General features: G+C 37.0%; 1 protein-coding gene across 2 annotated transcripts; it reads right to left on the reverse strand.

Moving 5' to 3' along the window:
- Nucleotides 1-28,600: 28,600 nt before the first annotated feature.
- On the reverse strand, nucleotides 28,601-117,906 carry LOC131055013 (mitochondrial adenine nucleotide transporter ADNT1). Of its 2 annotated transcripts, none has more exons than XM_057989615.2 (8): nucleotides 117,801-117,906; nucleotides 87,890-87,938; nucleotides 75,089-75,252; nucleotides 62,851-62,888; nucleotides 58,490-58,602; nucleotides 58,203-58,316; nucleotides 29,468-29,812; nucleotides 28,601-29,261 (listed from the first exon to the last, which is right to left on the reverse strand). In XM_057989615.2, exons 1-8 carry the CDS (start codon nucleotides 117,863-117,865, stop codon nucleotides 29,178-29,180), a joined length of 972 nt encoding a protein of 323 aa, XP_057845598.2. In that variant the 5' UTR covers nucleotides 117,866-117,906; the 3' UTR covers nucleotides 28,601-29,177. The 2 variants fall into 2 exon arrangements, with proteins under 2 accessions (XP_057845598.2, XP_057845597.2); XM_057989614.2 differs by lacking the exon at nucleotides 117,801-117,906 and adding an exon at nucleotides 117,194-117,774.
- Nucleotides 117,907-130,000: the final 12,094 nt, after the last annotated feature.

The raw sequence follows: 130,000 nt of genomic DNA on the forward strand, positions 1-130,000 counted from the left end.
AAGGCACACTCCCTAAGGAAGCACACTACTCCTTGAAGGAATTGCTAAAGAAGTTCAGTACCTTAGATGAATATACCATGTCTTGTTGAAGAGATCAACTATCTCATAACATGATACATAAAATTTTTAATCTCAATTGATAAGCCTTCAACTCACAACCTCCAATAGTCTCCTAAGAATGTAGCTTCTCTTGACTAGCTACCTCAAGCAACCATTAAGCAATTCAGATTAGAAACTTCCACCACACACTACTTCATACTTCATACTTCACATCTCATAATCAAAACACTTTGAAATTGATGCGATCTTATAAATATATTGTTTGCAAACAAGGAAAACATCAAACTAAATCGGCCAAAATAGGAGACAAGCAATGACCCCAACAAGTTGGCCTAAAAACACAACTTCCAAATGAATTTACACTATGTATCTCACATAAAAATGTAGAAGGGATCAAAGATAATTCAACACAACCTCCAGTGTTGGCGCAGACCCCCAATTGCATAGCATAAGTAAGAGAATAAGATCTATTGGTCTAACAATCGCAAATCACTCTAAAAACCAACTCTAGACAATATGTAGCACCAAAAAGATCATCCACTATCATGCAAACCACATAGAGACATTACATGAATGTTCAATAGAATTCCCATACACTTCTTTTACACTATCATGTCAAAACAATCAAGTGCAACCAAACAGATACAAAGTTCTTTATACTCAGAAGACCAAAAAAAAAATCATTAGATAAAACATTATCAGCTATACTTGTGCTACACTTCATCACCTGAAATATGAACTAAGACACTGTACAAACAATATGAGCATTTAAACCAAGGCACAAGAGCAGAAGTAGCAATGTAGATAAATGTGAAGCATTTTCTGGACCAGCCCTGACAAGCAACCAAACTGCCAACATATTGAATTTACCAAAAAAAATCTTTGGTAACATTAGAGACCTGAAAAGATAGGAATACAATATCCATAACACATATAAGTAAATCCAAAACTGTGAGAGAATATATTTAAGTGTGGAATAATGTAGAAAATTCTTCCAAATAGTCTTCAAAATACCTTTCTACATTTACAAACTTCACTAACCTGTGGAGATCAGAACATCCTTGTAGCACTGTTTGCTCACTTAGGAACAATAAGAGAGGTAGAACAACAAGTAGCATGCACAAGACCATCAACATCATATCGTTAATGCTTGTAATCCCCATCTTAATGCTTGTAATCCTCATCTTAATGCTTCTAATCATCGACTTAATATGATATCATCTCTATTAACAACAAACAAGGCATGGCATCCAATCATGAACTTCAATACCATCACTGATTTTCAACATAACAAATCATTGTTTTCATAAGTATCATCATACAAGTGCAAGCATAAATGACACCTCAACACATAGAGTATAGACATTAACACTAAATTGAGGGTTGCATTGAACCATGTACTTTACAATAGCTTTGCAACATGTCAACACACAACTATACATGAGATATCAATGACAACACAACATTGGGGATTGACAATGATGACAACACCACATGTTGATACCATTTCTATGGCAGTCTTCAACAATCTCCCCCTTTATCATTGATGGCAACAATCATTTTATAGAGCAATCATCTGCACACTTTCCTCAACACTCATTTGTATTCTCTCCACCTTTGGCATCAAGGACAAATGACAAAGATCTATAGTACTTCTTATCACTCTCTTGCATGCATTCTCCCCCTTTAAGCAACAACCAACCAACTACCTACTCCTCTTGAGAGGTATCCCACATCAATTCATCACAAAAGGTTATATCTTGAAGTTCTCTCCTTGGATAGATGCACCATCTTGTGCATCTAGTTAGAAGAAGGAAGGGCAGTAAACCCTAGCTTTTGCCTAAGATACCCAAATGTATCTTTATAAAGTGTCTTTGTGAAAATATCTACAATCTGATCTTTTATGGGAACATATTCTAATCTTACTTCTTTCTCTACAACCTTCTCTCTTAGAAAGTGATACCGGATAGAAATATGCTTGGCCCTTGAATGCATCACTAGATTCTTTGAAATATTTATAACACTTGTATTATCGCACAAAATAAGAATAGGCTTGTCATATACCACCTTGATATCCTTAATGTTCACTCCATCCATAGCACTTGGGTGCAACAAGATGTTGCAACAATGGACTCAGGTAGCATAAAAATGAGTTCTACTTCTTATTGAACCAAGAGACCAATCTATTCCCCGAGAAAAATGTGTTGATCTGTGGCGACTGATCAGCAAATTACTGTACACTCAACATGTATCCTCGCCGGATATTTTTTGTTGATGAAAACTGACATTGTAATAAAACCCTAAAAAGGTTGACTTTGTTTGGTGCCCTAAAAACGCATGTTATAAGCGGCTGGGATGCTTAAGGCATTATGACATTGATGTAATGTTTTTGCTGGATGATAAGAAAGATTGGACGGTTGTGTATGGTGGACGTAACCCATTCTAGGTGAACCACATTAAATCTTTGTGTTATCTATGTCCTATTTTATTCCTTTATCTTTTGTATTTAAATTTGCATATAATTGTTAGTTATATTTGCTTCAGATCTGCTTGAACTCTAACAAAATGCACTACCACTAGTACTTCTCCTATCATACACACAACCAAACCAATAAACATTAGTATAGGTATTCAAAGGGAAGTCATTATCGCTCTTATACCACAAACCATAGTCCAGAGTGCCCTTCAAGTATTTGAATATCCTTTTGAGCCTTCCCATGAGCTTGTTTAGGATTGGCTTGATATGTTGCAACCAAACATATCACATACATAATATCACACAAGAAGCAATCAAATATAGTAGTTCATAAATAATAGACCTATAAAAAGTCTGATCAACATGAGGTGACTCATCATCCTTGCTCAAATGACAACCTATAGCCATGGGAGTACAGATTGGTTTGAAATCCTCCATACCCAACTTCTTTAGCATACTTAGCTTGAGAAATAACGATACCCTCATCTAGTTGAGCGATTTGAAGTCCAAGGAAGAAAGACTACTCACCAATCATAGACATCTCAAATTATTTTTGCATCTCTCCCTTAATATTCTTACACAGACCATCATCTCCACCAAAGATGATGTCATCAACATATACAACAACTATCAAAATTTGAAAACCTCAACCTTAATATAAAAATTGTTATTTGTGGTAGCTTTCTTGGAACCTCGTTGAAGTAAGTACTCATCCAACCTTGCGTAGAAAATTCTAGGATCTTTTTGTTGGATATTAGAGTTGTTGGAATGTGTTGTTGTCATTGATGTCAACATATTCCTATGTTTTGTGTGTTTTGATGTTATAGAGAGTTGGTTTGGGTGATTTACTGTAGACGTGCTAATGTGGATTAATGGGTTTTGAGATACTTGTCTCTAGCTGATTTAGTATAGTTTCAGTGTTCCAGAAGGTGATTTGATTGAGTTATGTGATCCAGTGTGGTGATTGTTTTTTCTATTGGTTTTGTATTGCAGAGTTGTGATTTTTGGTTTGTATTTCTCTAGAATTAATTCATTATATTGTGTGTATTTTGGAGAGTGTTTGGTACATTCATGTGTTCCCTCAGATCGAATGGTTCATGATTTGGAACTTCACAAGCGTATGTTTCAGTTTGTCAATTGGTCTTCTTGTGTTTCGATGATGAAATAATGATGATTCTAGTTATCCATTTTTTTGTGGTTATTGCGAGGAATTCACATTGCTTGTTGATGTTCTTCGATCATTTTCTATACGTTTTGGTGGTTTGCATTGATCGTGGTGTGCGTTACTAAAGAGTTTATTGGTCCGATGGTATTCTTCGTGTTATATGACTTTCTAGCCGACCTGATGGTTCTTGTGTGTTGCTAATGTTCTTGGCAAGATGCTTAGTGGTGTTGCATGTTTGAGGATTTGATTTGGGTCCATGCTATGTCCTTGTCAACATTTTATTGGTCCACATATTTATTTGTGTATCGTGTGATAATAATTTTGTAATTAGATTTTATAAGTTGAGTCGACCTTGAGGTTAAGGTTGATGATTTGTATAAATACATGTAATATTCATTTGAGAGATGTGATCTGCATGTGTGAATATTGTTTTGATCCTTTAGTAGTAGAGGAGAAAAGTGAAGAAGTGTGAAAGAGTGTGCAGAAGTGTGAAGAGTAGAGTTTGAGTATGTGTGCTTAACCAGAACTGTAATCAGGCATTTGGAGATGCTATTATTTCAGTTCATGTAATCTAGATTATTGTCTAATCTTTGTAAGGTAGTGAGCCTTCCCAGGATTGTAGCCCTTTTGTTATTTTTGAGCAGTGTGCCTAAATGCATGTGCATTCCCCATTGTAATATTTACACATACTACTGCAGAGTATCATCATATTGTGGGTAGGTTCCCATCGTGGTTTTTCCCTTGATTGTGTTTTCCACGTCAAAAATCCATGTGTTATGTGTGTTGTTGATGTGGTGTCTATCTTTGTTCTTGTTGTTCTTTATCATATGTTAAGTTAAGGTTAATTTGGTTAAGTTTGGTGAAAAATGATTCACCCCCCTCTCTCAGTTTTCCTACATTGTTGGTGCCCACACTTTTGTGAGATCATACAAAGCCTTTTTGAGTCTGCGAACCATGTCTAGATCCTCTGATAATTGAAACCCATCAGGATGCTCTATGTAAACTTCTTCCTCTAATTCACCATTCAAGAAAGTTGATTGGACATCCATCTAATAAACCTTCAAGTTTTGGTGAGTAGAAAAAACAAGAAACATTTTTATTGCCTCAATCCTAGCACCAAAGAAAAATTATTCTCAAAATCCATTCCTTTCACTTGTGAATAGCCTTTTCAAACAAACCTTTCTTTATTCCCTGTCACTTCTCCTTCCTCATTCAATTTGTTCTTGAACACCCACTTTAGCCCTATGAAATTCTTATCAGCATATCTAGGGACTAGTTCCCATGTCTCCTTCTTCTCAATCAGATTTATCTCTTCTTCTATTTCTTACAACCATCCTTCATCCTTGCTAGAATAAGAAAAGGTTTCAGGCTCAATCTTTGATAGGAGACAAAGATTTACTTGTTCACTTGCTTCTGCAAGTCTTCTCCTGGTTTGCACACCTTCATTCCTATCAACAATGATTTGTTCTTTTGAATTATTCCTTTGGACATAATTAATTAGAGTCTTAGGGACTTCTCTAATACATGTTCCTTCTCTTTTGTTTCTTCTTCCTCTTCTTCTATGTTGGTAGGATCTTCTTATACACAATCCTCTAGAACTAGTGTGATTTGTCTCAAGTCTTCATCTACATTAATATTTTCAATTTCAACCATCTTCCTAAGTCTCTTGTTATAGAATTTAGAGGCCTTGCTTCTAGTTGAGTAACCAAGGAAGATCCCTTCATCACATCTTGATTCAAACTTTCCCAAGTCTTCTTCATCTCTCTTGGTGTAATATTTTCTACCAAAAATTTTGAAAATACCTGACAAAAGCAGGTCTTCCATACCATATCTCATAAGGGGTCTTAGAGCTATCGACCCTCAATTGCACTTTGTTAAGGATATAGATAGAAGTATGAATTGCTTCTTTCCAATACACATTAGGAAAATTGGTTTCTTTTAACATTTTCATTGCCATCTCTTTTATTGATCTATTATTTCTTTCTACTACCCCATTTTGTTCAAGGGTCCTAGGAGAAAATAGATGTCTCCTAATTCCATGATCATCACAAAACTTTTTAAACTCATTTGAAGTAAATCACCTCCTCTATCATATCTTAGACATTTTATCTTAGCATCTTATTCATTCTCAACCATATATTTAAAGCATTTAAAGTTATCTAGAGCTCCCAATTATTCTTTCAAAAATGTAACCCTAGTAATTATAGAACAATCATCAATAAGAAGCATAAAATACCTTTCACCATTGAGTCCCTTTGTCCTGGTTGGTTTGCACAAGATAGTGTGTATTAGCTTCTAAGGTTTTTTAGAAGAGTACTCCTCGCTCTTAAAACTTGTCTCTATTTGCTTCCCCATATAACATTCCTTACATAAGATGTTTGTAGGTTTGATGATCCTTGACATGTCTCTTACCTCATGTGCAAAGTTGATCTTCACCATGTTGTCAAAGTCAATGTGATCCATCATCTTGTGTCATAGCCAACATTCACTCGTGTGTGCCATTAGACAGCTTCTTTCATTAGCATATTTTAGGTGATAAACATTTCTATCAGTCCTAGATCCTACTGTAATTAGTCTTCCAGAGTCACTCTTTCTAATTTCACATCCTTTTTCATTAATGTAAGATAATAGCCTTTGTTGCACATCTAACACCAAGGATATTGTATTCCATTCCTTTAACATAAATAACATCATCTATTTTGTTATTTAGTTGTTATAGTACTCTTTCCATGGATTTGTGTAGAACCTTCATCACCAAACTTGATTGATCCTCCATTCCATTTCTTAAGGCTGATGAACTTCCCTTTTTCAATAGTAATGTGATGGGAACAACCACTGTCAAACACCCAAGAATTGTCTTCTTCTCTTGTATGGAAGGTCGTCCATGCAATCATTGAATTTTCATTATCATTGTTAGCCTACAAGGTACTAGACTTCTTACATTTTTCAATATCTCCCTTTTCTCATCAACTTTCAAGGGCATGAAGAGTGTTTCATCATTTGAATCATTGTGATCCTCATCTTATAAAAAAGTGTTTCTCTCCTTGGAATAAAGACTTCTTTTGAACTTCTCTATTTTATTGCTATCTTCTAATTCTCTAAAGGTACATTTAGAGGAAAAAGGACCAATTATCCTATAATTAAAACATTTGAAAGGTAAATTTGTACTTGTTGGTGCCCTTCTTCAGTCTTCTCACAAATTTTTCTTCTACTTTAGGTGATGGTTTTAGATTCTCTTTGTGACCAAGCATGAGTTTGTGTTCAGAGAGTTATGCTCACTTTTGTAACCTTGTGATGTGTACTTCCCGATGGTGTGGATGAGTATGTATGTGTATATTGTTGTATGAAATGCTTATCTATTCATGCAATTCGTGTATATGGATTTTTAAAATGTATTATCTTGCTTGAGTGGTGTAAGTTTATTATGTTTATCATGTCTTATGGATGCCTATATTGTTATGAAATTATATAATAAAGAGTTTAATCATGCTTGAATTCTTATTACAAATGATGGTATATTGAATGAAAATTGAGTGAATTGGAGTGTTACTCTATTTGAATGGGTAAAGGATAATGTATCTTATTGTTTTATAGGAGTAATGTACAGAATTTTAATAATTAATGAATGGAAGAATTCTTGCTTTTCTACCTTGCTTGAAGTTGAAAGTCTAGGAAATGATTGGATTTGGATGCTTGTACATGTTGGCTAACCAATTTTTATTAGTAACTTAGCTCTGTTGTTGTATATATCCAAGCAAATGATGCATATTTATGAATTGGTTAAAGAAGCTTCAGGAATAATGTGTGCTATGTTTCCATCTTAGCTTTTGTAACTTCTAGGAGTAAGTCAAGTCTAAGGGTGGGAGGATGTAATACTCCTCTAACCCACACATGATAAGGCAGGTATTATGATATTGAACCTACTCTTAATGCATATAAAATAATTAATGAAATGGGAATCAATATAGAATACATGGAAAGGGGCGATATCACTGTTGGAAACAACACTGAAGGAAAACTGAGAGGGGGGGTGAATCAGTTTTCACCGGATTAAAAAAATTAAGCACAATTTCATATCAGATCAATTGCAGCAAGAACATAGATAAGAACAATAACAAAAACACATATAACACCAAGATTTTGACGTGGAAAACCCGGTTAAGGGAAAAACCATAGTGGGGACCTGCCCACAATAAAACGATACTCTGCAATAGTATGTGAAAATATTACAATGGAGAAGACACATGCATTCAAACAAATTGCCTAGAGCTCGCTGCTCAAAATAAGAAACTCAGAAAGGCTACAACCTTAAGGGAAGGCTCACTGCCTTACAAAGATCGGGCAACAATCCAGATTATATGAACTGAAAGATTAGCATCTCAAAATGCTTGATAACAGTTTCAGTTAAGCACATTTGTATGTCCTGCAATACTCTCTTCTCAACACTTCACACTGGAAGATGAATTCTCTTGTTTGCACATACACCATACTCTAATAATGCAGACACAACACTGATATCCAAATTACATGAATATGACACCTATTTATACAAATCATCAACCTTGACTACAAGGTCGGCTCAACCCTTAAAACCTAATTAAAAAATTACATCACATGATACATAGATCAACCACCAGACCAATACAATGCCATGACGACACAGAATGGACCCAAATCAAATACACGAACATGCAACACCACTAGAAATCTCGCCAAGATCATTCACAACATGCTACACCATCGAAAATATTGCATAACATGAAGAACATCACTGGACCCATAAGATCCTCAATAACATGCACAATGATTAATGCGGACCAGAAAAACAAATAAGACATGATTAGGAAACACCAACAAGCATGTTAGAACCATCCGCAGTAGCTGCACCAACACCACTTAATTAAATCTTCATCGATCACACACTAATACTCAAGAACACTCAACAACAACAATTGGGACTAGAAAGATAACTTGCAGAGCACCAAATCATGAACCATCTGAATCAAAGATACACATGAACATCCCAAACACTCTCCCAAATCCGCAACTCAAGATATAATCATTCTGGAACACAATAGATCAAATACCAAAACACAACAACATTGAACACAGAAAAACCAATCCTCATACCGGAATCCATAACTCGATCAAATCACCACATATCATCATGAAACAAACACTAAATCAACTAGAGATACTTCATTACTGAAATCACAAATCCGCACAAGCACATTTGCAACATACCAACTGAAAACAACCAAACCAACTCTCTACAGTACCGGAACACAGGAATATGTTGACATCAATGACAACAACATATCCTAGCAGCATCAATATCCAACAATCACATCATTGATGAATGCACGTGATGTTAAAATCCCCTTCCAATGAGGTTAATATTTGGTTTATTATATGTATATGAGGGTGCTTAAGTTTAATGTGTAAATATCTTGACTATGCTAATTAGGAGGTGGCTCGTTATGATACTCTTTTTTATAATGAGTAGTTGGAAAGTAGATTTTTTAATCATGTTTTCTTTGTGATCTCTTTTGGGAAATGTATCGCGTTCTAGGGTAACCCCTTCTATGTTCATTCTTGACTATGATCTTGTGGACTCATGTTGAATTTAGTTGCATATTGTCTATTAGGGGTAGGCATTACTTAGTTGATTTAATGGTGGTTGCTTATGTATAATGGATCTATGTTTTAGGACATGACTATGGGGTGATGATTTATAGGATCTTTTGGTAGTATTAGGGTATGATGCTTTTGGTCACTTGAAGGTTAGATGTGGATGAATTATTATGGTGATGATGTTTTATGCTCATGAGAGATTATGACGCTGTTAGAATTTTATGTTATAATCCCTTGATAGATATATGTTAGATGATATTTGATGTATAACGATGTCGATATTTCTATGATGTATTGTAATATGCTAACCCAAGTTTTAGGTGCTGCTATTGGAGAATGCTAATGAGTACTCAAGTTATTTTATGTTATTAGATTAGATTATTGTTATCATGTTTATCCATCTGTTTAGGTGTGAAAGGGATGATACCATATCACTCATTCATGTGTAGCTATGATATTTCAATTCCCCTTCACAAATTATATGTATATGTATGTGGTACACTTAAATTGTATTGTGCAGGATGTAGGTACCAGGGATAGATACCACCCAGTTTCACAAGCCTGAGTGTGCCTAACAATCCCTGATGGTGGTAATGGAGATAGCATAAAGGCCCAAATTGACTTAGCTCTAACCATTGTCCCATATAAGGACAATCATCCTTGGTCACATGTTTACCTATTTGAATAGTCATAAAGGAAATATTTGAATCCATGTGTCAGTGGTCCTGAGTATGTGATCGATGGTGTTTACTATGTTGTCTTGTGTTTTCTTGTGCACTGTTTTATTTATGTTTTGAGTTGATAGTATTATTTAATGAGAGTTCTTATGTTTATTAATATTGTTATTAAAATAATCATATAACCATATGTTATAATTTACTTATGTTACTATTAAATATGAGATTATTGTTATGTGAGTTTTATATGATAATGGTTAAATAAATATGTTTGTTTCTTTATTTATGTTATCTCTTTGGTATGGAGATGGTATTTATATTTTGATTATGATATTTTATTGCTTATTATTTGGTGGGAATTTGGTTATCCATTTTATGAAACCCTTTTTAATTATAAGCTATTTTAATGAGTTTGTTTTGTTGTGATGATTGGTTTTTCATTTGATGGCTTTTGAGAGGGGAGTCTATTGGTTTCTATTGAGTTTTTAAAGGTTTTAGGCTTTTCATTTTTTGAGAGTTCTTGCTGGAGTTTTTTTTTTGGAATTGAATGGCATCTTTGTGAGAAGGTTTTGGAGAAGAAGAATTGTGGATTGTCTTTGCAAATTGGAAGGAGATTATTTTAGAGATTGTTTGGGATGTGTGGTTGAGGAATTCGCTAGACTTTTAATGCTATTTAGACCTTGATATCTGATGGGAATTCTTGCTAGAAATTTTGGGGGTTTTGGAGAAGTTTGGTGGAAGAAATCTTGGTCAAATTGTGTAAAGATTTTTTAATTTGATTTGAAGAGAAATTTTGGTATCGATTCAGCTTTGATTGCAACGGGATTGTTCATGGATGTTTGTGGATTTTTCTACTGTTAGAGTGGGATTTTGGTTGGATTTTTCATTTCAATTTTCTTTTCTTTCTTCTTCTTTAATTGTTCCTCAAATTTGAGCTAAGGTTTCTTCATTATGGTTTCGTTTTTCTCTGTGTTGTTGTCCAATATAGTGTGCAGATTTCTTGTTGTGTTGAGTCTTATTAATATGTTTCAGAATTTTTCTTTTGTTCTTATGGTTGAAATTATGTTTATATGTTGTTATTTCTATTTGTAATTCAAACATAATTAGTTTGTGGTGTTTTAGGTGAATCGGGTGTTGTAGTTTTATCATTGTTTTGTGGGTTTGGTAGAGATTTTGGAAATACAAGTTATATCATTTGCTCCTATGGTAAATTAGGTTTTAGACCTGATATTTTTTTGTTGAATATCAGAAATTACATTTCCATGGTGTTCTATAAGATTGCATTCAATTTGGTGTTTCTTTGTGCAAGACTAGTTGTCTAGTTTTGATGTCTTATTATAGATTTGGCAAGTTTATTTTTTAATCCATTTTCAAATAAGTCATTAATATAATGTTGAGGGAAGAATAGGATCATAAATAGATCCTTAATATTCTATTAGGGAAATTTAAGTTTGCAGTTTTAGTTGTTGTTAGCTTGGTTGACTTCTAGTCAAATACCAGAGCCTTGTCATGGGATTTTTCTCTATTGTCTCAATTTTGGGGGTATTTTGGGTCTAATTTGCATTGATTCCATGATTGCTCATGATTTTTTTATGATTGATTGATTATATGTCCAGTTGTTGTGCTCATTGAAGGACTTTCATGGATGTATATGATTGGAAGGGTAAGATTGTTTTCAGTATGATTTTGTTTCAGTTTTAGAATTTGGATACATGGATGGTCTAGTTGGCATTATGTATTTGTGGATAGTTATTCTTCCCTTGTTATGTGTTACTTTGATAGGGTGTCTAAGTTCAAGTTAGGGGGACTGGCTCTCAATGGGGGTCGAGACCCAAAGTGGCTGCCACAGGTAACTCATTGAGAGTTTGGTAATCAAGTGATAACACGATAAAATTAATTCAGGGGGAAGGGTAGATTATTACATTAAAAAGATAATTATGGTTTACCACTCATGGCCTAGAGTGCTCGTATAGACTCAAGATGAGATTGGGAATGCCTAGATGGCATGATCGAACTTCCTTGTCTTCACAAAAGAATTTGTTCGGTTTCACATGAGTCCTCAATGGGGGTTGGGGTTTGGAGTTCATAGAGGGGTCAAACTACCAAGGTAACTCATGTGAGGGTATGTAATGAAACTCCTTTCTTATTGTACCTTATAACCCTAGTCTTTTGAAGCCTCTGGTAGTTCTTGTGGCAATCCTTAGTGGTAACTCTTGTGATGTGTTTGTATGTGTAAGTGGTCCTTTGTGTATCCTTGGATTTTGTTATTGTTAGCCTAGTTTGCTTATGTTTGTGTAGGGCCTTGTGTCTATCTCCTTGCATAGGAATTGGGCCTTCAAGTTCGACATGGTCGGGTGGTTGTTGCCTTACCTCCATTGGGGGGTGGTGGTTATGTTCATGTGCATTGGATGGATTTTGTATCTTCTTTCTAGTTCTCTCATTTCTTGTCATAGATAACTTAGTGATTGTATTGGAAGATGTTATGTATTTTAGATATCATTGTAATTATAATACTATCATTGCATACTCTTTATGGAGATTGATGTAATAATAGTTAATATAATTGGAATGTTATGTAAACTTGAATGATGTTTAAGTAGTGATGTGTTGGTATCGACTACTCTCACACATGGATGAATGCTTAATCATAGTCAATGCTAAAGGTTATCCCAGGAAATAATCGTTTGGTGTTTTTAAAATGAACATAATATTAGATGTGAATATGTCCTTATTTGGCATAATGTTATCATTAATGAAATATGATTTAATAATCTTAATCATTGCTTAAAGCATTGTTTAGGTAGCGACGTTAGGGAACCCACAAGAGGACTTAGCTTTGGTGAATTTTTTTCTTTTGTATGTGAAAATATTTAAATTAATTTCCTAATGAGTTGATAATGTAATTTGTCTTGGTTTTAAAAAAAATTATTGCTATGTTTCTTTAGTTTGTTTGTTGTCATCCTCTCGGGTTCCTTAGTTACACTTCTTTTGAACTTCTTTGTTTTATTGCTATCTTCTAATTCTCAAAAGGTACATTTAGAGGCAAAAGTACCAATTATCCTACAATTAAAACATCTAAAAGGTAACTTACCTGTGTACTTATTGGTGTCCTTCAATCTTTTCACAAATTTTGCTTATACTTCATCAAAGTCATCAAATCAATCAGTTTCTTTGTCTTCTACTTTCTTACTAACTTTGAATGATGCTTTCTTCTTTGGAGAATATTTGTCAAACTCTCTCATCTTAGAGGAAATGAGGGAACCACATGGTTGATCCAATGAATATTTATCCAGGTCTTTACTTTCCTCAACAACAGATATCTTATGACAATAAGATTTAGGGAGAGATCTAAGTACCTTTTTCACAACCTCTTATTCTTTCAAGTATACACCAATACCTCTAATTCCATTTACCACTTCATCCACCTTTAGCATATAACTAATAATATTTTCATAATTTGACATCCTCAAATTCTAATATTTGCACTTGAAGTTTTGCATCTTGATTTTCTTTACTTTATCATCTCCTTCATAAATTCTACTAAGCTTTTCCAAAACCTCCTTAGCAATACCACAATTCATTACCTTCACAAGTTTTGAATCTACTAACCAACTCAAGATTTCATTCCTTAATTTGCCATTATTTTTATACAACCTGACCTCAACCCGATCTATAGAAGGGCTAGCAGGAGCAGTGTAATCATCCTTGACTGAGTTCCAAACTCCAAACCCTCCTAAAGAGGAAAGAAATGATTTCATTCTTACTATCAAAAAGGTATAGTTTGTTCCATCAAACCTAGGTTCCTTCATAGATCCATCTTGTGCCATCATGGAACATCAAGATAAAGCAATAAACAACAATGCACAAGTGAACACTAGATTTACACGAAAAAATCACGATGACAAATTTACTTAGATCTACAACCCAAATCCAGGCTCACAAACAGGAATAAAATTATAATTTATTTTTAAGGCTCACTATCTAAGGAAGCACACTAGCCCCTAAAGGACTTGTTGAAGAAGCTCACTATCTCAAAGAAATATACTTGGAACCTTTTGAAGAGATCCACTATATCAGAGAAGGATACATTAAAATTTGAATTACAATGAATAAACCTTCAGCTCACAGCCTGCAACAGTGTCCTAAGAATGTAGCTACTCTTGACCCACTGCCTCTTGCAACCATTAAGCAATTTATCTCAAAACATTTCACCACACACATTTACTACATACTTCGCATCTAACAATCCATACAATTTTCAACTGATATGATCTTATAAATATATCGTCTGCAAGAAAGGAAAACATCAAATTAGGTTGACTAGAACAAGAGACAAGAAATGACCCCAACAACTTGGCCTAAAAATATAACTTCTGAATGAATTTACATTTTGTGGCTCACATCAACACATAGCAGGGCCTAAAGACAATTCAACATGTTGTGCCTCCACAACTCACACCCCATCTCTCATTTTGAGAAATATGGACCCCCCTCCATTTTTATTTCTTCTCCTATTTTTTCCTTCATCCCCTCCTTGCTTTTTTGTTTTCTTTGTTCTTCTTGTCTTTTCTTTCCTTCTTTTTGCTCTTCTACTTTTTGGGGGATCGATTATCGGTCTTCCCTATTCCTTTGTCCCTTTTCAGGGATTTGGGAAATCTTGATCCCCGACCCCCCTTTTTTCTTTTGGTGTTTGTGTTTTTGCCTTGTCTCTTTTTGGGGGATTGGGGATGGAAACATCCCCGATCCCTAGTGTCCTTTTCAAGGATCTTTGATCCTCAACCCTCGATGGGACCCACCTTTGCTAGCATTAATTGCCTCTTTTGAATGTATAAGTAGGCATCTTCACCTCACTTTCCCTTGTGCTTTTGAATTCTTACTTCCCCCCTGTGAATTAAGTGCTCTCTTATGTGCAATTTTGATCTTGTGCAAAGTGATTGTGGAACAAGTTTGGTGTTGCATTTTTTAGTTATGTCTGCTCAGAGGTAGCCCCACCTCTCTTGTTTTTTTTCTTTCCTTTTTCGTTTTTGTTTCTCTTTGTTATCTTCCTTCTCGTTCGTGTTTTGTTTCTCTCCCTCTGGTTCATCTCTCATTTCTTCTTCTTTTTGTTTGGGTTTTGTTTTGTGTTTTGGGTTTTAGTTTCTATTTTCATTTTTGTTTTCCCTTTGGTATTGTTTGTCTTTCTAAAACCCTAGTTTGGGATTGGGTAAGTCTCGATCCCCGAACTAGGGCTTCTAATTTTTTGCCCTTGTGTTTTGTTTGATTCAGTGCCTTTGGGGATCAAGGATCTAAATTCGTTGATTCCCACTTTTGAGGTCACAATATTTGGTTTCCCTAACCCCTCCCTTGATGCTTGAGGTTGGGGATCTTCCTATTTTTGACCCCGAGTACCCCTAGTATGGGATCAGGAAAGTAGGAATCCCCAATCCCCATCCTTTTTTCATTGATCCTTCGCAGATCAGGGGTTCCATCGTCCATGAACCCCATTGTTCTTATCATGCATAATAATCGAGGATTGGAGATGATGGTTTCCCCAAACCCCAAACATCTTCAGCCTATGCTAAGAGGAGGATTGAGGATGTTCCCATTCCTGATCCCTGATTTTCTATAGAACTTTGCTTTGGGTAGTCTAAATAATAAGGTGATTTTGTACCATTTGGTTTAGTTAATGTGTGGTTTGCTTTTGTTTAATAATAAGACACCTGATACAACTCTTTTAGGTGGATAATAGCTAATGTCTGGATCGAGGGTAGTCACAATGAAGTACAAGTTTGATTCCTACCTTCCACCCATGAAGATACATTCTTCAGTAGAGATATCATTGACACTGACATCGGTCATGTAGACTTGAACAAATTCCTATAGAGGATGTATAGGCCATATGGAAGGACTACCTGGCCCACTTCATTGTTGCACTTGGGACTTGTCCAAGCAGTAGAATTTCCAGTGGCTCTGTAATCTCTTGACCTAATAATGGCTTGTGCATACAAATATAAGTCAGATGAAAGAAGGGTCTATGGCCCACTTGATAATGTAATATTGGATATCTCCCTTGATGCCATCGAAGATTCTTTCCATATCCACTAGTCTGATTCATATGCTCATGTCACACTGAGTCACGAGGAGTGATACTATCGAGAAGAAAGAGATCCCTTTGGTACAACAACAACTTGTGCCTCATGATGCTCCTCCTGATATTGCAGTTTTCAATAAGGCTACTGAGGATGCACTACTTTCAATGTTCGAGAAGGATTTGGTAGAAGTAGAAGAGGAGAATCAAGATACACTATCTCCTAATTCTTAGCAACAAATGGACCAAGCTCAAATACAAGGTGATAAGAGTGTTGCAAGTGATCCTACACAAGAGAAAATATCAAGAGAATCAGCACAACAATAGGTCCATATTGAAGAATTGGCCAAGGATGATGAAGAAAAATAATAGGAAGAGGAAGAGGAATAGCAACATCAGGAGGAGATGAATGATTTATAGATTATAGATGCCAATACCAACTCCACTCTTTCCTGGCCAGTGTGGTCAATTTCTCATAGGCAAAGAACCTACAAGGAAGATAACAAAGGCAGATTTCTCCATATTGGAGAAAAAATTTAAAACGCATAAGAGTAAGAAGTAAGCTCAAAATTTAGCACTTGTATCAGTGGATGAATCTAGGCATCAAAAGGCCCAAATTGCTATCCCACAAATGGAAAAACTGGAAGCAAAAATGACTAAATCAAATTACCAGATTCAAGAAGTGGATTTGGGTCAAAAAAATAAAGAGAGTGAAATGCATTCATTAAGACAAGCAATAGATACCATCTTCTAGAGAACAGATAAGGAAGAGAAAACAAAAGAAGAGTTGAAAGCAAAAAATGTCAAGTTAAAGAAGTATATTAGTCAAATCTTGGGCCCAATTGATTTGACTGCTCCTTCCCCAAGTATCTAGGCTACCCTCACCCAAGGTTTGTCTGGAGCTAGTACGATTATAGATTATTTCATTCTTGGGAAACTAAGTTGGAGGAAAGGGATTGAGAAGCTAGGAGAGGATGTAATCCACCAAGTTTTGGCGAACTATGATCAACTACAAGCTCAAATTATTGTCTTACGTGACCTCTTACATCAAAGTGGAAAAGAGGAAATAAATATTCAAGATTTCATTCTTTTATGGGAAGATTATCTCCTAATATTAAGAATAATAAATAAGATACATGCAATTTTTGAGGAGGATGTTGACAGGGATACAATGGTAGAATGGATAAGAGCCACAAAAATGGTAATAAAAGAGTATACCAAAGTCTGATGCAAATTCATTGAGCAAATAAATTCAATTCATTCTTTGCTTTCTCATATTGAGGAATTCATTGAGGGTCTACATGGAACTATTCCAAATGAGAAGCTAGACAAGGAAGTTGTCATGATTGTAATCCAAACCTTTAAGGAAAAAATATATAAAAATTATTCTCCACGGGTGATTGAAGAAATGCTATCTTCAAAGAAACACTACCAAGCAATGTAGGCAGATCTCCCTCAATTGGAAAATGCAAATAAGAAATCTAGATCTTTTGTGAAGAATTTGATAATAAAGTTAAAATACACAAAGAACCCAAATGTAGATGAGTTGTAGGCAGTGCTAGGGAGTTTTAAACAAAATTTTCCCACCGAGGTTTGAATTTTGATAATAGTAAAATAAAACTTTTGAAAATAGAAGTCAATATTTTTAAAAAAAGATATAAATTCCAAACTTTAGTTTTCCAACAGAGAACTCCTAGTTTTTGTGGGGTTGGATTTTGATGATAAGGAGATTTTCATTCTTTTTTTTTCATGTTCAAGATATCCAATTAACTCTCAGTTGATCACATAAAGCTGATAGAAGAACAAGAGAACCGTTTTTATGCATTCTCGTGAGCAAAATACAGGTGGCCAATGGTAGTTCAAAACGATGGATGTGTTAGTTCTTTTGTACAGATTTAGCCACCCAAATCAATTGTTTAGCTTTTGGTTGGAGTTGAGAAGAGTCAATCTTTAGTTTAGACTCTCTTTTTTGTAGTCTTTCAGTCTGTTTTATTTAGTTTCAAGTTGTAATTTCACCCAGAAACCCTAGTTTTGGGTTGAATAATTTTCAGTTTCTGACTCTATATAAAACCCTCTTTTGTTTGTAATAAGGAGTTGGATATTTTACATAGACATTTATTAAGATATTTATATAGTTTTGGCATGAAATTTTTGCCAAGATTTTGTGAAATGTGAATGAAGTTTGTTCATGTTCTGATATTTCAATTTGTGCTTAATGATCCAAATGGCTTACATAAATGGAATTGTGATTCATTGAATGATTTATAGGCAACAAATAATCTAGTTGTAGCAAATCTTTGTGGAGTATATTAGGAATTATATCTTGCATATGTGCATTCAAGTTAATTGTGCAATCTGATGGGTTCTAAAAATGATTATGGTATGAATTGTTCCTTAGATGATTGCATCGTGTTCTCATAAATTGTGTTAGTTTGATTTATGCATATATGGTTTATTGTTGTAGTTTTACCTTTCATTCTTTGAATTATTCATTATTTAACATTTTTCTCTAGATTTTATTTTCTTAAATTTGTCATCTCTTAAATCTATATCTTTTGCGATTTCTTTACAATCTTCGATAGTGTAGGATAATTAGCATACATTATAGTTTTCAGATTTGTATTTCATCCAAATAATATCAAAAATACATAAAATTTGCATTTGTGAGAGATGTTACTATATTCCTAGTAGTAAAACCACCAAGCCCCCTTGTCACAGCACATTCATTCCTATTGATATACCATACACAACCAAGACCTAGCCTTTTGAAACCTTGGAGCATATTTTGTGTGCTATTCAAGGGAGTAGTTTCATTTCGGATCTCCCACCGTTGACAATGCTAACACCACAATCAACACAACACAACCTCTAGTGCTAGCGTAAACCCCCAAATACATAATGCATGCAAGAGAATAGGTTCTATCAGCCAGACAACCACAAATCATCTTGAAAACCAACTCCAGACATTATACGGAACCAAAAAGATCAACCACTATCATGCACCCACATGGAGATGTTCCATGAATGTTCAACAACATTCCCATACACTTATTTCACACTTTCATGTCAAAACAAGTTAGTGCAATAAAATAGATATAAAGTTCCTTATACTTAGAAGGCTAGAAAACATAGTCATAAGATAAAACATTATCAACTATACTTGTGTTACACTTCATTACCTAAAATCTAAACTAAGACACTACATAGATAATATAAGAACATCCACCAAGCTGCATGAATAGAAACAAAAATGCAGAGAAATGTGGAGTAGTTTCCAAACTAGCCCTAATAAGCAACCAAATTGCCAACACACTGCATTTACCAAAAAAACATTTGTGGTAACACCAAAGACTTGAAAGATATAAGAATGCAATATCCACAACACATACAAGCTAAATTTGAAACTACAAGAGCATATCTTTAAGTCCAGAGGAATGTGAAGCATTCTCCTAAATAGTCTTCAAAACACCTTCCTACATTTATACACTTCACTAACTTGTGGAGACCAGAACATCCTTGTAGAACCATTTTCACACTTAGGAGTAACAAAAGAGATAGAACAACAACCTATAGCATGCATAAGACCATCAACATCTTATCCTCAATTCTTCTAATCCTCATCTTAAAATGATATCATCTTCGATGATAACAAACAAGGAATGACATCCAATCATGAACTTCAACACCATCAACTATTTTTCAACATAACACATCATCATCATAAGCCTCATCATACAATTGCAAGCATAAATGACACCATTGTTGGAAACTTGAGTTATATTCAACTATGTTGTCATTGATGTCAACATGTTTGATGTTGTCATTGATGTCACTATGCATAGTGTGGATGTTACAGATGGTCCAGAAGTGAATGTTTTGATTTTGTTGTGTCATCTTGTATTGATATTGAGAAAATTTGAGGTGTTTCCGAAAGGTTGGTGTAGTAAAAGTTTCAATATGCAGCAAACACTATTTATGCTAGAAAGAGTATTTAATGTCACAGTGGAAGAATGCTTAGCATTCCTCTGGTATATGAATAATATGAAGTAAAATTTTGTATATAATTTTTATGATTTGTGTACATTGTACTATCAAGTTTACAAGTCCTTTGGTGCTCAGATGGTAAAGTTGGTTGTTGTTGTTTGTAATAGTGAGTAGTCTAAAAGAATTGATTCGAAGAATTCTTGGTGGTTCTCTGATATGTGATTTTTAGTGTTGTGTATTCGAAAACATTTTTCATTTGGTTTGTGCAGTGTTCTAATTCAATTTATAGTGATGGTTTGTTTGGCAAGTGAAGTTATGTTGTTTTGAGTTTAGTGTTGTCGGCTAGGTTGGTTTTTAGTTGACTATGGTGGTGTATCATATCTAGATCACACCTTTTTTTGTATGGATATGCTTTTGTGGTTGAGTTTGGATGTTGATATGCGTCTCACTATGGCGTGTGCATATCTGCATTGAGTTTTGTGCATTGGAAAATGTTTTTGGGCCAACTAGTTGGCATGATTTTTTTGTTTATCTACACGTCTCGTTTGATGTTGACTTTGGAGGATGTGTTAGTGGTGCAGGGGCACTAGGATACATGTTTGCATCATTTGTATGTGTGTTGTTCCATGGTGATGTTTTGTGGTAGGATGTCTATTAATCCATGGTGATGTCCATGGTGGTCCTAAGACAATGCAATAAGCCATAAGGCTCCAAGATGTGTAAATTTGGTCCAAAGCCTTATATGGGCATTTTATTTGTGTTTTTGGTGTTTAGGAATCTTAGATATTTTGTGTGTTCATTCTTGGCCTTTTGGTGTGAAGGCAAGAGCCATATTGTAATAATGGTCAAAAGTTGCAATGTTGTCATGAGCAACTTTGACAAGTTTTTGCATTTTTGGTTACCCAATAGTTAGTTGGTTGAATTTACACATTGGAGGTGGTTGGAGGAGTTCCTTGGAATGATATAAGCTTGAGGAACGATGCCAACAGGTTAGGATAAGTTGGTAATGAAATTCTTGTTTCCAAATCAATCTAAAACTGCATTTTACTCCATTTTCCTTAAGTTTTTTGCACTTTGTACGGATTTGTACGGATGATTGGCATGAATTAAGGGCAGGACAAGTTGAGGTTGTGAATCATCTTTCATTTTCCGTTGGTGTGAGGTCTTGAAACTCCTTGTTTTGAAAGTGAGAGTATTTTCTTTATCATTGGCCTAAAAAACCCTTAAAACCAGGGTTTTGATGCAAAAGGGGTCACAATTCAACATTCCATCTTGGGAATGTCCTGAAACCTTGGGGAATGTCGAATTGGATTGTATATTAAATGTTCCAAGTGGTTTGGGAGGTAGGAAGTGCAATTTTCTAATTTTAAGATGATGCCCTAGTCTTGACATCTCTTATGTGGCAAGCCTATGCAGTAGAAGAAGTGGATGAAACCCTTGGACATCGGATTGAAGGGTGTGTGAATTTGGCATGAGAGGGACCCTTGAATATGTACAGACCTTTGACAAGTGCCCAATCTTCCTTCTAATATGACTGGTGAAGACTTTTGGTGTCAAACTTCCAAAACCGGCTAGAGAGGCCTAATTAGGGGTAATGTGGACAGACCCCTTAAACTCAAAACCCAGATGCCAAAGTGTGAAGATTCTAAGGGTATCCAAATATGTGATTTATTGTAGGGTTTGTTAAGGAATATTGCAAGTGATTATGCAAAAACCCTAATAGGAGGCCTAATTGCTTGTAGCCCTTACTAGGTCTCTAAGGGTAAACGATATTGGAGATCTGGTAGAATCTATTCAAGAAGTCCAAGTCAATGCAAATGCCATGTCTCACGTAGTTTCTCATCCACAAATGTCATACTTCACCACTTGAGAAAAAGGTCCTATTTTCTAAGGGATTGGGGTTGTTAGGTTTTCTTGGTTGGAGGGGTTGAGTCCATAGGAGTAGAAGACTCCTTGTCAATTTGGAGTTGTCTTATTGTGAGTGATCTTTGGGAAGGATATCAAGCCTTGGGAAGGTTGAAGACAATACACCATTGGATGGTGACTATTGAAGACCCTTTGAAGGGAGAAACAAATCAAGTTGTGTACAACACCAATCCCTCTGCACCAGTTAGCATGTCTGATTCATTGAAATCATTTTGGAAGGATGCATTGTGATATTTTTTGGTCCCCTTTATCTCATGGAGTGGACTACAATGGATGTTATAAGTCTAGGTGGTCGAATTTATGTATTATTATTTTATTTTATTTGTGGTCGACCTAGTTGAGGATTTCATTGAATTATCATGTATATATAGGAGTGCATATGTATGAGTTGAGTATCGGATGTGTCTTAATTGATGTGAAATATATGTTAATGATGTGCAAGTAGATTTGGTGTAGCATAAGTGTGAAAGACAGTTTATGAAGAGCTTTGAGACAGTGTTTTATGTTAGATGTGTTTGTCATGACATTAGTTGCTTGACACAATGGTTTAAAGATAATTTCATGATCAAGAAATCTTCTTCATTTCAATTCATTGATCCTCTGCACCTACCGAAAGAAACTATGTTTCTTTTAGCAATTTGTGCAGCCCTTTGTATCCTTCCCTAAGGTTGTGCACCTTACCCTTGCAAATCCATTCGAGGTCAGTGGGCTCCTTGGCCTTGAGCCTAAACATTGTAATCAATTATTCATACTATGAGTGTGATTCACATTGTGGTTTCCCCCTGTTTAGGGTTTTCCACATAAACCTGGTGTTCATGTGATTGTTGTGCTTTGTGCAACCTTTCATGTTTCACAATTGTAGTAATAAGTTAATTGTGGTTTAAAGTGTAATAGATAAAAGGAAGTATTTTGTGGTTCAAATTGATTCACCCCCTATCAGTCTTGTGGTGTTTTTGACAATTGGTATCAGAGCTTGGTTCCTCTTAGGGAAGCTTAACCGCTTGAGGAAGATCTTGAATATGTAGGAAGTTAACTACAAAGCACCAAAGTTTGATGGAAAAAGTTACTCTTATTGGAAGAAAAGAATGGAATGTCATTTGGAATCTCTAGCAACTAATATATGGGAAAGCATCCAAAATTGGTATGCTTCTTTGACAAATGGTCCTCGGGCTCTAGATGAGGTGAAGGCACATGAGAACATTGCAAAGGCTAAAGTTGCAATTATTAGTTGTTTAAGTGATTTTGTATTTGCTAAAGTTATGGGTTTGAAGTTTGTTAAAGTGAAGAAGAGTGATGAAAAGTTTGGTAATCCAGAAGATGTGAAGAACAATGAAATACTAGTGAATGTGAAGACTATACTAAATGAAAAAGTAGATCCTAAGGCATGGATATTTGACTCTGGATGTTCAAATCATGTGACAGGTGATAAAGGAAAGTTTATTGACTTTGAGAAGTATGATGGTGGATCTGTAGAATTTGCAGGTGAAGAAGCTACACCTATTTGTGGTAAAGGTATTATTTCAATTGATGGTAAGCATAAGACTAATGATGTTTATTATTGTTGCAAATACGCTATTCAAATTGTCATCGATGTCAACTTTTTGGTCTGAAAGTAGTTTGGTTGTGTACAGAGTAATCCGGTTGAGCACAAACAATGTATGTATGAACAAATGTTGTGCGGATATTTGGAGTCTATTTGAAGATGTTCCAGATGGAAAATAGTGTAAGTGTGTTGATTTTCCAAAGTATATGTGATGTTTGGTTGGTCTGGTTATGTCAGATGAGTATGTGTATTGAGTTTATCCAGTTTAAGGATGTTGCAGAGGAATGTGTTGCATTCCTCATCTAGTTGATACTCTAAGGATGTTATGAATCATTGGATCATGTTTCTAGAATGTTATGTTTCTGTTATGGTGGTCTACTTATCTCATTTTGGTCTAGATTAAGAATTTAGGTATAATGCCTTATCTTGAGAATATGTTTTATGTGAGCAGTTGTGTATGGCATGTTTATAATTCTTTTTGAAGTTGTTTGAAAGGTGTGCCAACTTGGTGTAGGTCTCTACACGTCTATTTTTTCCTTCACATGAGATGTATAGAATTATTTTTGGGTCGATGGTATATGCACACACTACATCCTTTTTAAGCTGACTATATGAAGAATATTGATAAGTCGATTGGTATATATAAGACAGGTCAATTGAGTTATGAAGTATGTTACATGATGTTATGGATGTAAGACATGATGCAAATTTGAGGTGATAAAGAGGTATGTGTGTGTTACAGTACATGAAAGAAGATTGAGTCAGATGAGTATTAATCAGTAAACTGTTATTTGCATATAGATAGATACATTTCTCTTATAATTCAATCTTTCAATTTTATTGTATCTAGACAAATGATTGGTATCGTCTCCTAAAGAAGTGATCTTTAGTTGTGCAAGTCTCTCTTTTGTATCTTTCCCTAAGGTTGTGTGTCCTGGTATTCTTATGTGGATGCTTTTGTTGTTTTAGTTATTTACTTTCATGCACATATAATGAGTGGATGGGATGTTTTATGTGATTTGATCTACTCAAGTTTTAGCATATGTTGATTCACCCTCCCTTCTCAGCATCGAGTAGTTTTCAAAAATTATGTTAAGGGATTGAGACATAATCTTTTGAGTATGAATCAAATGTTTAGTAAGGGTTATAGGCTCATATTTCATGGGTCTGGATGTGAAATTGAAAAAGGAAGTTTTAGGAGAATATTTGTATAAGGTAGCAATGCCTACTATTTGAAGGATAATAGTGGAAGAAGTTGTATGTTGGAGCAAAGCAGTGAATGTTGGTTGTAGCACAAAAGGATGAAACATCAACTTTTTTATAAAGTAAGCACTATGATTTAGTTGTTGATAAAATGCTAAAATTGAACTTACATAAGGTGTCACACTTTATTTAGTAAATTTTACCTTTTTGTTCAATTTTTTTACATATATTGACAACTTGAAACTTTTTCACTAATTTTTAAAATATATATTTTTCAATAAATTTGAAAAGTTGTGTACTGAAATATAACTCTTTCCATTTGGTGCCACCTTATTTCTTCATTATGTATCCAAATTAGAAAAAGAATTATATCATCTTGGCATAGATTATTTTCTTTAGTGCATCATATTTTTTTCAAAAAATTTAAATAAATTTTAGTATTTTTCCTTGACAAGATAATCAATTTTATATTTTATTGTTGATGACCTACTTTCAATAAAAAAATAAAATATAAAATATAATTAAAAATATTAAAAGATATATACTTTTGAATTTTCACTTGTAGATCTATAAAATTATAAGAGTAGGAGTTGTTGAAACATCAAGTTTTTCAAAAAAAAAATTATTTTTTTTGGTAAGTAGACCCAAAGTGATAAAATATACATTTAGTAGACACTTCCAATTGAAAAAGTTGTGGCCCATACCCATATATAACTTAGCTATAATGAATCTAATAGACCATATATTTGACTAAAATTGATTTTTAATTAGAAATACTTAAATTCACTTGTGTTGATAAGTTGGTCTAAAATGTGACACAATATTGTACTTTTACCCACCAAAGATTGTCAAGCCTACAAACACCTTGTGCAAAGAATGTCAGATTGGGAAGCAGACAAAGACAAGATTCGACACCAAGGAGTTTTCTTTCACAAAACCGTTGTAGTTTATTCATACTGACTTGTGTGGACCAACTAGAACTAAGAGTCTTCAAGGTGAAAGGTACTTCATGTTACTCATTGATGATTTTTATAGGATGACTTGGGTTTCATTCCCACAAGAAAAATCAAAAGCTTTTTAGTATGTTTTAGATTTTCAAGTCAATAGTTGAAAATAAAATAAATAGTATAATCAAGTGTCTAAGAACTAATAGAGGTGAATTCACTTCAAATGGATTTGAAATTTTTTGTGAAGAAGATGAGATAAAAAGGGGGCTAGGTGTAGCCCCCACCACATCGAAGGTGTTTCAATGAGGTCATTAGGTCAAGTCAAAAAAAAAATCAGGACTTATATTTTTGGACTATTTTTTGCCAAATAATGTGTACATCATGCAACTCATCATATTACACTTTCTATTTTTGGAAAGTCTTATTCAAAGAGGATTCTACAATTTGAATGTCTTTCTAGAATTTGTCTTCTTTTTTTGTTATGGTTTGCTGATTGTTACAACAACAAAAAAAAATGAGATAGTAAAATATTGCATCAACTTTTCTCATGATATTTTCCTAGTACATTTACCAAGTTTTTCATGTAAATTTGCGTGTTCTAATTGTATTACTTTTCATTATTTATTTATATTGTTAAACTTTTGTACAGTAAGTTGGGGAACGAAAGACATGGTACATTTATACACACTATCAAGAGTACATATTATGTGGGATCGAGGATGATTGCAATTACCATACTTTTTGATCAAATAAATAAATAAATACTTTAAATATATCTTTTTTTTTAATTATTATTTGACAATTTTCTCCCTTCATCTTGATTATAGTAATAAAATTATATTATTTTTGTTCCATTTATGATGATAAAAGATGTATTAGTTATGTTTTTTTAATTTTGTCATAATTTTAATGATGTAGGCTTACAAGGAAACAAATAACAAAAGCTACCCCAACACAACAAAACATGAAAATTAAATTTTTATAAAAAAAAAAAGATCGAAGTAGACACTTTTTAAAGGAGTTTTAGAATTGATTGCTTTATTTTACTAATTATGCTTAGTTTTAATTGCTCATATAGTAAAGAGAGATGATTAATATTTCAAATTATGTAGAACGAACAAAAGTGTTCCACAAAGTTTCTTTTCTTTTCTATATACTTCACTGAAAAAAAAATGTATTTTATTCAACTATTGGGTAACTTTAAACTTGCTTCTACAACTAGATTCTATTCAATGGTTGATTTATAACTATAAGTTTTATCACTAACATATTTATATTTAAGTGTCAAATTAACTAAAATCAATGCTGCTAAATTATATTTTCTCATGCATGTCCTATTGAATGTAATTAGACACTCTTAAGTGAGATTTGTTCTTTATGATAGGTGTGACGAATCACATTTAAGTATCAAGAATCAGTAACTTCAAAGAAATAGAACACCTTCTAGAATCATTTAAGATGTGAATCAATGTGGCTCTTCAAAACAAAGATTGGAGATGAAACCATGTTTTCAAATGCTCAAAATTCCCCAAACACAAATAATAAAGACCATATAGATATCCAACTTCCTTCTATGTAAATTTGTATAATGTCCTTTATTAATTACTATATGGGTGTCTATCTTTATTTTTCAATACCAATATAAAAATTAGAGGATTATGGTTGGAAAAATAGAAGCAATGAATAAAATATTAGTTTACGAGGCATGGATTTCTAGAATAAAGTGTTTAGCCCCAAGATAGTTGACAACTTTCTCATAACAAACTTTATGATACCTCATCAATGAAGATTTACAAGTTGATATTCATAATGAAGTAGGAGCTATTTTGAGAAAAAAATCTCATTAATACTTTAATTGTTCCCCTCCATCCTAATTAAACTTACCATAGAACAAATTTAATAAATAAAATAATTTAATTAATTAATTAACCATTAATATCCTCATAATTTAGAAGTTAATTGATGATAATAACACAATATCTTTGATGTGTATCATATAACAAGAAAAATTTAAGCTTACATTAAAAAAATCAAGCTCACATTAACCTCAAAATTTACCTTGATTGAAACAAAATTATCTACTTGTGAGTAAACATGTGTATATATTTCTTATATATTTATTTTAAAGAAAATGGGACATTGAAATTTGTGTCCTAATAATGTTATATATTGAGATACTTGGTGTCTGCGTTTTTCTATCATAGCTTGAATCTTGAGTTCAACCATCATTCAATGACAAAACCTTTGGATTTGAGGAATGAGAGATAAAACCTCTTTGGTTTTCTTATGTCAATCTCATTTAGAAGCATTTGGTTGAAAGCTTTGTTTTATTTTTCCCAACAAATATTTGTATTTGAAACAGCATATTGTAATGAAAGATTGGAATCATATTTATGTCATCTATTTCATTAAATTACATCATATTGTAATATTCAGCTACATATTTGTATTGTTCATGCCATTTATAAAAATCATTAACCATCCATCGTATGCTCTCACCTCACCCTCAAGGAACCTTGGTGATCAAAAAATAGTAAATATTTTATATTAGGTTTTGTTAAAGTTGTTACACTTTGACATCCCCGCCTTGTAAAGAAATATAGCCATTTTTTCAGATGCTCCAAAATTCCCCAAATACATCATTAGTCATGGCAAAAAGACTCTGCTTACCATACAAGCTTCAAACACATTCCAAAAGAATACTTTTCCTGGAGCACCTCATAAGATCCCTTTAGACGAGGCATAAGTAAGAGACCGTAATTTTCAATAAAGAACAAAAATAGTTGGTAAACAAAGCAATCGATGTTGAGAACTTACCTTCGGGCTTTGTAAGGGTAGGAACCCTTGTTTAACCCATTTTATCTTATCAAAAACAAAGTAATCAATGCGGTCTGAAAAGTAAATTTTGGAAAAGGATAAAACGAGCAGAAAGAGAAACTGTCATTTCGGAAATTTATGTACACAGATTAATCATATTATTATAATATCATAGGGGCTACCCATGTAAGAAATAAAAAACTGCTAGAAATGCAACTGTGGTTTAGATTGCAAATATCCCAAAAGCTGAGATGGAATTGTTGATAGCTGCTACAAACTGGAAAACTGCAAGCTTAGGAACATTGAATGAAGTCCCAAAAAACCTGTAATCCAGCAATAGAATGCACTTATTGAACAAGGATATTGGAAAACTAAATAATCGCACTCAAATAATAAGGCAGATGGAGCCTACAACGCATATTCACTCTAGGCATTAAGTTGGTGGCCTAACAAGGTTAAGGACTTCTGGCAGCAACTTATTTCCCCCATGAATAATTTTTAACTGTTATTGCTGGAATTGAATGGTTTGAAGATGACCTTAGGAATCAGGATTCACAGCCAAAAATAGAATTATCGTCCCTCCCTCTACAACACATGCTACAAACTATCTTTCTGAACTTTGACAGTGGTTTGTCTGTTCAAACAATAATTGATGCTGTGATCAGTGAGAAAATCTTCTTAATCTGAAATCTTGAAATCTACACCCATTAAATCCCTTAGAACTTCATATGTCACAAACGCAATTGCTATGGAGGGCACCACCTGCAAGATGAGCAAATGCAGCTTACTAAAAATTTCTCTTGGTTGTCATCTTTCAATGATTGGCAAAACAATAAAAAATAAGAAACCAAAGGTAAACATAATGCACAAAAATCATTCAGATAATAATTGATTTTATGTTCAAGCTTTTTTAGTTTGCCTTGACATCTACTAGGCAGTGGTGACAAAGGGACCTATATAGTACATACCTTAACTGAATTTGGAACCAATCCCCTGTACAATGCAATAAACCCTTCATTCTGGACTGTTTTCCTAAATGCGTCAACCATCCCAGAGTAATGAACAGGTGCCGTGATTCTTCCATCTCCAGATATAACAGGAGAAGCATCTTTCCATCCAACCATTTGCATTCTCCTGCGTACTACATCCAAAGGATAAGCCACAGTCTGCCCAACAGTTCCTGCAGCAGCTCCACATGCCAGTTTAGTTACCACATTCAACTCAGAGCCATCTGACAACCCAAAAGTTTTGTTCTTTGTCAATATGTCCTTGAGAGTCTCATACACCGCAAAATTCAATCCAACATATGGAATCTGCACAGAAAATACATTATCAGAGATCAGATCCACAACTCAAATGTGTTCAATGAAAACTTAGATCAGTGAACAAACAGGCATTATAACATTTTACTGAAAAAGAAAATTATACAACACAGAATCTTAAATCAAGCAACCAGGCCTTGCAAATCAAAGCAGAAATTGTGGCTTTCATTCAAACCCATATCAGTATATTTTCTTAGATCAAAACAACGGATATACATGTACAACAAACAAATAGTTCTGATCCTGCAATCTCTCAACCAAATCCTATTCAATACCGGGTTTTGTTACAACCTCAAAATAACCAAACTATTCACCTGCCATCAAACTACCTATTTAACCATATATTCAATAAATATTTAAACCTATACACTAGCCTATGATTTAATTATTACTGAAAGAAATTTATTAACAAATGAAGCGAAAAAGCATATGAATTTCATGTTTTCCAAATATTCAAGAGCAAAAGAGATTTGGGAAAACCAGACATGCTCAATATTCTTCATGTAGATGAAATGAGGTAACATGTCCAGTTTTTCAAGAATACAAGTAAAAATTAAAACAAATCAATGAAACTCTGTTCCATAATACATCAAATAAGACATAAGGTTAAAATTAAATACATCATCATGAATGTTGGTCATAAATCTCATGACACAAAGGAAACAGTTAATGTTCATCACATTTTCCATTTTCCTCTGTACATTTGTTATTCCTCAAGAGCTGTAACTAATAAAACCACCCATCTCTGAGTTCAGCTCTTAGCAGTATGTATGCTTCGATGATGAATTCAATCCTCGAATTAATCATTGCACCACACAATTATGGATGGAACTTCCAATAGTTTGTGTCGTGATTGTATGAAGGACAAATCTCCCATTTTATATATGTACAAACAATAATTTGTGGAGTGACCAGTAAAGCACACATCTCTGAGTCCACCTCTTAGCAACATGTATGCCTCCTCGACAAATTCAATCCTTAATCATTACACCACTCCATTTTGATGAGAACTCCAATAGTTTGTCATGATTGTCTGAAACATAAGTCTCACATTTATAAATGTACCAACAACAATTTGTAGAGTGACTGGTTCTCCCAACATATCTTTCACTTCCTACAAGGTTTCTCTAGGCTTTTTCCCACTAGATGATGCACTAGGCGGTGTCTGCACCTATTAACTAATCATTTCCTCCTTCAAGGTCGTTATATATTGTGACTTACAAAATTATTCCTTAACTATTCTTTTAATCGTTACATTATTTCAGCTCTTAAAAATTCAGCCCACGCAGGTAATTTTAAGTTTAACATTTTGTAAAGCCATTAATTTCTTTTTAGCAGAGTGGGCATCAACTTCTAATCATCCATGAAGTACTACACTTTTAGTTTTTTGTTGATTGCTTCAATGTCTTCTTCCAAAAAACATTTGATTGAAGCTGTCTCAATATTTTATGATAAATTTGTTATCATCCATGGCAATCAAACAGTGATTAACAGATAAAGTATAATCATGTTAAATAGCCCTTTGTGTTAACCCTGTATAAACCTTTCTCCACTAGGCCAGCCTTAAACCACACAGACTAGCAACGTATTAAGCGTGTTCAACACTTTTAAGTCTAAAAGTCAAAGCTTAGTGTGTGATTTAAGCTGTCTGTCTCCACTATGCCTTGAAGAACAATTTTGCTAACATATTCATTATCTTTGATCAAGAACCATTCAGAAAAGAAATATCCCACAGATGAACTTTTTTCCATCTTCCATGTTAATACACACATCAACTGTAACCTTGACTCCAAGAATATTCGCATCATCAAAATGATGTTTTAAGTTCCACATTTCCAATAGGAAATTTTATATAGCTTTTATTGTATACAATATGCTAGAAACAAATAGTCAAAGTCCCATGCAACTACACTTGAACAATAACTAACTCTTTCAAAGCCAATCACTTTGTCACAATACTAAACAATTCACCTTTATAACAAATTTAACTCTAATAATGTTAATTTATCATGTATGGTATGCAGTATGTTTTGGTAGAAAATTCAATATGCTTATTAATTAGCATGGCTGAGCCTAACCCCTGCAATTGTGTAACCCCTTCAGGCTCCAAGAATCTACCCTGGACGTAGTGATGATATATAACTTCAGTACTCACAGGATATACATTTCAAGAGGTCAAATTTGTAAAATATAAGGTAGAAAATACTGTGGAATCGGTCCCCAAACTTCTAGAGTCGTCAAACCAGAAAATACCAACATGCAAATTTTCTACTACAATCTGAACCCTATGGCCAATTTAAATTTGCCATTTATTTATGTCTTACAATTTGATTAACAAAGATGGATCTATTGCACCACATTAGCAAAAGTTAAATTAATAAAGCTCATTACAACTTTAATACTAAGGTCACAAGTAGATCTCTAGTAACTTACAAATATGACTAAATTTTAACTTCACAAAAGAATTTGCCACAATTACCATCTGCATTCAACTTTTGACGTAAGTTCTGTTCACTGAACTAGATCTCAATCATTCCTTTGTTTTTGTGCAGCAACCAGCAAACTAGTTTGCACATGCCAGTATCAGTTATCTTCCTTGTCAGGTGTATGCAAAGCTTTAACCTTCCATTGGCACACCTTTCAGCTCACACACAGATTTATTACCAGCAATGACCATCAGTGGATGATTTAAAATTTCAACCACCTTATATAATATAGTCCTTATTAGGTGGTGTATCCATTTTCACATGCCTCACTCATGAAGCACCTAAATGCTCAGAATTACATGTGTCCAGTGATGGTTCTTTAGCGCTTTCCTGTCTATTATGATTAACCTGGATTGCTCATCCTCATAATAAATTGGCATACAATAACCATTATATCCAAAAAAAATTAACCACACCAACAAATTAAAACACAAAAACATAAAAATAAATAGTCACACAAAAGCTACAAAATCTAAATCTAAAGAGTCTAAAATCTATTGATCATAGACCACGGTTGGGTATTAAATACATCAAATAGTGAATTGCTTGGTGTTGCCGGGAATAATCATTATGTTATGTTGTCATATTATGTTTATATTGTCGTCGGTAATAATGAGTTACGGCAGTCAGTTAGTTAGTCGTCCCGAAGGGCAGTTGGACACGACGGTTGGTCGCACCCCTTCGGGTATTATATATTGCATACCGTTCCTTCTTAGTATCATCATGATAGTTGTATCTGGGTTTAATGTTATAAGCACTTGATGTACATGGACTGTTGAATTAATACAGAGACTAGTTATTTAATATATTTCTATTATGTTTCCTGTGCATTTACTTTCTGCATTTAATCGTTTACCCGCATGTGGCAAACATTTGGTGCCGTTGCCTAGACATACTCGGGAAAGGAAGGAGCGGATGGCGTACAGACACGATGGGCCTACCCGTCGGTGAAATTAACCCAGAGGCCGACGACACGCAAACAGAACAATCGTCATTGGGATGCAGAGCGTGATGGCAAGAGGCAAAGGGGAAATTGAACCCTGTAATAATCCCAACACAATGTTGATATAAATTGTGGCCGAAAGGGAAAATAATAAAAAAAAGAATTTTTTTTGTGTACATGGTGTGTGCTTGCTATGTACGGAAGTGATTTATGCCAAATATACTAAATAAGGACAAAAATAAAAAGATACAAAGTGACGGATGGGAAGTGGCACAAAGAGCATTGAAACTTAGACAGCAAATAGAACGAAGGCGTAGACTAAGGCAGCTTGCCGAAGGACGACCGGCCAAGGGGTTGCTCGAAGGGAACCCAGGAGGTGTCACGGAGGTTGCAGAGGCAGAGATAGACGGAGAGAATTACACTCTCTACACTGTCGTAGGGTTGCCCGAAGGGAACCTAGGAGTCACAGAGGGTGCCAAAGGAGAACTCTACAGTTCGCTAGAATACCACCGTAGGGTAAGAAGTCGTGAAGAGTTGGTGGAACAAACAAGGCGAAGTCTAAACCTGGTCGACACTACCAGAGACCTACTAAAGAACTTGTCCATTTCGGAGGACAGCCGGAGGGAGACGACCGAAGGTGACAGTACGGCCGACGGTGCCAAGAGAGCACAAGGGTACCGTACGGGAGGCAATTTGTTTGGTTCGGGGTCAACAACCTTCTCCGGAGGACCCACGAGTGGAGGGTCAGGTGCAGGAGGCAGGGGCGGAGGATCACTACGTACAAGCCCACAAGGCACCAAAGGAGCGAGACCCAGCGGTGGGATGGCAAGTAAGCAGAAGCTGTCGAAGTTCAACGACGACGGGAAGGAAGATCCAATCCGCCATTGCCGCACTTGCGAAACCATATGGTCAGCGAACGTTGTTACCGACCAGGACGAATGGGTAACACAATTTCCAGCAACCTTAAGGGGAGTGGCCATCGACTGGCACTCCGATATGGATAAGACCAAAGTCGGCACATAGCCCAACCTGAAGGAGTTCGGGATAGAGTTTCGCCTCCTCAGAGACAACAATGAAATAGTAGCCGAAATCTATGGCACAAAGCAAAACAAGAACGAGACTGTCCGAGCCTATAGTCGGCGACTCAAGGAACTATTGGGGAAAATGGAGACTCAACCAGCAGATGGGTTAAAAAAGAGATGGTTCGTGGAGGGACTGAAACACTCCATCCGAAAGAAGATGAAAATTGTTCCACCAACCTCGTACAAAGATGCATATAATAGAGGGATGGATCTCGAGAGCGAGACCAAGACATCCAAGAAGAAAAAGAAGAAGGATAGCTCGTCCGAGGATGATGACTCTTCCGAGGGAAGCAGCAGCGATGGCGAGTCCGGCAAAAAGGTGCAAGCCCTGCAGAAGGACATGCTGAGGATGATGAAAGAGCTTAAGGTTATGAAGGGAGGTCTAAGCAAGACCGACGAAGGGGAGCTTTGGTGCACGGAATGTAAGACGGACGGCCACACGAAAGGCTCCTACCAAAAGAAGGCCTATTGTGATATATGCCAATTGATGGGGCATCCCACCAAGGAATGCCCCTACAACATGAAAACACGAAACCAACAAATATTGCTTACGCAGGAACAACCAACTACATTGGGCGGTGCCGACAGCTCCCAAGCGAACAACAATGCAACATCAAGACTGGTGGGGAGGACGAAACAACAATAATAATACAAGGAGCCAGATCCAATACGACTCCAAAGGCCGACCGATGGTACAATGCAGAGTGTGCAACCAGTGGGGGCACTTCGCCCGAGACTACTCGAAGGGGGAGGCCACACAATATTTGTGCAAATGGTGCGGACCGGGAGACCACGAAGACGCCACATGCCCGAAGTCCGACGTCAACTTGCTCAATATCGAAGAAACCAAAGAAGAGGAAGTGCTAGTCATAACCCGCGCCCAAGCCAAACACGCAATGTGCCCAGACCCGGAGATGGAGAAGCGAAGGGTACGGGAAGCACGAGAAGAAATTGAGAAAGAGATACGAGAAAGGGCGAAGGCGAAGGGTACGGCGGGTACTTCCAGCCGACCGGAGGCAGAGGAGGCTATACTAAATCAAATTTTAAAACTAGAGGTGCCGGTGAAGGTACACGACCTCCTCCAGACGATGCCTCAATTACGAACGACGTTGCTGAATAATCTCTCCCAACCACGCACCAATACCAACCACCGCACAGATGTTCCTGGGGGGTCTGCAATAGACCCCATGCTGCTGGCAGTTAACACTGGAAGGAACCCGGCCATTGTGGAGATGGGTATCCTTGGCACCATTCTAACCGATACCATCGTCGATGGTGGATCAGGAGTGAATGTTCTTCTAGAAGAAACCTGGCGGAAGCTGGGGAAGCCGACACTGTGGCCATCTACATTCAATCTGCTGGGAGCAGATCAGCATGGAATCAAACCCATCGAGGACACTGATGGGCCAGCAAGTTACCATCGAGGCGCAACCCTTCATACTGGACTTCATGGTAATCCCACTAAAGAAAAAAGGGTATGATGCGATCTTAGGGAGAGGGTGGCTAGTGGCAAACAAGGCCACCCACAACTGGAAGAACACTCTGTCTATGGAGAATGGAGGAAGGAAGTTTATCATAGACCTTGGGACGCAGTTGGTTAGTGAGGAACTGGCATCATCTTTGGAATCGGAGGGTGAAGGAGAAAGCGACCTGAGGGACGAAGGAAGGGGATGCAGGGAGCCCAACGACGAAGGGATTCTCAAACTAGGAGAGTGCTCTGAGGATGGGACGGGGTCATTGAACGGGCTCTTCTACTAGCAGATGGAGGATTACGAAATGTTCCAGAGCTACAGGCTCGAAGTAGAGGAACCAGAGCAAGCAACAGAGGAGGTGTACCTGCCGAAAAACAGAGAATATTGGAAGGGAGACGCCCCAAACCTCGGTGACGTAGATAATCCCAAGATCATTCGTGTCGGCAACGATTGGAACCCTGTGTGGAAGGCTGCGGCCTTCAAAATATTTATTATTTTTCTTCTTCTTATGTATGGGAAGGAGACTGTGGTTCCAGTAGAATTTATGGTTCCAGGTCTTCAGATGGCCATTGAAAATAGACTTGCCATCAATGGGTCCAAATTGAAACCCTACCACGAGAAGCGCGCAGGGGACCCGAGAGGCCGGAAGGACACTCGAGAGTCCGGTGGGGGACTCGAGAGGATGGAAGGGGACCTGAGAGGTTGGGCAGGTGACTCAACCGGCACGGGACCAAAGCGGGAGACTCTCGGGCGAGGCAAACCGAGAAAGGGCAATCCCGGAGGCACGAGACCCGAGCCGAAGACTAGATTAGGGATTTAAGAAAAAAAAAATCGAAAAAATTTTTTGAAAAAAAAAATTAAAAAAAAAAAATCTTTGAAAGTGGCAGTGGGACCACCATACGATGAGACTACCATGAGGTGGGAACCCGTGCGGTGGAACCACCGTACGGTGGACCCCCGTACGGTTGAACTGCGTTGGGCGTGCAGAAGGAGGACCGTACGGTGTGGACGGTTGGTCATGTTGTCCGTACGGTGTGATCCGTACGATGGAGGGGTGATCGTACAGTAAGGAGGGTGTTGACCGCATGGGAAGGTGGTCGTATGATTGGAGGTGTCAGTGTTGTTGTTGACCGTACGGGGAGGTTGTATGGCCAGGGTGCCATCGCGGACATTACAGTGGAAAAAAAAAATGACGACCAGATTGAAAAATCATTCGATGACGTCTGGAGCCAGGACGCTGAAAATATTAGAGTGGAGAATAAGGGTTTGGGCATCTTAAAATATCACAGAAATGATGTGCGCCATGGACTTTCATATGGTTCTGAGGGTTGTAAACTGAGTTGGGCAAAGGGCATCAGAGAAGGCAAGGTAAGTGTTGGGTTGTCCCATACTGTGAGAAAGAAGCCTGAAGCTAAGCAGTGGCAGGGAAGCCATAAGCCGTAGAGGGAGACGGATTTGGAGGTTGCGAACAAACAGAGTCTGAAGGAAGGCATTGTAGGCACACAAAGTCATACGACACCAGGGAGTTGTTCAGTTCAGTTATCAACCTTTGGGGAGTGTGATGGAGGATTTGAGGTGTCTCCTAGCCTTTGTGCCCGAAGGTTGTGGCCCCTTCCCGGCATGAATGGTACGCTTTGAGGAACTTGGAGTACGTCTCGGCTGGATGAGAGGTTGCCTTGGTGGATGCATAGAGGGCTCGGGAGGAGCTGACCACCAAGTTGGAGGCAGGAGTAGCGTGAGACTTAGCTCAGCGTACCCAGGAGTTGGATGCCGAGAGGGCAATGCGGGTGGCTATCGAGGACAAATTGGCTAGGGAGACAGTATCATTTGAGTAGCAGTTGGTGGAGGTTGAGACTGAAAAGCGTGTTTTGTAGACAAGTTTGGTTTAGGCACAGGAGGATTGTGATGTCAAAGGAAGCACTAATGGTGAAATCCGCACTTGAGCATCGGATGGTAGCAGAAAAGGGTTTTCAGGCAAGGACGCAGCAGGTGTATGAGTTCCACGCTCGACTAGCATTCGCAGTTCCTGCAATTCTCTACCTTGGTTTTGTTTAATGTCATCTCTATTTCGTATTAAGTCGTCCGGAGACGACTTCTTTTCTTGGGGGGGATGATGTTGCCGGGAATAATCATTATGTTTTGTTGTCATATTATGTTTATGTTGCCGTCGGTAATAATGAGTTACGGCAGTCAGTTAGTTAGTCGTCCCGAAGGGCAGTTGGACGCGACGGTTGGTCGCACCCCTTCGGGTATTATATATTGCATACCGTTCCTTCTTAGTATCATCATGATAGTCGTATTTGGGTTTAATGTTATAAGCGCTTGATGTACATGGACTGTTGAATTAATACAGAGACTGATTATTTAATTTCTGCATTTAATTGTTTACCCGTATGTGGCAAACACTTGGCATTATTACAACAAAATATTTTTTGGAGGGCTAAATAGACGAGTTGACTAGCATCCCTAATCAGGTCAGATGTGATTTTGACTTTTTTTTTTTTTTGGTACAAATCACTTATTCTTTGTCATTCTTCCTGCAAAGCAACCCCATGGTTTATTGTCTAATGCATTGGATATTTATGATTCTATTAAAATTCCTATCATACAACCTCCTTCATAATTAGAGTTACAAGACTCACCAAGACTAGGTGAGTCCCGAAGCAAGCCACCCTCAGCGAGTTTGGGAGGCTCAACAGCTGAGCACTCACCAAACTCGCTGCGTCTAGGCAAGTACCGACCAAAAAACTCAGCCAAGGCTCTTTTGGGAAAAAAACAAAAAAAATGAAAATAAAAAACAGCACAACTCACATTATTTTTTGTGACTTATATTTGCCTCCTACATCCTAAAAGCAACTTCATTTCATTTTCAATCAAAAGGAGAAGAAAAAAAGAGTTTTGGGCCAAAATTTGAGTGCATTGTTTAAAATGTTGTTTGTCATTGATGTCAAAGGAAGATTAACGTCTCAATTGAAGTCTAAGGTTGTCGTTGATATCAAAGACATACGAGAGATTGTTGCTGAGAAACAGGAATACATTCAAGACATTATACATTGGATAAGACAGAGAATCGTTGATGATTCTGTGTTGAGTTTAATCCATTATTTACTCAAATAGAATGCATCAAATAAAAGAAACTATTTGGATTAATTGGCAAGGAGAATGTAGGCAGACTCATTAAATGTAAGGGCAGTAATTATTATTAAAAGGTAGCAGATACAATAAGGAGCAGAGACATTATAAATGCTGACTTCCTTTATGCAAGATAGTCTCAATGCTGGCTGACTTTATGATTATTTACCAAAACAGCAGACATAAACCAGAAAAAGATGTAAAAGAATAAGAGCAGATTTGTAAAGAAGATATGAAGAGTATTGCAGAATGTTGGAGCAAATTATTGCAGACTTAGAAGAAGAAGACTTTGTGAACAGACTTGTGAAGCCTTTATGAGCAGATCTATGAAGATTTCATAAGCACAAAACGAAGAAAATTGTGAGTGAGTTTATGAAGGCTTATGAACAAATTTAAGGAGGATTTGTGAGCAAAGGTTGAAGGATTTGGGCAGAATTTTGTGAAGGAGATGTATCCAAATAAGCATTATTCATTGAAGAAGCTGTACTCGAAAAGGTGAATTTGAAGAGAAGAGTTTGGTGCCGACCACAAGAAGGGATTAGTCTCTTACTGAGTTGGTGCTCAGTTGTGGACATTGGTGCCTCCAATGGGTTTGTGCTGACAAATTGTATAAGAGGGGATTGGTGTCTCTTGAGTGCCTACGAAGATTGTAAGAAAGATTTATATATAAGCAATATTTTGTCGTGGTTTTTTCCTATAAGGGTTTCCATGCAAATCTTGTGTTCCTGTTGTGTTGTGTAGTTGTTGCATCTTATATTGTGCAATTGATGTTATGTGATTATGTTAAAAAGTAAAAGGACGTATTATACTGATTCACACCATGAAAAGTAAAAGGTTGTATTACTACCCCTAGGCAAAAGAAAGGAGAGGTAACTTGTTTTCATTGCAAAACAACTTTTCAAGGGGAATGAATTAACAAATTAAAATACCATCATGCACAAATACCATGCCAAGATACTAATCCATGCCCACATGTGCATGCTGAGGTTATGCATGAAGTGCAAGTTCAATTAGAAACCTTTGAGAAGCAAAAAGAATTTTTTTAAAAAGGCAACGTGAGGAGATGGCAGCCATTGGTGGAAGTGGAGAATCTTCTTCCATTCCTCCATTTCGTCCATTTTCGAGTGTTGTGAGTGCTAATGCTATACCAGTTGTGTGCAGTGAAATATGCTTACAAAGGAATTAAAATAACATGAAAATCAACTCGAAAACATAAAACACAACAACAATCGAGATTAGGCAAAAAGGGGGTCAGACCTTCACTGAATTTATGGAAAATGAAGTATGATGACCTCCTTGATCTATAGATTTGCCCACCAATGTCGGATTCGATGTGTGCTCACAAGAATCTTGGCAACAATTCTGTGCTCTTGAATTCAAAATGCAACTAATGTTGGAAAAATAGGCAAGTGTGGGAGTATGAATAAAGGGAGATGGATTGAAGGGTCAAGATTTATTGCATGAGATCAATGGTGGAGGGTCAATTGGTCCTCACAATGCATGAGAGATTGCCAAGTGGCAACATGGGAGACAAGATGAGGAAGGTGGTGGTTGGGAATGGTACCCTTGGGGTATGGGCAATCTCTTGCCATAAAGACATTTCTTGTCATCATACTCCAAGTGCATGGAGGAAAGCGAATAAAGGAATTTTTTAAAACTTGAATGTGACACATGAGGAGGGAACCCATGTGGGTACCTTCCCAGAAGTGGTAGCCTTCAAGGCTGATTAGGCAAGTTGGGAGGACATTTATGGCAAAGGTTGACCCCCTCCTAATCCAAGCAATTAGGATTGTGCAAATGATTAGGGGGCTAATTAGGCACAATAAGAATGGGTTTAGGTCCTTTAGGAGGTAAGTAGGAAAAGTAGGAGGATGTGACATTTGGAGAGATAAAGGGGAGGAATTAAAAATTCATTTTGATTCCATTTGGGGAAAAAAGCTAAGCTATTGATTCGGGTACAAATACAGATACGGATACAAATTCACGGGTATGGCAAAAAAAATCCTTGGGTACGGGTACACCCATACACACACACACACACACTCACACATAAGTAATAAATTTAAAATAAGTAATAAAATAATATTAATATACTAATATGTTTCAATATTTAATAAAGTTAAACACAACAAAATAAATAGTAAAATATGTTTAAAAATTAACTTAAAATGTTATTAATATATTATAATATTACTTTAATTTAAGTATTTTAAAATATTTAACTTTGACATATTGAATAAAAAAATATTAAATCGAATTAGATTTTAAACATAAAGTATATAATTATTAAATTTTATTTGAAAAAGGAAAAATGAAAACAAAAATAAAAAAATGGTCAAAGCATTAAAACATAATACAGTTGCATCAATTGTACAAGGAGGAAGAGGGTCGCTACACCACGGATGGAGGACAGACGGAGGATGGTGTACAGATGAAGGCAAGCAATAAAAAGATCACTTAAACCCCATCAAATCCACAACTCGACGCACCCGGAACTAACCCAGGGGCGAACCTAGCTCACACCGAGACTCAGATTGAACCCGGCTCCAATTTTGGATCTCAAAAGAAGAGCTTGGTAACTTTGGAAAAAAAAGGGATAAATGAATTAAATTAAATACATATGGGGATCTATTTAATTTTATAGAGAAAAAGGGCCAAGGGGCATTGTAAATAATCGATAATTAATTAAATAATTATGAATTATTTAGTTAATGGGATAGCAAGAATAGATAAATGACCGGGATAAATCAACCAAATGTAAATGGTCGATTTTGGGTGTCTACACTAGTGCTAATGCTAGTTGCAATTTTAGCATTAGGCCTAGAGTTTGTGCATCTAGGTTAGATTTATATATAATGCCACGCACTACTTCAAATTCTGAACTATCACTTGAGAGCATACGTTAGAACAAAGATAAACATGATACAGCTAAAAGTGCAACTGGAGACTTTTGGTTCTATTGCACCATTCCATTCCACACAGCCAGGTAATTCTTTTTTTGTTTGTTTTAAAATATATATCTTGATTCTTTGCCTCATAAATTTTATATTATAGGTATGTTGAATTCAGATTTAAACTCTTCATTTTACAATACTTAATTCTACTTAATGGATTTGTGTTAAGGTCTTCTTATTTGCAAAACACGGTTGATGCCATTACTATTTGTGGGGTGAGGTTCAAAGCCCTTAATGATGAGGAGAATAAGGGCCCCATTTGGTCACAAAAGGTGGTTGATGTGAAAACCACAATATAAGAGTAGCAACATATATGGAGGAAGAAAGGTTGCACCATCATGATTGACAGTTGCAGAGATAGAGGAAATAGAACATTGCTGAATTTTTTAGTTTCTTCCTAAGTGACTATACTTCGTAGAATGTATTGATTTAGCGTTTAATATTTTTAATATGATTTATTGAATCATTGATTTGTTTCTTTCTAAGGTTGCACAATATTCATCAAGTTTATTGATGCCTCGAGAAACACTAAAAATGTTGAATTCTATTGTGAAGCTTTGGAGGGAGTCTTGGCTAAGGTGGGTGAGGAGAATGTGGTGCAAGTAGTTATTAATAATGCAGCAAATTATGTTGTTGCAAGTAGACTATTGATAGATAGGAATCCATCATTGTTTTGGACTCCATGTTCTGCTCATTGTCTTGACCTCATATTGGAGGATCCTGGCAAGATTCCATGGATCAAAGCACGTGTGGAGATAGCAAAAAATATTTGCAAATTCATATACAATCACACATGGGTCCTCAACCTAATGAGGCATGCTAGTTAGTGAGTGGACTTCCTCATCATATGCTAAGACCAATGCAAGGGTTGATGTGTTGTCATATTGGATTTTTGATGACCAAGCCTTCTCGGTACCGACTATTAAGATCATACAAATAAATCTAATTCTACATTATATTTTTATTCATATCGTTCTTTTATCTGCTTATTTTTGTTCCCACTTACTTATGTTAATGTTCCACAATAATTGCAATTCATAGAGCCTTTAGTGATTCTCCTATGAGTTGCTAATGGGGAGAAGCCTACAATGGGCTACATATATGATGGCATCAATAGGGCCACGTAGGCCATTAGATCCATTTATGTCAGAGTACAGGATAAATATCGCCACATTTGGGAAATCATTAATTGACAATGGCACCTCCTGCTCCACAAGCCCCTACATGCAATTGCTTATTTCCTAAATCCAGCATTCCAATCCCGCCCTGATTTCAAGGCGGATGAGGAGGTTCTAAGTGGGCTCTACACAATCACAAAGTGGATGATGCCCAATTCTAGTATTGGAGCACAAATAGTCATTGAGATTGAGATCTTTAAACTTGCACAAAGAGATTTATTTGCAAGAGATATATGCAAGGCAACTCGGTTGACATTGCAACTAGGTATATTCATTGAGATTGAGATCTTTAGACTTGCACAAAGAGATTTCTTTCCATGAGATATATGCAAGGCAACTCTGTTGACATTGCAACTAGGTAAAAATCTTTTAAGGGAATAATTTAAGTTTAAAAGTTAAAACTTTTCTCTTTCTATATTATCATTAAATATTGAAACTTAAAATTTAATAATGAGATTGATTTGTTTTCTTGTTCTCATTTCAGATGCATGGTGGGAAAGATTTGGTGCTAAGGTACCAAATCTTCAGAGGATTGCAGTTCAAGTATGGAGCCGACCATGCAATGCTTTAGATTGTGAGCACAATCGGAGTATGTTTGAACACATACACTCCTAGAAGTGCAAAAGACTATCAATGTAGATGTTAAATGATCTATTCTATGTTCATTACAACCTTCACATCCACCATAGATAGATTTTGGGCACTGACTTATTCCCCATCACACTAGAGGAGGTTGATCCACAATCTGATTGGATTACTAAGCCTGAGGATCCTATCTTTGATGATGAGGACGTTCATTAGGTTGACCAGGTGGATAGAGAGGTAGAGGCCTCAGGCAGTAGCCATGGTAGAAGAGGATAGAGCACAAGCAGACACCTTGCACAATCAGAGTATGTTTGAACATATACACTCCAAGAAGTGCAAAAGACTATCAATGTAGATGTTAAATGATCTATTCTATGTTCATTACAACCTTCACAGTCACCATAGATAGATTTTGGGCACTGACTTACTCCCCATCACACTAGAGGAGGTTGATCCACAATCTGATTGGATTACTAAGCCTGAGGATCCTATCTTTGATGATGAGGACCTTCATTGGGTTGACCAAGTGGATAGAGAGGTAGAGGCAGTAACCATGGTAGAAGAGGATAGAACACCTTGGATGTTAGTGTGGGTGTCACTGAGACACAAGCAGATATCATGGCTGCATAACCATCCAAGACCTATCTTAGACACTCATGCATGAGGGTTAAGTGATGTAGGCTCCTCTGCGCCATAGACTTCTAGCTTTTGTTTTGATATTTGTTTAGAACTTTTGATGCCATGGATTTCATATTCCATGAGTTTTGTATACATTTGACAATATTTATATATCTAAATGTGTTATTTCCTTGAGCTAAAATTTGCATTTATACTAATGTGATTGATGTATATTTGTTTATGTGATTAAAGTTGTCATGTCCCCTCTTTAGCTCTGTCTAGCAGAGACATGTGAGTCAGCTTATTATGGGGTCTTGTAGGCTGACAGTGATGGATAGAGACTCAGTGTAGTTATACAGTGTTTGGGACTTGGTGTTCTGGCAGTAGTTGATCAGTTTGGAGCAGTTCCTTATTTTTAGGAGGCAGTTCCTATGTTTATGGAGGATATCCCCACTATTCAGGAGGTTATGACCATACCCAGGGTTGGGTCTCCTTGAGATTATTCCTTGGGTTCAGTTTCAGAGGATTTGGGTTTGATTCCTAGTTTCTAGGAGCATCCCTAGATTTTAGGGAGGAGATTGCCAGTGGATCCTTGATTTCCGACTTCAGTCACAGACAGGTGGCAGGTTGACTTTCTGGTTTGTGGTGTCATTTGAGCATTTTGCAACTATTTGGGTTATATTTTTAATATTTCCTAAGTTAGCGTTTATTATTTAAATAAGGCTATGTTTATAGCCATTTTGGTATAATAAGGGGTTTTTGGCCTCATCTGGATGCGTATCCCTTGGTGTAATAGCTCGTTGGAAAGGTCTTGGACTTTTCTAAATATTTCTCTTTTGACTCGGATCCTTTCGGTGAACGGATTTCTTTATATTTGAAAAAGGGTCGTTTTTCTATGCAATTGGCAACTTAAAATGAGAAATATAACATTTTAATCCTAAACGCCACATTCAGTCACTTTTAGGGTTCGAGCTAAGTGGGAAGGTGTTATAAGGAAGTTGAGACCTAATTCTTGGTATCTTTTACACATTTTACATCTTGGATTTGAGATTTGGCTCTGGAAGAGCTTTTCAGCATCTAGGACGCCAACCCCAATGCCTTGCCTGTTTGGGACGTAGCCCCCAATACAGTGGTTTGGATTTGTTTGCAGCTATTAGCATCTTGGAGATTGTACGGCATTCTTTCTGGAGGTTCAGTGATTCTGACAGAGTTCAGCGTGGGGTTTGGGGTTTCTAAACAGTTGGGTGTACTTGGCAGTCGTACGGCTGTACCTGGCAGCCACTTTCCTTCCCACGTGCAGCACTTGGAGGGCTGGAATCTTGCCACAGCTTCATTCCTGGTTATGTTACTCTTTTAGCATCCAGGTTGGAATTACTCTTGATTGTAATCTTCCTGAAATATTGGAAATCTTCATCTGGTCAAATATTTGATTTTATATTCAGAAATCTGCCTTGAATCGAATTTGTTTTGGCTGTATATGAACTTCATTTTCAGTACTTTGTTCATGTACTTGTACTTCATTATTTACTTGTTGAAAAATCATCAAAATACAAAAAGAATTCAACCCTTCTGCAACTTCTGTCTATTTCTGAAAGAAAATATTAATAAGCAGGAAAAATCAATTTAAATAAATAAAAATTACAGCAGATTGGTAAAAGAGATCCATCAAGGATCTTTCAGTGGTATCAGAGCTATCATCCTGCCAGCCTATAGGGTTTGTGTGGAATTTTCACACTAGGGTTACATTTTATTCTATGCATCCGGGTAGAGAGGAGATACACAGGTATTATACACGCAGGGTAGCTCAACAGGAGCGTGAGAGTGGAATTGAACAGGTACCCAGTATGGCGGATGAACAAGGGGGTGCTAGACAGAACCAGATTGAGGATGAAGAACGGGAGATGATGAGAACTCTCATCACTACACAGCCCAGGATAGTGCAGACACTTGACAGATTACAGGAAACCTTGGCACGAATGGAGTTGGATAGACATAGGGGCAGACATGGGCAGAGCAGATCAGTTTCAGTGGCAGGCAGTCAGCATAGCCATCGGTCCCATTCATCAGTTGGGAGCTCCCTTCATTCCTCTAGGCGGGAACGCCATCGTACACCTGCTACGGATAGACCTTTGCTTCCTCAGTTTGTACCAGGTGAACAGCCAGCACAGGTAGATCCACCAGAGGTTGGGTTCCAGGAGTCAGTTTTGGCAGCCACAGCTAAGTGGAGAGCCCTACCCCCAAAGGTTAGGGATGTTTTCCCTCTTCCCCAGTATTGTGCACAGCGTAGAGATACAACTAGGTTCAGAGGAGATCGTGGTTATAGACCACCACAGCAGCAGAACTATGACCTCAATAGAGCTACTCGGAAGATCACATTGGCTACATATGATGGCTCTGGTGATACGAGTGCACGAGCTTGGGTGCACAAGCTAGACATATATCTATCCTTGAGGCCCATGCCTATTCAGTTTGTTGTGTTGCATTTAGATGGGATTGCCTATGATTGGTGGCACCATGGATTGGTCACCCAGGATCACGCCTTGGTACGTTCCTATGCCGAGTTCACTGAACGACTCATTACACGGTTTGACCGTAAGGATACAAAGCTCTACTATAGAGAGTTGGCACACCTTAGACAGACTGGGCATGCAGAAGCTTATATTAATGAGTTCCAGCGTATTGCGGTTATGGTACCTGATATGCCCCAGAGGCGGAGTGTGATGTTATTTATTGAGGGATTGCAAGATAGACTTAAGGGATTGGTACGTGCTATCCAGCCGACCACTCTTAAGGAGGCCATTGATGTGACATTGAGACTGGATACCGTTCCCACTTCTTATCAGGCAGATAAGAAGTCATTCAAGGACTCTCGGCCTGCATAGAAGGCCAATACTTCACAGAATAAAGGAGGGTCATCATCTAGACCCCCTTGGATGAATCAAGAGACGAGGAACAAATTAAGAAAAAAATTATGCTTTTCCTGCAAGGAAACTTGGGAACCAGGACACCGTTGTATGGGTAAAGGAAAGGTTCATTTGATTGAGGTGACATCTGAGTTAGGGGATGAGGAGGTACCCGACACTGACACTGAGGATAGCATGGAGGATGTTGAGCAGGTGCAGACACAGTTGGAGTTAGATACCCCTGAGCCTTTGGCGACAACCAAAGTAACTATGGCTACCCTCTCCAGTTATCCTAAATTTCATGCCTTTCGGTTGAAAGGTACACTGAAGGGCAAGGAGGTCATGAGCTTGGTAGACACAGGTGCCACGCATAACTTTATTGATCAAAAGTTAGTGGAGAGGCGTGGATTACAGTATGAGGAGTTTGGTGGTTTTGGAGTGAAGGTGGCAAATGGTGCAATTTTGGGCTGTACTAAACAGATTCCACAGCTTAGTATTCAGATGGGGGATTATACTCTAACCGATGATTTTTATGTGCTTCCATTAGAGGATTATGATGTGGTCTTGGGCATGCGGTGGTTACAGGGTATTGAGCGTTACATTATTGATCACCACCATATGCAGTTAGAGTTCCTTTCTGGGGGGAAGAAGACTATCTTGAGGGCAGCTTCAGATGGTGGACCTAAGGAGGTGTCTTCTCGCAGGATGGAGACTATTATTAGACATAATGATGTGATTTGGGCTACACACTGTTTGGTGAAGTCCAAAACACCTACACCTCAGGATGGCAGGGTATTTCATGTTGATATTCAGTCAGTGATGGACCATCATGGGAGAGTATTTGGTGACATACCTTCTGGAGTGCCTCCAGATAGAGGTTTTGAGCATGGTATAGAGATGGAGGATGGAGCGAAGCCAGTGATTACTACCCCATATCGTCATCCTAGAGCCTATAAGGATGAAATTGAGAAGACTATTCATGAGTTGTTGGATATGGGTTTCATTCGGCCTAGTTCTAGCCCCTTTGCTTCTTCTGTAGTGCTTGTTAAGAAGAAGGATGGGACTCTACGGATGTGTATAGATTACAGAGCCTTGAACAAGAAGACAATCAAGAACAGATACCCTATTCCACGCATTGATGAGTTGTTGGATGAGCTTCATGGAGCTATCTACTTCTCTAAGATTGATCTTCGTTCAGGTTACCATCAGATACGTGTACGAGCAGAGGATGTACACAAGACTGCCTTTCGTTGTCACTATGGGCACTATGAGTTTCTGGCAATGCCTTTTGGCCTTACCAATGCACTGGCCACTTTTCAGTCTTGTATGAACCATATCTTCAACAAGCAATTGAGGAAGTCGGTTCTAGTGTTCTTTGACGACATATTGATTTACAGTCGTACTTGGGAGGACCATCTCATACATGTTGAGGAGGTGCTTAGCATTATGGAGAGCCAAGCTCTATTTGCCAAGTTATCCAAATGTGAGTTTGGACTTAGGGAAGTTTTATATTTGGGCCCTGTGATCAGTGCTGATGGGGTGAAGGTGCATGAGGAGAAGATTCAGGCGATTCGGGATTGGCCCCGCCCTCAGAACATTACTGAGTTACATGGGTTCCTTGGTTTATGTGCTTATTACAGAAGATTTGTGAGAGGTTTCTCTCAGTTGGCAGCACCTTTGACAGACCTCACAAAGAAAGGGGCGTTCAGATGGACAGAACAGGCACAGGGAGTCTTTGATAGACTCAAGGAGGTTATGAGCACTTGTCCAGTTTTGGCATTACCTGATTTCTTGCAGCCATTTGTCCTAGAGTGTGATGCTTCAGGTCTGGGCATTGGAGCTGTGTTGATGCAGAACAGACATCCCATTGCCTATGAGAGCCAGAAGCTGCGAGATAATGAGAGGTTGTACTCTACCTATGATAAGGAAATGTTGGCTATTATGCATGCTTTAGCCAAATTCAGACAGTATCGTGTTGGCAGCAAATTTGTGGTAAGAACCGACCACAACAGTTTGAAATATTTCCTAGATCAGATAGAGCTCAATGATCGACAGCAAAAATGGGTGAGCAAGATTCAGGCTTATGATTTCGATATCGAATTCATAAAGGGGAAGAATAATATTGTGGCTGATGCACTCTCTAGGAAACCCTCACTTGCTGCCCTATGTTCATTGAGCGAGATTTCAGCAGATTGGAAGGCTCAACTTTTGGTTGAGTATTCCAAAAATCAGCATGCTTGTGAGGTCATGGATGGTTTGATAGTGGATGATAGATACGGTGTGGTAGATGATATTATCTATTACAAGGGCAGGGTTTATCTTGTTCTGGGTTCACAGTTGAAGGAACAAATTTTGCATGCTTTCCATGATACTACTACAGCAGGACATCCAGGGTATGTTAAGACTTACAAAGCGGTTCGAGAGAGATTCTCTTGGAAGGGTCTCAAAGATGATGTTGTGCGGCATGTCCGTGAGTGTATGACTTGTCAGCAGAACAAGTCGGAGCATACTTATCCTGTTGGGTTGTTACAGCCCTTGCCTATACCGGAACAAAAGTGGACTGGGATTTCTATGGACTTCATTACAGGTCTTCCTCGGGTGCAAGGGAAGGATTGTATCTATGTGGTCGTGGATAGGCTAACAAAATATGCCCACTTCTTTCCCATCGCAGTTGATTTTACAGCATCTCAGGTGGCTGAGCTATTTTTCAAAGAGGTGTTTAGACTCCATGGCCTTCCCAAGACCATAGTGAGTGACAGGGACAGCAAATTCATGAGTTCCTTTTGGCAGGAACTTTTCAAGCTAGCAGGCACTGAGTTGACACCTAGTACTAGTTACCACCCTCAAACAGATGGACAGACTGAAATAGTTAATAAGTGGGTTGAGGGATATTTGCGTAATTATGTGTCAGAGCAGCAGAAGGCATGGGTACGTTGGTTGCATTTGGGCGAGTATTGTTATAATACTACGCACCATATGTCCATTGGTATGACGCCTTTCAGAGCTCTCTACGGCTACGAGGCATTATCCTTCAGTGATTTAGCTCTGAGTGACAGTAGAGTTCCTTTGGCTCAGGATTGGTTACAGGAGAACCAGGATATCATGAGATCTCTCAGGGAGAATTTACAGCATGCACAGAATCAGCAAAAGATATATGCTGATCGGCATAGGGTTGAGAGAGCATTTGAGGTGGATGACATGGTTTTCTTGCGCTTACAGCCATACTGGCAAAGCACCCTTAAAGGGGGGGGGAGCTAAGAAGCTCAAACCACGTTTTTATGGACCATTCAGGGTACTCAGGCGAGTTGGAAAGGTTGCTTATGAGATTGAGTTACCACTAGGCAGTAAAATTCATAATGTGTTTCATGTATCTTCCCTGAAAAAGGCCCTTGGACAGCATATTACAGTTTCACCCGATTTGCCTCCCATGGATGAAGAAGGTAAATTGACTTTGGTTCCTGAGGAGATTCTTGAGGTGAGGGAACAACGGTTGAGATTCACGAGTATTTGGTACGTTGGAGAGATCTTCCCATAGAGGATGCCACTTGGGAGGGTGAGGCCATTTTACAACATCTAGCATTATAGTTGCTTGTGGGCAAGCATCTCCGAGAGGGGAGGACTGTCATGTCCCCTCTTTAGCTCTGTCTAGCAAAGACATGTGAGTCAGCTTATTATTAAAACAAATGCAGAAGCATATGGATTTCAAAGAATTGATTCATTAACAGAATGAGCAAGACGCTCATAAATAATACAAGAATATTTACAAGAATAGCAAGTTTCTAATAAGAAACTGCTGAGAAGATCGAAGACGATCTAACTAAAATAGAATATACACTATTGAGCATTAATACTAAAATTAACATTATTTTAATATTCTATTACCCTCCCTTAATGCTCAATCTATTAACTACACCTATAGACCCCCTGAATTTTACAAATTTATCAGGACCAAGGGGCTTGGTGAAGATGTCTGTTGGCTGCTCCGAGGTAGGAACATACAGCAACTGGATGGATCCGTCTTCAACCAGCTGTCGAATATAGTGACAATGAGTTTCCACATGCTTGGTTCTTTCATGGAAGACTGGATTCTTGGCGAGTTTGAGCACTCCCTGATTATCACAGAACAAGGGAGTAGGACCTGCCTGGGAGACATGCATATCCGCAAGCATTCGTCGAAGCCAAACCGCCTCACAAGATGCCTTAACTGCTCCCCGATACTCTGCTTTTGTCGAGGAGAGAGCCACTGCCTGCTGCTTCTTACTAGTCCATGTGACAACACCAGATCCCAAACTAAACACATACCCTGTTGTAGACTTACGGTCATCAACCGAACCTGCCCAGTCAAAATCTGTGTAGCCACTGAGTATAGGATCAGAACTCCGAGTGTATAGAAGTCCATAATCAGGAGTGCCACTCACATAACGCAGCACACGCTTCGCTGCTATCCAATGATCAGCCTTGGGAGCTGTCATGAAGCGTGAAATGTAGCTCACTGCAAAACTGATGTCAGGTCTAGTGGCAGTAAGATAGATGAGGCTGCGCACTAGTTGCCTGAACAAAGATTCATCCACAACTGGTGAAGATGACTGAGCTGAAAGTTTGAGCCCGGGTTCCATAGGAGTAGAGGCAAGTTTGCAGTCCTACATTTTGAACTTGTCCACAAGACTTCTGGCATACTTGGACTGAGAGAGAAAGATACTGTTCTTAGTCTGTCAGACTTCAACTCCTACGCAGTAATGTAGAAGTCCCAAATCTGTCATATCAAAGGTGTGGCACAAATCCTATTTGATCCCAGTGATCAAATGTGCTGAACTGCTAGTAATGATTAAGTCATCCACATAGACAACCACAAACAGAATGTCATTACTAGTATGCTTGATATACAGGTTTGCATCGGATGGACTCCACTGAAAACCATGATCTGTCAGGTACTTATCAATTTTCATGTACCAAGCCCGAGGAGCTTGTTTCAGACCATAGAGTGCTTTGACTAGTCTACAGACCTTCTGTTCTTGACCAGCAACCTTGAATCCTGGGGGTTGCATCATGTAGACTTCTTCCTGTAAGTCACCATTCAAAAAAGCACTCTTGACGTCCATCTGATGGACTTTCCAACTGAACTGGGCTGCCAAGGCAAGAACGAGCCGTATGGTACTCATTTTGGCTGTAGGAGCAAAAGTCTCCTCGTAGTCAATGCCTTCTTTCTGTGAGAACCCACAAGCAACAAGACGAGCCTTATACTTGTCTAGGGTTCCATCAGCTTTGTATTTTACTTTGTACACCCATTTGCAACTAATGGGCTTCTTCCTTGAAGGAAGATCAGAAAGGGCCCAAGTGTGATTCTTCTGAAGACTCTGGAACTCAGCTTCCATTGCCTGTTCCCACTCAGGTATACCTTTAGCCTCTGAGTATGTCTGAGGCTCAAAAACACTGTGTATGTTAGCCATGAGAGCAAAATTGACTGTATGCTGTTGTTTGCTCTTATTACGGGAGGTTCTACCCTCAATGAGCTCAGTATCCCTGAGATCACCAATGGTCTTGACCCACCATTTAGGCCGGAGAGTAGAAGTGCTAACATCTGGAGGAGCTGGAAGAGCCTCAGGATCAGGAACAGGAGCAGCAGGAGGAGGATTATTCTCCGGAGGGAACTCAGGTAGTGCATCATCGAAAATAGATTCTGCATCATCCCTCCCATCAGGAGAACCTAATGGAATAAGAACACTGTGAGGTTGATCCTCAGAACTCTGCTCAAGAGAAGGGGACTGAAAGAATCCTCTATCTTCATCAAATACAACATCACGACTGAAGATAAGACGTTCAGTGTCTATATCTATCAGTCTATAGGCCTTATGGTGATCACTGTATCCTGTCATCATGAGTTTCTGACTTTTGGAATCCAACTTGGAGTGCTTGGCATCTGGAATCCAAACATAGGCAACAGAGCCAAAAACCTTCAGGTGGCTGATCTTAGGCTTCCGACCAGACCAAACCTCTTCTGGAGTCTTCCCCTTAACAACCTGAGTAGGGGAACGGTTAAGAAGGTAGACAGCAGTAAACACTGCTTCAGCCCAATACTTATTCGGAACACTCCTGTGTTGTAACATGGAGCGAGCCATCTCAACAACCGTACGATTGCGACGCTCGACAACACTGTTTTGCTGAGGAGTGTAGGGTGTAGTCAATTGGCGTTTGATGCCATGGGTATCACAGAAGTTGGAGAATGCAGAAGAACAAAATTCCCCCCCGTTATCTGTCCTAAGAGTAATGATGCTACATCCAGACTCTTTTTCAACAAAGGACTTAAACTTCTGAAAGATACTAAATACATCTGATTTGTGTTTAAGAAAGTACACCCACATCTTTCTACTAAAATCATCTACAATAAGCAAAAAATATTTGCAACCGGTAACAGAAGATGTATTCATAGGACCACAAATATCAGCATGAAGTAATTGAAGTACCTTAGATGCGCGCCAAGACTTTCCATGTGTGAATGAAGTCCGATGCTGTTTGCCAGCTTGACAGGCGCCACATACTCCAAGATGCTGAGTCTGAATATCAGGTAACCCTGAAACAAGTCCCTCTCGAGATAGTTGAGAGAGATACTGAATGTTGAGATGTCCATATCTCTGATGCCACAAAGTGCTGAAAGGAGAAACACGAGCTGCCAGAGCCACTTCAGGAGAATCACCAGTGTCAAGAAGCCTATATAGGCCATGATCTTCTAGACCAACAGCAACAATAAGACGAGTCTCCCGATCAATGATGGAACACTTGTGAGCACTGAACACCACATCTAGCTGAGGAGAATTCCTCATAATCTGGCTGACAGAGAGTAGATTAAGTTCCATTCCAAGAACATAGTACACATTTAGAAAAAGGAGAGTCCTGCCACCAGACTGTATCTGAACAATGCCTCTGCCAACAACTGTATACTCCTCACCTCCGCCAAATACAACGGAATCACTGAAAGGTGAGAAGTCTGTAAACCAGTCACGCCAATGAGAAAAGTGACGTGATGCACCAGAGTCGATGTACCAAGCAGAAGACCTGGCATGATCTGAAGACCTCTTAGCCATAAAGGCATAAAAGGCAAACTCCTTCTGCTCGGAATGTTCAGCAACATGCGCCTTCTGGTGTGACCCTCCCTACTTCTTTTGTTCAGAAGCGAGCCTCTGACGGCAATCTTTCTTCATATGGCCGTACTTGTGACAGTAATTGCACTGCACATTCTTCTTCTTAGCTCCATCCTGTGTCTGAGAAGAGCCTTTCTGCTGAGAAGACTAAGAGGACTGAAATTTGCCTTTATCCTTGTGAAAGGATTGGGCTATGAAGGCATTTTCCGAGGAGGCTGATGTAGTACCACTACCAAACTATTGTTTCCAGCGATCCTGCTGTAGAAGTTTGGTACACAATTCTGAAAACTTCAGATCAACATTAGTGGAAGTAATATTGAGGGTCTCAATGAAGTGTTCATACGATTTCGGAAGACTTTTCAGAGTGATTACTACCATGTCTTCTTCCTCCATAGTCCGACCAATAGCTTCGAGCTGATCTCGAATGTCCTTAATCCTCGTGAGGTGTTCCTGTAAGGACATACGTTCGTCCATCATAATGGAGAACAGCTGATTCTTTAACAAGAATGCTCGCCTCTTATCGGATGTCTCATGCAATTCCTTCAGATGCTTCCAGATGTCAGAAGCTGTCTTGCCGGAAGGAATCTGCGGTAACTGATCATCAGTCACTGAGAGTTTGAGAAGCATAACTGCCTCCCGATTGCGTTCATCAAACTTATCTTGATCTGCACTAGGTGTACCAGGACTGAGCTCTTTTCCCAAAACAAGTTGTTCAAGACGCCTATATTCAAAAATGGTCAACATACGTTGTTTCCAGATGTTGTAATTGTTGCCATTAAAGCGTTGACTGCCTTCTAACATCAGGTTGGTTAGATAAGCCATTTGCACGTTTCCCAAAAAAAATTCCCGACTAACCCAACAAAATCCAAAGACAACCCAGAAATTCGTGCGAAAAACCCAAAAGGAATCTGCTGTCAGAATCTAGATCTGCGAGCTCGAAAACCGAGGCACGAAAATCGAGGCGCCCAGAAAAATCGAGCAACTACCCATATTAGGTTTCAAAAAACCCAGCAAGAATCTGCAAGAAAAATTTATTTTCGATGGAAATTGGAAGATAAACACCTTAATCGAAAAAAAATTCCGAAGGTCATGGGAGCCATGGAATTCACAGAAAGTTTTGCAGAGGTTCCTGAGCAAATTATGCAGAAAACACGCTCTGTGAAGTTCGCGCGTCGGAAAACGCGCGCTGTGAAGTTCGCGCGTGGGCCACCGAGGGAAGCACGAGCAGAAATGGTTATCGCGCGGACCAGCAACAGGAGGTTTGGCGGGCCAAAACAAATCCCGCGTGGGCCAACAACAGGACGCGAGTGGATCTTACGTCGCGCGCGGATGGAAAAAAATCGCGCGGACAAAGATAGACAGACCGCCAAAAAGAAATCGCAATCACTAATAAACCCACACTCACAGGCACAGAAGACGAAGTCGCGCAGCGAAGGATGAAAATCGCGATTTTCTTACACAACAAACGCAGGCGCCTGGAAAACGCGCCAACCGAAAATCCGAACAAGAAAAAAATCCTTCGATTTTTTTTTTCAAAACAATAGAACTAAAAAATTCACACTGAACTTTTTTTTTTGCTTTAAAAAAATTCGAATTTTTAAGGAACCAAGCTCTGATACCATAAAACAAATGCAGAAGCATATGGATTTCAAAGAATTGATTCATTAACAGAATGAGCAAGACGCTCATAAATAATACAAGAATATTTACAAGAATAGCAAGTTTCTAATAAGAAATTGCTGAGAAGATCGAAGACGATCTAACTAAAATAGAATATACACTATTGAGCATTAATACTAAAATTAACATTATTTTAATATTCTATTAATTATGGGGTCTTGTAGGCCGACAGTGATGGATAGAGACTCAGTGTGGTTATACAGTGTTTGGGACTTGGTGTTTTGGCAGTAGTTGATCAGTTTGGAGCAGTTACTTATTTTTAGGAGGCAGTTCCTACGTTTATGGAGGAAATCCCTACTATTTAGGAGGTTATGACCATACCCAGGGTTGGGTCTCCTTGAGATTATTCCTTGGGTTCAGTTTCAGAGGATTTGGGTTTGATTCCTAGTTTCTAGGAGCATCCCTAGATTTTAGGGATGAGATTGCTAGTGGATCCTTGATTTCCAACTTCAGTCACGGACAGGTGGCAGGTTGACTTTCTGGTTTGTGGTGTCATTTGAGCATTTTGCAGCTATTTGGGTTATATTTTTAATATTTCCTAAGTTGGCGTTTATTATTTAAATAAGGCTATGTTTATAGCCATTTTGGTATAATAAGGGGTTTTTGGCCTCATCTGGATGCGTATCCCTTGGTGTAATAGCTCGTTGGAAAGGTCTTGGACTTTTCTAAATATTTCTCTTTTGACTCGGATCCTTTCAGTGAACGGATTTCTTTATATTTGAAAAAGGGTCATTTTTCTATGCAATTGGCAACTTAAAATGAGAAATATAACATTTTAATCCTAAACGCCACATTCAGTCACTTTTAGGGTTCGAGCTAAGTGGGAAGGTGTTATAAGGAAGTTGAGACCTAATTCTTGGTATCTTTTACACATTTTACATCTTGGATTTGAGATTTGGCTCTGGAAGAGCTTTTCAGCATCTGGGACGCCAACCCCAATGCCTTGCCTGTTTGGGACGTAGCCCCCAATACAGTGGTTTGGATTTGTTTGCAGCTATTAGCATCTTGGAGATTGTACGGCATTCTTTCTGGAGGTTCAGTGATTCTGACAGAGTTCAGCGTGGGGTTTGGGGTTTCTAAACAGTTGGGTGTACTTGGCAGTCGTACGGCTGTACCTGGCAGCCACTTTCCTTCCCACGTGCAGCACTTGGAGGGCTGGAATCTTGCCACAGCTTCATTCCTGGTTATGTTACTCTTTCAGCATCCAGGTTGGAATTATTCCTGATTGTAATCTTTCTGAAATATTGGAAATCTTCATCTGGTCAAATATTTGATTTTATATTCAGAAATCTGCCTTGAATCGAATTTGTTTTGGCTGTATATGAACTTCATTTTCAGTACTTTGTTCATGTACTTGTACTTCATTATTTACTTGTTGAAAAATCATCAAAATACAAAAAGAATTCAACCCTTCTGCAACTTCTGTCTATTTCTGAAAGAAAATATTAATAAGCAGGAAAAATCAATTTAAATAAATAAAAATTACAGCAGATTGGTAAAAGAGATCCATCAAGGATCTTTCAAAAGTAGCTTCTATTTGATGAGATTATTGTGTCTTTAAATTTCTTGGGTTTTTCATTTGCCGAGTCTGCACCAAGTCTAGGTGTCGAGTCCAAGTCTGAGTCAAAAGTCAGCTTGCTAAGTTTGAGGCGAGTCCAAGTCTTGTAACATTGTTAGACCTCAATCAAGAAGACATTGTTAGACCTCAATCAAGAAATCAGAGGAATGGTCTACAACTGTTTTCGATTCCATCTAAATTTTCAGTTAGTCCATTAATCTTTATTTCTCCATCAGACCAGTTCAAGTCAAATGATCGTCTATGCACAAATCACTTATTGGATTATACAACCATTGTCATTCTTCCTACAAAGCAACCCCATGGTTATTTTCTAATGCATTGGATATTTGGCATTCTCTTAAAATCCTACCATACATACTTCATAATAGACCTAAATCACAAACTCATGACAATGGCCTGGAATTGTTTTGGATTCCATCTAAATTTATGATGCTTAGAATCAAACCTCAGGAAAAACAAGTATAATTGTAAACAAAATGCATACTAAGAAAAAACTGCATAGAGAATTTGCACAACTGTTGAAAACAGAATACACCCTAAATATGAGTGTATCATTTAATTTGCCAAGAAATTCAAGAAACGTGTAATTGTAATATACTAGGAAACAAAAGTTTTCAAGTTACTTAAGCTTACCACTCCAATAACTGATGGTAACCAGCCTTTATATACTGCCTTCGGGCCTTCCTCGCGAATAATAGTTGACAATCCATGGACCATACCACGATACTTGTTAGGAGAGTCTTCTGTCTGCAGTCCAGATGACAATTAATATGTAAATAGAATCTGTTGAAAACATATTAATACTACCACCTAGCAGCTAGAAAGACACCAATTCACGAGTTCACAAGCATTTAAATTTCAAAATGTCAACATAAAACCCCAAAGAAAATCTGAAAGTAACTTTTATATGTTTGATATACCTGAACAGTCAGTCTCCCACGAACCATGTCCATTGGGTAAGTAGCAGACATTGCAATTATTCCAGCACAAGCCCCTGCTGCAAGGCGGGAAAAAGGTGTGTGCTCGGCATTTTCTGTATAGTGCATTTGAATTAGCTTTATATTACTAATACTATAAAAGAACATTCACAACTTCTTTTTGGCATCAAAATGAGAAGCCATACAATATATTCTACCACTGCATAAAAGATATTGAATTTGAAAGAAGAAAAATAGCATTTAATTTGAAAGCAAAAAAAAAAAGTATGTACCTGGAAAGCATAATGCAAAAATGAAAATAGTTAAATAATTATTCCATCACCCTCAAAGCTATATAAAAAAGGTCATAATTTAGAACTACAGTATGCATCCTTAAAGTAGTACCAGATGACAAAGACACTTACCCAGTTCTCAAAACATATTTTGCATAGACAGGAACAAGGTACAAAGAAGCTTGCTATAAATGCCATGATGGCTGTGGCTTCAAAAAAAATGTGATTAATATTGTCCCTCTACACTAGCTAGGAAAGATATTTTAAAATTAAAACTGATATAATTTGATTGAATGGATTTATGTTGCAATCAGTTGAGGGGAACCTTCAGATCCAACTGTGTGTAAAGGACATTAATCTCATATATGCTCTAAATAGGATAATTAGAAGTTGTTTGAGATTAGCTTAAAGGGGCACCATTTTTGTTGATAAGTCAAAAAATGACTAAATATATCACTTGAAACACACTTACTATCACAACGAGTTTTAGCAAGAAGTAGAATTAAGAACACGAGTTTGTACAGAGGTCCATAAAGGTATTGATGGTTTTGAGGTCATCCCAGCACCTTCGAGTAAAACAGTGTAAATAGGTTATTCAAAATAATAATATAAAACAGAGTATAAAAGAAAGAAGTATAGAACAGAGAATAGTTTCATCCACAACAAACTGTAAGAACTAGCAGGGCAGCAGTTATGAGTGTTTCATGGTGCTTTTTCCCTGATGTATGTGGCGATTTTCCTGTCAGACAAAAAAAAGAAGAGTAGTGTCTACAAATGTTGCCTCTTAATGTTCTTAAGCATGGGCTTCTTGTTTGAGCCTTTCTTGTTTAGTTGTTATATGTACACCCTTGATGGGTCATTGTAGCCACTTGATGATTGGAATTGGATTGAACAGTAATCACATTCATTCCCTCAGTCTTGTTTGAGTGGTGTGAGGAGTTGTAGCATGTGCATGCACTACAAGAGTGGGCGTGGAAGCAAGTTGAAGAGTATTACAAGTGTTAGGATATTGTTAATATTCTACGGGTGCCCTTGAAGACCTTGAGAAGGTGTTAAGCTTCTAACATTGCAAAGGAGATATTGGCAAGAGAAGAAAAAGCCTTCCTACTCTTCAGTTTTCCCACATTGAGTTTCTTGAGAAAAATCTATGTGGATTTTCATTTATTTACTATGTTACCCCGAGTTTCTACGATGGGGACGGCAGGGGGCAGCGGGGGACGGCGGGAGGAGTTTCCGGGAAGGCAATTTTTTTGCCAGTTTTAGGGATGGCAGGGGGACGGCAAAGGGGACGGCTATATAAAATATAAGGAATATTTAAAATATATAGGGAAATTTTAAATGTTCATATGAAAAATAGATAAAGCATGTATATATACATTATATTCATATGAAAACATGGATAAAACAGGTATATATATATTATAGAACCTTAACATACCACATTTGTGTTCAAAATTCATTGTAAATACTCAAAATGCATTCATAATTCAAAATTCATTGTCAAAACTCAATATGCATTCAGAATTCATTGTCAATATGCTAGCACTTGTTTGCACGTAGTTCATTGTTTCTTTCTGGTTGGAGTATACTTTGATAGTCTTCCATTACAATTATGACCTACAACCACTTCTTTATGCACTACAAAGTTTTGGGTGTTTGTGAAGTTCATTACCAAGCTGTTATTCATATTTCTGAGTGCTTTTGGCTATGATTCAGACCTGTGTACCTTTCATATCGGTGGAAAGTCCAATATTGCAGACCTGCAACCACTTTTTTACGCACTATTGAGTTCTAAGTGTTTGTGAAATTTATTACCAGGCTGCTGCTCATTATTTCTAAGTGCTTTTGGAAGTGATTTAGACATGTTTGCCAGTCATATTAATGAAAATTCAGTTTTACACATCTATAATAAATTTAAAAAATAATTTTTTTGAGCATTTGAGTCTTTTTTATGTTTTTAAATGTGCTGGGAAAGGGGGATGGTTAGGGGACATCATAGACGTCTCCAACCATATTGAGGATTGGGGGACGTCCCCTTTGAGAATCACTGCCATCCCCAAGTTTCCAGGACGTTTCCCATAGATTTTGCAATTTTGGGGACGGTGGTCCCCAAAACGTCCCCAGTACAGGGACGGGGGATTTTAGCCCGGGGATGCGTCCCCGGGTAATGTAGTTAATTATTTACATAGTTCTATTCCATGCAACAATTTCAACATCCCAATTACTAAAGAAGCACAAGAAATGTTCAATTGATTATAAGAATAGCACTTCTTCAGGATGGTAAAAAAATTATATCACGTAAGTTAGAAAAATAGATTGCTGTTGTTGCACTATTATGATCATGAGTGGAGAATAGTCAGGTGTTGGTAGAAGCAGAAAAAGGGAAACAGAATATGATACGTAGTGAAAATAACATCTCTGTGACCATGTGTGTAATTACAATAATCAATATAAGACATCTAAGGAGACAATAGAGCAGCAGAAGCATCAATTTGCAGCCTTAGATTGTTGTTTCAATGGCATAAAAATTAGGAACCACATATATGGAAAAGTAAAAATGTGTTAGTGAATCATTGGAATATCCAGCCCGATAACACATCAATTTGTGTAGAAGCAAGTGGCCAACTTGCACGATCTAAAGGTTGACAAATAAACATATGAAATAGAAGTATTAATAACTCAAACAAACCATGGCAGTATACACTTACTGTGCATAGGAAACTACATGAATTGAAAGCCTACAGCACCGATCTGATGATGACCCATTCCCATTGGCACTTGGGAGTCTAATGTACCTACACTTTGCCGTCCTTGGACTCTGGTAAGCTGGTTGAGATCTTCAACGATGTGGAAATTCCCATCTTTGAATGAGTCTTGTGCAAGTGTTGCTTCCACAACTGGTCTGGGTGATAAGGACGAGGTGACACTGCAGGATATGGTTAGCTGGAGAGAGGCTCCTAGGTGCAGAATAGGTAGCTGTGGCAGATTGTTAACTTTTGGTCATTAATTGTTGCCCAGATCTATTGACTGTTTTCTGTTTTTGAAGCTTTAGGTCATCGTTTTTTGACCGTTTTGCACTTCCTCTAGGTAAGGACCCCCTATAGATTCTATTATGTAAGACTTGGAAATGGGCATGGAGATCACTCAAGGAAGAAGATGATTTGGTGGGCTATGGGCATTTGGAGAAGGGGGCACACAAGATGTCTCCAATTTGGGGTACAATGAAAACCTAGGATTATCTTAGCCAGGGCTTGGGTGTGAGTAGACACATGCTCTGTTTTAACACAAGTTCTTTAGAGTGTGGCATAGCTCTAAGGACCGATATAACTGAAATCTTTCTAGAGTGAAAGAGACATTTCCAAGTGCTTTGATTCAGAGAAGTATTGAAAACCATTAATGATAAAAGATATTGAGAATATTATATATATTAATTTTATGTTAATTTGATTGAATTATGTGATTGTGTTATTCAATTTATTGAGTTAATTATTTCCTTTGGAGTTCTTACTAAGTTATTACATGTTTAGTTTACATTGGTCATTTATATCTATTGCGATAAACATTATATATTTTAAATTATTTCAACTCTAGTAATAACTGTATCTAAATCCACTGCAAATAATTAACTTTGGGGGAAAGAAAGCATTACAGATCCCTCATTATAATCAAAAATAAAATAAAAACTTACATAAAATGACCAACAAAGGAAGCTTCATTTGCAAACTCAAGCATGAATGAACAATGAAGTTCTGAGATTGTAAAATACAACTGGTGTAAGCTGGTCCTATTAGCTTAATTTCTTTCGTTCACAAGTTTGTTTAATGCAAACCAATGAATAAGAAACCTAGAAATATGTAGACTAGTCAATAGAGTACCTTGGTATAGACTATAACAAAAGTTCTTGATATGAACATTTTTTCCATTCATGCCAAATCATAAATTAAATCCAAATAATGTGTACAATAAAGCTCTTTTACTTTTGGAATCAGCTGTCAGAACCAAATTCACTTTTTGCTGAAGATAAATGGCATAAATTGATAATCCTTGAGTACAGATTTCTTAGTATCTTACCATCTCCCGTCTGTCGTCTATAAAGCCAAAGGATTGAACTGCAAAGCAGTACCATAGAACAAATCAATAAATATGTAAAAGAACATGACAACTTATATAGAGTCCAAGTCACTTTTTAACATTCATTTTTTTAAATCATCGACACAACCCAAAGAAACATGATTTCAGTCACACTGTTTCACTATTTTTGCAAAAGATGATCATAATTTAGTGTATAAAGGTTTTGCAAATTATATACCAAGACTTGTACCAGCAAATGAATATCACTGCATGCTATATGGTATATAGAAAGCATGAGAAAGAAAGAAAGAAAGAAAGAAAATGCTTATAGCCTTCAAATGATCAAAGTGGTTTAGTGGGACTTGTTAGCATTTTAATTTGTCCTCTTCTAGACAACACAAACTTGAACAGCATGTGTTAGAATTTGACTTTCTTCAAATTAAGAACTTAGAACTCTAAGCAATGGAAATAACCTGTCTTTTTTGGCTCTCAAGCAAAGGCAAATTAAGAACTTAGAACTCTAAGCAATGGAAATAACCTGTCTTTTTGGCTCTCGAACAAAGGCACGAGGCCATTCAGCACTTCTATTTAAGACGAGAGATTTTTTGTTTATTATCTCCAAAGCAAACACTACAATAGCTAACACACAATCACACTTTGTAGCTAAATGCAGAGAGTTAAACACACGAATACAATGCAAAACTTGAAATGGAGCAAACACAAGATTCAACACACTGAATAGAGGTTATTGTATTCAAGGAAAGCTATTTGATTTTCCAAATCACATGCACACGATATCACAAAAAGCTTCAACAGTAATTTTAGCAGTAAGTAGGCATAAAATTACTATATCCCATCTATGTGCATAAACAATTTATTTATAGAGCTTACAATATTTTGCATGCAATTTATTCAACATAAATAAAATGCAACCATTGAAATTCCTACACTAAAAATAGTTTGCTTGCAATCAACCAAGCTCTAAATATAAAAATGTCTTAAAGTTAAAAATACATCCTCTAAAAGATGAAACTTCAGAATAGATTTTGGCCAAAATATAGTCTCAAAAATAGAACTTCTAAAAGGTCATCCAAGAATACACACGACATAAAAATGGTGATAATTAAAAATTTCAACTCTGGAATCTCGTCTGACATTCCTGGCATAGCAGCAACAGCATCCTAGGTATCCCACACTCTTTGAAATTTGTTGATGAATCTATGAACCTCTATACATCAGGCAATGGCATAGAATCCATACAAACAATTCGAACATATAGGACATAGTGTTAGAACGTAATGTTATCAAGGGGTCATACTCTTATAACATTTATATATTGTCCTAGAATATAAGGTTATAAAACCTTCTATTATTAAGTATACAATTTGATAATTTCTAATAAATAATATAATAAAGACTAGATTGTTTATTATTTATGAATGGTTGCTTTGGATGTGACCAATACCCCTTAAGATATTTTGCCACCCTTTCTCCTATATTTAAGGAGGTCTAAAGTATGTGAATTTGGAGACTTGTAGTGAAATATATCTCTATGCATAGGAGGTGTTACTGGCCATGTGGAAGAATCTAGAGTGTGTCCCCAGATTCAGTCTATTTTTTAATAGACTATATTTATAAGTGTTTTAATAAAATGATGCTTTGTGGGGTTTTCTTATCTTAAAGGGTTTTCCCTATGCGTATCTTGTGTAATGTGTAAAATCCTTCTATGGTTTTCATTTAATTCATTTTATATTTTCTTTATAATAATTAGTATCCTAAGATCCTAATTTCTAATATGGTATCAGAGCCAATTAGGTTGTGCAAATCATTTACTATGTTTAAATTCAATTTATTTAATTATTTTCTTGAATTACTTGTATCATCATGTTTGAACTAAGTTAACATCAACATTTTTTAAAATTTGAGAAAGGTGTAGATTCATTCGAGAAAGCTTGGAATGCATTTTTCACCTTCTATATAATAGAGAGAGAGAGAGAATGTGTCTTTACAAAATCTCAAAAGATGTGTCTTGTTGGGCACTTGCTTTAGAGATAAATCCTTCTCTTAAGTTTATTGTCATTTAAATTTTAGCCATTCAGCTATGTACGTCCACCAGTCCTAGTGGACCTATGTGCCATTTTTGTTGATCAGTCATGCTGAATCAAGATGATCTGATGGATAGGGAGATAGGGCAATGTATTCCTCATTCACAGTGAATGGAATCAAGAAGTCATGCAGATTAATTACTAGCTAATACATTTGTGACCTTCCATGCCTCTTAGGCCTTGTTGTGTGGATTACTGATACTGGAGCTAAGTTTGATGTTGAATATATGTTCATATGTATTTGCACAACGGACAACCCATTCACAGATTGAAAGATAAGGAAAGTTATTTCTCCCACTATAGTGTAGTATCTCCCACTTCCTCTCAAGGAATGGTATTGGCACAAAGAAGAAATATTTCTCTAGATTGAGGTCTCTAGCTGAATGGGTTTCTTTGATGCTACACAAAAGAGTGATGCAGACCAATGATAATGAGACTATTCAAAGAAACTTGTAAAAGCAATTCTAATTTTATACAAAAAGCTTTATTAAAGAAATGATGTTTTTTTTATATTAGGCGCTTTTGTTGGGTATAACAATATTGACAAACAATGTTAATTATCCAGTTTAATATTAGAGCCCGTTCAAAGTGTAAGTGAAATATATCTTACTATTCCAAGGTGAGATTAAGATTAAACCATTAGGTACATGGCAACAACATTCAAAAGCCTTGTAATCTATGACCATTATATTGATATAGGGAAGATTATATTCCCAACATTAAAGATGTACAGATTGCTTGCTAACCAATAAATATTTTCTCTAGGAGTACACTAGCATAGTGTGCTCTTGAGAATAGAATTTTTCATAAAATTAAAAAGAAATATTCTTACATGAGTTTTCTATGCAATTTTGTATGATCTTATAATACCCACAAAATAGATTATTATGAGCTAATTATTGCTTGATTGGGTAAGTATTCCTCAAGGTCAATATCCTAATGGGGGCATGAAGACTTGATGGATAACACAAATTACAAAAAGAATATTTGTGGAATTATTGTCGCTAGTCACTTTCTCTCACATGTGGACAATAGGAATATTCTCCTTGACAAACAAACTCTATGAAATCACAACAACTTGATAAAGGGTTTCTTATAAAGCAATTTCATCAAAATTCTAGCAATTGATTCATATTTATAAAAGGGACTAGTCATAAACCACGATTATGATATTGATATAAGCATGCTTCTTTCAAGAAAAAGATTAAAGTATTAGTACTCATATCTCTAGTTGAATGATTGTTATTTTACTCAAATCTCTAAGTCTAATGCCAATAAAGTTTTCTTTAAACTACTTTAGAAAGCATCCATAGTTTTTCTCCTACATTTATCGCCACATATGCTATATGGTACAAAGTATTCTTTGGTGTGACTTATATGCTCACATTAGCAACATTGGGAGGATAAATTTATTGAGTTGACATTTTATATGCAATGCTTGTTGGGTGTGAAGTAGGAGACAAAGGGACATCTTTCTTGTTGATAATTATATTATGAAGTTGACATTCATTTTACATTATCATGCATCTAAGATATTGTCATATATAAAGGATCCAATTTCAATTAATTATCTTGTCGATGGAGTAATTGATAAATCCTTGGATGAGTTTGCATGACTAGAAGATTGATAACATTTGATAGTACTTACTTTTATAATCAAGAGGTAATTTTATCATGTCTTAGAAAAGGGAGGTCCATTAAGGGGCAATAGTATAAGCTAAAAAGGTATTTCCAAAAGGTTAATACATTCAAGAAGATGACATTTTGATATTGTAAACGAGCATTTTTTTTTTCACAACTAACTAAGGAGGTTAGTATTATCTCTAAAAGCTCTAAAGTTCTTGGGTATTAAAGCGCTCACTTATAATGGGTGATTATCACCCTAAAAAATCATCCAAGGAGCAAGCCTGGAAAGGAGAGCTCAGCCATTTCTTAATTTTTTTTATGGATCATTAGTATATTTTTAGAAGCATGGATATTTTTTTATTGAAAGAAACATGACTAACTATTCATGCTTATGTTCATAAAAATCTCTTATATTCTACAATCAATTTGACTATATTCTAAATATATGTGGAAATAATATAATCTCATTGGAAAATAACAAATACATATTAAAATATTATTTTTTATTTATGCACCAAAAATCAACTTTATTTACTATGTTACAGATTATACTAGTGTTTTATTTATAAGAAATCTACACTAGAGTATGTCTTCAAAATAAATGGTGCTGATGCTATTCCATGGATAGTGTAGTACTTCAAAAATCTCTCTCCTGTGGTTTCTTAAATAAAAAGGCCAAAATACAAAAGTACTTACTGAAGAATCAAAGCAGCTTTGAAGATTTATGGAAAGTACTTGTAAACGTACTACCTTACTATATGGTAAATCGAGTTATTATACTCTTACAAATCTCATTTCCAAAGAGAGCAAAGCACATTGAAGATCAAGGGTGCTTTACTCAAACAAAACCCTAAACCCTTCATGCTCCACTATTTGAAGTCCCTTTTTGGCAACCAAGGCTGAATCAATAAAGTTATGCGTAGCTCTGCTATCAATTAGCAATGTTATCTTTTGTCCTTGCAATACACCACGAACCTTGAAGGAGTTAAATCTTGGAGTTCTAGTCATAGTGGCAATTACACCACCCTTCTTTTCTTTAGGTGGGGGCTCTTTTACCTTTAATGGTTCTCCATTCTGTTTCATCTTGTTCACTGCCTTGATCAGATTTGTCTTCTTCATCACTATCAAGTACAACCTCAATATAATGAACCTTCCCCTTGCCGAGGCATCTATGTCCTGGTTCCCAAGGTTCTTTGCAAGTGAAAAAAAGTTTCTTCCTCGGCTCTTGTCTAGTTTCTTCATCCATTTTGTTCCTTCTTGGCAATTCCTTTTGAAAAGGTTGTTTTACTTTGTCCTTTTGAAATGATGACCCTTTTGATGGAATTTTGTTCTTTGTCGTAGCTAAGTCCACATCCCTAGCCTTCTTAAATGCATCTTGAAGTGTACTAGGATTGAGGGCTTTGACTCAACCCCTTAGAGGGTCCATTAAGCCATCCATAAATAGAACAATCAACCTCCTTTCAGAAATGTCCGTAACCAGTGCGGAAAGTCTTTGCAAGTCCACGATATAATCATCAATGGTTCCCCATTGCTTTACTTGTACCAATTCCTTGAAATGGAGCTCGGGATCCTTGTTGTCAGACCTTTCTATTAGCTTTTCCGTGAACTCCACATATGAAGTAATTTGATCATGGCCCATGGTGATCATGCCATGTTACCACCATTCAAGAGCCACCCCATCAAGATGTAAGGCAACATATTTGATTGCTTCATCCTCCGTCATTGGATACGTTGTAAGTATGTGTCCCTTTTGAGCCCAAGCACATGTTGTGGTTTTTTGGAACCATCAAAATATGGCAAATTAGGCTTACCAAATTTTGTCCTTAGATCATAGTGATGGCCTCTATTACCCCTATTGAGCAAGTGCCTCATCCATAGGTCCATTGTACTCTTTAAAAGACATATCTGTTTGCAATCCTCCATCTATCCAATCTTGGTTGAGCTGATCTTGTAAATCTACCAATGTAGGTTCATTGCCTTCTTGATGTTCCACTTTGGGTGGAAAAGTACGTATCATGGGTCTAGAACTGGTTGTAAAAACACAATGATTTGAAGTTCTATTGTTGATTGAATTGTCTTCATTTCCATCGTTGCCTCCATTATTGCCACCTTAGTTATTATTATTATTGTGATTGTTGGTAGTATTTATCATGGTTTGAGTCAACTTGTACAACAATTGTGCCATTCATTGTTGAGTGGTTTGTTGTTCTGCCATGAATTGATCCATATGGTCCGTAATATCTCCTCTGTCCCCCATGTTTATGCCTCTTTGTTCACGACTCATCAAGACTGTTAGGGCAGTTATACAATGATGATCCTTGGTGGATACCCAAGATATCAGAGGTTGTCTTACTTGCCGAGGCCTGGGCAGGCTTCCACTGTCTTCTTATCTCCCTGTTATAATGTCTTCTCTCCCTCTCATTTACAAACCTTCAAAGGCTGGCAGGTTCACCAGCTCTGATACCACTGTAATGACCCTTGATAGATCTCTAAGGATTTGTAATGCCCTCATCCAATCCCTAAAACCAAACAAGCAAAAAGAACTATTGATAATTCAGGCATGGCAGGCCTAGGACACCTTTAATTTAGTCAGTAGCAGAAACAATGATTGTACATAGCAAGAATAGTAAAATAAGGGATGCTTACCAGTCTTCATTAAGTGGTTTTGATATGCAGCAAACAGTTATGTTGTGAGAAAGCTCCGTGTATTATCTTTACAAATCAAGATAGCTTACAATACCAAACAAGATTTACAGAGATCGTGATTAAAGACTCATATAAAGGATAACCTGATTCTCCTAATAAACTGCCTCATGATTGAACTTTAAGTCAGCAACCTTCATCCATGTCTTCATGAGCAAGTAAGTTGACAAGAGCAATCTAGTAACTGTTAGTAATCTCACAATGACAAGCAAGGATTGACTTCATCATGCTACAGGCAATCCATTCAGTCAGGTTGATACTACATAGCCCGATCCTATAAGAAATCCTCATCAAAGTATACCACAGTCAAAGGGATGCAATTTGGTTAGTTTGACAAGCCAGCAAGTAAGACAAGCATTTCATAATATAAGGTGATCATACATATATGATAAAAGCAACAAAATTGAAAAAAGGACATCTACTACATACTATCTAAGGCAGTGGTCAACCTTAACTAATATAACGCTTTCATTAAGGGGTTGATGAACAGCATGTAGAATAACCAATTTACAAAGTATGTCTACCAACAACTATACTGTTACAAGGCCAAAATGGTGATTAGAAGAAAGTTCTCATGGCAGACTCCATAAGGGTGACTCAAAGACAAATACATAGCCACATTAACATGCTAGCCGACCAGATTGGTTAGGGGCTATTCATCATAGCAAGGTGTCATTAAAAGAAGAGATGACAAGTAAATTTATTATCATTTAGTGAAGGACGTGATTATTGAGAATAAACTGTCCCAATGAAGGGACATGTAATGTCCCCTTCCAGCCAATGATCACTCCTGGTGAAGAATAGCCTATTCGGGAGGCCCGTAGGCTATTTTTGGCAGAATTAGGGTTTCCATCTTCCTGGGACTTCTGATTGTGAAGTTTTTCTAGGTTTTCAAAGAGCTCCGCAGCAATGATACATGCATCGTGTTCAGTTGAAGTTTGCATACTTACTATTTTTAGTAAGTAGGATCAGAATAGCACATTTTTTTGGGTTTTTCAAGAGTTTTCGAACAGTATGACATGCAGTTTCATCTGACTATTCTTTAGTGGACTTACTATTTATGGTAAGTAACAGTTGGTCCCAGTTTGTGCCATAACGGAGCTATGAGTCACTTACTATTTTTAGTAAGTATGATTTTTTAAGGTTTCAGTTGAACCAGGCAGCATCGGCTATTTTTGGCAGTCTTATGGGATGACTCAGTGATTCAGTTTTATTTCTAGCGGGCAAAGTTGAGTTCAGAATGCAATTTATTGGACTTAGTCATTTATCATTTAAATGACTTAAGTTAATATTTTATTTTGGCATCATATTCTATTGTTGAAATAATGGTGTTACTTTGGCATCCCATTTGGGAAATATTTAGCAGGGACTTTAGTCTTTGGTTAGAGTATTTTTGACGCCATAAGGGGTTGACTTAAAAGACAAATTTAACTTATATTATGACACCCTTTATGCTTCTTAGCGCCCACTTTGAAGATAGACTTATGTTTTATTAAAAAATAACTAAGTGGTCTTTTGCTTTTTGGCGCCCATTCATGTGTTTGGAGTTTCATTTCACTTGGAAATGAATTTGAAGTGAATTTGGGGGAGATTTGTTCTATAAATACAGGGTGTGGTCTTCATTTGGAACATCTCAGAGAAAATTATATCATTGTGATGTCGGATTGACTCCAAACTTCTTCGAGGGTGAAAACCTCCTAGTTTTTTTGGCAGACTTCGAGTGTGAGACATCACTCCTAGCTATGGTTGGATCTTTTGAATGCTTGGTTCAATTTTTGTGGGCATTGTCTTGTTTGGAAGCTGATTTTGAGGCGACTTCTTCCTCAAAGGGCTCGATTTTTGGTGTGGTGTGTGATTTTTCAAGGAGGTCGTACCATCTTGCTGGCCATACCCTCCTTTCTGGCCGTATTTCTTGGTGTGTGTGCTGCTGGGCATGTTTTGGTGTGTTTGTGTGGGCGATTGGTGGTGTGTGTTCGGTGTTTGCTGGCTCTTTGAGCATTGTGCAAGTCTTCAATGTTGCTGAAGCTTCGTTGGAGATTTCTTCATTGTGTTTGTTGTGGTTCGTGGTGGCTGTTGTGGAGTTGCAGCGGGTCGTTTTCTGTAACAACAGTTTGGTATAGTGGTTTCTTATATTTTGTATTGTACTTCTCTCATAGTTCAGTATTTGTATTAGCTTGTATCTTTCTTATTCTCTTCCATCTTATGTGATGTTTATTGTAAAGCTAAATGGTAGTACCATTAGCTGTTTCAGTTTGCTTTCCTCTATAATTCCCACTGCACAAGTGGAAGAGGCTGGCCGCCTTTAGTGATTGTAATTTTTGTTTGTAACTGTTCTCCCACTGAATAAGCGGTTGAGTCGATTGTATTGTGTCCTCCTGCTAAATAAGCGGTGGAGTTGATAATAATTTTCCATTTCTAGTCCTCCCGCTGCATAAGCGGTAAAGTGATTGTCATTTTCAGTGTTTTGGTTTGTTCCTGGCAGATTGCCCCCAAGAAGTTTTTGAATTTCCATTTCCCGCTGTAGAAGCAGAAGGGGCTGGCTTGCTGCCCAAATTTGTGATCAATTTCAATTTTCTAGCATCTAACGATCCCCTCAACACTGTATGCTCTCACCCACCCAGATTGGGCTCTTGGTGATCAAAAGGTGGAAAGGGTTACTTTCAGCAGTATTGAGATTATCTTTCCTAACCTTAACAGGTGCATTGAAGTGTTTATTGTGTTTAAAAATCAAAAAAAATTGTGGGGGATATTACAGGACATGACTATTAATATTAGATCTGTTCAATACATACATAGAGGAGGACGTATAGAACTGAAGAAGGCAGATTTTTGGTTATTTTTATTTGATTCATAGCAGATTGCTAAGAGAGACAGGTGAAGGTGGAGTATCCACCCTTTTGCAAGGCTGTAGACGAATGAGATTAAAGTATTGATAAGCAGAGACAGCGTTCACCATTCTCATATAAACATAAGGATTGAGATCAGACACAACAAATAGATTGAGGCAAAACCTTTCATCCACCCATCGCGTGATAAAGAGAAACCAATCAGACACAGCAATCTTACTACTAGAAGATCAAAGGCATATTTTGTATCAACTTCCAAGGGAGTAAACAAAGTGATATTAGTATGATTCTGCACTTACATTCATACTCGAATACATTGCAGTTACATCTGATTCAAATACAAATTTATCTTGGAATATTATAATTAGAAATTCAAATAATAATATCAATTTCTGATAAAGGATTCCATGTCCCTATAAGTTGAATTTTGTTTGAAGTCAATTCTATATCATTAACCAGATTGTAAAGATCATAAATATAGTTGTATGTCAAGCCATCAATAAGGGACATTACAGGATTTTTGCCTATTATTGTTCAAGTTATGCTGTCAACTTGTTTGCACAAAGGGGTCAATTGTGATTATTGTGTTAAGGCCTTGATTGGAACAATATAAGTAAAAGAACAAGTCATATAATTTCTATCGTCCCTTAGGTACTCCGAGTAACTTTAATAGATTGGCAGTAATACTTCTTAGATGTAGCAATAACTTCCTAATGCATAGAAGAGTTCTAACTGATATATGATATCTGCTAAAGTATATAAAGATTTACTAAATCGATGTACTCCTTTCTAATTATTACAAGTGCTATGGATACTCACTAAATCAATATGATTAAGTTTCTGATATATAAATGTATCTGATTCTGCACACAGTTTAAGAGGTTACGGATCTGCTCTTAATACTTGTGTCTGATCACTCTTCCTGAATACTGTCCTTACGACCATGCATTTTGAGCAGTCAAAGATCTGATTATTATATCTGATCACTCTTCCTGTGTTATCTCCTCATAACCATGCCATCTCTTGGCGCCGTCTCTGCTTAATTTACTCTCTATTCGTGCATCCTTAGCCTTGCAAATGTGTGGGTAAATACCACCTTTACTCGGCTGCTTTATGGCTCTCTTGAGCGCTCTAAATATGAAGTGAATATATGAAAACAAATCTGCATGCCCTCTTGGTGAGTCAATGATTCTCCCTTAATATGCATCGAATGGGCATGACGTGAGAAGTTGTATCTCAAAAGCCATGTCCCTTGCAAACAAACTTAATTAGTCAGATACCTGATGAGACCTCTTCCATGTTTACTAACCATATCAATAATCAATTAACTCTTGACCGAACTGTTTGCTTCTTCTTGGACAGCGATAGTCTTAACTATTGAATGCATGAAACATCCTTGGAATGCCTTTGGACAACGACGTTATCTTTTAGGCAGATATAAAGGAGAGATTTATGACAGATCTATAGAGAAGAGTAAAGGAAGATTTAAAGAGATGATAGAATTTTATGTGAAGATATGAAGAATTGAGAAGATTAAATTGTCCATCATCTACTGTAGTAGCAACATTGAGAAAGTGGAATCTTGTATAGGGGGTTGGTGCCTCCAAGAAGAAGAGATTCGAGTCTCTTACTAAGTTGGTGCTTAGCTGTACGAATTGAGGGGATTGATGTCTCTTGTGGGTTGTTGCCTACAAAGTTGTAAGAAGATTTTATATATAAGCAATATTGTTCACTGGTCTTCTCCCACAAGGGTTTCCACGTAAATCATGTGTTCAACTTGTGTTGCGTAATTATATTTCCACGAAAAATCATGTGTTCTACCTGCGTTGCGTAATTGTGCTTCCACATAATTGTATTAATATGTTTACGGTATGAAGTTTGAAAAAGTAGAAAATAGTATTATACTGATTCACAAGGTCAATAAACCCGAACTGCAGAAAACTTTAGACAAGTTAAACATAAACAAAGCCAAATTCTAAAACAATCATGTCAAAAAAAAGGCACCTTGCCCGAAGGAACAGCTAACAAATGCCATGACAAGGGGATATGTGGGTTCATGGATATCAAGTTTCTAGTTTTCCAAATATCAAGAATACTTTCAAAAACAAGAATCAAAATCCTATTTGTTCATAGACAACCAAAACAAACAAAGAGAATAAGGAGAACACAAGGTTCTGTAGGCACAAAGCTGCTATCTAATATTGAAGAAAAGATGAATGTAGTCTTGTATCAGAACTAAATTGACAATGCTAAGCTAAAATAAATCATTGTTAATTTTTTTGGCCAAAAGTTTTTCATATGGCATATCAACTATATGTGCCCTGCAAGTTAAAAGCAAGTGTGTTAAGGAGGGTATAACTAGAATTTCAATAATATTTTTGCCCCTAAAAAAGGGCACTATTTGAATAACAACCAACCAAAAGAAGAACATAACTGAGCTATCAATTAATGCATCTATGTAAACATACAAATTCATATGGTACTTAGTAAAAGAAGCATGAATATGTACCGAAATGAGTATAAAAATTAAAATGTCAAATATCCAAAACATATACATAAGAATAATCTTCATTTCTAAAAACAAAAGGATGTGGAGTGAGTGCCTCTTTAAGCATAGGCCCAGGTCTCATCTTTCCTGCCCCCTTACGGAAGGCTTTTCCTTGTAAGTACTTTGTTAAGCTGATGTAACCCTATCCTATTGTTTTCAGTCATGATATAAGATAATTTTTTTAATTTATGCATATATATGTTGTTAAACACAAGACCAGCAAAACAGTACTATAATATAAAAAAGAGCAAATAAATCATAGAGAATACGGAAGAGAAATTTAAGTTAACTTTTATACAAAATAAGTCAATTTGAATAAACCAATAATTTGGGTGTCCTTTACCAACCAGAGCAAAACAAATGCACTATTTTTAAACCAAAACAAGAACATGAAACAAAATAAAGGTTACCTAGATGCTTGCTCATAGCTATAGAATTTCACAGCAGAGTTGGGTATTATCCTGGCACAGTTGGCACCATTTCCTTTGAAAAACCCACGTATCCCTTCTGCATTCCATATATAACGTAATCCTTGAACCATACCACTATACTTAGGATTAAGAGGGTTTTGAACCTAACAAAAACACAAAAATAAAATGAGATGTTAAAGAATTGGTTCAATCATAATTGGTTGAGAACAAGTCAAGCATAGATTCAAAAATATATGAAACCATGAGATCTATCTGAGCCTACAAAAACTCTAACGCCTTTTCATTAGCAGAAAATATGTCTTTGATGCAATTTTTGCATGTCCAACGCTTCATTTGTAATGCTAATTTGTCAAACCATTATTCAAATGCAATGGACAGAAGGGAGAAAAATTTGTCAATCATATTTACAGCAAGTTTGTAATCCCCCACTATAGTAAAAACCCACGTATCCCTTCTGCATTCCATATATAACATAATCCTTGAACCATACCACTATACTTAGGATTAAGAGGGTTTTGAACATAACAAAAACACAAAAATAAAATGAGATGTTAAAGAATTGGTTCAATCATAATTGGTTGAGAACAAGTCAAGCATAGATTCAAAAATATATGAAACCATGAGATCTATCTGAGCCTACAAAAACTCTAACGCCTTTTCATTAGCAGAAAATATGTCTTTGATGCAATTTTTGCATGTCCAACGCTTCATTTGTAATGCTAATTTGTCAAACCATTATTCAAATGCAATGGACAGAAGGGAGAAAAATTTGTCAATTATATTTACAGCAAGTTTGTAATCCCCCACTATAGTAAAATAGGTATTCAGCAAAAAGGTTTATTTCAATCATACATCACTTTTTTATTCAGCAACCAAGACGCCTATTTCCTTTGGGCAAAAGTCATCTCAAAAACATACAAATTTTTTAGTTGCCACTATTATTTGTTAACAATCACATCAGTACCTGTGAGGTGGTAGATCATATTGACAAGTCTCACTCAAACCTATCCAGACTCAGCAACTCCTGAGGTAGTTCAGTCCATTTGAGGCAGCAGGAATCAAAATCCATGTACTCGGTGAATCTACCAGATTTGCTAACCCAGCGAGTCCCGTCATCCAAGTTCAACCATCACAACTCAGCCATAAAAATAGTAAACTAAAGCAAAAAATGAAATAAAACCACAAAAACTTCCATGTACTCTGTGAATCTACCAGATTTGCTAACCCAGCGAGTCCCGTCATCCAAGTTCAACCATCACAACTCAGCCATAAAAATAGTAAACTAAAGCAAAAAAATGAAATAAAACCACAAAAACTTAACAGTCTTAAAATTTGCATAAACATGGATAAAAAGAGTTAAAAGTGAAAAATACAATCCATTGAAGCAAAAACCAGAAGAAATTTTGATGTTGGAGCACCCTAAGGTCCAAAGACAATCTGCATCAAACAAACAAACAAAAATTGGTTTTAGGATTTTTTGTCCTTTTCTGTTGTCTGTAGTTGCCTGATGTGGCACAGCAAATTCCAAGCCGGACTCTTCTTATTGGATAGGTGATATTCTTTCAATGATGTCTAAAATTATTTAAACTAATTTAGATAGTTTGCTAAAAATTTTGACTAAAATATTAACTGTCTTTTCACTTTGTATGTGTAGGTTAACAACCATTAATTTATAATGGCAAATATAGGTGGTTCAGCTTCAGCTTCAGAGATGCATGCCCATCTAGATATGTGGACACCCGTCCTAAAGGTGCTAGAGATAGGGCTTGGAAGTATGTCTTTGAAGGACCGGAACCTAGGTCGGTGATATGCATTAAATGTGAAAGAACATTTCATGGAGGCATAAACCGCCTCAAATACCACCTTGAAGGCATCAAGAAGCATGATGCTAGGGTATGTCTTGGGCCCACAGAAGAAATAAAAAAGAGACGTTAATGCCATACTTGCAGCTGAGGAAGAGAAAAAGTTGCAAAGGGAGAGGGCAAAACTAGCCATGAGAGCAGCCATAGCTGAATCTCAAGGTGCTTCAATTGACTAAGAAGAAGAAGAAGAAGAAGAAGAATTTCAAAAATAGTGGGCTCTCGTTGTTGCCCATGTATCCGCAAACTTAGCACCACCTCGGCCACCACTTTTGCTTCTTCTAGTACAGCACTTGTTGCATCACCATCAATTGCTTAGTCTATAGGTAATTATTTTGTGCCCAGGAACACACCCGGAGCACAACCATCATTAGAGGCAATTGGATGGAATAGGGAGGTGCATGAGAAAACAGACATTGCATGTGCCGATTTTTGGTACTTCAACAACATCCCATTCAATGATTGTTCAATCCTTATTGGCTAAATTTGGTTACCACATTAACAGTTTCAAGAAAAGGATACAAGGCCCCTTCTTGCACGAACTTGGTTGGGAGGTTAGTAAATAGTCCACTTGATTTCATTTTTAAATGTTTTTCTTGTTTATTAAATCAAAATTGTGTACTAAGGCCTAATTTCACTTTGTTCTTGTAGGTTGCTCACAAATGCAATTGATAGGGCAAAAGAAGTGGTGGAGAACCAAATAAAAGAATGGAGAAAATATGTCTGCACTATTCTTTCTGTCACAACCCTCCTTTATCACTTTTTGATTTGATACGATTCTATTATATTTTTTGGTTGAGCTATTGAAAATAATTGAATGAATATTATAAAAGAATAAATAATGGACCCACATACACACTTGGAGAATATAATTCAAAAGGCATTATTTATTTTTATTTTTATTTTCCCATTCCCAATTATGGTACATGTTGTAGGAGGAATTAGAAGCTTCTAGAGGAATCTTCAATACCTTACATGTAACTCCCCCACTAGGATATTAATCAATTTTGCATGGGTCCAATATTGGAAAAGAATCTAATTTTTAATTAATTTCTCTAGATAGTGGAATTAAGGGATTTTTCCTATATATTGTATGCAAGTTTTCCAAAGAGGGAGTTGGTTATGCTTTGAAGAAATTTTTCTCAAATAGTTTGTTTTTAGTAGTCATATTTTTCAATTTTGGAGAATAGTTAAGTTTGTTTTGAAGAATTTTTCCAAGCTTGCAAGGAAGGATCAAGGAAGACTAGGCTTGAAGATTTGGAGAGGATTCAACATCAACAGGCTCCTCCAGGTTCCCTCTCTTTTTGTATTTGATATTTCTTTATGTAAATTTTTTTCAAAGGAAATATCTCCTCCTAGATTCTTTAGTTGAATATAGCTTTCTGAAAGAAATCATTTCTTAATTGTTAGATAGAAAGGAAATGCATTGATAAAAAATTTCTTTTCTTTTTAAAATACAAATGCAGATTTCCCTTTTATTTGTTAATCTATTTATTTAATCTATTTAAAAGAAAGAAATCAGATTCTGCTTTTTCTGTTTTTTTTTTTATCTAGAGAAGATCTTGAATCAAAAAAAGAGGAAAATATATACCTCTTAGATTATTGAATAAACCTTAATAAGACCATATATATATATATATATATATATATATATATATATATATATATATATATATATATATATATATATATATATATATATATATATATATATATATATATATTTTGCAAATTTTAAACAATGCAAAAAAATATATTTAAGTTAATGCGCAGCAGTTTCGAAAAATGTTCCATCGCATAATACCAATCAACGCAAGGGGGGGCGGGTTATTACACCGCCGGGAGTGGTACTCTCCACTACCCTCTACGGTCACTATTACGACAGTGGCCGCAGAGGGAGTGGAGGGGACCACGGCTGTCCCCTCATCACTGCGGGCCTGTACCCACAGGTCCGCAGTGGTGATGGGACCCGTGGGCCCCACTCCCACTTGGTTTTTTTAAAAAGCCACTACAAAGATTAAAACTCATGGCAAATTTGGATTTTGATAACTTTTTTTTTTTTAAATCCAAATTTTAGTTTAATAAAAATTTAACTTAGGTAAATTTGTAATTTAATTCATCTTTAGTAAATTTATAATTAATTTACCTTTAGTAAAATTTTAATTGTAAATTAAATTATATCCAAAAAAATTTTGAATCTTTCAATCTATTTAAGATTTATTGGGTCACTCAGTTGGCATTTTAGATTCATTAAAAACAATTAAATTCGTATCATTATGATTGGTCCAAAATTTGTCTAATGTCTAAATTGATTGCTATTTTTGAACTAGTGACTTTATAAGTGATTATTCTCATGGTAGAAATCAACACATTGCTTAACCTTGCATGTAACTTACACTATCCTTGCTTCATGCAAATTACTTAAACATTATTTGCATTTATTAATGACAAAGTTACATTTTCTTCATCTTCATGCAAGTTACACGTTTAATTATTAATATGCGAGTTTCATAATTGTCATTATTATGCAAGTTATATTTCAAGCTTTGAATATTAAATAATTTAGTTATGGTTTTTATTCCACGTGGTTCATCAAGTAGTTATTTCAATTAATTAAGCTTTGCAATGTCTAATTATGCACGTTCAATTTATAATTGTTTCCAAGCATGATGTTTTCATAGCTTCTTAGTTAAGAAAACTAAATAAAAGAAGTCGGAAAACCAAAACCTAACAGCGTTCGGTATTTACAGTGCCTCTGGGTCACGCTTACAGGTAATGCCGTCGTGTTGAACTACTGCACTTAACGACTAATAAAGCTGCATCAACGACGTCTGTGGCACCGTCCCTGTAAATCGTCGAGGAGTAATAAGGGACACTGGAAGTTAAAATCCAAGGGGCGGGTAATCCCCCTTAGATCGATAATCTAATAAGATAATCCTTAAATGATTTTACATCCGCTGAGTTAAACCATAGTAAAACCCCTTTTAAGGTTGATTGAGTGAAATGCTTTTATGAAATTGATTTAATCTCGAAGAGTTGTTGACGATTGGCAATTGGGTCAAAGGTGATGCTTATGATAGGAATTAGGATCTAGTTGTTTTAAGCCACAAGCAATAGGCCATCTTGAGCCTTTGCTTAAGTGCTACCACCGTGGGTAGCAACCGCAGAGAAACTATCTGGGACATTGACTCTAGAAAGGGTTGCGTACCCACTAATTCGTTTACATCAAACCATAGAGTAGAAAATAGACCTACATACTTTACGCCTTGATCCCGTGCCGAAACAGGTATGTAGGCAGTCTAGGGACGAAGTTGCCCTAGTACTCAAGCGTTCGTGGATGGGGTCTAGGTTTTGGTAAGAAGAAGGATTGAGAAGAATCCTAATTTGAAAGATAAGTATAATAACAGGAAAAAGTAATTCAATGCATACTCGGAAGGAATCCTGTATGGATTCGCTTGACTTCCTGAGGCTTTAAGCCAAATTCCAAGGCGGAATTCAAGCTTGTATTATGTTATTTTGATTTCTCCCAAGGACGGCGACCTCGGTGCACTCCTACTAGAAGAGTGTAGTACTTAGTGAGTGACTCAGGACCCGAATGGTCCCGATGAATCTAAGTCTTTGGCCAGAGCACCTCCTATCCCAATTGGATAGATGCCTACCCCGTATGGGTAGATGCCTATCCCGTATTGGATAGATGAAACCTTCTGCTCCGTATGGACAGATGCCTAACCCATATGGTTAGATGCTCATCCCGGATGGATGAATGCCTAATCCTAATGGATGGATGCCCAGAGTATGCGATTGAATCAAACACAAATGATTAAAGTAAACAAAAAAAAAAGTGGTCAAATTTTGTTGGGTTAAGTAAGGTGGGTTATTACACTTTCCGACGGGTGGACAGATGGCAAAAACCGCACCATAATTAATTTTTGGTTGCTTGCGAGAACAATGTGGTGTTCTTGAAATAGGTGGATGCCTCCAACAAGGTGAAAAATGTTGAAACTTTGTCTCTAATGTTGGAGCAAATTGTCATGGAGGTGGGAGTTGAGAATGTGGTGCAAATAATCACGGATAATGCAGCAGCATATGTGGTCGCAGGTAGAATCTTCCAAGATAGGCACCCCACTCTTTTTTGGACACCTTGTGCAGCACATGTCCTTGACCTTCTTTTAGAGGGCATAGGAAAACTTGATTGGGTGACTCTAGTTGTGGAAGATGCAAGGAGGATCACAAAATATATTTACAATCACCCTTGGGTTCTTTACTTGATGAGAGAGCACACCCAACGGAGAGATTTGGTAAGAGCGGGTGTCACAAGGTGTGCAACGATTTTCTTGATGTTGCAAAGTGTTGACATGTTCTTTATGACAGCGTCTAACACAGAATAAAGTTACCAATGGTCACCTTACTCTCTCTTGATTAAAGTGCGATTGTATGCTAAGATTGTGGAAAGTTCAAACAATCGACTCCAAGGTTCCTTAATGACATGACTCAGTTGCCCTGATGTGATATGTTGGTAATCCAAGGGGCCTTACGTTTGGATCATTCTTTCATTTCTTTGCTATGGGGTGGAACTTCATCATCGGATATGGCGATTTTGCGATGCTTCTGCTTCGAACGGACTAAAGTGAACTGAATATAAAGGGGAAAGGGTTTAGGAGGATCTAAATCTACTCCTAAGGGCAGTGATATCAATGGATAGTGCTTTGGTGGACAAATCCCAAATAAACCAAGCTCTGCTTTGCCAAGATTAACTACAACTCCACAAGAACCGCTGCAATCTTCTAAGGATGTTGAAGGATTTTCACATTGAGAAAGTGCATTTGAATAGCCAACACGGTGCAATCCAAACGACTATTCACAATCAAACTTGGCATAAATTTGGGGGTTCAAGCTAACTTTGCACTGCATCTTATAATCAACAAGATGCAAAAAGTATGAACCATGGAAACTCATCAAACACCATTACATTCTTCATTGAAATCAAAGCACTTTATCTAACAATTGAGAAAATAAAATTCTACTTTGAGGAAGGTGAAACCATGCAAGTTTTGAAAGAATAACTTAAGTGGACACCATCAAAGAACAATGTTTCACTATTAATATCTCAAAAACTTATCGCAACAATTTCATACAAATCTCCCTCCTTTACAAATGAGGGGTCCACCCCTTTATATAGGCTTCAAGCCTTGGCTACATGCAAAACCCTAATAAGGGTTTCTCCTTGAAAGATTCACCACACATGATGCAACAAGGTGGGAATCAACAATAAATGCCCATTATGCCCATATACAATTAATTCCATCCCATTACAATTAATTACATTCCTACCAAAAATGGCATCCATTGAGCATTAAATGCACTTCTTTCAAATTCACCCAATGTGCATTGAATGCACCATCACTTCCAAATTGGTTGCATGCAATAGATGCTCCACTACTGCATTAAGTACGACGGCTGCCATGCAAAAGGAATTTGCCATAATGCCATAAATGTGACGACTACATGCAAAAAGGGTGCTCCATTAATTCAACATGCGCCGACCTAGCTACCACTTGGCGAGAAACCCTTGGAGAGAGAAAATTTCATCTAGGAAAAATTTTCTTTGAAGTTTTGAATTTTCCTTGTTCCAGGGAAAGCTTTTTCATCAATTTTGCATATTTCCTATTTTTTAGGAAAATTTTCAAATTAGGGTTCAAGGGTGCAGGAGAGAGAAATTTCTCTCATGAATCCAAATCTATCATCATTTTGAAATTCAGATGATTTTTTATGCCCAAAACATGGACTTTTCAAAAAAAATTCCCAGGGGGAAATTTCTTGTTCAATTCATCCTTGATTCCTTCCTTGCCTTAGAAATTTTATCTTCAATTCATCCTTGGGTGTGATTTCTTCCTTGCTTGGAATTCCGTCTTGAAGGAAGGAATATATAACACTTAGTCAATTTTTCACCTTTCCTAGAATTTTGTCCTGAAGGAAGGAATTTCCAACACAGTCAATTTTTCACCTTTTTTGGAATTTTGTCCTAAAGGAAGGAATTTCCAACACTTAGCCAAATTTTCACCTTTTCCAAGAATTATGTCATGAAGGAAGGAATTTCCATCACTTAGCCAAATTTTCACCTTTCCTGGAATTTTATCATGAAGGAAGGAATTTCCAACACTTAGTCAATTTTTCACTTTTTCCAAGAATTCTATCGTCAAAGAAAGGAATTTCCAACACTTTGCCAATTTTTCACTTTTTCTAGAATTGTCCTAAAGGAATTTCCAACACTTAGCCAATTTTTTCACTTTACTAGAATTCTTCACCTTGGGCGCATTTCTTCCTCGAGGAAGGAATTTTTTTAATTCTTGAAGTTTCCTTTCTGAACCTTGATTTTCACGTTATGCTTCCAACCTTAGGCACATTTCAGAACTGGAGAAGAAATTTTGGAAATTTGTTCGTTGAGGAAGGAATTTTTGTGCTTTTTGAGTTCATCTTGTTGTCCCGAAGAGGCTTTTTCATCAATTTGCCACATTTCCTATTTTTTAGGAATTTTCCTAAAATTTAGGACCCAGGTCAAGTAGAGAGAATTCTCTCATGATTCCAAATCTGCAAAAATTTTGAAATTCGAACGAGATTTGGTGTCTAAAAATGGATTTTTCCAAAAATTTCCCGAGGGGATTTCCTGCTTCTTCATTCCATTCCTGACCTTCAAATTCCCCTTTGCCTTGGAAAATTTCCAACCTTGGGCGTGGAATCCACTAAGTGGAGAAATTTCATCATTTCCATGCCTCTTATCATTTTAACATTTTCTCCTTGACTTGGGCACTATTTTCCTCTTGTGGTGGAATTTTGATTCTTCTTGGTTTTCCACGACCCCTCTCCTTTAGCGCCCTAACTCATCCTTGGGCGGAATTTTCCACTGGGCAAGGAATTTCACTTTTTTTCACATTTTCCTTGCCATGGGCATTTTGGCGCCCTACTCCATCCTTGGGCTGAAATTACAAATTTTTTGACTTTCCATGAGCACTCCATTTTAGCGCCCTACTCTCTACTTGGGCGTTGTTTTGCTCTGAGGAGGGATTTCTTCGTTTTTCATGAATTCCATGATGACCCCATTTTAGCGCCCACCAAACTGACTTGGGTGTGGAATTCATTGAGTGGTGGATTTTCACAATTTCAACTCTGACGAAGGAATTTCTAGACTTAATCAATTTTGGTCATTTCCAGATTTGGATAACGTGTGTGGATTTTGAAGTGGTTTTCCAAACTTCGGTGATTTTCAAGCTTTCCATTCCTAGAATGAATGTCCATACTTAACCAAATTTCGATCACTCTGCCTGCTCTTTGACTTTCCGGATTTAGAAATGATCGTGCATATCTGGTCTTCAATGTTAGCCTGCAAGGACCTGCCACAAGTAGACTTTCCAAAAATAGAAACTTTTTCAAAATGTCAGCGTTAGAGCAAAACAGGAAGCAGGGACACTTTCTAAAAATAGAGACTTACTAAAAATAGTAAGTTTGATTTTCGGTGAAATGAAGACATTCCGGGACGCAGTGAAATCCCTAGAAAATAGGAACTTTTTTAAAATAGAAAGTTGCTCAGAATTCACTCAAATTTCACTGGGAGGTTCCTTGAAGGGTCCTTCCTAATTCTAGTTTTATGTTCAGTTTTTCCAAACTCTGAAGGAAACCCCAAAAAAAACTAGGATTGAAGGATAAAACCCTAAAACAATCAAAACAAGCCCTAGACTTAGAAAAAATTGCTCAAACGAAAAGCAGGCTTGATCAAAATGACCCCACTCACTTGCAAACTCAAAGACACCGACAAGATTGCCACAAGAAGACCCCCAAAAATGAAAACCAAAAAGATTGAGGGGGCCTAAAAAGTAAGGGGGTCCCCTTTTGCAATGGGGCGATGTGTGAAAACGTCACAACACAAAGCATTCTTGGTGCATTGACTTCTTTGAAACAAATGTTTGTGAGTCAAGCATGGCTAGACTCACCTTATTCAAAGAAGCCTGAAGGAGAAGGTGTTGCATGCATAGTCTTCGACAACCTATTTGCACAAATTGCTGCAAAGATTGAAGGTAACTTCAAAACTTGAATATTTAATTATTCTTGATTCACATCTCTCATTATTAATTTGTAACTTCAATAATTAATCTTTTTGTAATTTGCATTTTTCAATTGTAGGTGGCGGAGCCCTTGGTTAAAGTTCTCTACTTGGTAGATGGGGATCAAACCCCAATGGGGTAGGTTTATGAGGCCATAGATAGGGCCAAGGAGACTATCAAAAATTACTACAAGGGGGATAGACTCAAATTTGATCCCATCTGGGAAATTATTGATAAGAGGTGGAACAATCAGCTCCACCAACCCATTCATGCAGCAGGGTACTACCTCAACCCTCATTTTAAGTTCGAGGATTCTTACTCATATCCTAATGGAGAGGTCATGGAGGGCTTCACTACATGCATTTAAAGTATGATACTTGAGGTTGAGGTGAGAGACCTCATTGTGGCCGAACTCCAAAATTACGAGGAAGCAAGGGGTAAGCTATTCTCCTCAGAGCTGTCCAGGAGAGGAAGAACCACTCAAACCCTAGGTAATAATATTTGCCATTTAGATTTTGAAGTCTAAAGTAATTCATAACTTGATAAAATATGTTTTCACTTTTCACTTTGCTTTCTAACTTTTCAATATTTTATTTTGCATATGCTTGGTGGCAAAGTTGTGGTGGAAATACCCCAAATCTCAAAAAAATTGTCCTCGGAATCTTATGTTAGCCTTGTAGTTTATCCAATCGTGAGTGCGGAGTCACTGCCAATGCCAGAAGCAGCCAAAGGCAAAGCTACATCTAGGATGGAGGCCGAGCCACAGCTTGAGCCAGTCATATTGAGCGAGGAGGCATAGCCACAGTAGACTTCTAGGACTAGACCCTCTAGTTCTACCTCTCCCCTAGCTTTTACTAGAGCTGGGAAGAGGAAGATGTAATTGTATTGATGTATTTTCCTTTAGTTTTACAAAAACTATTTACAATTTTGCTTCCAGCCATCAGCATTCCTCATGAGGATGCGATTTGTACCCACTCTGCATTTAAAACAATTAAATATATCTAGACTCAGCTTGTTTCTTTTGTGTTCTCATTTATTGACTCATTGGATGCATCTCCTCATTGAATTTTGCAAAATAAAATGCATTTCTAATTAAATTTAAGCAATTTTTTAAGTTCCCAAGTTTTTTGCGGAGTTTTTGCCAAGTTTTTTTTTTTTGGGCCTTGGCGAGTTTTTGGTTTTGGCAAGTAGTTCAACTATGGGTGATATAATAAATTATATTTGAATGTCTAATGTCAAAGAAAACTCCTGATTGGAGAACTTTTAAAGCTAATCAATTTGCTTTTATCTATCGTTCCTCAATTCAAGAAGTTTCCAAGAGGTGGAAACAGGGCCTATAAAAAAAGGATAAATATGCAACATTTGAGATAGTGTCCTCTGCCTGTAATTAAAGGATTGCCTTCCCATGTTTGCAACAGTGACCTTGACTGCAGAAAACAAGATTGGCTGCATAAAGATCAGCAGAACAGTAGATTGGCTGCAAATTGATCAGCATTAGTGTAGGTCTGGGTGACCAAGTTCTAAAGCAGGGTGTTTTTTATATCAGCAGAAAGAGTATTTTTGTAAGCCAAAGTTGCCTTAACATGACAAAATGCATGTAAAATTTTGTGTAATTCTCAAGAAAAAGATGTTGTCAACATTTGATAATATTCTACCAGCATATGTCTATAGTTTAAAAATTATGAAGCTATTAAAAAAATTTAAAAAGCTTTCGATTAAGGAGGAAGACGTGATTAGCAAAAAAAATAATGGGCGGGAATGGGGGACCACTCATTTGAGTCACTAAATTTTGAAAAGCCTCAGTGGATATCATACAAGAATCTCAAGCTGACAATCCAAGTATAGGAATGGTAGTGATTTTGAAGCTATTTGACATTCAATGAGACATACAAGCAAGCAACATTTTACAAATGAGAAGGAACATCAATCTCCTTTAACTTAATGATTCCAACCTTAAAAAAGTGAAATGATGAATCTGACTTCATTCCATCCATCCAGAAAACAGTCTGGAAGAAAATGGATCCATAAGATTAACATCTAGTGTTCTCTCCTTCTGTATTTGGGTTTTGGATTTTCTATTCTCGAGACTAATGAGTCTGATTACTATGTTAAAACTTAAAAGTTAAAATAGCTATTAGATAGATTTAGTAATAAAGGTGTTAGCTAGAACTTGTCAAAATACATTGATATTCTAAGACATACCAAGAAACAATTATTTATCAGATTAAAAAGGCCCTTCCACGTTACATGTGCATCTTATATATTTTATGTGAAAATTACTTACATTTTAAAACTAAAATTAAAGTGCCCCATGTAAGACACAGGACTGTCTCTACTACATACCACAGATATTTACTAAATGATTTTTGTATGATCACTGAAAAGACTAGAAGGTGGGAGTTTATATCTATCAAATATTTTTCTCTCTAAACATGTCAAGAAGGGCAATCAATTGATTAAATCTACAATTTCTCCTCTTCTATGTAGTTCTTTCCTGGCAAGGGCTCCAAAATACTGACGCTAATAATTGTAATAAAAAATTTATAAAAATCAATACAATGACTAGGAAAGGTAAATTTGGCTTGAACTCATTATAGACAAATTGACTAAATTTAGGTATGATCATACCAATATTGATAATATCATAACATGACTAGTAATGAAAAAGTGATCTTCAACTTGGCATATGCCAGCATGAAAATAATTTATGTTGACGAATCTCAACCTTTAGTGGAGGGGCAAAAGCCACTGTAAAATCAACAAGTTTGAAAGGAAAAGTCATACACCACAAATAATGATCTAAATACAGCAAAGAAAACATCTACCTGAAGCAGAATTTTCAGTCTCTCTAGGGGAGCCACGGCAGTTCGAGACCTGAGAGCAGAAGGTTCATTAGATTTATAATGCATTTAAAAACACGATGAACAAGAAGTTTGTTATTCAATGGATATAAAGCTAAAACTAATTCTTTAATGAAGCAAATAGAACAACTTACTCTAAGATAGCTCCTCGGATTTAAAGTGCATATTTTAAAATTCAACAAAGAACTTAATTCTTTCATGAAATTGAAGGAAAATTTTGCTTCTTAAAAATAATGAAGCAAAAATCTTAACAAAAGAAAGCTTATGAAATCCATAGCACACTTATAATTAACTGAATGATTATAAACGATACAAAACTAAATTGTCTACAAAATGAAAATTCAAAAAAGGACTTGCATTAAAGGACTCATTGTATATAAACCTGCCTTGCCGATTTAAGTACGGGTGCAGGTACGGCAATTCTTTTTCCCTTGGATATAAGTACAAGTACGGCTATATATATATTATAACATATGTTTAGAATTAAATAAAATGTTTTCCTAATATATTTGAATATTTAATAAAATTAAACACAACAAAATAAATAATAAAATACATTTAAGATTTTAATTTAAAATATTATTAATATATAATAATATAACTAATAAATAGATTATAATATAAGTTTAATTTAAATATTTTAAAATAGTAAATTTTAACATATCGAGTGAAAAACAAAAGTAAAAATAAAATCATATTATTTCTTTTTATCTCTTTGAAAAATACAAATCATATTGTAAGCAATTTAACAAATCTACTTTAACAAGATAGTAATATAAATAAAGAGATATTAATATTAGATTTTATATTAATATGATTTTATTTGAAAATGGAAAAATAAAAATAAAAACAAAACCTCATAAATAAGTAGGAAAAACAAAGTGAAAAGCAAAACAAACTGAGGCAAGACACAGAGAAAGGCTTTGTAGCTATCACAGAGGTAATTCGTCACTCACGGAGGAAGACAAACTTCCCACCAGCTCCTTCCTAACCTTTCTGTCGTCCCAACGCATGAACCATGGATTTAATTTTTTTTTAGCATGGAACTTACTCGGCCGAATCCGAGGCGAATCCAAGGTCACACAGGTGCTAGACCCGAACCTGGAGCAAACTCGGCCCAACCAAATTCCAGCCTCAAACCACCGAACTCGATATCTTAGATATAAAACTACAAGTTAAAATATTTTTGATAAAACATAATCCAATTCTTTGTTAAGAATGAAGAAAAAAATTGTTCTTGAAGACCTTGAAGAAAGGATAAAAGGCTTAAACTCAAATTACACTTTAAACTCTCTTCAGTAAATCACAATGTCTATGGGCCTGATGGAATGAAAATGCCTAGAAAATCAATGGAATCCTCCTTGCCACCCTACAATCAAACTTAAAAATAATGTAGCATTTCTCATGGGAACCTAGGGTGTTGTCAAAGATGGAGAAATTTGCATAGAATCAAAGGGCAAAATGATTTGCTTTTAGTTGCAGAATTGAGACCCTCACGAATAGCAAAGTGGCAGACCAAGCAATTTGGTGAGGTTTACTACTGGTCCGAGCATAACGGATATTTCATATTGATGCAGAAACCATCTCCCAAATCCTTGCAAAGAATCTCAGTTCCAATTGTAATATGGGGAAATAGAAGCTGCAACATAATATTGGACATATCTGGACCCTTACAAAAGAATTTTAAGGTCTTCAGATTTGATATCCCCCCTCGATTCTTGTTGTGGAACATTGGCTAAGTATGTTGCCTCCCTACCTCAACATGAGAAGCGACCAAGATCCATTTCAACATGTTAGATGATAGGTTTGAATGAAGCCTTTTAGAGATTGTGGAGGGGGATAAATTCTAAGCTAACCAACCCTTGCACTATTAAGACTTTAGCCCCCAACCCATAAGGTCTTCCACGACACTTCCACTCTTCTTAGCAAACTCATAAAAACTGATTATATTCAGCATACAATGTCTTTATTCTATTTTGTTAATGTGGTTGTATCCGTGGTTGATCATCTTTGGTCTACTTCTATAAGAATTTCATCTATGAATAAAGATATATTTTACTACTCTATTGGTTCATTATTTCTAGTATTAGTTTAATTAGAGAGAAGAGAAAACATTTGATTTCGTTGCCTTAGAAAAAATCAAGTCCAATGCAAGATATTCATGCCTTTAGGCCCCAACAAAGGCCAGAAAAGACAACAATGTGGTCAACACCAAGAGGTCAACTGATCTTTAAAATTGACAAAGCAAAAAGAACAGAAAAGGAGACTACTAGAGGTAGCAAAAGACACTCTAGTAGTGTAAACCTAAAGATCAGGCCCATCCGAAAGTAAAAGTAGAGTCAAAGTCATAGTCAACCTAAAAGATATTATAACATTCAACCCACTACAAATAATCATACGAAGGAAGAGTGGGTAGCAATAGCAAGACACCTTCCATTACCAAACAAAGCATGGGTCAACCTTCCAAACCAAGTTTGATACAACAAATCCATAGAAACTCCTCTAGACAAGGAAAGCCTTTGTTGGAGACCAACTCCTTTGTAGCCAAACAAGGGAAGCACACGAGAGCAACTTCCAAAGCATCAAAGATTTGTTAATAAAAGAAGAAACCAAACCAAAAACTCTAGTGCCAAAGGTTGGAGAAGACAAAAAAGAACCCGAAGGTGAAACAAGTGTGTGGAATGTTGAAGTTACAAGAAGGGTAGAAAACTGCCACATGCCCAAGAGTGTTAGAAGAGCATTCGAACATCGAATCAAAACTTCCTAAGGAATAGGTTCTAAGCACTAAGTTTGCACCAAAGTAAAGCTACAGTAACTCCACCATCAAGAACAAGTGTAGAAAGGCAAAAGTTACCTAACTTTATACGAAATGGATCAAAGGATTTCAGAACGCATTGTAAGACCTATGAAATAATTTGGGCAACAAATGGTCAAGACCATAAAATATATTATCTACGATTCTTTTCCCAGGCATCTTGAGAGGTATGGCTATTGATTAAAATACAAAGATTGAACCAACCCCCTAAAATATGTGGAAAAAATAAAGAATTCAAATTGCTTCAAGATGACAGCTAAATTGTACCTAAAATTTACAATGCAAGACAAGTTAAGCACGAAATTGCAACAGCTTATAGTTGTAATATCAAAGGATTACTTGTAAAGTTAGAAAAATAACTCCATATCCGTTTAAAGAAAAGATGGTTTATTGAAGGCCTTAATCCTCCATTAAAAGAATAAATGAAAGTTGTACCACCCTTAACATATCCAGAAGCGTATAATAGGTCAATGGAAATATAAAGCGAAGACAAAATGTCTTCATGAGGCACACAAAAAACGGGTGAAGATGAGAAGAACAGATAGATGCAGTGACAATGAATAGAGAATACTATAAGAACTTACAAGAGACATGCTTCAAATGATGGAATTAAAGGCCGACAAAGAAATCAAGAAAGAATCCAAAGAACCATGATGTACTAATAATAAAAGTGAAGGTTACACCAAAGTTATTTCCCCTAAGAAACTGTTTTGTGATATTTGTTAGGTTATGGATCAGTCAATAAAAGAATGCCTATGCAATCTAAAGCATAGAAGCATGCAAGTTCTTTTCACCCAAGGAGAGCAGTCCACGATACCAAGCACTCCATTGAACCACAAAATAACATGAATATGTGCATCATCAAAAAGCTATCCGAATCAAAGGGGGAGGTTGGAGTTAGATACAATATGACTCCAAAGGTCGCCTATTATACAAAGTTGACAATGTGATGAATGGGAACATTTCACAAGAGACTACCATAAAAATCAAAACAAAACAAGGTCATTGTCCAAATGGTGTACACCTGGAAATCATGAAGATGCCAGATGTCCAAAGCAAAAGGCCATCTTTAACAAGATTTATGTAGAAAAACATAACAAAGTATAAGCCATTAAATTCAAGTGAAAAAGACTGTACCTAGACCCATACACAAAAAAAGAAAGACTTCATAAGGCAAGACCAAAAGTATAGCACATGATAGCAAAGGAACGTTGATACTCCAATGACCACGCAAGTCCTCCTACAGTAGGTTAGAGTTAGATAAAAATATTGCACAAGTATTACATGTACTAATCAAGATGGCAAAATACAAAGCATCCCAAAACTTAGGACTACAAGTACCACCACAGCAATAGAGCGTGGCAAGAAAGAACGAAGTACAGTCTAGGAGGAGAATGAAGATTTAATAATAGAACCTCCAATTCACAATGTTCAAGTAATAGATCTGAAACTACTGACAGTCAAACTGGCAAAGAAAACATCAATAGTAAATAGGGAGATACTTGAGAAGAATCTTATTGATACAATCATCGATGGAGGATCAGAAGTAAGCATGCCTCCAACTTTTCAATTGGTGGGTGCAAACCAACAAGAAATCAATGAGCTAGGATTTTCAATGGCCCAAAAGGTACTTATTAGAACTTAAGTATTATTATAAATTTTTTGGTCATCTCATTATAGAAGAAAGCAAGTGATGCACTATTGGGTTGAGTTTGGCTGATAGTAGCCAAGGCCAAACATGATGGAAAGAGAACACTGTCCATTGAAAAAGGGACAAAAATAAATAATTGATATGAAGAATCAAGCAATAAGTGAGAGCTTCCTCGGATTCGTCAAATTCAAACTGCAAAGAAGAATAGAAATTTTGGAATTGTAGTTGTGTTCAATAAATAAAACAAATTCCCTTCATGCCAATGTTTCATTGGCAAATGGAGGACTACTAAGTATTTCCCTCAAACTACAATTTTATTTATGTTGCAAAGATCAATGAAGAGCAACAAATGAAGAATGATGTTGAAATTTTGGATGGTTTATGAGCGTTGAACAAAATAAAAGGTTTGCAAAGGTTGAAAGCTTTGAATATGATTGAATTCAATGTTTAAATAGCTACACCAAAGGCAATCAAAAATCACAAAATTGATAAAGGTATAACTCAAAATAATAGTATTAAAAAACTATTCAGTTTGAAGCCTATTAACAGTTCTTGTGGTGATGAATGTTATGAAGAACCCTACTCATGTTGCATACACCACAACATCTAAGGCAGATTAAAGCAAACTTAACAAAAAAATTATGGATAAGGGAAAAATATCATTCAATAGATCAAACAAAAAAGTAATAAAAGGAAAAGTACCATTCAATGGGTCAAACAGAAAAAGAAATATCTTTAAGTTGGAGAGGATAATACTAGGTGGGCCCCACATGCAAAATGAAAAAATAAAAGAAAAAAACTCAAGCCCTTTTAAATGGAAAGAAAAAATGCAAATTAAAAGAATAACTAGAGCAAAGTGCCTTTTATTTGTGGTTGTAAGGCAAACCAAGGAAAAAATAAAAAAAAAAATTTAAAGCACCGAATCCCATCGTATGGCAAGATATGACAAAAGAAATTTACCTTCAAAAATTTCAAACTCCTTTTCCTATAATTGTACAACCACCATTAAGGAGAAAAATCAAAAGGAGTGTGATAATAAAATTATCTTCTTTCATATTGTAAGACCTTCCAAAAAATAGCCAAAGGATCCTTGAAGACCCCACCCATAACACCCCCAAGATCCTAGAAGACCAAAATACCCCCAAGATCCTTGAAGACCAAAACAACTTCCACAAGAGAGAATGGCAAAAAAGATTGCTTTAATAATGCAAGATTGACTGAATGATAATTTAGTATGAGAATGTACATAATAGGCCTTGCATATAAAAGCAAGGTAACATGAAAGATTAGTCAAGATGTTGACATGTGACATAATCCTATGCAACGAGACATAAAGTGATAGCCTATCATCCATATAAGGTGGATAAGTGATAATGTGATAAGTCCACTAAAGGTGGGAATTCCACTTAAAGTGGGAATGTTCCTATGTGGTCACTTAAGTAACATGTGTAATTAGGACCTAGGTGAAGAACTTACTAGGTACAACACTTTAATTACACCAACACCCCCCCCCCCTTAACTGCAACTTAGGGAGTAGATTATTATGCAAAGATACAAATATTATTATGATGATTATGGGTCCCAGCTACTAGGCCATGTTAGGTACCCATGTACAATGCAAATCTCTCACAAAAACTTAAGTAACATGTGTAATTAGGACCTAGGTGAAGAACTTACTAGGTACAGCACCTTAATTACACCAACACCCCCCCTTAACTGCAACTTAGGGAGTAGATTATTATGCAAAGATACAAATATTATTATGGGTCCCAGCTACTAGGCCATGTTAGGTACCCATGTACAATGCAAATCTCTCACAAATAGAGAAAAGGAGAAAACCCCGTGGGACAAAACTCCTCTCCAAAAGAGAGAAAAGAAACAAACAAATGATGATGCATGGAGGACTCAATGATACCCCCCAAGGACTGCATACATCATGTATATACAATCAAGTATTCCCCCATAGGAAGGAAAAAGAGAGACATGATATCCTCCCCATAATGAAGAAGCTCCAATGTCGATGAAGTAAGCCTGAAAACAAAAGATGAACCAATGCCTACAAGCAACACATCTCCCCTGAGAAACAAGTCCACCAAATGATGAAAAAGCCACTCCATGTCCAACTGAAAGGAGGAGGAAGGATGTTTCTAAGTAGAAGTCTTTGGAAACTAAGTAGGAGTCTCCACACTTGAAGAAGCCACCACATAAGCATGATTAAACTCAACCATGAAATGTGACAAATCAAGTTAATGAGGAAACTCAAGAAGGTCAATCTCCAAAGACAATGAATATGAATCAATAGCTATGCTAAAACTGTCATCAAAGAGGATAGAAATCCCCTCAAGTATGTCTCCCAACTCTGCAATATGAGACTCAATAAACAAGTCTGAAACACCTAGCAAATATTCATCCCACAAAGCAAGATTTGAAACACTATGATCAACCTACTAAAGAGTTGAACTCAAAACTGAAGACACGGAAGGTGGAGGAGTAGAAAGCACAAGACAAGTCTCAATAACACCAAGACTCAAGTGACCAAACTTCTCCTCACAAACATGATTCACCCTTTATGGAAGGGTGTGCACATCGGCCAAAGGAACATTCTCATCATCATGAGAAAAATGAGAAAAGGAATACAATCGAGATGAATGATCCAACACCACTATAGCAATGACATCCTCTAGTCTCCATGTCCCTAATGTATGCATGATCAAGAGTGAACTCGACTTTCTTGCCTTGTGCCCCATGAGTTCATCAATCTTCTTATTATAACATCTATGCTCATCAGTCCTAGCCTTTTACAATAAGCACATTTCCACTTCTTATTTTTAGATGATTCCTCTTTAGAAGAAGACTTGGACTCAGGGGTATGCTATGCTATGAAGTAGAATCCTTAGCATGCTCATTAGACTTATGTTGGTAAACAGATTAAGGATGCCCTCATGATAACTACCACTAGCATGAAGGTCAACCGCAACCCTCACAAACAAAGCTTACAATGTTAAGATGTGTCGACAGAGATTCATTAATTCAAAGATCTTGACAGCTTCCTTGAAAACTCCATTTTGCACACATTTTGCAATCATTTCATTTCATTCCTGTAGATGACAGCTCTTTGAGACATTCTGACAAGCAATTCAGGTGTGTTGTTCTATGATTCCACATTTCGCATGCACATCAACTGAAGCAATTCCAACTATAATATCTGACAAAACCTACCAATGAATAAGTTTTCATGGATGTTCGTAACCTATTCCAAAGCTTTCACTTGATGCAAGTGTTCTTTGAGACACCTAGTTAAACAGTTTAAGCACTTTGGTTATGTTTATATAGGGGTTGGGCAAGTTCACCATAATGTTGCATGTAATTACAACTGACAAAAATCTTCCATCCTTTGCGCTTTGATGGCTCTTTATATTTCTGTTTTTAAAGATTTTTACATAGAACAGGGGCGAGAATAGAAAAATCCATCAAGTTTATATTTACACCTGCCAAACACATGCTTGAAAATTTCTATCGCCTTCTTTACACGTCCATTCTATGCATATCTGCCAATCATGAAGCCCATGAGATTTTATCTCCCTCTTGTATTTTGCTGAGCCCTTGACATGCATTACCAACATCTTCATGTTTTGCATGAAGGTTTGTTACAAGTATCTTGTACATAGCAAAGGAACAGAACTAGAGACTCAGTCACATAGGTATTAAATGTGAACCTCTAATGACCAGGTATCCCACAACATATTCAATGAAAACATCACGAAGTAATCTCAACATGAGATCGTTCTGCCAAACCCCGTAATTTTAAAGCCTTTCACATAATGTTTCTAATTGCACTAAGCTCTCCACTAGTTGTGACAAGTCAAAACTTATTGGCAAATAAAATGTTCCATCACTATCATATTGGTCGACTGCAAGATTACACAAGAGTATTGCTTTCACTTGAAAGTTTTTGAAACATTTTCAACAAAACTATTTTCTACACATGCTACAATCATTGTGCCATAAGATGTCATCTCTTTGAGGTATTCTATTAAATTGTTCATGTACCTTGTTTATTCTTTGCAATATGTCTACCAACGCGATTACAACTATGACAGATGGGAAAGTTCCTCAATCCTTTGTGCTTTGTTAAATGTTGACACTTTGTTCTTTCATCACCAATATGGAAATGCTGGTAAATAATTTGGCTTTAGGTTCACCAATTGCATCTACTACGATGTTTCTAAAGGCATTCCAATAAATTCTTCTTGTTAAAATCTTGCAATTTTTGCACTTCATGAGGTGAAATATCCTTGAGACATTTTGACAATAGTCACATTCCATTTTTAGTTTGTAACCATCATTCTCCTTGTACTACTTTGCTAGTTTGTGGCAGATTGAGGGTTGGCGGGTTGTGCAATCGTGCAACTCTACCTACCATTTCTTAGTACTGATGGTCGAGAGAGAAGATTATTTTTATGGTATTACAAGCATATAATCTATCCTCCATTTTGCATTAATTGTTGTCCAAACCCTATAACTTTTGTATTCCATTAGACATCTCTGTAAGCCTTTTGTCGAATGGTTCAGCGCTCGTATTTATGCTTCCACAATTCACATGAAGAGCTCACCAATTGCCTTTGCTTGATGGTTTTTAAAGTCTATTCAACAAAACTATTATGAGCGTATCTAGCAACAATTGCTATATACAAGACAATAGTCTTTCAAATAGTTCACTCACCTTATCTTGCTTCCACAGTGTAAGTTCTTGGGTAGTTATTATAACTACTTTTGCTATCAACATTTGTAAGCACTTGGGCACCTAAACAAGATGGCCGATTCAATTATATCAATTCCTTGTTATCAGTGTGGATGAGTTCATTCATAACTTTATCGGCACTTTCATAAAATATATAAACTTTTTGATAGTTCTGAAAAGGCCAAAATGCTTTGTTGTTAGCAATCACATTAGTTTTCTTTTGATCAACCTTTGGAGAAATGTTATCGATCATTATAAATGTGCCAATATTCTTTCAATTCTTCTTCATTGATGATTGATAGGAAATTATTAACCGCAGGCTGTGAACTTGCAGCAAAGCACCAACAAGTTTCCACCCCTTTTGTCAGTGATTTGAAGGTGATTGCTAACTTCCAATCGACATTTGAAAATGACTTCTCAACAAACATAGAGTTGTCGATAAGAGTTATTTTTTCTTTTCCATCAATTCCTAGAGAAAGGAACATAGTAAAGTATGTGAAGTCGCCAATCAATAGTGTTTTCTTATGTCATCAGCATTTGGGGGGCATTCCGAAACTGGTATCAATGATCTGAGGGAGTTGCTAGATATGTGAAACAGCCAATGAATACCAATTTTAAATTTGTTCCCATAGCCTTTGATAACAAATGCAGGAGTCTTCTCTGTCAAAATTTCAAATGCATTTCATAACCCCTGAGATATAAAGTTTATATTCTACAAAAGAAAATATCCATTTTCTAAAGTTTTCCCCATCTCAAGGAAACTTTGTCTGTCAAATCTACGTATGTACATGATGAAGGACAGAACATGCATAACTTTTGCCCGATTGAATTTCGTCACGAAACTGCCAAATTGTTACTATTGCCACTGCAACCAAAACCCACAAAGATGACCCCATTTAAGTCAGATAAAACCTCTAGTTCAATTGTTTTTGCAACTTGATCCATGAAAAATCAAAGTTCTGAAATCTCATAAACCAAGACTCGTTTTGAGCCAAAAAAATTGCCACATTAGGCAAAATGTTATGAGAAACACCCAAACCAAAGTATTTTACACCATTCCTTACAAATCTCCAAATTTAATTGTTTTTATGATTCTCAACAGGCTTATTTGACCACTCTCAAAACTTCAGCTAGAATGAAGAGTTACCCTTCCTCAAACTGGCATACCTTCCAAAAATGAATTCAATCAACTATGACCATCTAAAGATTAGAGAAGACAACAAAAACCATGTGGAACATGTGTAAGTATCTTTTGACAACTAGAATCAACTTGTGAAAGGTTTCAATGATTAACCAACTTTTATAATTGACGCAAAAAGTTCAAATTTTGACCCGTTTATAAATGGGGCTAACAACTTACGATTCTTGTTCTGCGTCTTAACTTTTCCACTTGAAGCCTTTGGATTAGAATCTCTTGCAAGAAGTGCTTGAGACCTTAGAGACTTCAATGTGCCCATGTGTGCCAACTTGGCTTGTTCCTTTGTGGGTTGAGTTGCAAATCCATTAAAAGAAGGCATTTTGTGTGCACTAACTAGAGCATCCATAGTAACATAAAATGTAGAAACAAACACTAAATAATTAGGACCTAGCTTGGAGAGAATAGAAAGAATGAACTATTCATCCTCTTTAGTAACCCCACAATTAGATAACTCCAATCAAAGAGAACAAAGCCTAGTGAAGAAGTCTTGGATATTGTCAAAATATTTAGGATTTAGACTCGTTATTTCATTCTCCAACTTGAATTTCCTCATCTAATTTGGCTTACCAAAGAGACTCTCCAAGGTAGTCCAAATTTCATTAGGACTTTTACAAGATACAATATGATATCTAAGATCAAGAAAAATTGACATAATGAGAGTACCAAGAGCTTCATCTCTTCAATCAAACAATTTCCTCTTTTTGTACCACTTGTGGGTTCTCGATCTTGGCCAAATGTGATTCTATTCAATGGCAACTTCAATGTCAACAACAAAATCTCCATTTGTGATTTCCATTCATGATAGTTATATGGAGTTAGAAGTAAAACTTTTGGCAAATCCATAATACAATCAAAGAGTACAATTGTAGAGCAGTAGAATTCCCCCCACTATACAAACGATTTACACCTTTGTACAAGAGAAATTGACACTTTGTTTCCAAATTTACAACAATACATCCAAAAATAGCAATTCAGCAACAAACTGAAAATATGAAATTCTGGAAATATATCTGCAAAAAATGCATGAATGGAACTGAAGTTCTCCTTAATACCTTCCTGATGCCGCTTGAATCACGAAAATCGAAGTCTGGAGCCAAAAGTTACAAGCTTGGAAGTACACAAGCAAGATCTAACTTCAACAGCAAAAAAAAGCATCAAACAAAAAAATCACTAAAAAATACCTGTACCGCTACAAAGTTGACAAAATCATCTTTTTGTCAATGTCTCGTTTGCAAAAATTAGGCTTTGTATGAGAAAATTGCCCCACTTTAAAAGAAAGCCCTATATTAGGCACTTTTGGAGCAAAACAAGCCCCCCAAGGGCTAGCACTCAGTCACGCACATGACCACAACTGCTTAGAGGCAAAAATATAAAACACTCCTAAGCACTTTGGGCATTGGGCACCACTTCCAAAGCGCACACAAGAACCAAAAAAACTTTACCCATGCTTCCTTCCACACCGACAATACAAAGGGCTTGCCAACAAAAAAGTGAATGCAAGCCACTTATAAATGAAACCACCAGTTAAAAAAGAGGTACACCTAGGCACACCAGATCCCAACGCGAGCTAACAGAGGAGCATGTGAACTGCATAACGCATTGGCCACCTCGCAAGGATGCCTTAAACGCAAATTCCAGGCCTCCAAACATGAAATAAAGGAGATTACGCCAACACTAAACCTATAAACACGTCATACCAATTAACCGACAAACTATAAAACTACCATGCCAAACAAAATGCTTGGTTTGTGCTAAAGTATCATCAAGCTCGTTGAAAACATACACCCACAAACAAATAAAGCGAGGGTTGGTGATGTAAAAATAAGTCCGCAAGCCAAACAAATGGAGACCCCGATCGCCCAACCACACAGGATCTCAAACCACTGGATGATACTTGCCTTCGGCCAAATGCAAATTGACACACCTATCAATAGCGTGTAGCAATAAACCGCAACTTCAAGCTCCGCTACTACTGAAAGAACTGTTGGATCAAGGAATGCGCTTGTCTGATCAAGAAAAAACACTTGTCCGAGATTAAACTACACTGGTATAGATATTAAGATGTCGATCTAGCAAACAAGCAAACCCTAACCACAGGAAAAGGGTCGGCCCAAGAACTTCAACCAAGCTACTACAAGCTAAAATAAGAAATTTGAGCAGCTTGCTACAGTTTCATGAGGCAGATTAATGAACCGATTAATCAAGTGGGAGGTAGATTAGTTGCCCTACTATTCAAAGAAGGCATGTTAGGAAGGCATTGGCAATTGACACTCATTGGATTCATTTTGTTGTCATTGATGGCAACAAGACCAGATAGAAGGCAACAAGCCTTGATGGAAGTCTCAAACCGGCACTAGGAGGCATATACCGGCAGTTACCGGCATTAGAAGCATTCAGGCTACACCGGCACCGGCATCAGTACTTCAAGAAAGCCGACATCAAGAATGATTTATTTTAGTAAATCATTTTGTAATTATTGTCGAGGCCGACATTGTATATTCTTTGTAAATGCATTGTAAGCCGACATAAGGCATATCATATGTAATAGGTATATAAGTCAGTCTACTAGGTCAATTTAATACATAGAAGATGGTATTATGATGGTATAGAAATAGACATATAGCAGAACTATGAGAGGTGAAATATATGTATGGAGATCAGTTTCGCATGCAAACATTGTATCATGCTATGATCTATAGATAGCTAGGAAAGCACTCTTCGAGGAGAAGTATTACCGGTAGTAGTTCATGATTGTGAACCGGTACAGAGCAGAACTGGAACCGGAACTCTATTTGGCATAGCAGATGCATTGAGTTCATTTTCAGTAATTTACTTTGGGAGAAAGCTTGTAGTCAGTGAGGCTCTTTAGTGATGATCAGTATGCTCTAGGCAATATGCCTTCCTGCAAGTGCAGGCCTCTGTTTATGTAATATCCTTTCATATGGCCAGTGAACTAATATTGTGGGTCACAAATCCCACCATGGTTTTTTCTCATTGAGGTTTTCCACGTATAAATTCTATGTGTTATGGTGTTCATTTATGTGGATGATTTATTTGCTTCTTATTATATGCTTATTTGTTTACCGGTACATATATGCATGGTTTGGAAAGTTAAAAATTGTTGATTTCGGCAGAACACCGATTCACCCCCCCCTCTCTGTGTTCTCAGATCCCAACAATTGGTATCAAAGCCTGGTACCTCGAAAGAAGTTTAACAGCTTGAAGAAGATCCTGAAACCGGAATCTTTGAACATGGCTATGGAGAAACAACTTGAGATGGCTCTTGAGGATTATGATGCTGAAAGGATGAAGAACTTGAAATTGAAAGAAGAGCTAAATTTTGCAAATGAATTCATTTCTATTCTGCAAGAAAGGTTATCATCTGCTCAAGCCAAAAGAAAAGAACTTTTGCAACAACTAGATGATGAGGAGAAGAATGCTCTTAAGGAACAATGTCAGAAACTAAGTCAAGCAAATATGCTCATGAAGAATGAAATGCAAGATCTGACCATGAGGTTATCAAAAGATATTGAGGACAGAAAGAAGGAAGATAGTCTTACTTTATCTTTGAAGAACAAGTTTGATGAATGTGGAAGATTGACTCATGCGAATAATCTGTTGAGAACTGATTTGGCACACTCCCAGAACAATGAACAAGAATTTGAAAGGCAAATAACTACTCTGAGAGATGATCTGACTACTGCAAGTGAGTATAAAGAAAAGTTTAGGATCAGTGTTGCACAATTGGATGACTTACTAAAAAGACAAAGACAGATTGATGATTCTAGAGGACTTGGATTTGTACAAGGTGAAAGCTTCAGTACTGCTAATGAAGATCAGTCAACCGGTATGCAGAACTCATCAAAACAGAGGAAACCGGTAAGGTAATCTAATGCTTATTAATTCAATGGTAGATGTTTTGTTTGCAATAAATTTGGGCATATGGCTAAACAATGTAGAAATAAGGCAAATCAAAACTACAATTTTGTTCCCGGTCAATGCAGAAACTGCAAGAAATATGGTCATAAATCAGAAGACTGCAAAATGAATGTTAAATGTCATGCATGTGGAAAGTTTGGACATTTTGCTAATCATTGTAGGTCAAGAAATAATAATAATACCGGATATGTCAAAGCAATTCAAAAGAACAATGTTACATGTTATGCATGCAACAAAATAGGTCATATTGCTAAGTATTGCAGAAGCAAGACTCAACCGGCTAATAATGAAAAAGACAATGAGAAAGGGAAGCAGAAGGTAGATGAAATACAACAAGATCATACCAAGAGATGGGTTAGAAAATCTGAAGAACAAATTGGAGATGGATCTATACTGGCAAATCCACCGGTAGAACAGAGTATTCCTCCACCAGCAGGAAATTCCACTGATAACTAAGGCATAAGCCTTAGGGGTTGGCAAAGTCACTGCTAAATTTTGCATATTACCCTGGAAAGAGATCTAAGGAGATCTGGAAAGAAATATGGAGAATTGTGTTTATCATCGATGAAGGTTACCCCGGCACTTAACTGTGAAACCGGCATCCGTACGGTTGTTGGTGAAGCATTAATGACAAAAAATTAGGGTTTTTATTCGCTGATAAAAGAAGCCAAGTGAATTCATTTTCACTCACCGAGCATTCAAGCAATCAAAGCGAAGTAAAGACGAACTAAGAGCGAGCAAAGCATTGAGAGAGGATTTCGAGCAGTTATCTGAAGCACTCTTTCACTGGCATTCACTCAGGTATTTTTCGAAATGGCATCTAGATCTTCCGCTCCAACTTTTATTGCAAATCCGACAATCGTCAAAGTTAAGGATAGGTTAAGACCAGTCTTGAAGGAGGTTCTTGAAATTGCGAAGAAGGAAGACTCTGCGGGAGTGTTTTCTAAGGTTCCTGAAGGTGTAATGTATGTTGAAGATGTGAGGGCATACATCCACTGCACTCTTGAGGATCTAGGCACCGAAGACATAAAAAGCATGTGTCAATCAGTGATACTGGGAGACATCGGAAACATTAAACCAGAATTTAAGGCAATTGAGGATCTAGGGTAACCGGTATTCTGTACATACCGGAATTCAAGGATGAGATGATCAGATACGTCCTGAGCAGGGTTCACAACGAATTCATTTGGTTAGACAAACCCTACATGATCACAAAGGAAGCTATTCAAGCTGTCACCGGCTTACCTAGGGTTCGACAAGAACCTGGTAAGAAAATCTCCAACACAGAGGTTCAAAAACTCACCGGTTCCACACCGGATAACAGATCAATGAGGATAAGCACAATCACCGACTCCGACATAAAATTTGCAAGCATGATCATAGGATACAAGGTAACTCAATCCAACCGATTGAATTCTGTTGCAAGTTCATGCATTCATGTCGCATATCAAATGTTAAGAAATAATGTGAAGTATGACTTATGTGAATGGATGAGGAGTGAGTTAATGTTAAACCTTAAAAAGATCAAAGGAACCAAGAAAGGCACATTCAGATATGGAAACTTAATTGTCTATTTGATGCTTTATTTCTTGAATGAGCTACCCGGTTTAGGAAAGAAGCAATGGGCTCATGACATACCAGTAGGTATGCAAATCAAAATGGCTATCACCGGTCTTGGTACTGGCAGGGATGAGAAGCTCTGGGGTTACTTCAAGACATTTCAAGAGAACATGAGGGAAAGGGAAAGAATCTCTAAGAACATTGTGGAGAAGTATTCCACTGACATATGTTTCATGGTGAAAACTGACGACACACTCATGGAAGCAGTTGAACCCAAGCAAATCTGGATCATTGAGCTTGGATATGAGGTAGATGATAGTATTTTCAAGCTTTATGCAAAAATGTTGTTAGATGCCCCTTTGGATGACAAGACAAAGCACTTCGGTACAATAGGAGAAAAGGCTCTTGAAGTGAAAACAGGTTTCAATAGAAAAAGGAGAGAGAAGAAAATTGACAAAATGTCTACATATGTGCAGAATGTGATTTACAAGATAGATACTTAGTTAGGTTCCAAATCTAAACAGGCAGAGGTTGCTACTGAAGAAGTGAAGAAGCCACAAGTTCACATTTCCCCAATCACTTCTGACTCTGACCCTGAGGATAATGAGCCTCTGGCTTTCAGAAGGGTACAAAGGAAGGATGTGGTAAAACCACCGGTAGAGCAACAAACGGCAGAACCAAGGAGGAGACTTGTCAGAAAGGCAGCTCAGCCTACTGCACCTCCACCACCGGTAAGGAAGCCTATACAGAAGAGGAAACCAGTCACACCGGCAACAACAAGCAAAAAGCAGAAGGGTGATGATACCGGACCTGGTAAGACAACAATGACCTGTGCTGAAATCATTGACGAAGTTACAAAAGATGGAATGTTGAAGAATATATCTAAGTATTATGAAGATTTTGAAGAGAGTGAGCAAAATGAATTAGAGGAAGCTATTTTATTGTATATAGATATCTATAAGAAGGCATTAGTTGAAATTTTGAAAGAGATACCTTCATCTCTATACAATAAACTTGAAGCTAGGAGACTTGATTCTATCAAGAGGGATAAGGAAATCAAGGAAGTTGCACTTTTGGAACAATGTGGCACTATAAATAATGAAGAGATGAAAAAATGTATAGATACTGCTAATAGAACAATTTTTAGTAGTAAAAACCGGCAGATAAGTCTTATGTTGGGTAGAGTGAATGAGGTGGTAAATGAGACAAGTAAGGGGTGGACTAAATTCTTTCAGAAAAACCCAGACTTTCTCACATCTCAGGAAGAATTTGCAAAGGCAACATCCCCTACAATTCCTCACAAATCAAAAGGAAAGGGCATTTTAGGCAATTCTACTCCAATTTTGACACAATCGCAACCGGTTGTAACTAAAGGCACACATCCACAACCGACAGTCACAAAGAATGTACAGGGCACTAGAAACACTGTGGATAATACTCCATCGGCAATAACCGATACTGCACCAAGTGGCGAACCCGCCAGTGCAAAAGAGGTTGAGATGGACAAGGTTAAATCAACTGAGTCCATACCGGCAGGCAAAACAGATTCACCGGCAAGAGTTTTGGCAATTGACACTTCTCAGGTCCAGAAGAAATCAGTTTTTGAGTTAAGTTCAACAGAACTAATGATGATGGCCACTCAGAAATTGTTAAAGGAAGGAACTGTAGACAAAGGGTTAACTGATCAATCGGTCTCTGTATTACACAGAATAATGCCTGACTGTCAGATAGAGGATGGAGCAAGCCCTTCCGGTAAGCTCAAAGCTTTAACATAACACATATCAAATAACTATCAATCCTTGACACAGATTGCAGACCGACGGGCTTTGGACAGTTTCTCTGCTGCAAAAAGAGCAGCTTTTGATCAGCTTATAGAAACTAGGGAGAAGAAGATAGAGGACAAACTTATCTCTATTGAGGTTTGTTTGAAACAATGCACCAATATTTACCAAGTATGTTGTAACATAGGAAGCCTAACAGCCAATGTAAATGACAGACTGAAAGAATTATATGACAAAATGGCTACCATTGCTAATTCTTTTGATGGGTTAACTACACTGATTACGTCTGTTGATGGACAAATTTTGTCCTTGGAGAACCAAGTTTTTGCTTTTGAGAAAGAAAAAGATAAAATACTGAGAGCAAGAAATTTAAGAGGACTGGTGAGTCCAAGACTCATCTTTGGCTTTTCACAAGAGAGAATGCATGGATATGCTGGCAAAACCCACACCGGTAGATACCCCAAAGAAGGAATCACTTGCCCACTTACTCAGTGGACTTGCATCGGTATCGGACACTTTCAAATCAAGCTGGGACACATATCTTCAGTTGCCGCAAAAAGCATACCCAGAAATTCTGAAGATGACTAAGCTCGAATGACTCTAACTGTATTCTTTCATTCTTTATTCTTTCACTAGTCTTTGGCATTAATGTCAAAGGGGGAGTATGTACATATGTGAAAAATATCAAGGAATATGTTATTAGTTGAAGTGTGTTGCTCAGGGGGAGCACACCGACGGGGAATCCATTTTTCACATGAGTGTTGCCATCAATGCCAACGGGGGAGATTGTTGGCAATTGACACTCATTGGATTCATTTTGTTGTCATTGATGGCAACAAGATCAGATAGAAGGCAACAAGACTTGATGGAAGTCTCAAACCAGCACTAGGAGGCATATATCGGCAGTTACCGGCATTAGAAGCATTCGGGTTACACCGGCACCGGCACCGGCACCGGCATCAGTACTTCAAGAAAGCCGACATCAAGAAAGATTTATTTTAGTAAATCATTTTGTAATTATTGTCAAGGCCGACATTGTATATTCTTTGTAAATGCATTGTAAGCCGACATAAGGCATATCATATGTAATAGGTATATAAGTCAATCTGCTAGGTCAATTTAATACATAGAAGATGGTATTATGATGGTATAGAGATAGACATATAGCAGAACTGTGAGAGGCGAAATATAAGTATGGAGATCATTTTTGTATGCGAACATTGTATAATGCTATGATCTATAGATAGCTAGGAAAGCACTCTTGGAGAAGTAATACCGGTAATAGTTCAAGATTGTGAACTGGTACAAAGCAGAACCAGAACCAGAACTCTATTTGGCATAGCAGATGCATTCTTGAGTTCATTTTCAGTAATTTACTTTGGCAGAAAGCTTGTAGTCAATGAGGCTCTTTAGTGATGAGCAGTATGCTCTAGGCAGTATGCCTTCCTGCAAGTGCAAGCCCTGGTTTATGTAATATCCTTTCATATGGCCAGTGAACTGATATTGTGGGTTATAAATCCCACCATGGTTTTTCCTCATTGAGGTTTTCCACGTATAAATTCTATGTGTTATGGTGTTCATTTATGTGGATGATTTATTTGCTTCTTGTTATATGCTTATTTGTTTACCGGTACATATATGCATGGTTTGGAAAGTTAAATATTGTTGATTCCGACAGAACATTGATTCACCCCCCCCTCTCAATGTTCTCAGATCCCAACAAAAGGCCCCTACAATTTTGTGGTACTGATTCATGGCTTATTAATTCAGGGAGGGAATCAATCAAGGCCCAGGCGGTTTGCAGAGTAGATTTCAACTATGATCCAATCATTTAACAATGCACCAATAATGATACGAAGTCAGACCAATGAAGCTTATGACTACAGTAATCAATATCGGTCCACGCCATAAAGCTGATAGAAAGAAATAGACTACATGCAATAATCACTCCAAATAAATGTTGCAATCAAAGACCAGAGCAATAATGACAAGCCTAACAAATAGTACTCGGCCTGCACGAAATTATACAAGTCGATCTCATATGAAGAAATAAAAACTGCCAAGCAAGATGTGAACTGTCGGTCAAACCAATACACGTCGAGCACCTAGTATAAGCACCGACACCAAACAAGGGTGATCTCTGAGAATGAGCGTCGTCAACCAAGGACGTGTGGTGTTGGTGAAATATAAATGCGCAGGCAAGTGGAATTGCAGATAGAGTATACTTTACGCTGATAGCACGCCTGTCCTTCAATATGAGTGGACCAATCACATAGATAGAACCAAGTCTTTAAAAAAATGCAATGCACAAAGGAAAAAACTCAACACAATTTGTCGGATCCAAGCGCTAGTCGAAATCTGATGTAGTCTCCGACAACCCGCTAGCCAACAAACCCACAAGCAAGTATATGACCCACCCATTGATAATAATGGCCCGTCCAGACTAAGGATTGCAGGCCAAGGCAAAATAATGCAAAAAATTTGCAATACGGATCTCCACAATGCCTGCCACTAGAATGTCCGATCCACCTAAATATTTGCCCAACAAAATAATATTTTACTCTACAATACAAAATAAATAATATTTTGCCAAACAAGAACCATAGAAAATAATTGTGACAAATTTTAATTTTTCTATAATATGGTTGTGTTTGACTACGTATTAATTGTTTGTCGACTTTCAAGTACTTATTGGAGTTAGTTGGTAGACAATTGCGTTCTACTAGGCAACCATCAAACTTTTTATATGCATTGTGCGTAGTCAAGGAAATTATTATGGTCCTTGGCTAATCATGTATGGTCTACTTCTACAATAACTTCATGTGTGAAAAAGATATATTTAATACTCTATATGTCGTCGTTTCAAGTATTAGTTTTAAACACTAATGAATTTCTCCAAATCATTTTTCTTTCAAGTTTTTCTATCAAATTCATATTCCTTATGTTTGTTAAAAATTAATGTCTAACAACTTACTGGGAAGCATTAAGACTCCATTCATTTATCATTACCTTACTTTAATCTCAATATTTAGTTGTGCAACATTTCTTCCCAAAAAACTCTTTTTAATAAAATAAGATTAAGAAAATTGAATAAAATGAAGCCAAATTTTAGAAAGCAAGAAAAGACTTGCACTTAGAAAGCTAATAGATTTTTCTATTCTTGGAAAATAAGGTTGTATATCTTTTTGTAGTTTTCACTTTGTGATTTAATGCACCTATTCAGATTTTGGATCGATTTCTCTAGTTTTTCTCGTGTAGTAGTAGCTCTCTCCTATGTAAAAGAATTACTACAGAGATACCTAGCTCTTGTAGAGTTACCTATCAGCTCTAACATGATCTAGGGCTCCTAATCTACAAGAAGAAGTCTCAATGTTATTTGAACATTCAAGATCTTCAATATATTCAAGCTCTTCTTAAGTATAACTTCCGGCTAGGGCAGTTAGTTTAGAAATATAACGGTCGTAACAAGATTAAGCCTAGAGAATTCAAAGTTTGAAGGCTTCCCGACCCTATAAAGCTAAAGAAGTTGGCAAGAATGGAGCAATTAAGTTGGCAACTCTAGACGACACGCCAATACGAGACTCTATCAATAGATCAAAACCTAAAAGTATACCAAGAGAGAAGAGGAACTATTATGGAGATCAACGTGTTGGACCAAAGGAGACCAAAGAGTAGGAAGGGACCAAACACTAGAGGAAGATCCAATGATAATAGAGCAACAATTCGTGCTAGAAGAGGACTAGGCTGAGGGAGGAGACAAGAATTTGATCAAAGAGAGACTTGTAAGGAAGCATGTTGAAAGCATTATTATGCCAAGAATACATAAACATTTAACAAATGCTCTCTTTGGAACAACGACAATATGGCGAAACATGTATGGCTATTAGAGCCTCATTGCACCATATGAAGATGAGCACAAAGGATACTTGACATATAAGACAGATGAGGAAGTCGAGAGGGAGAGTAAGGAGGACCAAGCTACGACTACCCAAAGGAGGAAATTGATCTTGATGAATATTGGGAAGAGAATAGACCATGTTTAAAAGCCATCATAAAGGCGGATAACTAGTTCATCTGAGCGAGATGGACATAATGAAGAAATCATCAAATATTGTCGCGAGAATAACATGGAAACTTCGCCACTACCAACATCAAATTCACTTTGGCAAGTCATGCCAAATCTAGCGGGACCACTAGAGTTTAATGGTGAAGAAGATACATGGTACCAATAGTAAGGTGCACAATATATCGACAGGAGTTACAAAGGTATGGGGCGCGCTCACCTACTCGACAAAATTTTCAATTTAGAATATGTGGGCACTTGTTGTAAAGATTATTGCTATAAGAGGTTGTTGTACACCTGTTGATGAAGGTAAGCCTTGGAAGTGAAGGCTCTGCGAGACAAGGAAAGGGAGAAAAGAGAAAAAGGAAGGTTGAAGTGGGATATAATAAATTGTTAAAGGAGATGGGAAAAAGAACCATGAAAAAATTAAAAATGATGGAAATAATAAAAGTGGTGAGGAAATTAACAATTGAGCAATGAAGGGGGAAATTTTCTTTGGAGTGCTAAAATCGAGAAAATTAAAATTAAAGAGAACAAATGTTGGCAAAATGTGGAAGAAGAGATTCTTTATTAAAATACTCAAGTTAGAAAATATTATTGAAGTGGCGAAAGTAAAAAGTAATGTGAGGGCCCAATTAAAATATATTATAAAGCTCGAAGGAGAAATAAAGAGAAAATTTAAGGTCAACAATATGAAGATGAATATTAAAAAATTAGAAAAAGCGAATCACCTTCAGCCATTTTATAAAGGGCACTCTACCATTCTTTATTTTACACTTTAGGCAAAACTCTCTACCTCAATGACAGAGTGCACTAGCAAATACAACAAACGAATTCAAGTACCCTTCCAGCATACGACAACTTCACACCTACATCATACAGTCTACAAAGGTAGTACGACATCGTGCAACTACAAAATCATTACAGACTTTACCTGTTTATGTACGAAACTCACTGATTGTTCTACATTGCATACAATGCTCTTCCCAAGCCGTACAGTGCTATGTTCGTCGTACGACATTCCTTATTTCCTCCCACACGAGTCTTGTCCCTAATACGACATCCTTCCACTAGTAGCATATGGCATAGATTGGTACAACGATGTGTTCATCAACCGGTACAACTTCTTGTGGACAAACTTGTAAAACAATTTCTAGACACATTGGTACAAAATTTTCTTGGCAAACGAGTATGGCAATTTCTTGACAAATTGGTACAACAATTGCTTGGCAAACCAGCAAAATAATTGCTTGACGAAATGGTACGGCAATTTCCTAGCAAACTAGTACAGTGCAATCTCACTAGTTTCATCTCTATTGTACAGCATCCATCACGTGACCTAGTATGGCCTCGCACCTTCTAATTCATACAGCCTGTAATCATTAATGCCACAATACCCACCCTACAACAATTGCACCATCTAACATAGTATAGAACCATCTGTACGATATTGTATGGTTCCTACAATGCCTCAAAGTGCAAATTCATCCTTCCATATGACCAATCCTTTCCAATGCACTTCTCAAGCTACGGCCTCAATCTCACAACAACAGTTATTATAACAGTTTCAGAAAGCATTATATATTGCAGGCATTCCTGACAGGTGCTATGCATTGCAAGTTGCAGGCATGGCAACCAACAATAGCAAAGGAAACAGAATCAAGAACCGCATTCAATCAGAGAAGGTAGTTGGAGATGATACTACTACAGCCAACACCATTCCTTGGGAGAGTTTGAGTGGCAGCGAGTGTCGCACCTAGTGGCAAGCCACAAAAGATGGTCATCCTCTCAAGGTAGCACTCACACACAAATAGATAAGGCCGCATAGCTACCTTTCTTTAATGTTCAGGAGTTTGAGCCCTATTTGAGAGCCATGACAATAAAGTACAACAAGCATTCCCACAAATATGTTATCCAGTATACGGGTTGTCAGATCACTATATCCTTTTGACCTGTTGCGTTTACAAGGGTATTCGAGATACTCTCGAGGGGAACTTTCGTTGCCAAACCAAGTGGAAAGATGACATGGCAACATCAGGATGCCCTCCTGAAGAGAGTATGCCACACTGGCCTGACGAAAGAAGAACAAGATAGCATTTGGAGCAGTAGTAATAGTTGGAGACTCAAAGAATTTTATCACTAGCGCTGACTAGCATTGTGTGTTGGACTTGATTAAAAGAAGACTCACAAAGTGCAAGTAGGGTATCCGACATTGCAGTCTGGATGATCGATCTCATGGTGGGGCTCAACATTGGTAAAGTGTACAATAGGGTAGGCTTACTCTCCAAGAGGATCAAAGAGTTCTTGTGCTTGGAGCACAAGGCTTTCTCTATGACTTAGCACGCGATCAGTCTCTTCCTCAACACAATTCATACTCAGGTATCCCCAAATGAATGGGGAAGATTGCAGCTGATTGCCAACTTGATCCTTCATGGACAACTATGTTCTACTGGGCCAACTTGGGAGTGCAATCAGGTGGCATGGAGTCAACCCAAATGGCTAGGAATAAGCAGAATCAAAGGGAAGACTCAGAGAGCGGTGGCGAAGGGGAGGCAATTGAGTTGTCTTCTTCCAACGAGACTGCAAAGGGAGTTTCAACGACAGTGGAGGCATGCTCGGAGAAAGATGTGGAGGAGGCCATTCTTGTTGAGGACACGACCATAACACCCTTGGCAGCAGTTCCCATACAAGCACTAGCTATCCCACCACCAATAGTCCCGTCGGTGGCAGTTGTCCCACCAACGGCAACAACTTCACTAGTTGTACGACCACCAGTAGTCCCATAGGCAGCAACACCTTCACCACTTGTACGACCACCAATAGTCCCACAGGCAGCAACACCTTCACCAAATGTACCACCACCAATAGTCCCACTAGCAACAGCAACTTCACCAAATGTACCACCGCTAGTTGCCCCATCGATGGAACTCTCAATACCAATCAGCACACTTCCAGCAGACAACACCCCTCTCGTAGATGGCACTACAAAGCCGAAGGACGCCGTTGACACTTGCTTAGTGATGATGGGAGTACCACTAGGTGCACCTCTAGTCGAGTCTCCTGAGTAACTTTCAGAGAATATCAAGATAGAGTGAACAGTGATGGCTACGGTGGTAGAATCCACTTAGGGTGTGCCACAGCCAATGTAGGATGTACACTGTGAGCATTCGCATTCACAACTACTTCCAAAGCCAACACTTGAGCCAATCGCAGAGCCAATCCCACCTACAGTCCCACAACCACCTGCAGGAGGCGAAGAGGAGTCATCATCTGCTGATTGGGACAAGGTTATTCTATGTCTGGGCTGACCAAATCCCCATGATCTCGTCGACACAATCCAGGAATACATTCAACAACTGCAGGGCATGGCCACATTCATGGATACAATGAGGTATGTGATGTCCCCACCCTATACATTAAAACCCATCTAGCATCAAGATCTTATTGAGGGAAGATCGTCTTATCCATAAGACTTCACGATTTTCCTATCAAGCATCAAGATAACGATGCAGAAGTACAGCAACTGAAGATTACTAATGGAATAATGATTATATTAGGGATCTCACTCAAGGTCAAAGTTGTGACCATGGACAGCAACTTCATTAAAGCCAAGACAAGAATGACAAATGAGGTATGTGATGTCCCCACCCTATGCATTAAAACCCATCTAGCATCAAGATCTTATTGAGGGAAGATCGTCTTATCCATAAGACTTCAAGATTTTCCTATCAAGCATCAAGATAAAGATGCAGAAGTACAGCAACTGAAGATTACTAATGGAATAATGATTATATTAGGGATCTCACTCAAGGTCAAAGTTGTGACCATGGACAGCAACTTCATTAAAGCCAAGACAAGAATGACAAATGACTACAACTAGTATATGGTCGAACTCATCGTTGGGGAAGGATTAACCATCAACATGGATGGACAAAGCAGCGGTGAATACACATTATGGCCAATGATGAGAAGGAAGACAACGCAGTGTTCAACATCAATATATCAAAGGAGTTTTGCCTATGATTCAATTAATACCCAAACTAGAAGATGATCGAGCAGACCATTTCAAGGGGCGGGTTCTCTATGTCTTCACAAATCAGAAAGGTCAACAATCGCTTCATTATGAAGGCACGCCACAAATTATGAACTTGGACTCTTTATTATCAATAATAAAAGGAGCCACTATGTAAATGTAGAGACCAGATAGTAGATTGATTAAAGTCAATTATAGAATATGTATACCATGACACCTAATCAAGGCAAGCAAACATAAAGAAGATACGATACAAGGAAAGGAACCATATCAAGGACAATAAGTATGATTGAAATACACTTTCATACAAATGCGATCTCCATAAACTAATCAAAAGCATCAAAAAGACGTGAGGATATGCAAGGATACAATTAAGGTTATATTATTCATTAGGATCAGCAAATGATTAGTTAAGAGGTGATTACTAAAGGATTAAATAATCCTTATCACAAGTTGCGATTAAGACAAGGATGTGTCCATTCCCAAGCAAGGTTCGCATCCATTCAATCCCACAAGATATTTAATGAGGAATGAACTCATTCCCAAGGCATCATTGGATTTTGTCCTTATTTCTTATTTGTATCCATATTGGATCTGCTCATTTGAGCTACAGCCTTTTGGCATATTCAGGTTGCATAGTTCAAAGGTAATATTCAAAGACAGCACCAACCATATTGCATATTTCCCAAGACCAAATCAGAAACAGCAATCACCCCTTATTGCTATAAGCAATAGGAGAAAGATTATCAGCATATTGTCATTGCCAAATCAGACACAGCACTATATAGCATTATTGCTATCATCAGGAGGAGGTTCATTGCACAACTCACATCAATACATCAGGAAGAGCAGAGATCTCTATATTTGCAGATTGGAACATCTTATCATTGCATAATTCCTCAAATTATATCAGAGACAGCGGAGATATTTCATCCAATCAATCAAGTTATTATTTGCAAATTATATAATACTTGTATTATCACATATTGATCATATGTTTCAGAATCGATACAGTAACATTCTAGCAAGTATTTATTATCAGCATTCTTAAGGATTTTGTGTTCTTGACAAGAAGAAGTCTCTTGCAATTGATTTGAAGTAAACTGTCTCTTTATTCATAAGAATACACCATAGGTGACATTGTAGGGGACATTGCTTGAGATTTGGATATTGGCCATGACCCCCCTTGTAGCACATGCAGCCGAGCGCATTTTGGCCTTCAAGCAGGTGGAGTGTCACGGAGACTTTTTCAGGTGTTTCATTTATTGAGGATGGCCACGCATGGAGACACAAGAGACGCTAGATGCTTGGCATCCTCCACTACCAATAATTGAGGGCCAACATGGTCGAGTGTTGCGAACGCTACATGGCATGGAGTTGTGCTTTCGAGACCTTTTCCTTTGCTATCATAGGCTGGCTTGCAGCTTCGATGGAGGAAGCCACCCAGTCACAAGACAAGGCCCTTCGCCAGGCCGAGCATGCTCAAAAGGCATTGGCAGATCAGTTTCAAAAGTCTCGGGAGCAACTAGCCCTAGAGAACACCCGAGCTACCACAATGGAGAAGGCAGTGGCTGAAAAAGAGCACCAGCTAGCAAATAAGACCACCCAGCTTGGTGAACTGGAATGACAGTTGGTAGAGAGGAATGGAAAGCTACTGGAGAAGGACCAAGGAGTACAGAAGACCAAGAAGCAGTTGATGGAAGCCGCCTATATGGTGAAGGCAGCCCGGGAGAGAGAATTGACGGCCAACCAATGCCTCCAACACCTTCAGCAGCAACACTCTCAAGCATCTACTCCAATGTCCTCCATACATCTAGGGAAGTCTTCTCATCCCTCTCAATGAAATTTTCTTCAGTTTTGTTGTGTGTTCTAGCCCCAAGTTTTGTCTCTGTCATCTAGAAGACAACTTTCATTTTGAGGGGGTTGATGTAGTCGACTAGAGTTCATATTGTAGTCAGCTAAAAAAATATGGTTATGGTTATGTTTTGTAATTGACGAGATTAGTTCCTGATGGTAGTTATCAACGGTTGGTAGTCTTAACCAACCCAGTACACTATTTATTTGTAGTTGTAGTCAGGGCATCGAACTCTCTCTGATGTCATTGTACTTATTGCATATCTTGTACATTTGATAATTGGCAATGAAAGTTATATCTTCCAAAAATGCACTCTGCAAAAGGTACCAAAACGAGAGAATAATGTCTTGCATAATTCACGAGGTGTGGATTAAATGTTTTTGCATATGGTTAAATGTGAGTAGCATTTTTTATCACTTAGCTTCTTAGATTAAGGATGCATTAAGTACTCCTAAGAATAGATAAATCTGGTTATCTTTTCAGGATTTTAAAAATAAATGGACAGCTACGGAGTTGGATGAGAAGATACTGGACATTCACTGTTTTTCTGGCTTTTGACCTTGTAGGGTTATCTCTCAGTAAAGAAAGGTATCTGATCCAAGTGAAGTCATTTGGTCATCCATTTTTTTTTTTCTTTAAATGTCTTAGAGTCCCTTCACTCCATGTACACCAGACAAAGAAGGCAATTATATTCATAACATTTTATCAGGTTTACAACAAACTTTTTAAAAAAATCAATAAATAATTTAATAATTTGATGGAGAAAATTTTATTTTACAAACTTCGTTTCTTTAAATCAAAGAAACATCAACAAATGCACCCGTACTTAGAAAACAAAATCTTTTCAGTCAACTGAACTATTTGATAAGAATTAAGCAGCCAAAAATGACTTAAGTCATTGAAGCCTATTAGACACACTATGAAATATTTTCATTGAATTTATCTATTCGACAAAATAGAGCAAAAAATAATCATGTAAAGCAGTAAAGAAATGAAAAAAGGACTAGTCTGAAAAGCCTACAAAATTCGACACACGCTATAACATATTTTCAGCAACCTTAACTACTTGATAAAAATGCATAATTAAATTTTATAGAAAAGTTGACGAAATCAAAAAAGATTTACAAACAGAAGAGCGTCAAAGCCATGAATCAAGCTAAAGTATGGGTTACTTTAACCAGTTGACAAGAATGAAAGAAAATTGAATTCTATGAAATAGCGAAGAAATCAAATCAAATTTACAGTCACAGGACAACAAAATATTTTCAATCACTTTGGCCATATGATACCTTAAAACGAAGCAAAATTTACACTCGGACAGGCTAGTAGGTTTAAAAAGCATTTAAGAAAACTTTTCTAAAGCTCTTGTCCCGAATAATCTATTCTTGATATTTTGATGGACTAAAGAAGCTGATGTCTACCTACAAGAATTTAGCTCCGAAACGCATTTATGTATTTAAGGAGCCTAAAGTCTATTAAAAACAAATGAATTTCAAGAAAGCAACTGTGCTCCCTCTGGATATAAATGAATTGATTGAACACAATCGCAAACTGAGGACCTGTTCAAATAATCTAAAAATTTAAAGAAATCGACGAAAATGAAGCGGAATAAAGAAGTCTACGACGGCTTACACTCCTCCAGCAACGCCACCAGCAATGAGGGACTTGCAGATGCTAATTACGCCTTTTCTGGGACTCTCAACTTCTGCGTTGCTAATATTTGACCCTTCTTTAACATTCACAGACGTCGAAAGCACAGTTTCCTTGCCATCACCATAAAGAGGCCGAAACGCTTCATCAGATTTCCCAATATTGTTCTGCAGAGTTGTTGCTTCTGTCTGAGCAACCATTGAATTCAAGCTCCGCCTCACAAACAAAGCTCAACCGCACAATTTGAATAAACCGCGAGCCAGGCAGTAGCCACCTCTTAAACCTTAGCGAGGCTCGTACTGGTGACCTCTACTTGAGGCAAACCCTCTTACCGTTAAACCCAAAACCTTCAGGGTGGCGTGAATCGAACCTGCGACCTCTAAGTAACCTTTCAAAACCATATGCAACTTGATCACATTCTTACTTGTACCAAAACCCTAAAGCACTCTAGACGGAGATTCTTTTGTTTATTGTACAGTTGTTTACAGTTATGTTGGCATAGGAAAAGAAATTTAGAAACTCTGCAATTTTAATTTTTTCTTTTTTAATTTCTTGTTACACTCGGGCTTTCTCGACGCTTATATTATACCTGTGCTTGCCGTGAAAGCTGAACCGTACTATCTCGTAAACAAAGTTTAGCAATCTGACGGCCATCGTTTCAGGAAAAAAGCGTAGCGGTCAAGGTTAAAGTTAGGGTTACAATTGCTTTCTCGTTTGTTAGTTGGCAAATTGTAAAAAAATCAACATTTCTGACTACCTATTCTACGTTGAATTTTACCATCTCTCTGTTCATTTGGATATGAATGGTTCCAGAAAGTGCACGTGTCAAAAGAAATAAAATTTAAAATCTAATTTTCTGATTCGTTGGGAAACGAACGGTAAAACTAGTTTTGAATTGGTTTGTTTGTTTCCAAATTCTCAATTTTTGGGAAAGAAAAATGGGTTTTTAAATAATGTATATGTTCTTTAGTCATTCTTTTTAATGTTTTAAACATAAGAGTATTTAATTAAGGAAATTTTTTATTAAAAAATTTATAGATAATAAATTTTATTTTAAAGTAAATAATATGATGATTTATTTGGGTTTATTTGTGTAATTTTTAGTCTAGGTGTATTAATAGTTTAGAAGGGGGTATCTTGTTATTATAAATGAATTGTTTTGCACTCATTATATCTAGGTGATGTATATAAGGATAAGTATGAGGAAATCCTCTATAGGTCATTTAGGAATGGGGTCTTAGGGTTGTTACAAGAATTATTTTTGTGGAGTAGAGGAATTTACTGAATACAAAATAAAATATTTGTGCAAGAAAATAGGAGTCCCTACTTTTTAGATTTAAATTTAAGGGTAAGGTCTTATGGGGGGGGTTATTTGGAATCTTTTCCTCAAAAATAGCAGCCATTGTTTTTATGAGACCACCAACGTCCTTAAATTTTGGAGCTTAAACTTTTAAGTTTAACTGCACTACTAAATTCATGGGACCAGGACCTTATAGTAAGGAGATGTTTTTGAGGTGAGGCCCACAGTTTTCCTCGTCCATTTCCTAAATTTTTGTTATCGCATGCCTTTGATCTATAATTTATAAAATAATTGCCAATATTTTTATAAAATAATTGCCAATATTTTTTTAGACTTAGCATTCCTTATAGCTAAAACCTAATTATGAGACTATTAATTTCCTTAAAATTTGGAGCTGAAATTTTAAGCTTGCCTATTATTAAAAAAACTATGGGACCCCATGCTTATAAAAGCTTCTAAAAATTCTCAATAACACCCACTTAAATATTTTAGCCAACATTACTCACTTGCATGCTACCTTATTAAGCTCAATTAGCATGTTGTTCCATTGCACATCTTGGACAAGTGTTATGTTGGCGTAGTATTAGGATGGTTAATCTCTTAAAAAGTATTGGTGCCTCACCTTTGCAAGTGTCACCTAGTCACAATGAGTCATAAGTGGACCACTAGATGACATAAAACTTGGTTAAATCTCAATAAATCATTTTGTATTAGTATATGGCATCATGGTAAGCTTGTTGGTTCAAGTGATCCCATGTTTAAGTCTTGTAATGGATGTTGGTTATGTTGGCGATGTTCCTTAGTGGGCAACCTATTGTATTATAGGAAGTGTATAGTCCTTTAAAAATCCATCACTAATTAATCCAAACAAAGTATAAATCATCATGTAGTTTAATAAACTAAGAAAACATTGTTTATATAAAATTTAAACAATTTATTATCAATAATTATAATATCAAATGAAAGAAATTATTTTAAGTCAATTTTAAATATATTTATTTTAATCAATTGTTTGATTACAATAAACATAATAAATATGTTTACCCATAAAATTAACTAAAATAATAATACATAAAAATAAAACATATTAACTTCTTAGCCTCTTTAATATAAAACATTGTTATTTATTTAACATTTAAATTGTTGCATGCAACTCTTTTCTCATGATGGTTATTGCCTCATCCTTTTATTATGTCCCTTCAAACTTTAAGTTTGTCTCAACTCTAAAGGTTAAGTGTCTTGTTATAGATTTCTTGTATGTGTCTAGTTACCCCACGTCGCAATCTCACTACAACTCATTGCCTTTATTGGTTGTGCTTCTCAATTTTCTACTTGTGTGAGGGCTAAGGAGAAAGTATTATCTAACCGTGTTGTTAGGGGATACAAGTAGTGCCCTCTACTACCGTGGTGGTTTTGGTTTACAATGTCCTTCTTTTCTATTCATTAAATTGTGTTTTTGTATCAAATAGCAATAATAATTATACCCCAATTGTTTGTGCCTAAACTTCCTATGAATGTGTGAAGCTCCAAGTCCATGGTAATATTTCTTCTATAAATGTTTTATTTTCACATAAACATTCTTTTGTCTGTACCATGAAGGGTTTCATGTGGGTATGTTTGATGGTTGTTCCTTCAAACAAGTTGGTAAGCAAGGGTGTCAATGTGTATAAACAACTTGATAAGATGTGCTTGATAAAATGCTTTGTGATAACTCCCCTTCTAGTTCTTTTATCAAAAAAATTAAAAGAGGAAGTCCGCTATGTTGATTTTTATGTGGTTTTTAGATTCAATTATTTTTTGCCCAATGGCTCAATGACTAGTCTAACCTTCATATTTGGATGTAGTAGCTAGAAGCCTCTTTGAAAAAATGATGTAGAAATATACTCTTGTGTGCAAGGTTTTGTTTATATATGTGTTTGGATCTAAAAGAAGAAAGATTATAATATTATGGATAAAATCTAGTTTTGGGTGAATAAAATTCTTCTAATGAAGTTGTGGTCGTTTACTTTCAACCATATTACAAAGTCCTTCAAAGTGGTATTGGTGTTGCTTTGGTTTAGGCTTCCCAATCTCCCTTAGTAGTTCTAGATTGATTCTTACTTGGAGGATATTGGAAACTCTTTAGAAATTTTTATGTCTATCAGTTTTGACACTTCTACTTTCTCACATGCAACCTTTGCTTGTATTTGACCTAAGATGGCTAGTTCCAAAGGTCTACTAACTAAGGTTCGTTCAAATTAGAAGATCAAATTTGTAAATAAAAATAAATTAAGAGCAATTGCCTTTTGATGCCAATATGTTAAGGTACTAGTTATTTATTGAACAAGTGTTTGAGCCAAAAGTCTAAATATTCAAGTCAATTTTAATAGTGGAAGAATGTAAAATCACATCATTTATCTTTACAAGGTTTTCTAGATGGGTTGTCTTAGTAGCCCTCTTCAATGCATTTGAACAATTCTCCTTTGACTCTTGAAATATCAATTCCTTTGACTCCTCCTACAAAGTGCCTCTTTGTTTCTGTTAAGTTCCCTTTAGTTGTATCCTCTTCTCCAATTGTTATGAATTTACCCCATCTATGCCTCTTATAGATGTAATGATTTCAATACCTTTAATAATAGCTAGAGATGTCCATTGAGTCCCTTTGGTTGATTCTCCGTCCATAATCTAGTTGCCCTCAATGGTTATGTTTACATCCACCAAACCCTTCTTCCAAGTAAAATTGTCTTATGATGGGAGTTCATCCTTGTCAAATGAATGGATCAAATAAATTTATTGTTGTCCTCAATGTATGGGGTCGATGTCTTAGAAAGGAAGGCTTAAACTATGAATTTCAGTTATAAATGTATTTTCTTAAAAGGACTTCTCTCTTATAATAGTGAGGTCTCACAACAACAAAAAACCAAAGACTAATCAATTATCATCATCTTTATCAAAATATCTTAATCAAATAATATCTAAATTTTTTTTTAATATTTTACTAATTTATATCAACTTAAAATCTTAATGTTTCATATAAACATGAAACTTGTAAAAAATTATATTTATATATATATATATAAACTCACAAATAAAATTACTTCTTCTTAAATAAAGAAAATGTTTGATTTAATTTTAGTTAATTTAAACCTACTTTTCTCTATTTTAATTAAAAATATATATATCATTTATTTAAATTTGGATACCTTTCCATGAGCAATTATAAATGGATAAGCTATTAGAAATCTTGTTCCGTTATAAGTTACACAAAGAAAACATGAAGCCCCTTTATTTTGGTGTTCTTTATTCGATGCCAAAAGTAAGTTGAGAAATTAACTTTATTTTATTCCTTTCTTTTGGGTGTACTCAAATATCCCAATGACTTCCAATCCGGATGAACACTATCCTTAATTTATAGAAATCTCTAATTGTAAATGAATATTTTTTCCTTTCAATATACTTAGACTAATGAGATAAAATGTTTACAATTTAGTATAAATTAATTAATCATGATAATAATAATTTAGTATAAATATTTTAAATATTTGTATTAAAAAAATAAAAAATATTATTTTAAATTAATAAAAAAAAAAATTGATCATTATGGGCTAAAACATTTCGGGATGGCTTTGCGTGCGAAAAACCGATGCAATGCATCGCCATTTTTTCATGAGCACTCTTATCCAATGCGTGGTATTCACAGAGGTTATGTAAATCGGTTCACTGTTATGGCTAAGCACATTGGGTCAGGGGAACCTAGCAGGGTAATATCACGAACCCTCGAACAAGAAGCCTTCTTTGCAAAAACAAAATACTCTCTGGTTGATACGGTTAGGGCTCCCCATCCTATGTTCAAAGGTTGGGATCGAGACTGGCATGTGGTGAGGCGCAGAAATAAAAAGGCAATAGGGCAATCAAATTGCCTCAAGCGAAATCCCAACCTTGGTTGGAAGGAGGGTTCTGTAAAACCTAATCAGTCAAACAGTCCCTCTGCTACCCTTTTCTTTCCTCGAAAATCCTTGGGTAAATCATCAAAGGGTATGGAATCCCCTGGCCGTCACTCTTTCAGGAATCTTCATAATTTGGAGGAAGTTAAGCAACCGGTTTCGGATTTACCTTCAAATCCTCCAGCTACTCCCAACGGGCTGGTCATTGAAATAAATACCCAAACTCGGGCTAGGTATCAAATGCATTGCAACAACAGAATGATCTTTGCTCGGTGGAAAGGCTGGGGGATCCCGTCTGAACAAATTGCTAACTGGGTGGTGTCTTCTTTCAATAACCAAGTAAAAATTGACATCCTTCCTGATAATTTCTTAGCTATTGAATGCGGTAATCAAAATTTGAGAAATTCTTTGCTAAATGGGGGCCTATCAACGTTCAAGGGCATAGTGTTTGATTGCTGAGGATGGCAACCCCTCTTTCATCCATCTCAATTAAATTCATGCACGGTTAATAGAGCTATTTCACTCGAAAAATTTCCTGTAGAATTACAAAACAATGATTTTTTAAGAATTATAGGAAACAAAATAGGTAAATTTGTAGAAGTTAAAAAATCAGCCCTAAGCTTCTTTAACCAACTTCTGATTGTTAACATGAATATTAACATTAAATCTTTAGAGCCCATAACACTAAAATGCGATAATCTATGTTTAACCCTTGAATTACCCTTCTATAATGGTCCTTTCGAAGTTAATATGCCAAGGAAGATCTCCCTTAAAAATTCTTTCCCTAAATCATTTCCCAAGTCTAGAGTCGCTCCAATCAGATTTGTGGAAGGAGGGGGTTTCACCTTTGAGGGCTTTAATAATATTATCACTAATCATCCTACCACGGACCTGTGTCCTCAGAGATCCCCTGTTAAGACCTTTCGCTCTCCTCTCCAACCACTGCCTTCTATTAACCCTCCTATAGTTGACTCTTTTCTTAGGGATCGAGACCCGAAAGAGGGAGAAATCAGTGAGTGGCTCCCTCGGAAAGAGCAGCCCGGTATGACAAATATGCCACCATCTTGCTCTCTCATCCCACCAGAGAAAGGGAGTCCCTCGAGGCCCCCCCCTTTTTTGGATCTAACCTCCCCAGCGCAATTAGAGGAGACAAGTAATCCTCTCCAGGATCCAGAAATGGCTTCTCAGCAGGATCAACCAATCTCTCAAGTCTCACGGATGAAGGCCCCTATGGAGGCAGGAGTTCGCCCTCCATCTTTGATGGATGTTCCTGATACAATTGTAGAATCTAAGAGTGATCGTGTGGCTAGGGAAGTTAACATCATTGCCAATTTTGTAGGGGAAGAAGTAGTAAATGACCTTATGGATCAACTAGTTGATGAAATCTGTGATGATGAGGAATTGGAAAGACAAAGGGATCTCCTTGTCAAAAATCTAGTAGATATCACCAGAGTCGACTTAGAAATAGATGAACTCTTTATAGCATTAGATAACTTAGAAAATCATAATCCTAACACCCTAGGCATTCTATGCTCTGATAAAAGCAAAGACTCTCCTGATTGTGCTAGAATTAGTACAAGAAGAGGTAGGAGATCCCTCGCTGAACTAAGATTAAAGGATGGAGAAGCAAGAGGTCAGTCTAAAATATATACTCTTTTTAATGTAGGGGAGGGGAAGTTCCTCCCCACAGAGCCATGAAAATCATAACATGGAATGTTAGGGGTTTGAATGCCCCTAACAAACAACGCATCTTAAAGAGTTGCATCTCTGATTCTAAACCAGACTTAATGTTAATCCAAGAAACAAAAATGAACTCCTCTGAGATTTCCCTCTTTGAGCAAAAACTAGGTGCTAGACAACTAAAACACTCCCCTACCACAGGCGCCTCAGGGGGCTTAGCTATCATTTGGGATTTTAGATCCCTCTCGTTTACACCTTTAGAGATTAAGCAAAATTGGATATGAGGAGAAGTAGTAAGCTATAAAAATAACCTTAGATTCAAACTGATTAACATTTATGGTCCTATCCAGAATAGGGATAAGGTTAAGGTATGGTTGGAACTTGAGTCTTTCCTAAGAAGTTTCCCGAACGAGGTTAGCATCATTGGCGGAGATTTCAACACCATCACCAAGGTAACAGACAAAAGAGGAGGTAGCAACAAACTCCCTCCATTAGCTATAGATTTCAATCTTTGGATCAACAGGAATTCCCTATTGGAAATCCAGACGGCAAAGAATGCCTTCACCTGGAATAATAGAAGATTTGGTTTCTGTAATATTGCTGAGAAACTCTATAGGTTCTTTATCCATGGAGGGCTCTTGGAGCTTAATTACTCCCTGCAGGAAGAGCCTCTTCCTTTATCAGGATCTGACCATTTCCCTCTCCAATTAAACTTATTATTTGACCACGACCCTAAAAAGTGCCCCTTCAAATTTGAGGGCATGTGGTTTATAGATGATAACTTTCTAAACTTAGTTGAGAATTGGTCAAGCAGCTTTGTTTTCTCAGGTTCGAAGATGTTTATTGTTGCTAGTAAGTTAAAGCTTATTAAAAGGAAGCTCTTAGAATGGAATAGGATCAATTTTGGTAACATCTTTGATAAAAAAAACCCTAATAGAGAATGATCTCAATAATGTTTTAACATTGAGGTTCTTGAGAAGGGGATGGATGAACATCTCTTCCTTAAGGAAAAGGACCTACTCTCTGAGTATGAGAAGATACTGTCTTATGAAGAGATCTTCTGGAAACAAAAATCTAGGGAGACTTGGTTGAGTGATGGGGACCGGAATACCAAGTTATTCCATAATAGTACCAAGCAGAGGAGAGGAGTCAATTGAATTTCTAAAATCAAGAATTTCCAGGGTTCCATCCTATCTGAACCGGATGAGGTTGTCTCTGAGGCAGTCAGGTTCTTTGATAAAACCTTAAACAATTTTGAAGGCTCCAACCTCAGGGGCCAACTCAATATTATTAAGAATCTCCCAAAACTCATTACTGATGACCACAACAAAGTCCTATTAAAGAAATTATCTGAGGAGGAGGTCAAATCTGCCCTCTTCAAGATGAATCCGGATAAGGCTCTGGCCTCGGATGGCTTCCCTGCCAACTTTTTCCAAAAATGCTGGGGTTTTATGGGGACAAAAATTACTGATGACTTAGAAGGTGTGAGGAATTCTGGTAAGATTCTCAAAGAGATCAACAATACCTTCCTCGCCCTCATCCCAAAAAAAGAGGATCTTGATAGCTTTAATGACTTCATACCAATTGCTCTCTGCAACACTCTGTATAAACTCTTAACTAAAACCTTAGCAGCCAGACTCCAGAATCTCCTTCCCTTTATTATTAGTGAAGAACAAACTGGCTTCGTAGCGGATAGACCAATCTATGATGGGGTTATTATTGCCTAAGAGGCCATTCATTCGGTCCAGCTCAATAGGGCCCCAAGCATGCTAATCAAATTGGACATTAGTAAAGCATATGACAAAGTTGATTGGCGCTTCCTATGCAAATGCATGGAGGCCTTTGGCTTTTCCAAAACCTGCATCAACCTTATCTTTGAATGCATATCCACCCCTAAATTCTCGGTCTTGGTTAATGGTTCTCCGAAAGGTTTCTTTAGCAACTTGAGAGGGCTCAGGCAAGGAGATCCTATGTCCCCCTTCCTCTTCATCATCATGGCTGAAACCCTAGGCAGATCCATCTCCATGGCCAAAGAGGAGGGGAGGATCCAAGGAATCCCCATCACCAGTGGCCTTCCTCCATTCACCCACCAGCAATTTGTTGACGACACAATGCTTTTTGGGCAAGGTTGTGTGAAGGAAGCTCGTGCCTTCAAAGGCATCCTCAATCCCTACATGTTAGCCTCAGGTCAAGAGGTGAATCTGGCTAAATCTGTAGTTTTTTTCTTCAACATAGACCCCTATTTAGGAAAAGAGATCTGCAATGCCCTAGAAATTAGTCAAGGAACCCTTCCTTGCAAATATCTAGGCATTCCCCTTGACAGGGGCAGGAGATCCTCAAATTTATGGGACAACTTGGTGGACAAAATCAAGTTTAGGATTAGCTCTTGAAAGGGGAAATGGCTTTCATCGGCTAGTAGGGCAACTTTGGTTAGATCGGTATTATCAGCTATGCCCATTTACCAACTCTCCTGCCAACACTTGTCTTCTTCCAAACTTATTGAGCTCAACAAGCATCTCAGGAACTTTTTTTGGCAAGGTGCTAATAGCAGCCACAAAATTTCACTTATTTATTGGGACAAGATATGAACATCTAAAGAAGATGGTGGTGTTGGCATCAAAAACCTTTAGGATCAAGGTAGAGCCTTGGGTGTCAAGCTGGTTTGGAGATTATTCAGAACTCCTCACCTCAAATGGGCAAGATTACTGAACCACAAATACCTCAATGGAGAAGATCCTATCCAAATCTTCAGAGAGACCAATCCGCCCAGAGGATCTTGCCTATGGAATTTTATGCTAGACTACAGGAAGATTATCTCTGATAGGCTAACCTGGAACCTGGGATCCGAGGATAAAGCCCTTTTCTGGTCTGATTCCTGGGGCGGGTATAAGGCCATTGAAAACCTCCATGACTTTGGTGCCACCCGAGTCCTTCTTGAATCACATAGAGGACCCTTGTTAAACAATTATCTCTCCCCCTCAAAGGAAGGGGCTAGTTGGCAGTGGATTGAAAGGGAAGACGAAGCTATCCCGGAGAGGCACAAGCATAAACTTATGTCAATTCTCAAATCTAGGAACATTGTCTTAGGTCATAATGAGGACAAGCTCATATGGGAGGGCTCCTTAAGAGGGGAATACAACTCCAGGGATGGGTATTCTCACATCTCCAAAGCAATTTTAAGACCTAAGACAGAGCTCCCCCTGAATCTCTGCTAGGATAGAAACTGTCTGCCTAAGGCAGGCATCTTCTCCTGGCTTGTGATTCAAAACAAGCTCCTAACTACAGACAAATTTAGGCGAATGGGATATGAGGGCCCTAGCAGATGTCCTCTTTGCGAGGCAGACGAGGAGGATACCAATCATATCCTCCTTAACTGCCCTTTACTCACCAATGTTGGATATGGTTCACCAATAAACTTGAATGGTCTGCAGCCTTCCCCCACACCATCTTAGGAATGCTCAAGGCCTGGCCTCTCCTCAGGCGGGGTTGTCTCTTTGAAGGTTTATGGATAGCTCTCCCATCATCCATAATGTGGGAACTATGGAAGGAGAAAAATAGATGTCTCTTTAAGAAAGAAAAGCTAGGGGTCCTCAGAATCATTAATAAGATAGAGTCAACTGTCACCGAGCTCATGAACAACAGACTTTCCTCAGGCTCATTAAAAAATGCCTCTATATCTTATTGGGATGAAAAGATGAAAAAATGTTGGGAGGGCTTATCCTTCCTTCCCTTTGTAGGAGTTGGCCCTATTGCTAGCCTTCGATCAAGGGCGGAATGCAGTTGGCGGCCCCCAGGTGAAGGGTGGGTGAAGCTAAAATTTGATGGGGCATCCCGGGGCAATCCAGGGCAAGCCGGGATAGGATGCGTTGTTCATAACTGGGAAGGCAAAGAAATAGCAACCTTGGCTTCTTCGGTCGGCATCAACACCAACAATTGGGCGGAACTGATGGCCCTGGTGGAAGGTTTGCTCTTGTGTAGGAAACTTGAAGTTAAATTCTTAGATATTGAAGGAGACTCGGCTATAATTGTCAATGCCCTAAGAAAAGGGAGCATGCCTAACTGGAAACTTAATACCTTGCTATCAAAAGCTCTGGACTTATGCAAAGGTTTTGATAGATATACAGTCAATCATATTTATAGGGAAGGCAATAAAAGAGCGGATGAGCTAGCCAACATGGGAGCTGATGGCATTAAGCTCCTTTCTATGCCAACCTAAGGCTAGCCCCTCATTTTTTCTTGTCCCAGTGTTCGTCTTATGGTCTTCCTCCCCTTATGTGTCTCTTGCCTAGACCCTAGCTACCTCGTATCAGCCCCCATATTCAAACCTTTCCCTGAACCCTGCAGTGTAGCATTGACATTCAAACATATATGCATTTAAAGTATTCCCATATTCTTGTTCTCCCATACTTTAACTTAGGGAGCTAGGCTTAATCCCTTGATTTGTATTATCATTTATTCTCTTAATTACACTCATCTCTCCTTTTCACCCATTTAGTCCTCCCACCCTCGAGATCGCGAAGTGGTCCCTCTTATAACATTTCTATATTCTTATCTGGTAATTTTTATTTATATCCACCTTGAGTCAGCCATCCATCCTCTTATTCAGCCACACTATCGGCATATATATACATTTATGTGTATATCTATATATTCAAACAAAATCTCTCACTCCTGCAATCCAGATCCCTTTTTAGAACTATCTGGGACAAAGTAGCTCTCCCATCCCCGACGCTCATATTAATATTATTCTCTTGTCAGATAATTATTAATCTTATATATACATTTATAAACATATATATATATCTCGGTAGGTTTAGAACCTTGTATCCTCACTTTCAGATATTGAGAGTCATTTTCTTATTTAATTATATTCCCTTTCATGCGCGATTATTTGCTTAAATCCTTATTTATTTGTTCTATTTATATTTATATATACTTAGAGTCATTTTTTAATATACAATCATTTATATATATTTTGTTCAAGGTATACCTCCTCTCACCTTTCATCCTCTTCCAGATAGGTTTTAGATATTCATGTAGATACTTCACTTTTATACATATATACCTACTCATTCTCACTTATATATATTCAGTTATTTTTTATTTTTTTTTCTCTCACTTATTATATTTATATATATATAAAAATTCACTCACATATACACTTTTATATATATTTATATATACATATATATAGATACATTCTAATCCTTTTTTTCTGTTTTATCCCGCTTAGATAGAGATGTTTAAGCATTTATATGGGTATTTTATCAGGCCTCATTTTCTCCTATCAACTTGGTTACACCTAAATTTAGCTTTATGTAGTCTCGTTGCTCTGTCTGGATAAGCTTTAGGACTAGAAGCAGGCAAAACCATACATTAATAAGCTTAGGTATATAAACATGCTGTCATATCTAGCATCTAAATATATGCGTCATGGATATATAGCTAATATTATTAACGTAGATACAACCTTCCTCTAGAACTAAAGCTTACCTAGCTATCTGCTTCTCTAATTTTCATCTTTCGATCCCCTATATTTGGCGAGCTACAGCTGACGTATGAGATATAATTGTCAGACATCACACGTCAGCTCCCTTTCTCGATCAAATCCTCTTGACATCTCTTTGCATAGTCGAGTTGATGTTCCCTCAGTGATGTGACAGTTGAGGTACCCTTTGCCCGATGGCTTAAGGCGGTGGTAATAATGATCTTGATCCTTGAAGATTGCACTCAACTCATTTCATCAACTCATTAAGTAGTTGCTCATTATGTAGCTTTAAGAGTGCAAGTCCTATTTTAGAATACTAAGTTGGTCTTCTCTGTCATTTTTCTGTTAAGCTACAATAGATACTACTCTCAGGCTTTTGGGGTTGAAACGCCAGATGG

This window comes from Cryptomeria japonica, chromosome 6, assembly GCF_030272615.1.
Source record: "Cryptomeria japonica chromosome 6, Sugi_1.0, whole genome shotgun sequence".
Classification (NCBI taxonomy): Eukaryota; Viridiplantae; Streptophyta; class Pinopsida; order Cupressales; family Cupressaceae; genus Cryptomeria; species Cryptomeria japonica.

What these genes read in the sequence shown, in the direction of transcription:
- LOC131055013 (XM_057989614.2), bottom strand. Translation starts at nt 117,411, where the DNA reads ATGGTTGCTCAGACAGAAGCAACAACTCTGCAGAACAATATTGGGAAA. An exon ending in TAGACGACAGACGGGAGATG is followed by an intron (nt 58,603 to 62,850) that starts GTAAGATACTAA and finishes TGCACTATACAG; the next exon opens with AAAATGCCGAGCACACACCT. An exon ending in GTGGGAGACTGACTGTTCAG is followed by an intron (nt 58,317 to 58,489) that starts GTATATCAAACA and finishes TCTGGACTGCAG; the next exon opens with ACAGAAGACTCTCCTAACAA.